Here is a 144,179-nt window from a genome sequence, read left to right on the forward strand (position 1 = left end):
TTTTATGTGCACAATCTGCCTATAAATATGGGCTATTGTTAACACAGCAACCTTTATTTACACACACACACACACCAGCATATACATGTCTTTCCCCTCCACACACACACCCACACTTTGGGGGCCGATGGCGCAGTGGTAGAACCGTCGCCTTGTTCGGGTTCGATACCTGGTAGAGGCACTTTAAACTGTAGGTCTAGTCCCGATTAGCCTTACTGTACTCAAAGTGGACTTAAAACACCAACTCATTCAATCAATCCAAATACGCGTAACAGTCTTTGGAGGATCTATAGAGCTTGAATAAATATATACAGTGGCGGCGATTAGGGGGGTCGAGGGGACAGGCGCTCCCCTACTTTTTGCCACTTTCGCTCCCTCCCGCACTATGCTAAACCTTACATACCTAGGAAAAATAAACAGTCCTTGCCCCCCAGTTTTGGAACCCAATCGCCGTCACTGAGTATATATATATATATACACACACACACACACACACACACACACACACACACACACACACACACATATATATATATATATATATATATATATATATATATATATATATATTTCTATTTCAATCTTTTTTCTATTTCTTCTTAATGTTGTTTTCAAAAATATAACGAACCAAATGCCTACTTGAATTTAAGAAAAAAGTGAATTTCGGTTGGAAAATTTTTCATTCATTGATGTCGAGATATTGATAAGTTTTCTTAGCGCCGTAAACATAATTTTTCATTGTAAATACGTACACAATGTCCAAAAACAATAAGATTTACTCAATAATTTGGAGAATTACTTGAACGGATCTAATTATACACAAATTAGGAAAGCAAAGTAGATTTTGTAAATAGAATATATTTTCGTAAGCAAATGGGTCTAAGATCATGGAACCTTTGACAGTGTCAATTTTCTGCAGCAGTTTATGAAAAGATTCTAATGAAAATACGGAGACAAAATGCAGTTATTTTCATTATTATTTTGAAACTGGATAGTTACTAATCTATTTTCTTTATAATTGAATGAACCTCAGAAAATTAATTCGTCAGGAGGTTCTCCTACTGAAGTCATTACTTTTTGGAATAAACAAGCTTCATTTAGGTCACTGAGAAGAAGCCTCTTTTGAAATAAGTTGTCCAAGCTTGGTTCAAATTGATTGTCACGAAGAGTTATAGAAATCATGAGACAGTGGGGGGAGAATATTTGGGTTAATTAAAATTTCGTTTAAAATTGCAATCTAAAATATGCTCACCTTCATCACAATTTAATTAATTTCTGCCAACGACGTTGTTTTAGAAAACTAGCACAGACCAATACATAGTTTTGCTTGCTCCATCTTGGGATACAGCTGGAGATAATGAAAACAAAAACTTTCAAAAGGAAAACGTTTTCTTTGACGCGGAAAAGTCAGAATAGCGTTCTTTCGGAATAATTTTTTGTGTGTACTTGAAAAGAAATGTTCATGATGTTAGGAATCAGGAAAAGAAAGCAATAGTTAGAAAAGCATAGATCAGTACATACAAGAGTGACGACTCACAAAACTAACCAACCATTTCTTATCTTAAAATTGTGTTCATACTAAACCTGATAAATGGATGTTTAGGGTCAAATACTGCTGCCACCAGTATGTTTTTCCGAAAGCTGTCGTGCCATTCCCTCCATGATATATGTCAGGATTTACTTGACTGGATTTCCTCACTGAAACTTAAATGTTACCTCCAATCCAGAATGTCAAACCCGCCGCATGTAGGAAAACGTTTCCAGAAATACAAAATGATTTCCTTAACAATCCTGATATTGCGGAGCATTACTTATATAAGTTATTTCTTCAGCAACACAAAGTTCAATACACTACTACTTTAAAAAGCATTATTAAGGTATTGTAGGCATTCTATAAGTACTAAATATTTACATAATATTTGAATACACTTGCAGCAACATTCAAAAGCTTCTAGGCATCATTGAAGTACTCCCATGCTTCTGTACTTCAAAAAACACGCTCAATATGTCTGTCCATTTCGATGTACTATCCCTTTCCAGCCAATAGACCCAATTATGTTCCATTTTACTTCCGCTTTTGAGGTTCCAAGAAGCATATAAACATTGGGTTGCTTTGTCCATGTGATTCTGCTTAGCTTGAATGCAAAGACTCAACGGCATTACTTGTGCTGTCTCTTTGGTTGCAACAGTTTCCGCAAAGATATTGGAACATGATCTTCATCCAACCACTGTTTCACGAAACAGTCGTTAAACAAGTGAACGTTTTGATCGCGTGGAGAACTTTCCGCCTGTGATGGCTCTCTTACCGTCTCACAATTGGCAGAGAATGATTAAATCAAGAAGACTTGGATGAGCAGGCCATGTGGCACGAATGTGAGAGGTTACAGGATTCTTGTTGGGAAACCTGAGGGTAAGAGACCTGTAGGAAGGCCAAGACGAAGATTGAGTGATAACGTTGAGATGGACCTAAAAGAAATCGGTAAGGATGGAAGAGATTGCATTGGTCTTGCCCAGAACAGGATAGGGACAGATGGAAGGCTTGTTTTGCTGCAGTCATAAACCTTCGGGTTAGTTAGTCAGTTGGGGGACTTTTCCTGACCATTAGAAATCCCGTTTCTACTTCTGATGCATGGGTCAGAGACAGTGAAACACATTTTGATATGCATCTTAACAGTTTCATCTCGTCTCCTTCTCTCCTCTCATCTCGTTTTTCCTTCTATCTTATCCTCTTTTCTTCCTTTTCCTCATGTCTCCCTTGCATCTTCTATTCGTCTCATTACTTCTCCTTTCCTCTTCTATTCTCTCTTTTCTTCCCTCACTTACTTTTCCTTCTTTCCTTTCGCCTCCCCTGTTCTCCTCCCCTTTCGTCTTCTCCCCTTTCCTTTCCTGTCCTGTCTTCCTTTCCTTTGTGTAGACTCATCAACGATGAAATAGTAGTATTTTGTCATTTGGAATTACAATACTACTGTTTAAATATTCTTAAATACATAGTACTTAGTTTTATTCCTTTCGCGTATTCACACATATCTATTGTGCATGTGGCTACTCTTAAATTGAGCCCAGCTCTATACGCAATCCACCAATGCCGTTGTGTAAGTTGGGTTACCTAGTATAAAATGTCACTGTGCTTAGACTTTTGGTGAACGCTGTACTATAACTTTTCCACTCAGAATGCTACTTCTTATTGGTTTTGAGTTATGGCCTATGTAGTGAGGTCTGACGGCCAAGAGGAACCGAAATATTCTGATCTGACAAATTGATAATTTTAGTTATCACTTGTTGACTGTAATCATTTTCGGAAGTTTGATTGTTGATATATACTAATGCATCTTTGTGATTGTCACTATTTTTCCTACACGTCACGATAAGTATTCTTCGTGGCATTCTAAGTTTTCAAAAGCAAAAAGTATATTTTTCTAAATTGGGATATAGTGAAGTATGGGTGGCATCGCAAGATAGAAATGCTTCAAGAAAGAAGTAAAAAAGCAATAGAAGGGAAAATAGTGATGCGATATCAAGACATAATATAAGAAAAATGAGAGAAGCTATTTAACGAAGTAAGAATGGAAATAAAAGAGGCAATATAGACAGAAAAAGAACTGGAATAAAACAGCGATAGAGAGAGAAATGAAGAGGCAATAACAGGGATGAAAGAAGCGACTAAACAGATAAAAACAGAAATAGAAGTGGCGATAGAGAGAGAAAGAGAAGAGAAAAGGAGTAGAATATATAGAGAAAAGAACAGATGCAAAGAACCAATAAGTTAAATGAATGAAGTGACGTAAGAGGAGAAATGAAAGAGGCGATAGGGAGAGAAAACAAAAGAAATAAAGAGACAATAAGGGAAATGAAAGAAGCGATATAAAGAGGTAAGAGTAGAAAAATAATGAGGCAATGTAGAGAGAAAGGCACGTTAGAGAAAGAAAAAGAAATGGAATAAAATAAACGAGAGAGAGAAGATAGAGACAATAAGAAAAATAAAAGAAGTTATTTAGAGAGGTAAGAGGAGAAATAAAAGTGGGGATAGAGAAAGGAAAAGAGGGGTAATAGAAACGTTAGAAACAGAAAAAGTGGAATAAAATAAGCAATAGAGAGAGAAAAGAAAAGCAATAAAAGAAGAGATAGTGTAATGAGTAAATGATCAACAAGAAAAAAGAAACAAGAAGATACGTATGTAGGGTTTGAAATGGACCAGAGCGGACCGGAACGGCGTTCCGGTTTATGAATATCTCGAACGTTTCAGACAGGGCTGTTATATGTCCATGAATTTCAAATAAATTAAATTCCGGTCCGAATCATTTTAAATATGGTCCAGGAACTTTTTTCAATGAAATAATACGCAACTTGGACCGAATTTAAATCGTGTGAGAAAAAATGTCCCGGTCCTCTTGCAGAACCCAATACAATCCATTAGAATGTATGGATTGCTGAACCTTTAACACCCTGCTTCCAGATAATTGCAACAGACCGTTTCGGTTCGTTTATTTATTAACTTTTTACATAGGCCTAGTTCAATACCTTTTAATGGTATATACAGTAAAACCTGTCTATCCCGGAACATAATGGTTCCGAGCAAAATTTTCCGTCTTGACAGTTTTCCTTCTTATACAGGGTTGACTTTAAATACAGTATAGAGCGCTGCAGGAAATAATGGAAAGACAGATTTACATTTCGCATTACTTATAATGTAGAGTACTAATGCATGTACGTACATGAATAAAAATGCGATACAGTCGCAATAAGCATAGCAGAGATTACAATTATGTAACTACACAACATGTTGGTACACTTTTTACAGTATTGTAAGAACGTATGTATCTTTTCGAACCCGGAACCCCTTGCGTCGTAGATCGATGTGCATAGAGGGAAAGAGAAAGATTGAAAGATGGAATAAGAGAGGTGAAGAAAGATTGAGATAAAAGTGAAGAAAAAGAAAGAAACAAAGAGAGACAACAAGAAAAATAGAAAGATGACGAAAAACAGAGGAGAAATAGACAAAGAAAGGTGGAGAAAGAGGGTAAGAGATGAAAGAAAGAAACGGAATCGTAACAGCTATGAGTATTGTAGCGCATTCTTTCATATCGACAATGTTACCGATAAGCGAGTGGCATCAGAGGCGTGTTCTACTTCATACAAGCGTCCCCTATACATGAAAATGTATTGTTGCGGAGAAGGGGCTCAGCAGAGTATGATGGCGTCTATTTTTCCTGAGCTGGAGGCAAGTATGCAGCGCTGGATCTGCAACCAGCACACCATCTCCACGTATTGTTTTTTTCTTGAATTTTCCCTCTTCAATGCTTTTCTGTCGTCCTTTCCTTCCCGGTTAACCTAACAGTAAAATTTCAAGCCAGGCACACAATATACCCACACCTAGATCACACGCAAAATAACAATGTGGAAATATCTCACACTTGCACAAATTGCTTTCCTTAATAAATATTATTAAGACAATGTATAGAGGATGTGTACAGTCACTGCCAAAAGACATCTAGATCCTGAAACACTTGCTTCCCTACAAGGCGTTATGTGTGTTGCCTAACTGTAAGGCGATAGAAATATTTTAGTAGCAGATTTTCAATGGTATTTTCTGCTTCTCCTCATGTTGGAGCCCATGGACAGAGGTAGTAAAAAATACTGAGAAGCAAAGGAGTGAACGAAAAGAAAAGATGTTAAGAACCAATAATGTAAATGAAAGAAGTGATACAAAGAGATAAGAGGAAAAATAAAAAAGGCGTTAAAGAGAGAATTCAAAATATATAAAGAAACAATAAGCCAAATGAAAGAAGTAATACAAAGAGATGAAAGGAGAAATAGAAGAAGCGATAAAGATAAAAAAGAGATAATTCAAAGGATATAAAGAGACAATTCGGGTAATTAAAGAAGCGATTGTTGATTTATTATTGTATATTGAGTTGGTTTGTCCTCTTCCGTGGCCGAGCGGTCTAAGGCGCTGTGCTTTGGGCTCCGACGGCATGGGTTCGAGTCCTCCTGGGTTCATTCTCTGGGTTCTCGGCCTGTGTATAGAACCGGTGGCAACCCATCATCATGAATAAATTGGGAAGCTACGAGTGAGTAGACTAACCCGGTCTCGGAAATCTCCAAGAACGGCTGAAGATTCGACGTGCTGAACCCATTACTGGTTGAAGATCTCCACACCTCTAGGCAGTGATGTGCGTCTACGCGTAAACAACGATAGTCTACATTCTACACGTAGACTATTTTATACACGTAGATGAGGTAATCTATGTAAACAACATGGCGAAAGGTGATACCTTAGCAAAGGGCGCCGTGGAATTAAAAGAAAATTATACTGCGTATCAGTTGCTGATGTGTAAGGATAACTTTTCATTCTCTTTCATCCAAATTCGAACAATTTCTCACCTAGGAAGAAACCTAATATATGCAATATTCTAGTGTTTTATGGGGAAAAGACCACTCTTCGCTCAGGACTGCCATCTGTTGTTGTTTCTTGCATACTATTTATTTTCTTCCACAGTTGATAATAGAAGAGACGAGACATTTTGTTGTAAATAGGGTTCTTTTCATTTCGTTAGGAACCAATACAGTTGAAAATGTCACTTTCCTTTCATGAAACCCTTGAAAATTAATTTTAATGCACTTTAGATTGACTACGTAGTCTATGTTTTGGCTAATTTGCGAAGATGGATTAGAGTGATGTTATGATGAAATTGATGAATGAACACTCACAAACACCCATGCTCAGACCCGGATTCGATCCCGGAAGACCTGTGCTAACCACTCCGCCACGTGAGCCAGCAAGAAGAGATTTAAATAGGTAAGAGTAAGAAAAATAATGAGGCAATGGAGATAGAGGGGTGGTACAGAAAATGGAATAAAATAAGCTATCGAGAGAGGAAAGAAGAGATATTAAGATATTCTAAGAGAAATGAAAGAAACAATTTAGAAAGGATAGAGGAGAAGAGCCATGGATATAATAATTTATTTATTTATTTATTTATAATTATTATTATTATTATTATTATTATTATTATTTTGTTCTGGCAGAAAACATATGTAACACATGTAATATTAAAGGATTTCAGTAAACTAAAAGTATCCCGTTTGTCCATAATTCAGTTCCATTGAAAGAGAGACATCTGAGCTTCGAGATTTTCAACTATGTGGGATTATCTCACCACTTCATAAATCAAAGGAGAAAATAGAAGGAATCAATAAAGGAAAAATGAAAGACGTGTTAGAAATTAAACTGGTTTAAGCAAAATAATAAATCAAACAACTTTGTACAAGAACAGAAGTAACAAACAATATTTAATCGCCGGTCTGTCAACCGTATATAATCTGTGTGCTTTGATGTGCTGGTCCAGCCGCATGAACCACAACGGGCACGTAGTTCTGTACTTTCCCCACAGATGGCTGGTGCGACACGACCGCACGAAATCCATTTTTGTCAGCCGTATATCTTACAATTCTAATGCTTCCATTAGGTTCCATTAAGCTGAAAATGAGTAGAATAAAATAGTTATTTACTTTTGAAACTAAATTAAAAGCTTTAAAATAAATTTTAATTGGTATCCTAACATTCAAAGTCACTGTATTATATTTTGCAGATATAAAATAAGATATACAACCCATTGACTATATCCAAAATTTTGACTGCAAACAGATGTATTTTTTTCAGGCATGTTAGCAATTGCCTATTTGTGGTGAAAATAAAATACGTATAAGCTAGCTTCCTCCTTCATTCTCACGCAATGGGTCGCCTGGTGCCTGGGCTTGCCTAAAGTTGATGGATTCCCTGAAAATGTGTCTTGCTCAAAGGATTAAGTAAGTTATCAGTCTGACGGGATTTGTCTCCATTCACAGCTTGCGTTCATCAACACAACGTGACTATAAAAATATGCATCACGTGACTATACTATACAAATATGATAAGAACACCAAAACCCAACCCTTATAATCTAATAATATGTATTAGTTTTACAACTACAATTTGGCCTATTATACAGGTGATGCACAGAGGAAACCATGTTGGGGTGTTCTAAGACGAAAGTTTGCCATATTGAATTCAACTTAAATATTTTATATGGGAAGGTGGTAATGTGACATATCAACTCAGGCTAGAATTTCACGAGAAGTGCAACGGTGAAGGTATTTTCGACGTATCTTTAATCAGTAAAATGCTATGACTGCATGAATGTAACAAATGTCTCATTTTCCAGGTGTGAAAAAACAGTACCAGAATGCTCCTAACGCCTGAAGAACGCATTGAGATCGTACCGCTGTCAGGGGAGAGAAGTTAACGTGCCATTACAAATTACTTTAATCAACAACATTCCCTGTGACGCATGTGACAGTTATTCAATTACTCCAAAAGTTTATTAACAGGCCTAATATGTTTCTCTATCATGACCAATTGTACCCAGCTTAACTCCTTTACATTTTATACGGGGTGTTAAGGGACTTATTTATTTATTTCAAGTTTCAGATACAGCACTTGTAAGGCCATTTTACACTGAAAACTATTAAATCAACAAGAACAAGTCAAGATGGTTTTAGGTAAAAACAAAAAAGGTAAATATAAACATGATAATACATAAACAAGGAAACAAAAGACAATTTACATATTCATTCTTAGAGAAGATCGGAAAATACTTTCAGGGGCAAATATGTCTATGTTTGTGGGTAGTTTATGATAGAACTGGGGCAGCCTGTGGATCAGAGAGCGCTGTATAAGGGAAAGCCTAGCGGTAGAGTTGTGGAACAATTCAGTGTTTTGGGTCGATCGAGAGGGAACTCTGAAGTTGAATTCTGTAAGTAGCAATTCAGATCTTAATTTTCCATTGATGATTTTATAGAAAAATTTCATATCGGCCATATCACGTCGGGTCTGCAGTAACTGAATGTTCAAAGTAGTCAGGATGTCAGGTTTCTGAAGATGCCGCAGAGAAGGAATTATATGAATCACCCTGTAGTTCTAATAATATCTGAGTGGGAAGGTTAGGTGGGGCAGGTTTAGAATTCTTGGCAACCAACTGTTGTGACGTGTCGGCGTAGACGGACCCCTCGTCTCTTTCAGCAGTAAACATAGGTTTTTGAACAAAACATGATTACGTCAAACAAACAATTTAGCAGGGACTTTGTAGTCGCTTTCTTAACACGTTAAAAGATCACTACGTACAATAGAACCATGTTGAAACATGGTTGGTAATTTTTCAATTTTTTTGCGCATATTTCATTAACTGTTGCAGTCAAAGGGAATATTTTCTACAGATCTAGATAGAAATTAATTTTTTGTTCCTGTACCTATTTTGGAATCATAACCGCTTCCGTGACACGAGATGTTGAATAGTATCCCGTTTCCCATTCTACTTGGCATCGCGCTAAAACTTTGGGAACTTGGATTCGAATCCCGTCTTGGGCATGGGTGTTCCTTGTGAGTGTCCTTTCATCAATTTCATTATATCATCACTCATCCTCATCTTCGCGATTAGCCAAAAGTGGCAGAAAAGCGAAGCAAAGAAAAACCAAGTCAATCAATAAACGTTTCATACCATACAGCACTCGTTATAATTCAGAAAATATCAATTTTAAACTATACCTAAAACAAAAACTCGTAACTTAACGGGAATCGCAACCAATGAAATGTGCACACATTAGAAAGCGACCCTGAGACCCTTGATTGAAGCGCAACACCTATGGTTAAGTTGCCGTGACCCAACCAACTCGCTTTCGTCTTTGACTCACTTAGCACCTAAAGTGTACAAGACACAATCTTAGTACTTCGTTACCTCAATAGTTACGTACTAAGAAAGAGGTGAAGAAACTCATCGTAGTTATTTTGAAAAATATAATTTTCTAGATATCGGAGGAAGGAAAATTCTTCTCGAAATAAATTTATTATGATCCTTAATATCTTTCTATGAAACACAACCCAAATTGCTTCCAATAATTTAGATAAGTTACTTTATATAAATAGTTGTGTGTTTCAATAACAAATTAAATTTATTTTTGATCTAATTGAAAACATGTAACGTTGAACACCTTATCACGAAAACTGTTTCTGTATAGAAAAATAGGTACAAAACAGTTTGCTTTTATAAATTGTGTTGAATTTTTTGTTCAAACGTTTTACCGCATCTTTAAAGGTTAACAAAAGATGGGTAAAATTAGAAAACACTCATGGCATCTGTTTTATAGTAACCATTGAAATATTTTACCATACTTATAACCACAGATCCCAACAGTATTTATAAATTATGAAAACATATTTGTATGGTAATCAGTAGCAGCGATTGGGTTCCAAAAATAGGAGGGCAAATTGCAAAAAGTGGGGTGGCAAGGACAGTTTATTTTCCCTTGGTCCATAAGGTTTTATCATAGTGCAGGGGCAAAAATGGCAAAACGTGGGGGGAAGCAACTGCAACCCCCTCGCCCCCCCTAATCACCGCCACTGATGGTAATCAATGTACAGAAATTTATGAGGTTCTCTAATGAAATATTGTGTTTCATTACTTTTGAATACCACAGGACAATGGGAAAAATAAAGTTCTTAGGAAAAAAAAAAATGTACCAGACTTTAAAGTGCACGCTTGGAATATATATATGATGAAATCTAGACAATTGATTGGTTATTACAGAAAATATTTAATTTTCCATTTTTTTTTAATGACATCAATGTGAGCGTGCCTACAAGTGAAATAAGGTAACTGGATATTTTGAACTTTCAAGTTCACTTCAGGCACAGATAAGGCTAATCGCGACAGAACCTACGGTTTAAAGTGGAATGCGAAGCGCTATGTGCTTTCATCGGGTTTCGAAACCGGGACCGCTTGATAACAAGGCAACAGAGTTTCAACTACTAGAGGAAAAGGTCTAATTATGGGCCTCCCCTTTTTATTTTGTCATTTTCGGAGGAAAAAAAATAATGTATCAAGAACCTGCCTTTAAAATGCATATATATCAAATATATACTTAAATGTAATAGCATGCTAAAGTATAGAAGGTTTCCATTTTTTAAGAAAAAAAGCAATTTTCAAAAAATGGTAAAATGATGTATTTCAAAATTGTGGTCTAAATATGGGCTACTAGTGGCAATAGCTATCACAAAAAGCAATTAAAGTTAAAAAACAGTCACTTATCACTAAATCATTATAAAATTCATATTTATGAATAATCGGTTGTTTTGAAAATCACGCGGAATGGGAAAAATCGAAATTAAAGAAAAACATCAAAATATTTGTTGAAAATGTGATCTCAGCATTAGACCTCATGTCAAAGCCCATATTTAGACCATCACGCTATTTTTCTTCTTCAATTCATTTTCGCTCCCTGTGGTATATATTTCACAAACAAATCATGGCATCATAAAAGCCCACATTTGCTTTATGTACCTCTAATATCATAAAACGCTGAGTTAAAACATACCTGCAAAAAGTTTTCGGAGATCACAATTCTATAACAGCGTCCATTACATTTTGCAGATATAAGACGAGATGAGATATGCAACCCATTGACAATAGCTGAAACTCACTGCAAACTGATGCATTTTTTTCAGGCATTATAGCAATTGCCTATTTTGTGGTGAAAATAAAATACGTATTAAGTTAAAACCAAACACCACTTTCTCTTGCGAATTGGCGTCGCAACCTTTGTCCTTGACAGATAACCAGTTCCCTTAGCCTCTGCCAGGCTGCAGCACCCGGGAGCGCTGATAACTCCAAAACCCATATTTAAACCTTCGCCCATATTTAGACCTTCTTCTCTACATAAAGCCTCAAAACGTAAGCATGGCATGGAAGCACATAGTGAATCAGATCCCTCTTTAAACTGTAGGTTCGATCTCGATTAGCCTATCAGAAGCTCAATTCATGTTTCCAGGAAAACAAAATAATTTCTTCTTCTTTATTTAGAAGCACAGCAGGTAAATTATTTTATACTTAGTATAGTACGGCAATTATAGACCTATGACTGGTTTGATCTATTATAACTTGTGTGTCTATATATAACCTAAATAAGTCTTGTGCGAGTGTGTTATGTAAACAAAGTGCTGTATTTTAGTCATCTTGGCTGTAATCATTATTATTGTTAACAAAATTGTAAATATTATGTAAGTTGGATCAAACTATAAGGATATATAGTTGTAATATATACATATTAAAATATTGAGAATATAATATATTATCTAGCTCTTTTTTGTTACATGCAAAACGCGAAATTGTTCTAATCCTGCTTAGGCTATTCTAAACTTATTATAAATCTTTTTCTAACAGGCAAGCCCCGGCACCTATCGACCTGTTGGGTGAAAATGAGTCAAGGCAAGAGCTTAACCTTTTCCTGCTGCACAAAAAAATAGGGGTACTATTATCGTATGAGGGAAACACCTACGAATCATATTATTCGGACTTCTTTACGTTGCTAACGTGTTATTTTCGAATGTGGAACATTTCCTAAAGTAAAATAATGCATATCAATGTCTATTTCTTAGATTTACGAGTACTTACTGTTACTTGTTGTTTCGAATCTGTAACACATTATGGCCGTGATAGCGTACTGGTTTAGGGGGCGTTCTGAGAGTGTTTTGTCGATATACTCGACACGTCATGTTCTAGTGAAAACACGGCGAGGCTGAAACACTGGCTACGGGGTTGCATCATCTTAACACACGGAACATTGCACTCTCGTGCAGAAAGCAAATGGCGGGAGCAGAAACAGCGTGTAGGACAGAGATTTTCGCAGAAAACAACACGCATTCACATTAAAATGGATCAAATCTACATTCCGGAACTTCCACAACGCTAAAGAAAATGATTTCCGTAAGTACTTTCTCCTGTAAATTTGAAGGAATACGTTTCCCTCATACGATAATGTTACCAAAATAGGCACAATGAACTAACGGATCTCTAATGAACAGGTTGCAACACAACAGTAAGATTAATATCTCTTCCAAACGTCATTCTACACTACCTTTAACTGTGTGGTGTGTGTTTGTTTCACTGCTATATTTAGGTTCAACAACGTTCTCAATGAGACAAGAATGAATGTGTGGGAGACAGACAAGCACAAATATACACTAGTAAAATTTTAGGAACTTTCTAGGATATTAATATTACACTAAAATTAATTTTACCTGTAATATCCCTGGACTAAGTCTCCATTCCTTACTTCCGCCCTCTCGTGGTAATTTCTCATCTTGTGATCTTGCACTTTAAACGCATACTGGTAAATTGGTTTTGCAGTCACCTATTGGGAGAACAAGTAAGCAAAACACACTTATTGAAAATGCTTTGATAAAATATTTACTTTTCAGAATTTTGACAGGTATTTTAGTGACTGAAATTTTCATGGTTGTTTACAAGTGTCTTCTGGGTGATTGCTGAATTTATGACATGAGTGGGCCTTTTCTTTGTTGACGATTTGTTAATAGGATCAGGCGGTTTAGGAACGATTGTTAGGAACTTTTATGTTAGTTGATAATTTATTGGTAATTTCATGGCCAGCAGCCAAGGGCACAAGTAGAAATTTTTGTCGGGGGGGGAGTAAGATTTCACACCTTGCCCTTCATCATACAAACTATTATTAACTATATAACTAATACACCGTTTATTATTATTATTATTATTATTATTTAATGATGGCGGCGATTATGGAGGCGTGGAGGCAGTTGCCCCCCATTTTTTTTACCACTTTTCCCCCTACACTGTGCTAAACCTTATGTACAGTGGGATTCATGAGTATTACCGTGCAAATTGTCCATGACTATTTTCATTAATTTTTCTCTTACATTCTATGCGTTTTTAAGGAATGGATTTTTATGTATGTTGGTGCAGAAGTTGTCAACAGCTTGTTCTGAGTTTTCTTTTAAATCTTGAAGCTCTTATTGGATAAAATAAAGTGCACGAACATGGTGATGGACACTCGACGCCAGGGGTAGCGAGTTCGAATCACGGACTGGGCATGGATGTTTGTGAGTGTTCATTCATCAATTTCGTCATATTATCACTCATCCCCATCTTCGCAAATTAGCCAAAAGTGGCACAAAAAGCGAAGTAAAATAAAGCAAATCAAGCAATCAATCAATCAATGGTGATGGACAATTGGCACGGTAATTCTCATGGATCAAACTGTACGAAGGGGGAAAGTAAACTGTCCTTGCCCCCCCCCCCCCAACCCCCGAGTTTTAGCCTATCATGAAAGTGAAATCGAACAAAAAAAATTGGCATTCTTGACAAGTTCAAACTTGAGTTCACTTTAAATAGAAACTAGATTGGTCTTGCTTACTTTCCATAAACATCTATAAATTGTTTATGAATTGTTCATTATCTTCGGACGACGCGAGAACTTTGGCAAGTGACGTTACACTCAGTGGTGGGAAGAGCACAGAGTCAGCCTACGGCTGAATAAAGGAATTATTATTATTATTATTATTATTATTACAAGTTGTCATTGTTATAGTCACCACTAGAGTGCTCCAAAGAGCGTGTTTCGCTCGAGCGGCAAATAGTTCACACGAGCAACGATAGATGGTATCTGATTCCAAAAATGAAATCCATTTTTACCCTTCGCATCTATTTTTTTTTTTTTCAGAAAATAGCAATCAATATATTTATTAACTGCCTTAATTTTACAACAAAATGTGTAGTTCCACCATTTCCTCAATAGATTGCTCTGTTTAGATGATGGTAAAATATTCGTTTCCTACAATGGAAATTCTCCAATTTTGAACTATAAGTGCACAGAGAGTAGTAAGAATTTGATCTACCTTCTACCTCCTCAAGACACATTGACATAAATATTGTAAACTTTGAATACGTAAGTTCTATTTTGAAAATCAATCATAATAATTTCCTTCATAAAATATCCAAAATTCAATATTATAATGTAGTGGGTTGATTGAAGTTAATGACGTAGAGAAATAGGTAACATTATCGTATGGGTAAAACGGATTCCTTCAAATTTCCTTCAAATTTACAGGAGAAAGTACTTACGGAAATCATTTTCTTGAGCGTTTTGGAAGTTCCTGAATGTAGATTTGATCCATTTTAATGTGAATGCGTTTTGTTTTCTGCGAAAATCTCTGTCCGACACGCTGTTTCTGCTCCCGCCATTTGCTTTCTGCACGAGAGTGCACTGTTCCGTGTGTTAAGACGATGCAACCCCGTAGCCAGTGTTTCAGCCTCGCCGTGTTTTCACTAGAACCACCTGTCGAGTTCGGAACAAGCCATTTTTCCCGAATGGGTGTCACTTATCGCACAACATTGTAGCAACATTGCGTTCGGACGTCACAGGAGAGAGCTGTTTTTACAATTTTTCTTTGTATTTATGCTAATGGAACCTAACCTAACAGGCCTAACCTAACCACGTAGGCATTCCTCGTCTGACGTCAATATTCAAGGTTGCAAGATTGTTGTGCGTAAAGGAAGAGAATTAACGAATTACGAAAGAAAGATGGTTCCGACCCGAATGGGTGTCACTTATCGCACAACACTGTAGCAACATTGTGTTCTGACGTCACAGGAAAGATCTTTTTCATGTTAGGCAATACAAGCTAACGCGTCTCTTGGCGAAAATAATAATTTTTCTTTGTATCTATGCTAATGGAACCTAACCCAACAGGCCTAACCTAACCACGTAGGCATTCCTCGTCTGACGTCAATATTCAAGGTTGCAAGATGGTTGTGCGTAAAGGAAGAACATTAACAAATTTCGAAAGAAAGATGGTTCCGACCCGAATGGGTGTCACTTATCGCACAACACTCTATCAACATTGTGTTCTGACGACACAGGAGAGACCTTTTTCATGTCAGGCAATACAAAGGTAACGCGTCTCTTAGCGAAAATATTAATTTTTCTTTGTATTTATGCTAATGGAACCTAACCTAACAGGCCTAACCTAACCACGTAGGCATTCCTCGTCTGACGTCAATATTCAAGGTTGCAAGAGTGTTGTGCGTAAAGGAAGAGCATTAACGAATTGCGAAAGAAAGATTGTTCCGAATTGCTGTGTATGGGCAATGAACGTGGTAAATTGAAAGGTTATTTTACAAGTTCTACACGTAAATGCGACGTATTAGCATAATTTCAAATAGGGCACGAAAGTAGATATTTTCCGGTGAACGAGGTTGCACCACTGCATAAATCGACAAAACACTCTCAGAACGCCCCCTAAACCTGTAAGCTATGACGGCCATAATGTGTTACAGATTCGAAACAACAAGTAACAGTAAGTACTCGTAAATAGAGAAAATAAACATTATCTTAGTTAGAGATGCATTATTTCGCCTTAAGAAATGTTCCGCAACACGTTAGCAATGTAAAGAAGTCCGAAATATATGATTCGTAGGTGTTTCACCCATACGATAATAGTACCGAGAAATATCCTGACGTGATGTAAATAAATTTATGTCACATCCATCATCAACATTTAAAATACTTGCATTATCACCTATTGGTTTATAAACAACCGAAATTTTCTTTGTTTAAATTTATTTGATTCCGTTCTGTAATAGGTGTAATAGAATGGCGAATATGAGAATTTTGATTGTGAAATTGTGAAAATCCTGTCGTGATGGGAAAAATGGATGTCATGTGCGTGATCAGCATTCAAAATACTTCCAGAATTACTTACTGATTTGAAATTATCCGATTTGTCCCCCAAAATGCAGAGCTGTGTTATGGGTGAACACCCCCCGAAAGTTTTTTTCTGTCTACGGTCATTCAGTAGTCTGTATTTTGCATATTCCATCAATAGTAGTGTGTGTTCAGTTAATGGTATCTTGCAACTCGACTGTGGCAAACAAATGGAAAACAGGGTTGGCAGATAAAACCTTTTCAACATGTTTTAAACAGTGTTTTAATCACGTGTTTTAAACAAGTGAAACGTTTTTAAAGCATGTGTCAAGAAGATTTGTTTTCTAAAAACAATGGTTGATACGGAATCTAATCATCCAAGAAAGGATCGTGTTTCTATTAGGCGCATCCAGAAAGTAAGTTTCCCTGGGGTTGTGCACAAAAAGGAAACATATTTCATTCAATGATTTATTGCCACAGATACAGCACTTGTCCAGTTACTTGCCAACATAATTCCAGCCGGAATTCAGTCACTTGTCATAGCGTGGGACAAACTTCTGTATACCTGCGTCGTAGAAGTCCGCCACCTGGGCGCCGAACCACTGTGTGACAGCCGTCTGAACCTTTTCTTCGTCGCTGTGAAAATGTTGACCGGACAGGAATTTTTTCAGGTGCAAGAACAGGGGGTAATCACTGGGAGCGAGATCCGGGCTATGCGATGGATGATCGAACACCTCCCAACCGAACCTGTCCAGAAGGGCTGCAGTGCGCCTAGCCATATGCGGCTTCGCATTGTCGTGCAGCAAGATCACCTCGGCACTGAGCTTACCGCGTCGCTTATTCTGAAGGGCTCGTCGCAATTTCCCAAGTGTTTCACAGTCAAGCACGTATCCAGGAATTCCTTTCGGGGGGGCTCAACACCATTTTTTAAGGGGTATAGTAAGAACCTCACAATTGTGTGTTTAAGACCAGAGGTGGCAATTGGGTTCCAAAACGGGGAAGGGGGGGGGGTGCGGAGGGCGTTGCAAGGAAAGTTTACTTTCTCTTGGTAGCCAAGGCTTAACATTAAGAGGTCATAATGTTGAGGCAAAAAAATAAAAAAATGGGGAACAACTATTCCTTAAATCGTTGCCACTGTAAGGCTGTCATTTTAATCAGAACGTGAAATCGGAACATTTTTACCACTCGACTCCTCTGTTTCCATGCATTAATGTGTGCCGGAACCATCTCAGTATATGTGTTTGTCCATTTCTTCTCATCAGGCATAAAAAACATCTACGGTATATTTGAGTGTTTTTAAAAAGCTGTTACACATGCACAGGATGGACAATCCACTCGACAACACGAGATTCAAATTGTGGGCTGCGAACTGGACGCAGACAGCTCTCGAATATGTATCTCTGATTCGAGCCTGAACACCACTAACGTGTCTTGTCCTCCCATTTTTCAGCTCTTATAAAAGCCGAAACCCACCAAATTGTTCAGATTTAGGCCTTAGCACTCACAAGTGTTCAAAAATGCCTGTCACAGCTTCCGCTGTCTTGTCATATATCGGCACGAAACAAAGGAAGTCTTCCGAATACAGGTGGATCACGAAACAATTAATGCACAGTGAAAACCCTTCCGTTCCCAACACATCTAATGTTTCGTTTCCCAGTCAGAGGCCAGCATAGTCTGCCTTTTACCTACCCGCTTGCACGCGAGGACAGGTATACCTGCTCGCCTGCCCACGGCAACGAGTCGACTTGCGTCTTTACCCGGGTTCTTGGTCTTCAAGGCGCTCTGCGCTTACAAGGTAACTGGGCATTCAACAAGACCCGGGCACCTGCAAAACCTGCTGGAAGGAAACAGCCCTCCCGCAGCGTGTCGCTCCAGGTGTTTCATCACCACGTGGACAGCAGCAGCCAGTGTTGCCTACTTACGTAGCTCCAAAATCCTACGAAGTCCTAGGAGGAGCTTCTTCTCCAAGGAGAATTTATATACTTAGCGATTTCAGTTCAGCGTAAGCATTTTTTATCTTATTGCCACGAAATGCACGCAATATTACAGCTTCATTTATCTAAATGAATGATCGAGCAAACAAAAATCTCCTCACTGAAAACTAATTGTTTTCATTGCATAGTGCCTTAACCAGGCACGCAGTGGCGCAACCAGAGGGGGCAGGGGGCATTGCTCACAACCTTGGACGTAAATTAAGTCTAGCGGAGGGGCCAGGGTGTGGGTCAAACATTAAAGTACAAGAAAAAACAGGCTAGCAGAATTTAAGAGTAGCAGGGCTAAAGGGTACTCAAGATGAAATTAATTTTCATATTTTTCTTGCATTTTCCTTCCAGACGGCCAAGCGCACCTGCAGAGGGGGAATGGAGGGGTAATTGCAACCCCTTGATTTCAAATTTTATGAAAGTAGAAATATATTATAAAATATTATACAGTCTCATCAAGTTCAATGCCGTAGCAAGGGTTAGCGGGAGTCGGCCCTGGGCGCCGAACGATCTAAGTGAGAAAAGTTTTAAAACAGAGAATGCCATGGCGGACGGTGATATTATTTGCTATTAATGTTGGTTTGTTACGAGTTGGATGAATTGATTATGTAATGTATTTATATAATATATATGCTTTAATGAAATTTTGAATATGTACACAATTTAGTGTTAGCATATGCATTTCTTATTTTACGTCGCTCCATGTGAAAAGAAAATATTGTAGATGGAAATTTTACATGCTATATGTATGTACATTTGGAATGCATTTATCATGCACTTTCTTTCTTTCAAAAACCGTTTGTGTGCTTGTTTTCCATTATTAGCTAATGTGAAATTGACGTGCTGAAAAAATATTTCTAATCCTCTGTTTCAACACAAATGCGTGAGAACCGACTTCCATCCCCGTTTTGCATGATTTATGAGGATAATAATGCCTTTCATGCTACTTTTATTACTATTATTGTGATTGTTGTTGTTGGCACGTTTATCCAAGTACTTGCCCCCCCCCCCCCCAAACGAGGGTAACGGCAATGCCCCTGGTCCCTGGCTGGCTACGGCCCTGGTGTTCGCAGTAGAACAGTGTGTTGTTCGACTCGCGACCTCAGCGTCGAACGTGACATGTTTCAGTCCTGCCCTATATCACTATATATATACGTATATTGGTTGTTTACGACATGTACTTATGGATCCTGTGCCACGGAAAACCTATTTCAATCTGTGTGTGTAGGGGGGGGGAGTAGCAACATTCGTAAATCTCATTTCATTGGCGATGTGGCTTACGAAGCTTTGAGTTCCCTTTTTTAAATAGTGAAAATCTATTGCAGTTGGCAACACTTCAGACAGGTGTGCGACAGGTGCAGTTTCTACTCGAAGCAACTACGTCATGCAGAGGGAGTGGTGTGCAGTTGATTGAATGAACGCACTGAGACCTACTAGGTATCTTACGACTGCGGTTACCCGGCGGGTTTTCAATACCTGCCAAGAACGATCTGGGCAGATGGTCAGTCAAGGTGCTCAAGCGAGGGTGTGTTGCGCAGGTTGCATGGCATTTCAGGAGCGATGTCTCACGAACGGGTCTGCTCCAGGTCTTGTGCAGGCCTCTATTCCCAGTATGATGAAATGCTTACTCATTTATCTCCAGTGACGTGCCCAAGGGAGGTTTGGTGAGGTAATAACCCCATTTGACCCAGTACGTCAAAGACAGGGAAAAAATGGCAAAATCAGAACTGGCCACCAACAATAGTATGCGTAACCCCTCTCCCTTCCGAAAATCCTGGGCACGCCTCTCTTTATCTCGGACACATTTTTTAAAATCAACTCACCAGAAGTTTTTATGATCGTATTGGAGATTGAAGTAAGATGCGTTCTTCCTGCAGGTTTGGATATGATCCTTGAGGGTGCTCTCGTCTGCCTGCCTTCACACCTAACCTTAACAAGACCCTCATTTTCCATCTTTGTCACTTGGATTTTCAAGACTTAGGAAGGTTTCAGACCGAAGACACGCGATACATGTCGATTGGAATGGGCCAACCAACAGCAACGTTTCACACCGTAGCGACACAAAAGGCCGCACAAACCTAATCTTCAGGCGACACGGTGTGAAATCTCTTTTATTAGGCCACTGTCACTGTCACCTCGAAGTAGTAGCTCTTGTCGACCACAGAAAAAATTCTCCTCAACCGGTGGGAATGCTCCTCAGTTTTCTTCTCTCTCCTTTATTATCTGTGCTTGTTCACTATACAGGCAACACCTTACGATTTGATATACACAGGACATGTACTATGTAGACATTTTAACGAAAAATCGGTTGAAGTCAAGGATGGCTAGGTGGCTCAGTTGGTAGTGCCCTGATTTGGGTCCTGGTAGAGCCTGCAATTTCCGCCTAAAATGTCTACATATGCAACATCTCCTTGCTTTCTCTTCTCGACATTCATAAAATTTTCGGCTGTCTCTTTATGGTAGTTAAGTGTTTGAATGTGTTTCGAACCCAGTAGGCTTAAAGAAAAGTATTTTTTATACCATGAAATTCTCGGACTGCATGTACGAAATTTAGTTCTGGCAAAACTAAATCATCACTCAAAACTTTGCTTTTCAGTTGATCTATGCAGTTTATTTCTGTTTTAATAAACCACTCCAATATCCGGTACTGCTGAAATATTCACTTTAGAGAGAGACCTTTGATCTCTTCGGCCCTTGAACCGAACTAGCACTACACTGAGACCCCGGAAGTTCTGCTGTCGTCAATGTCTTCATTTTCGAATCACTATATCTTATAAAGCAATCAGAGGACGCTGACTGATCTGATCACCAACGACTGTATGAATTGTCACACTTACCTCTGAAATCTCATGAACCGATTCTTTGTACAGATCAACCGAAAAATTGAATCCGCGTATTTATATCCTCATTATATTCTAGAACGTTCCTTAGATAAAACGATTCGTTAATATCACCAGTAGTTGACTGCTTCTCTCATTCAAGAACGTACCCTCTCCCGCCTTCCAGAGATTAGAATAAAAAAAAATCCTGGGGGGGGGGCCTCGAGCCATCCCAACCCCAGCTTGGATACGTGCTATTAACAATAACTGGGTTATAGAACATTCTCCATCTTGTCTCGATAATTATTTCTCCCAAATTATCATCACATTATTCAAGAAGAAAAAATCCTAATTTTATCTAGTGTAAACAGAACAAATTCCTGAAGGGGGCCTCGAGCCCACTGATTCCCACCTTGGATACGTGCTATTGACAATAATAGGTTTATAGAACACTCTTCGTTTTGTCTCGATAATTACTTCTCTCAGATTTATAAATTTATTATCTTCACATTATTCAAGACGCCAAAAATCTAATTTTATCTAGTGTAAATTGAAAAATTTCCTGAGGGGGGGGCTCGAGCCATTAACTATAACAGGGGTATAAAACATGCTCCGTCTTGCCTCGATAATTATTTCTCTCCTTACATTATTTTCACATTATTTAAGAAGCCAACAACCTAATTTTATCTAACGTAAACTGAAAAATTTCCTGGGGAGAGGGTCTAGCCCCCTGTGCCCCATCTTGGGTACGTGCTATTATCAATAACAGGGTTACGGGACATTCTCCGTCTTGCCTCGATAATTATTTCTCTCCTTAAATTATTGTCACATTATTTTATTTCACACCACAAGAAATCAAAAACCTCTTTATATCTAGTATAAGCCTAAAACTTTCGGGGGGCTCGAGCCCCCTAAGCCCCCCCTCTGGATACGTTCCTGTTCACAGTAAGGGTTAACGTTCCTGCAACATGCGCTGCTGCACCTGCCCCACAAGCTCGTCCATAACAGCCGATGGCCGCCCACTGCGCTCGTCGTCATGCACATTTTGCCTGCCTTCAGTAAATATCCTGCACTAACGACGCACCATCTGCTTGCTCATGACGTCTGGCCTATACACCTGGCACAGCTGACGATGAATTTCGATCGGCTGTATGTTTTGTGCGTTCGCACGCGGCGGGAGATGTAATAAGAGCCGCCATGTTTCATCGCTGCCGCGACGGTAATAAGGACTTTCTTGTGGCGTCTTCTAGGACATTCACTAGCCAGGGCATGTGACTCTCACGCATGCGCAAAACCTGTTTCAATACGCATAGCCTGCCACCTGTGGGCTAGTGGGAAACTTACTTTCTGGATGCGCCTAATAATTATAAAGTAAGCACTTGACTAACTTCTTAAAATACCTATTTACGTTACTTCTTAATTTCGTATGTAGGTTGTTTGAGAAGGTTCAACTATAGCATGGTTGCCAAGTCCCACACTCTTCAAGTGGTAGCTGCTCTGTTTCCATATTCAATTGTACAAGTGTTTATTTGGGTGTGAGAGACCCTGGTGTTGAAAACTCAAAGCAGTAACAGACGACTCACGTCTCGAAGCAATAAATCAGATGCAATTAGACTCGATGTGCTGATAACGCACCACCCAGCCGCAGTCTTGAAACGTGTTAGTCGATTTGCTTTACATGCATTACCAAGGCAGTACTTAAGAGTTATCTAACAGGTTTTTAATGTCCAAAACAAAAGGTCTAAATTTACGGCAGTTAGAGTGGACAAAATAAATTAATGCCTCTCACCTTTGCTTTCCACGTTGCTTCACCACGCATTATATTTCATAAGTGTCACCGCCAAATTGTAATTAGTAAAATATTAACAATTCCATGGCACATATGAAACTTAATCAGAATACACGTCATTTGTTCAAGCCACCATAAAAAAATACTCAATGGCTCAATTTTATCCTCAGGACCTAAACTTTCAGTGTGTCATAAAAAAAATGTTTGCATAAAATTATACACGGGATTCCAGTTCTGACTGAACTAGATGGAGAATGCATATGAGAACATTGTTTAATACTATAAGGGTGAAGAAGAAAATAAACACTGATAATATTTTTATTGGTTTAATATAAATAAAAAGTAATTTCACACATTGTGCTCTTGTCTCCTTAGTTTTTTCCATTATTACGATTGACCAGATATATCTCTAACTACTATTCATTATCTAGTTTTACAGCATATACGTTTGCATTGTGATTACAACACTGAGCTTCATCCTAAACTATTGTTCCTACGACGCTACCAATGAACTCTTGAACTTCGTAGAGAAATTTCAACCTCTGCGGGTAACATCATATTAACGTTCAGAAAAAAGTTCCTTATGCCTTCGAAAAGCCTGTAGAAGTTCCCGTGGGAACGTGTACTGCTGTTTCGACTTTGCAATTTAGCTGGTGTCAACTAAAAAGGGGTGAAAAATTAAATTCTTCACCGTCTTAAACTCCCATTCCTTCTGATTGGTTGCTAACTTTAAGTACTGTCCACAACACCTTTGCGGATTTTATTTTTTTCAACTTCTCAACTTTCCGCCGCCACTACAAATTTATCTTGCCTGCTGTTATTGGCGATTTATCGGGGTTGCTCGTCCTCATCAAGGACGAGTGGCGTTCAAACGTGTACGTGTTTCGCAGGAGAAACTTATCGGCTTCTACCTTCCTCCTATTCGCCTGAAATGCTGTCCACAACACCCTTGCGCATGTCATTCTCTTTGTTGTACTTCCATGATGGGAACTACTCTACCACAGTTAGCCAAAACGGCCTGGCGCCCTCATCCAGTCGTTTGGTTTGGGAGCTATCCTCTTCCCTTCATGTAGCATCTCCTTGTCAGAACTTGTCCATCTTTCACTTTGGTAGAAGGGTTCATGCCTTTTAGTGTGCCATCTCTGCCATCAGTGTTTAGGCAACCATTTGATTCACATGCTCTTCTTCTTCATCTCAACTTTCCGTCATCACTACCAAATGATCTCGCCTGCTGTTATTGGCGATTGTCGTGCTTCCTTGGCCTCAACAAGGACTAGTGACTTTCAAACGTGCAACTCCTTCGCAAGTAACACTAATCGGCTTTTACCGTCTTCCTATTCGTCTCAAGTACTGTCCACAACACCCTTGCGCATGTCATTCTCTTTGTTGTACTTCCATGATGGGAACTACTCTACCACAGTTAGCCAAAACGGCCTGGCGCCCTCATCCAGTCGTTTGGTTTGGGAGCTATCCTCTTCCCTTCATGTAGCATCTCCTTGTCAGAACTTGTCCATCTTTCACTTTGGTAGAAGGGTTCATGCCTTTTAGTGTGCCATCTCTGCCATCAGTGTTTAGGCAACCATTTGATTCACATGCTCTTCTTCTTCATCTCAACTTTCCGTCATCACTACCAAATGATCTCGCCTGCTGTTATTGGCGATTGTCGTGCTTCCTTGGCCTCAACAAGGACTAGTGACTTTCAAACGTGCAACTCCTTCGCAAGTAACACTAATCGGCTTTTACCGTCTTCCTATTCGTCTCAAGTACTGTCCACAACACCCTTGCGCATGTCATTCTCTTTGTTGTACTTCCATGATGGGAACTACTCTACCATAGTTAGCCAAAACGGCCTGGCGCCCTCATCCAGTCGTTTGGTTTGGGAGCAATCCTCTTCCCTTCATGTAGCATCTCCTTGTCAGAACTTGTCCATGTTTCACTTTGGTAGAAGGGTTCATGCCTTTTAGTGTGCCATCTCTGCCATCGGTGTTTAGGCAACCATTTGATTCACATGCTCTTCTTCTTCATATCAACTTTCCGTCATCACTACCAAATGATCTTGCCTGCTGTTATTGGCGATTTATCGTGTTTCCTTCGCCTCAACAAGGACTAGTGGTTCTCAAACGTGCAACTCTCTTGCAAGAACACTAATCGGCTTCTACTTTCTTACGCCTTCGCTTCTGAGAGTTCGTGAAGAATTTACATCAATTCCACTCCACTATGGAAATAACATCCATTTCATTCCACGATTCGCTTGACAACTATTTAACTTCACAATGGAATTAACATGTATTTCACTTCAATCCGGGACTGACTTCTTGTCGGCTCTCTAGGCATTTACGACATAAAGAAACTTAATGTCACGAGTAATTTAAGTGAAAACTTACAAAAATTACTAAATGTAGAGGAGACAGTGTTTTGTTACCAGAGACATTAGAGTTTATTTGCAGCCAGTACTGCCGAAGCAGCAGCACAGGCTACGCAGAGCATGGTGAAATGTCTTATTTTTCACCTGTCTGCTTATCTTCGCTCTTGCGATGATTTCTTTGTAACCATTCTTGAGTTCGAGACTCACACTTGTTGCAATTATTCTCATGCAACCAGGAAGCCGCTTTTCTAGAAGAGCATAATCTACTCCACCAATCCAAGCATCTGCGGCTGAGAATTCCAGCTTCCATATCTTATCGGCAAGACTTTCCTCCAAAATCGCACCCAGTTCCAGAAGCTGCTCCAAGCATATCTGCTTAATTTTTTCGGGAATGTCCTCCTCATTCACTCTTCTACGATAAACCTCAGTCTTTCGGCTGAGATTTTCCTTCAGCTTTGTTATCTCGTCGTTAAGTGCGTCGTGCACGAAGAATTGGCGCGGCTCCTTTTCCTCCTCTTCGTCCACGTCCATCGGTTCCACCAAGTCGTCTCTTGGTTCAATGCGAGTCTGGGTGGGTGCACGCTCCTTTTCGGTTTCTAGTGATCGTACGAGACTCGGAACTCCTATGACACATTGCGTTTTCGTTGGATTTCTAAAATGCTTTAATATAACTCCCAGCAAGAACAGAACACTTGCTGATAGAATATCGGGCCTTACAGAAGCTTCTACAATAGGAAGCAGTTCATTGTTTGCTCTTTTCCATGTTTCTGTCAGTGGTAGGTACGAGAGATTACGCACCCAGAAAGTAAAACTAACAGATTCGAAATCAATCAGCAGTTTCAAAACTGTCTTCCCCTCAAACTGTTTGCTAGCTACATCTGAACGTGGTGCGAACGTCTCTGCATCCTGTTCCAAGTGTCGATCACAAATGTCCCTCGTCTCCGTCCGATAAAAGTCGACACTCAAGACGGGTAGTTTCAGGTTCAATGCTGACCTGCATCCAGCTTGTCGAGTGAATGCCGACCGTCTTGGCTCCAATTCTGTAGGATCCTCCACCTGAGCTTGTGAAGGCGTCTCACTTTTCCCGATACCACTTTTTTTCCCCTTGTGGGGCCTGGGCCTGTAGTCGACGTGCTTCGACCGACTGGACTGTTTCCTTCGTTCGTTACCCACTTTTCCGCGGGCAAGATTCGAAGTTCCCCCCTGCAACATATTTTCGTCGACTCCACCGGTTTTGCTTCGAGGCGCGAAGACTCCTCGCGGACATCGGACGCCGGACTCGAAACTTGTCAACTTATGCTCGAGCGACTTCAACATCCAGAGTGTGTCTGCAGTCACCCAGTATGCTCTGGCGAACCTGTCGCAGCTGAACTCGCATGCTGAGCACGTGTTAGTGGCCTGCGTGTACTCGTTCAGCACTTGATACTTCGTGTCGCTTATGCATCGTAAGATGTTACTTTTCAGCGTTGATAAATCCATCGCTGGAAGAATAAGAGTAATTGCAAATTAAAGCGACTTAGTGCTATTCTCAAAAAAGAGAAAACGTGATCCACTAAATCTCCGAATGGGAGGAAATGACATCCCCCAGAATTCAAAGGCAACCTTCCTGGGTTGATGATGTCCTCACATTTAACACTTCAATAATCTATCGCACACAATTATATCCAACATGGAAAAGCACAGCACTTACAACCAAAATTAGACTGACGATGAACGTTCTACTGGGAACAATGTTAACTTATGCCTCACAGTCAGTGCCCCAACCTACCAAAAGGTAACTAAAAGTATCCAAAACAAGGCCCAAAGAATAATCTCTGACGCAGATCGATACGTACCTAACATTCAAATAAGAGAAGCATTAGATCAAGAAACGCTACTGAATAAATGCAACGCGAAAGGTTGAATTTCTGGGCACAACAATCACACCACCATATCCCGGCCATAAATACCTTATAGGAGAACGAGATCCAAGGAGACGCATTCACAAAATGCCTAGACTTAATTAAGAAACAAATGTAATATGCCAGTTTATCAATGTAATCCAATGAAAAGGAAAATCAAGCCGTGTTATATCTGGAAAGTACTCAGATGGGTGACCATCTATTCTACCGAATCAAAACATTTGAATTACTGTTAACTAAAAGTTGACTACCTAAAACTCGTCATGTTCGAAGTAGATTAAATTGGGCATATTGTTCCTATTACCTGGTCCTAAGGTAATACGTGGCTTTATAAATGTAACTATACAATGTTTCAAGATTCCCATATCCTAGTAACACGACAACAGCCCATAGTGGTCCAGAATGCTAAAAAGAGTCCGCAAAATTGAAATTTTCACTTTCGGTAAGGGCATAAAACATGAACACTCCTCTAAACTAAATGGTGCATGAATCTGCGAGAAATTTCTCTAAATCCATTATTTACTCTTGTTTCGGGTCTCAAAATGGCGGTTTTTGAAAATGGAATTTTCGGACTATATTTTACTTATCTTTAAGACTTGTCGTAGCATTATTTTTTTTTCGCCGGGCAGTAACATTGTGCTAAGTATAGTAACAACTTCTTAGTAATGCATAGAAAAAAAATAAACACATTTGAATTAAAATAAAATATAATGTTTTTATTTTTTACTTCTAAACACCGAAGTCACCTTTACTTAACACAGCTATCCTCGCTATTTAACGCAAAGATTTCTAAAGCAAAGGATACTTTAAAGTATTGTGAAAACGGCACGGGAGAAACGTTTACTACTTTTTGCTACTTTTGACAAAATTAGTTTGTATGTAAACGTGTGCTCTGATGTTAATGAGTCAGCTGGCAACCCTGAATCAAACTTGAACACGTGTGCGCGCGCTGTGGAATGAGAGGTCTCCGATTTCGACATCAGCTGATGCTTAATACATAAAGCAGTAGTGCAGTGTAACAGTAATGTATCCAAACTCCCCCAACCCCCCCCCCTAATATCACAATAACTTTCATGAACAATCTCCCTAAAAAAATTCCCAAAGACTCGCGCTGTGTAACTGGTAACCAGAAGCAAAATTACTTTGTAAGTCCGAATTATAATTACTTTAAAGAATTTGTTTAGCAATACATTTATTGGTTAATTTAATTGTATTGATTTTGAACATTCATAAAAATGAGAGAAAACGAGAACTTGTTGTAAAACCAAATTGAAACATAGGAACGCACGTATGGATGAAATTTGCACAGGCGATGTTTCTACCGCCCTGTGAACGGAACTAACAAAGGTCAAGGTCATGACATTGGGAAGGGTTCACTGGAAAGGTACTGAGAATGCTCTCCTCAGGCACTCATTAGAAAATATTAAAAAAATTGATTTAAAAATCGCTTGGGTATTTTTTGTCCATTCACGTGTCCTTACAGGTTAATGGTGGTGCATTATAGAAATCCACAAAACATTCTTCATGAAAAATCTGGCGAAGATAGGAATGTTTAAATTAAGCATTTGTTTCATTCCTAAGATTCTGTAAATATTGGTAATATTGCTGAATATTGTGTCAAGAAGATTAGTGTTGATGAGTCGCGGTTGCACAGCAATGTATTTTTAAGTTATGAAAATTATCGCGGAATAAAATATAAATTAATTTTTAAAAATTAATCTGTTATTTTTAAAAACTGAGGTGTTTGTGGCTGATTTTCTTCTACTCGAAATCAGTGTCGGTTTTGCAGAAAGTAGCGACAAATAAAAAGCGATAATCTGAAGAACTTCTCTGGGATGAACATCCCGGGAACTAACAATCGTAACCAAAGCACATTTAAAGAGGGAAGGAAAGGAACTTGTGAATAAATATTATTTAATGCCTTAAAAAAAACATTAATTTTTCTTGAAAGTGATTTAATGGGAAGTCTGTTTTCCTGTCATTAAACATTTATTTTGCATAAATTCATTTTAACGATAATTTTCACAATACGTAAATATAACAATAGAAATTCATTGATTTGCTTTATTTTGCTTCGCAATTGTGCCATTTTTGGCTAATTGTGAAGGTGGGGATGAGTTATGATATGATGAAATTGATGAATGGACACTCGCAAACATTCATGCCAGGCCGGGATTCGAACCCGGGACCGCTGGCCTGGTACCGCGATGTACCAACCACTCCGCTACGGTGGCCAGCAAGAATAATACATGTTATTATCGTTATTATCATTATTTTTATTATTATTTAATCTATTTTCGGGAATGTATTTCAATCTTCCAAGTGTATTGTATTAAAGGGTGGCTACTCACCGGGAATTCCGTGAATTATGCGTGAATTATTGGCTCCGGGAATTATGCGTGAATTCTACTTGAATTTGTCTCCGTACACATGCAAATTACAACTTTTTCTAATCCAAATCCTATTCACATTTTATGCAAATAAAAATTATTTTCGTAAAATTTTCTTGCTCGATTCGCTCGCAATTCCTGCTTTTCTTAGTCTTATCAAGTTTATAACCATAGCTAGGAGGCGGTGGGAGTCGGCCCTGGGCGCCGAACTCTCTAAATGAAAAATGTTGTAAGATTGATTGATTGATTTGTGGTTTTAAGTCCACTTTATGCACAGAAACGCTAATCGGGACTGGACCAACAGTTTGAAGTGGGATCCGAACTACTGTGCCGTGTGGAGAAAAAAAATTGAAATCGTTTCTTCGAACATAAATGCATTAGCACCAACTTCTACCCTCTTTTTGCATAATTTACGAGGATAATAACGTCTTTGATACTACTACTACTACTACTACTACTACTACTAATAATAATAATAATAATAATAATAATAATAATAATAATAATAATAATAACAACCATGTTGGTCCCGGCGGGTTCGAATTCTGGCTTGGACATAGAGGTTTGTGACTCTCCATTCATCAATTTCATCCTATCACTCATCCCCATCTTCGCAAATTAGCCAAACGTGGCACAAGAAGCGAAGTAAAATAAAACAAATCAATAATAATAATTATGTTATAATAATATTATTATTAACACTATTATTATTAGTATTAGTACGTTTATCCTGGCACTTTCTCCCCGCCCGCTCAGACAAAAATTCGTGGTTGCACCTCTGATTGTAAATAGAAACTCAGCACCTTAAATTAAATATTTTAATTATATTACATATACCGTTTAATTGAATTATCATTTTTGGATGTTGGAATCACATAGTCCCTTTATATTATGAAGATATTTGTGTGTGGATGTTGAGAGGCGGTATACGTAAGGTTGAAATAGAGAATACATCTGCTTGAATTTTTGGAAAGTTCGCCTTGAAAACCGGGAATTATACTTGAATTTTATCATGATCGTAAAGTAGCCACCCTGTATTACAAGGGTGTATTGAAAATATGTCAAAATTATACATTTTGCATAAACATCTAAATAATCAATGCCAATTTTGTAGACCAAAAGTGTCGATTTTTCCTTGAAAATGCTAATCTTACACATTTGTATTGATGTAGGGGTCAAAAATGTAGCTTCTGATTTTTTATGATTGTTTGGCATCCTGGATCACTGTGCGCCGTGCGAAAAGGAACAGAAGAGAAATTAGTAAGAATCGGAACCATGAGATGGGGATAAGGCCACAAGACGAACTAAAAAGCAGGGCAACATAGTTTTAGACTCTTCAATATATCTTAACCTGCCATGATAAGTCTTGATATTGATCACTGGAACTACAGTTGCAATTCGCCGACAAGAGAATCACACTTTCCCAATTATCTTCTTCACAAGCTGAAAGGTTTGAACCTGCGTTTCTCGAGTTTGCACTCGCAACTAAGCTTGTTTCCTCGCTCAAAGTGGGAGATTTTTTTTTTGAATTCCTCTTTCTGTAAACTTATGGCACCCACTAAATGCTAGGCAACGTTTCTTGCACTCTTGACGCGGCAACCGAGTGTTATCTATGATACCTCAGAATCAATAATGGAACCCCTCTGCGTTAGTTGTGACAATCGACACAAGTGCGCATGCGCTGACTAGACGAGTCCAATGGCAGATTGGCAGGTGCGAAGCAAAACTGGGTCTTTGTTCTTCGAGGGGGTTTGTTAGGAGTTTAAACAGACATGACAACCACAGAAATAGAACCATAATAATAAGCAAGTAAATGGGCACAATAGAAGTACAGTGAAGTTTCGGGCATGCCTCTACCTACATCCCCTTTCGTGAATGGACTAGTCCTCTCAAAGCTTGCCTCGTCTTCCATGGTTGAGCAGTAGTAAAGAAGAAAGTTTTGAAATACTCTTCGTTCACATAATTTGAGTAAGGATGATTAGAATGTTTTCCAGAACTACCGTCGTAATTCTCCTACAAGCATTTTAAAATTACTAAAATCCGGCACTTCAAAGTAGACAGACTTGAACCGGTAAATTCTCCGGTTTCTGTTTGTAACAGGCACCTGAACCTTCTGCTGTGATAAGCACAGTATTGTTTATGACACAGTGTAGCGCGTGCACGTGAACTAGTGATGCTAAGCAAATCACATAACTGCTATTCAAGCAATCACTACCACAGAACTTGGATACTAAAGTAACTCATGTCAACACTGTTTTCGTAGTAAATTTTGCAATTTTTCTTAATGGCATGGTCCATATTTGCAAGAACAATTCCGATTGCTGCAAAAAATTTTATTCGAAATTAAAACGTGCTTTTATTGTGAGCTCTAGGAGGTCACCCTTTGACATATTTTCTGATGTGTAAATTGTATGTTTCTCCCTATGAAGTTTCCGAAAACATAAATAGAACATGTTAAAGGGACAATAATAGGAAGAATATTACCCCGGCAACATCTGGGGTATATAGCTACCTTGCAGAGTACTGTATGGGGCCACTTTCGCCCGTTCGTAATCAACCCCGGTCGGTACTTCATTTGTGTTCTTCTGACTGCTGAATTGGGGATGCATTGTGTCAGCTCCAAATTTGTGCCGAAAATCCTGACAGCTGATCAGAAGCAGCAGTGTGTTGACATTTGCAAGGATCTTCGTCATGTTTCTCCTTAAGTTGCAACCTTCTTGTCCAAGGTTATAACTGGTGGTAAGAGCTGGTGAGAAAAACAACACTCCCATTGGAAAAGTTCAAACTCACCAAGACCAAAGAAGCGAGACAAGCGAAGAGCAAAGAGCTCTTTACTTTCTCTGACATCAATGAGATTGTGCGCAAAGAATTCATCCCAGCAGGTCAAACAGTCAATTCCACCTACTATACTTTGGCGACAAAAGAACTGACTTTTGCATCACGACAACGCATCATCCACACTTCCTTGTTCACCAGGGACTTTTCCCCATCCACTCTACTCGCCTAACTTCACCCTCTGTGACTTTTTCTGTTCCCACAAATGAATACGAAGTTGAAAGATTTAATTGCATATTGCTATTGATAATAGTCTACCAGCATGGAATTCGAGCAGGACAAAGGTGAGCAATTCGTGTAGGAAACTAATATATCGTAAAACTTCCGATGTTAATATATTTTGTCAGAGAGCATTGCAACCAATGAAAATGACATTGTTCGTGTAGACTCCTTAGGTAGGGGAGGGGATGTTCAAAGCATCTACAAGGCCGTGCATCCATTGGCCTCGTAGATGCAATGTTTTTCTCGGTATGTCACCATATTACGCTTATTTATACTGGTACATGTTTAGCTTGAAACACTTTCCGCCACTTCAGCGTCTTCTGGAAGACCGCGCCAGCTATAGTGGAATCACAAGCAAAAGAGCCTGCGCAGACCCGCCACTCCTGTGCACTGCACTCTCGCGTGAAAAGGGAGGCAGAGTGGAGCATGCTTCCTTATGGTCCGAGTTGAACGGAAGAAAGGGAAGTTGCGCGGAGACTTTTCGCCGAAGGTTCATTTCCTTGTGGTCGCTCTATATTACATGATTTCTTCCACCCACAGACGGGGGGCCGTTGGCACGTGCTTTGTTGTCTGCCAGCCAGAGCTCTCCGTTTGTTTTGCGAGGGAATTCGAACATTTGTGGCGCGTCAATTATCTTAGCGATGTTCGCTGAGCAGACAGATCATTTACTTGATTCTGTGTGCTCATTGACCAAAATATCAGTGCCTTTGAATAATAATCTGTGATCCATGTGGCTGCGTAGAGTGGACATATTTTCAGTTTGAAAATCTGTTAATTATGGAAATTGTTGATGTGAATACACAAAACTGTCAACATTTTCATTTTCACACCCTTGCACAACTTTCCAAAACTATGGTGTATATTTGGAATAAACAACACTTTCATTTTAATACAAAGCTAAAACTGGAATATTATATTACCTTCTGTTACTTGAACTTCCTCTGTAATAAGTTATTTCAGATTACAGTTATTACTAATAACACTATATCGCAAGCCGTTCATTATAAATATTTCTTCATTGGCTGCCAGCCAGCTATCCTCACACAGTTTTCCTCACCTTACCCTTTGTCTCAGAAGATCGAAACACAAAAACGCTATATTCTTTGGCTGAAAGTTGTGGTGAAGAAGGTCCAAGTTCGTTCAGCTATCAAGTGAGCAGCGCTCGCTGAGATACGCTTATTTGGCAGTCAAGTAGCTGAACGATCATGTTGCTCGCTGAGCGCTCATATACTTGACGCTCACTTGGTTGTCACATTCGGGGCAGAGAGAACTGGAAGTCAACAGACATACACAAAGCAGGTATTTAAAATGACGTTCAGAAAACAATTTCCCCTCTGGATTTGCTGAAGTTCTCTAATTTGAGGTCCAACAAAGTACCTTTCTTTCGCTTTGCTGGTGAGAGTCGAGGCAATTTGTTTGAAATACACTTAAACCTTCTTCCAGTTGTGTCCATAACCTTTACAAATTGTTTCGTAAGGCCTAGCTTGGTGTGAAGAGGGGGAAGAGGAACATTACACGCTGTATAATTTTTCTCCCACTTGTCAATTTCGTTGAGACCAATTCTTTTTTGTGTGGTGGTTCTTCTGTCACGGGTATACCACTTGCAGAGGAAGCAGGTATACTTTGTGTAGCCATGTTGCATTCCCAATATCATTGCAACTATCTTGAAGTCGCCACTTATCTTCCACATATGCTCATTATATTCGATGGATATCTTCTAATATCCCTGGACCTAAAGGAAATCGGTAAGGATGGAAAATATTGGATAGATCTTGCCTAGGATAGGGACAGATGGAAGGCTTGTGTTGCTGCAGATGTAGCTTAACACAAAATCTGCAAACACAATGCTTAGTATTTTGACAATAACTTGCTGGTACATCATGTAACTTAGTAACAGGACTGCCAACATCTGAAACAGAAACATATGTTGCCAACTGCTCATCTGACAATTCCCTGCATTTATCACGAACGATGAATCTGAGTAAACTGAGACTCTTTATTTCCTTATAACTAAAAAGAACTGTCCATGATAGCGAAATTGTAATTACGGATTTGAATTTCCCATACCAAATTCCTTCAGAAAAACTTATTTTCACATAAGAAATAAAACCCTTGTAGAACAGTGTCATAGGAAAAGATGGTAAAATGAGGGCCGACTACCCCCCAAAAAGTGTACGTAACCCCCTCCCGTTTGAAAATCCTGGGCACGCCACTGTCTGCCCTCGTATATCATAATCGTTTGGTCAGGTGAAACGAGGTTGCAAATTAGAGACTGCAATAGAATGATTAATACAACAACTGTACAAACCTGAGATTCAAACTCAGGACTACATTCAGAACAAATGATTTCAAATACGTATATTTATGAGCTTCAGCGCTGCGTGCTATTCCCCACTCTTCGCAAGGTAGGATGTTCACCCCATAGCCACCAGCAGAAAATTTTCTATGAGAGATGGGTTAAAGTCAAAAGGTTGTGTTCAGAAAAGGGATATTCCATATTGAAAATTGTGTAATTGTCGCCAAGTTTACAGGTCATAGTAAAATATGGTAAACTATATGATGAAACTAGTGCGTTTGGGGGCGGAGAGAGAAAGAGAGAGAGAGCGCGCGAATAAAGTATAAAACGGAAGATGATAAGGAAAACAAAGAATCGAGAAGGAACGAATAAACGAGTATCTTAGTTTCAGAAGGACAGAAATAGGGGGGAAGTGATTGATTGATTTGCTTTATTTTACTTCGCTTCTTGTGCCACTTTTGGCTAATTTGCGAAGATGGGGATGAGTGATGAAATTGATGAATGGACACTCAGAAACATCCATGCCCAGCCCGGGATTCAAACCCGTGATCCATTGTCTAAGAGCGCTACGGATACTTTATCCATTGTCAAAAATAAGAAACGCGATTAGGGTATTAGATGTTATGCATGTTGTTTCCATACTTTGTTAGCGTACAATAATGGCTGACGCGTTATCAGCACATAGCTGTGACGGATTTATTTCTGTGACACTTCCTGAAAGGCGGACGGCGTATTTAGTGGAATGGCGTTCAAGAATTTTATTATACACAAAGAAACGTGACTCAAAGAACTTGCCTCAAGCAAACATAGCCCTAAAACGTATCCGTTTCTTAAAACTTAAGTTATCCGACCCGCTAAAATGCCAACGATCATGTTATAAACTTAGCCTACTCCAAACAAAACTATTTTATCTTGAATTCTAAAAATAGGATTAGTCATTCTGTCCTCTTGCCAATACACGCAAAGACTCTCCGAAAGCCTATGGCTGAAGCTGGCATTGTGTACTCAAGTGGTTCCAGTGATGATCATCGGTGGAAGCACATTAAAGTGGGATGTGAAACATTGTGTAAACCAGGGGTCCCCAAACTTTTTCGTTTCGCGGCGCCCTTAGTGTTTCAAGATATTTCAGCGGTGCCCAAGTCAGAATGTAGGCCTATCTAACATTTGCAACGCTCAGTTAGTGTGCTTAGGTTGCTTGCCTACAGTTAAAAATAAACACATATTTCAAATTCAGAAACATTTTGTGTGTAAAAAAGTACTAAATAAGCACATATTTGGAATAAGTGTCATTTCAGTTAAAATGTTGGAACATTTCGCGGCGCCCCTGTAAGCCAGCCATGACGCCCTAGGGCGCCGCGGCGCACACTTTGGGAACCATTGGTGTAAACTGTACTTTCAGTCCAGATTAACCTATCTGAGCCTAAAGTGGCCCAGATAACAATGCACTAAAAATTATATGATCGTCTAGTAAATAATGTTATACTTTTTTCCAAGATGAGGATATCTTTAGAAGTAACTATTCAACGTTCCTCCTATCTTTCTTCTATTCCTTTCATATCCGGGCGTGACTTTCCTCCTTTTTTACTCAGGGACTTGCTCTCGATTTTCAGAAAAGAAATCAAGGATGGGGTGTGGTCTTAAAATTTTACCGACACATTTCCAACACTTTCAACGTGAAATACAATATTTTATCGCAATACTTCAAGGCTCGTGAATTGTATTTTGCGATCTAAGAAAAAAGAAACTAATGAAGCATAAAGAACATTATAAGTTAGATGACAACACTTTAATATCGCCACTTTTGCTCCCAGACTATGCTAAACCTTATCTACCAAGAACAAGTAAAAAAAATGCATCTGCCACCTCCCCCTCAAGTTCTTTCACCTTTCCCCACAATGGCCGCCGCTGTCTAGTATTTTTGCGAAGTTTGCGAAATTTGCATGCAGCTCCTGTTTATGACATACAGTTTATAAAATGGGACGAACCCTCGCTGCAGAAATCGAAATTTGTTTAAAATTTATATTTTCCTTATCTTGTACCTCGTTTCTTCCACATTTAGTTAATCAAGACGATGCACAGTGGGCCATAATTCTGAAAATGGGGACAAAATTCTGAATTGGTGAATAGAGATACTTTAGGATGTCAGTATTTCTAATAAAATAATACATAAAAAAACATAAAATTATTCAAATTATATAGTTATTCACATGATAGCAGTGCGAAAAGTAACATGTTGTGTACAAAGAATGCCCTGTGCTCATGTACTGAAAACAAAATCCCTGCAGTTTGCAAGATCACATAAAATCAGTTACATCCTGTGCTTGTTGACATGGAAACACTACCAAATGGAGCCACGGTGGTTCAGTCGGTAGTGTGTCTGACTGCCAAGCGGGGACACTGGTTCGATTCTCGGGGTGGGTGATCTACGGTTGGATTTTTTCCGGCCTGATTCCTGCATAAAAGCATCTCGGGTGTATACAGCATGTAATAAATCTGTACCCAGAGACAACCGGGGAGGGAGAGGGGTCAGCATGGTTCTGATCGCTTTGCCTCCACAAATGACCGAGATCTTGAATATGTGGAGCCTCCACATTCCCCCATATTCCTTCATGGCACGGTGCAGTGGGCACGATGATTTTCACCTACCTTGCACTACGAAATAAATTTTACTACAGTGCACTGTGTTCGTCTACTGACTGAGATGAACTTTAACCTTCGCTTTCATTGTTAGAAGTGGAAAGATTCTCCATTGGTGAGTTAGATTGCTGGGTTTCATCTGATACACTATGGTGTCGAGCAAGCGAGTGACGTCTTCTTGTAGCGTACATGATTTCTTATCAGGCAAAGGCTTGATGGTAGTGGATCATACGAGATGAGCAGATGATGCATAAGATCTTCATTGGTAGAAATTCGGGAGCTCTCGCGGGAAAGTCTCTCACTTAATGTTCTTGATTCTTTCTATTTGAACCTGCTCAGAGAGCTGCCGACTAAAAGAACAGCTGCTGCTATGGAATCAGGACCGTGCACCTAGATTGCGTGTACGGAATCGGAAATATAATACAAGAAATAATCTGTTACAAGAAAATTCACAGTTATCAACGCATATTCACGAAAACTGTGAACGTTAGTGCGGTGACGTGACGATTGTGTTTAAAAAATAGTTGCATCGTTTGATTAACACCTTGTTGGTGCCTGTGATTCCACTGACTTTTTTAGGATCCTCAAAGAATTGGTGTGTTGTTTAGGCTTGTCAACGAAAATGCCCACTAAGCGTTTGAATTTCTCCTGGACGTTCAGTTTTTAGAACTTTCGTTTTTGCTCTGTCTTCTCCACGAGCCTGCCCCTGTTTAATTCGATTCGATACGACATGTCAAGAAAAAAGTCAAGAATCAAATCCATGCACGTAGGTTTGACAGTCAGAACTGAGTATTTTCGGCTCTTTAAGTGGTCAAATTTGTTTCCATTTCTGTCGGCCAAGCGCCACAAATGTAATCCACCTGAACAGATGATGTACAGCTCGCTTTGTTGTAAACTAAAGTGTGAAAAACTGTCAGATCATCCCGAATACCAGATGAGAGGTGTGTAGGACTGAGATGCTGTATCTGGTCCCCATTATATTCAGAATCTGCTCGGGTTATTAAATACTACTTTCTAATGCAATTCTATTTCAATGGAGCCTTATTTGCCGGTGCGAAATCATAAGCAACTGACATTCTTTTTACATTTCGTAACTGAGAATAGGCACGAGTTGGCAGCCAGTTTTCTCTTGGTTGCTTTTATAAGACTCATTCAATCATTCGGCACAAACACCTTCATCCTACCTGTTCCCACAAATTTTGAAAGTCAAATGGTAGAAACACATATCATTGTAAATCGGCTGAAAATGGCAGCGTATGAACATGCTTGTATAACAATGTCCGCAATTCAGTAAATCATTTCATACTGTACCCACAGGAAGTACATACCTTGACGATATGTAGAATATATGCAACAGAAGCCCACACAGAGAGGGATCTGAGAATTCAAGACCAGTATCAATGGGTGAAACGATGTGGCAAACGTCTGTGAAATGGCATTTGGCAAATGTATGGGTTTTGCCTATCTTAAATCCTCAACTACGTTAACATCTGGATGGAACTATTTGCGTTTCGAGGTAGCCCCATCATTGTTCTACGAGGAACTAGTGGTTTAAAAGCTCTGCTTTCAAGTAGGAAATTCGATTTTTTTCCCCATTTTAAGAATTCTGGCCCACTATGCGATTGGGTAAACGATATCCTTCGCTTATGTAATTGTGAGTCAACCACCTTGCTCAGAAGGCGCCAAGCCTTAACCACTCCGCTATCAGAATTGTCTCTCTCGCCTCAAAACTGTCGTTGACATAATGCAGGATGTACTGCAACCGTTCAACTCTTCTGCAGTTCCAGATTGCGAACCTTCAATATTGATGACGTCATCGCCACATCTTTCCTCGTGCCCACACCAGAAACGCACTGCATTGTTTAAGTTCTTTAATCAAGAGCTTAAACTTTTGCTCTACGAAAGTTATGAATAATGTGGCCCCTCCCCGTGTTTTCCTTACATATTAAGTCTGCGTCGGATGAAGGGTGTTATTACGGTCTCTGCATGTACGGCCATTTCTCTGAGCGCCTGGAAAAGAATTGGGCATGACGGGGAGGAGGGAGTCCTCGCAAGAAATACCTCCCCCGCCTCTTCTCAAAGCCCCCTCCGCACCTGAGACGGGTCATTGGGGACTCCCGGGGGACTCCCCTGCACTGCGTTTCCTTTACATTTCATTAGGTGCAGCGTGAGGCGGGGTCTTGAGCCTTGGACCATCACGTGGAATTAAATTGTTCCCGTGGATGCCCTCTTCAAAGGAGGCCAGTCTTTAATCCTGTTAGAATTTCTATCCGTTTCTCTCATCCTTCTTGCCGTCTCCTGCTTGTGTTTCTTTGTGCCACGTTTCTTTTCCTTCCTTTTTCATGACTTTTATTTTCCTCGTTTCTTCTCGTGTCCGTTGATCTTTCTCTTTTCACCCTACGCAGCAGAGTCCCGGTTTCATCCTACTGAGAAAGAGAGAAAAAGACTTGTGTTTATGTGTCTCGTTTCTTTTCTCAATTTACCAATCATCCCTAATTGATTTTTGCGTCCCTTTTTCCTTGTTTGCCTTACGATTCTCTTGAAAACATGATTGAAAGTCTCCTTTTTATCTTCCCTTCAGATAAGCTATCTGCAGTCGCCATCTTCATCCCTTCATCCGCTCTCCTCTTTTGAATACCAAGTTTCCTTATTTTATCTCCGATTCCGTGTTTTTTGTAAATCTTCGTTTTAAAATTTTATCATCTGATTGGACCTTCCCCTCTATTCATTAACTTTATCACTTGTCTTTTTCATGAATAATATTTCTTTACTTTAATACGAAGATAAGGATAAATCAAAACAAATCTTTGTTGTCTATTTATAAATTATTCTGTCTAATATCACGTATATTTAATACATAAAAAGTACAAATAAGAGAGTAATAAACCGAAAGAATTTGCAAATAAAAGTCTTGCCCAAACATTTGAACCTTAAGAAGATGAAACGACAGGTGAGTGGATATAGTTACTTAACACGGAATTGCATAATCAATATTTATTCCTTGATACTGTTGGAATTTTTAAATGAGGCAGGTTTCAGTGCGCTGGCCATCTATAGCGAGCATTGGAGCTTATGTAGTGATGTCTCAAGCCATAGGCTTGTGAGCTTAACAAAATAATGATAGGTGTCAGCATCGGATTACGAAAATTAGAAAGTGTGGAACTTTGGAATAGAAAATGAGAAATAGAAACAAAATATGTGTTGTTATTGAGAACTATTGAAGGCTTTTAAAACGAAATGCTGAAATAATGATGAGTAAGTATTAAGGAGATAATAAGAAGATTAACGTTACGTTCATATATGGAAATCGAGATTTCTGCAAGAAATATGATGCAATTAAGAAACAACAACTAAGAATGTAATAGGTGCTTGGTAAATATGAATTAGAATTTTCCAGTGTTGAAATAGTTCAGAACTCTTAGTTATCCCAGAAATTCCAGTGCCTCCAAGATTTCTGTGGATTCCCGTGTCCAGATACTTATGATGCACTTTCAATGTCTCCATAACTTTAAGAACCATGTCCCCTTCTTTAACAGTGGAACTAGCGATTAAACATCCCATGAAAGATAGCCATGCACATGCTCATGATACATGTATTCCTCCAAGATATTTGTTTAACAACAAGATAAACCCAATTGTTATATGAGATCAGTCAAATTGAATATTAAATGAAACAACCAAGACCTAAGGAGCCGCACCATTGGGAAAGCTGATAGTAGGAGACTTATATCAAGACTAATAGGAAGATGAAATAGCAATATTAAGACAGCTGAAGCAAATTGGATTGAGTGGTTATTATATGGATTAATCTTGCCTACGGCAAGAACAGATGCTATAGCTGTGAATTTACTTCAATTAACGTAACTAGGGAACTGGTTAGTTTATTGTACTGGCCAGCCTACATTGGAGGGAGCAGGGAAGAGTGAATTACTTTAATATTTTATAAACAGAGACTCATTCTCCAGAAACCAGGAAGTTTGACAAGCCAAGGCACTGGCAACACTATAGGTGTGATAAGGGAAATTATCTAAATCTTTTCCTGCTAACACCAAAAATAGAAGTAGTTGTATTTACGATATTATAAACTCAAGAAAGGAAGAGCCCCCCTCAAGCAGAATTGTCTACACTTAAACCTAGCTCAACATGCCCATATGAGCTTTTTGCTCAAGTGTGGAACCCTGTCTAATCCAAGATTTTTGTAAAAATGCCCTCGGGAATTTCCTGAGAAAGGAAGAGCCCCTCAGATTGATTTGCCTACACTTATAAAAGGCACTTCTGTGAGATTGTTGTCCATAAACTTGTCAAAAATATGCCCCTCTTGATATTTTTTTTGCCTACACATAAAAGTAGGCTACACATACACACACACACACACACATACACACACATACACATATTTACTTCCGGTCTAAGTTCAATTGGATACCAGGTTCAAATTGTATATTAAAACAATGCAATATGCAGAGACCCTCTAGAATTGCTCTGTGACTCTCTCATTTCTTACATCATAAACATATGATTTTTCACCTATGAGAATAACACTACATATGGTGTCATCAGGTAATGCCTCATGGAATTCACAGATAATTTTAATATTTGTTCTGTCATTCACCACAACCTGTTTTCTTTTTGAAGTGTTGATTACAAACATGGGTCTCTGTGCTTTGAATTCATCTGGTGTGTAATACATGTCAGTATTGCCTGTAGTGATTTTTTTGTATGCTGTAAATGCTTCATATAATTTAAGGAAATCATTCTTGGACATGTCTAAATTATAATTTTTTCTGGGGAACACCTTATTTCTGCAAGCATAGAGTTTTGATTTGAACCCCAAGAAATTTTATATAAATACCAAAGCCAAAAATATTAATACACATACACACATACACACACTAAATATACAAAGCACAGTGCTGAACCCAACTGATATTTTTTATTAAGCATAGAATTTTGAATTGAAGCCCAGGAAATATATATAATAAACCAACAACAAAAATTACATGTTAGGCTGGGCTATTTCAACAGCAGTAAATATTTACCAAATGTTTCAATGTTAAAAAACAATCAGAATAATATCTTCCAGGAAATATAGATACCTGAACATGCAAACATATTTTGAAAGAAGAAACATTGCAAGATATATAAAATCAGACCACCTGTTGGATTGTTTTAGGGAAAAATTTGAAAATCTATCAGAGTATGATTTTTTTAAAGTGCAAAATGAAACAGAAGCAAGATGGGTACTTGACAGTGATGTTGGGTTTGGGTATGTGAGCATAGAATTGGGTTCTGAATATGATGATTTTGAATCCAATACATACTGGCATAGAATTGATGCATACCTGTTGCATTGTTATTGGGGAAAATATGTTGCTTTTTTTACAAAAAGTACTTCAAGTTTAGAAAAATTTAGGTTTTACAAATTTTTCCATGATCATAGAATTTATACAAACAGCAGGTGGCCTGTTGATGACATATCATGGGACACAACAATTTCCATACTTGATGAGGCAGGAAAATTGGATGTAAATTCTGGTTTATATTTTAATGAGTTGATTATGTACCTGCTTAAAAACAATATCAATTCTGGCTCCTTCAATACAAGATGGATTTAAATAATTACACAAAATATTTTTTTGTAGATGGAACCTCTACCAGATTATAATCTATTCTATGGAGATTATGTTTATACAGGCCCATTGTTTGAGTATAAGAGTAATTTGCTCATCACACTTGACAGATAGGATAGGAAAATTGCACAGAGACGTGCTAACAATATTTTTTTTGCTAACAATTTCAAGTTCCTTGAGTGGGAATATGTTGTTTCTAAGATCAGCATTGATTCTGTAGTACAGTATTGCTGTGGAACATGTTAAGTCCCTGGATTCTGTCACACCTATTCTAATACAATTAATATCACAAGTACCATTACAAGGCACGCACCGCATAAAATCATAATTCCAAGCGATGGCATGGATTCCACGATTCCATATCAGACATACTGCAATTGGAGCTTCAGCAGTTCGGGACTGTGCAATCAGCTCTGTGTCTGTGTGAGGCAAGCACAGCTCTGTTAGAGATAGGGATTAAAAATTATTTCATTCTTCACAAATAAATCTCATCTAACAGTTCCATGCTCAGCTCTGTCTGTGTGGGGATTTGTGCCTAATAACATCAAAAACAACACAGCTCTGTTAGTTCAATTCTTCACATCCATATCCATAACATCTCTGTGTAATTCCATAACAGTTCCATGCTCAGCTCTGTGTCTATGTAGAGCAGATAGGGATATTATATAAATTTAAAAATTATTTTATTCTTCACAAACAAATCTCTTCTAACAATTCCATAGCAGTTCCATGCTCAGCTTGTATCTGTGTGGGATTTGTACAGCAACATTAGAGACAGAGTAGATGGGTATAAATATTATTTTATTCAATTCTTCACCTCCATATCCATAACAGCTCTGTGTTTATAATAGATCTTCACATCTAACAATTCCCATAACAGTTTCATGCTCAGCAAGGCTCTGTGTCTGTGTAGTTTCATAACAGTTCCTGTGTGGGATTTGTACAGAGCACAGCTCTGAGATAGGGACTAACAGTTAGGGTATAATTAATTCTTCACATCTAACAACTATAACAATTCCTCCTATCTATTGAGTGTCTAGATGTTATTTCATCCCTATGCCATGACAGTTTCAACTCTGTATTTGTGTGGGATTTAAAGCTTGTCCAATTCTTCACATCTCCCAATGTGTGGCATGAAATTGTGTTTTTTGCCAAAAAAAAATCTCAGCATGGCCCTGTTTGCCAAAAAAAAATCTCAGCATGGCCCTGTGTCTGTGTGAGATTTGAGGCCTGTTCCCGGTATAGGTAGATTTGAAATAGGATCTGTGCCTCCCGGCTTGAGAAGAAAGGGACTATGCATATTGTTTTGAGGTGGGATCTGAATCTCAGCAAAAGCCCTAATCACAGCGGGGCTGTGTCAGGGATCATAATTGATAGGATATAATTGTATTCAGAACAAACCCCCCTATAAGATATGATAACTTTCAAGCTCTGCTGTTACAAACACTTCCCTGTATACATACTGGGCTATCACTATAATAATATTTGCCACATGTTCTGTGATTATAAGTAATCTTGTAATAATTATTCCTGTCGGTGATAAAAATATTGTTCAATTCTAACTAGTTCAATTCTTCACAATTCCATAACAGTTCCATGCTCAGCTAGCAGATAGGGATATTAAGTATAAATTTAAAAATTATTTTATTCTTCACAAACAAATCTCATTTAACAATTCCATAGCAGTTCCATGCTCAGCTCTGTGTCTGTGTGAGGCAAGCACAGCTCTGTTAATAAATTTTATTTTTTCCAATTGTATAATTGAGCATAGCAAAAAATCTCAGCATGGCCCTGTGTCTGTGTTTGAGGCCTGTTCCCGGTATAGGTAGGTACAAATCTGGCAATCACATAGGATCTGTGCTTCCCGGCTTGAGATATGCACATTGTTTTGAAACCTTACTGGGTGGGATCTGAATCTCAGCAAAAGCCCTAATAAAATATAATTTGGATGTGTTTCTGTATTTTTCAAGCTCTGCTGTTACAAACACTTCCCTGTATACATACTCTGCAACATATGGGCCATCACTATAATAATATTTGCCACATGTTCTGTGATCTGTAATCTTGTAATAATTATTCCTGTCGGTGATACAAACATTGTCACAAATTTCCTGTCTTGAGGAAATATCAACAAGGCTTATTCTTCACAAACAAATCTCATCTAACAATTCCATGCTCAGCTCTATGTCTGTGCGAGGAGGATTTGTACCTAATAACATCAGTACAGCACAGCAGCTCTGTTAGAGATAGGGATGATTTAATTATATTATTATTGAAACATCTAGAAATTATTCTTCACAAACAAATCTCATCTAACAATTCCATGCTCAGCTCTGTGTCTGTGCAAGGATTTGTACCTAATAACATCAGTACAGCACAGCTGCTCTGTTAGAGACAGAGCAAATAGGTATAAATATTATTTTATTTATTTCTTCATAACAGCTCTGTGTCTGTGTGAGGCAAGCACAGCTCTGTTAGAGATAGGGATATTGAGTATTGAAACATCTAGAAATTATTTTATTCTTCACAAACAAATCTCATCTAACAATTCCATGCTCAGCTCTGTGTCTGTGTGGGGATTTGTACCTAATAACATCAAAACAACACAGCTCTGTTAGAGACAGAATATTCAATTCTTCACAATTCCATAACAGTTCCATGCTCAGCTCTGTGTCTATGTAGAGCAAAACTGTTAGAGATAGGGATATTAAGTATAAATTTAAAAATTATTTCATTCTTCACAAACAAATCTCATCTAACAATTCCATAACAGTTCCATGCTCAGCTCTGTGTCTGTGTGAGGCAAGCACAGCTCTGTTACATGATAGGAATATTAAGTATAGATCTAAATTTTATTCTTCACAAACAAATCTCATCTAACAATTCCATAACAGTTCAATGTTCAGCTCTGTGTCTGTGTGAGGCAAGCACAGCTCTGTTACATGATAGGAATATTAAGTATAGATCTAAATTTCATTCTTCACAAACAAATCTCATCTAACAATTCCATAACAGTTCCATGCTCAGCTTTGTGTCTGTGTGGGATTTGTACAGCAACATAGCTTTGTTAGAGACAGAGTAGATGGGTATAAATATTATTTCATTCAATTCTTCACCTCCATATCCATAACAGCTCTGTGAAATGTATTCTTTACATCTAAAAATTCCCTTAACAGTTTCATGCTTAGCAAAGCTCTGTGTCTGTGTAGATAGGGATATTAATATTTTATTTCTTCATAACAGTTCCTGTGTCTGTGTGGGATTTGTACAGAGCACAGCTCTGAGATAGGGACTAACAGTTAGGGTATAATTAATTCTTCACATCTATTGAGTATCTAGATGTTATTTCATCCCTATGCCATGACAGTTTCAACTCTGTATTTGTATGGAATTTAAAACTTGTCTGAAAAGTGGCAATCAATGCCTATTGTTTCTATATAAACGTTTCAACGAAACAATAGGCATTGATTGCCACTTTTCAGACAAGTTTTAAATTCCATACAAATACAGAGTTGAAACTGTCATGGCATAGGGATGAAATAACATCTAGACACTCAATAGATGTGAAGAATTAATTATACCCTAACTGTTAGTCCCTATCTCAGAGCTGTGCTCTGTACAAATCCCACACAGACACAGAGCTGAGCATGGAATTGTTAGATGAGATTTGTTTGTGAAGAATAAAATAATTTCTAGATGTTTCAATACTCAATATCCCTATCTCTAACAGAGCTGTGCTTGCCTCACACAGACACAGAGCTGTTATGAAGAAATAAATAAAATAATATTTATACCTATTTGCTCTGTCTCTAACAGAGCAGCTGTGCTGTACTGATGTTATTAGGTACAAATCCTTGCACAGACACAGAGCTGAGCATGGAATTGTTAGATGAGATTTGTTTGTGAAGAATAATTTCTAGATGTTTCAATAATAATATAATTAAATCATCCCTATCTCTAACAGAGCTGCTGTGCTGTACTGATGTTATTAGGTACAAATCCTCCTCGCACAGACATAGAGCTGAGCATGGAATTGTTAGATGAGATTTGTTTGTGAAGAATAAGCCTTGTTGATATTTCCTCAAGACAGGAAATTTGTGACAATGTTTGTATCACCGACAGGAATAATTATTACAAGATTACAGATCACAGAACATGTGGCAAATATTATTATAGTGATGGCCCATATGTTGCAGAGTATGTATACAGGGAAGTGTTTGTAACAGCAGAGCTTGAAAAATACAGAAACACATCCAAATTATATTTTATTAGGGCTTTTGCTGAGATTCAGATCCCACCCAGTAAGGTTTCAAAACAATGTGCATATCTCAAGCCGGGAAGCACAGATCCTATGTGATTGCCAGATTTGTACCTACCTATACCGGGAACAGGCCTCAAACACAGACACAGGGCCATGCTGAGATTTTTTGCTATGCTCAATTATACAATTGGAAAAAATAAAATTTATTAACAGAGCTGTGCTTGCCTCACACAGACACAGAGCTGAGCATGGAACTGCTATGGAATTGTTAAATGAGATTTGTTTGTGAAGAATAAAATAATTTTTAAATTTATACTTAATATCCCTATCTGCTAGCTGAGCATGGAACTGTTATGGAATTGTGAAGAATTGAACTAGTTAGAATTGAACAATATTTTTATCACCGACAGGAATAATTATTACAAGATTACTTATAATCACAGAACATGTGGCAAATATTATTATAGTGATAGCCCAGTATGTATACAGGGAAGTGTTTGTAACAGCAGAGCTTGAAAGTTATCATATCTTATAGGGGGGTTTGTTCTGAATACAATTATATCCTATCAATTATGATCCCTGACACAGCCCCGCTGTGATTAGGGCTTTTGCTGAGATTCAGATCCCACCTCAAAACAATATGCATAGTCCCTTTCTTCTCAAGCCGGGAGGCACAGATCCTATTTCAAATCTACCTATACCGGGAACAGGCCTCAAATCTCACACAGACACAGGGCCATGCTGAGATTTTTTTTTGGCAAAAAACACAATTTCATGCCACACATTGGGAGATGTGAAGAATTGGACAAGCTTTAAATCCCACACAAATACAGAGTTGAAACTGTCATGGCATAGGGATGAAATAACATCTAGACACTCAATAGATAGGAGGAATTGTTATAGTTGTTAGATGTGAAGAATTAATTATACCCTAACTGTTAGTCCCTATCTCAGAGCTGTGCTCTGTACAAATCCCACACAGACACAGGAACTGTTATGAAGAAATAAAATATTAATATCCCTATCTACACAGACACAGAGCTTTGCTAAGCATGAAACTGTTAAGGGAATTTTTAGATGTAAAGAATACATTTCACAGAGCTGTTATGGATATGGAGGTGAAGAATTGAATGAAATAATATTTATACCCATCTACTCTGTCTCTAACAAAGCTATGTTGCTGTACAAATCCCACACAGACACAAAGCTGAGCATGGAACTGTTATGGAATTGTTAGATGAGATTTGTTTGTGAAGAATGAAATTTAGATCTATACTTAATATTCCTATCATGTAACAGAGCTGTGCTTGCCTCACACAGACACAGAGCTGAACATTGAACTGTTATGGAATTGTTAGATGAGATTTGTTTGTGAAGAATAAAATTTAGATCTATACTTAATATTCCTATCATGTAACAGAGCTGTGCTTGCCTCACACAGACACAGAGCTGAGCATGGAACTGTTATGGAATTGTTAGATGAGATTTGTTTGTGAAGAATGAAATAATTTTTAAATTTATACTTAATATCCCTATCTCTAACAGTTTTGCTCTACATAGACACAGAGCTGAGCATGGAACTGTTATGGAATTGTGAAGAATTGAATATTCTGTCTCTAACAGAGCTGTGTTGTTTTGATGTTATTAGGTACAAATCCCCACACAGACACAGAGCTGAGCATGGAATTGTTAGATGAGATTTGTTTGTGAAGAATAAAATAATTTCTAGATGTTTCAATACTCAATATCCCTATCTCTAACAGAGCTGTGCTTGCCTCACACAGACACAGAGCTGTTATGAAGAAATAAATAAAATAATATTTATACCTATTTGCTCTGTCTCTAACAGAGCAGCTGTGCTGTACTGATGTTATTAGGTACAAATCCTTGCACAGACACAGAGCTGAGCATGGAATTGTTAGATGAGATTTGTTTGTGAAGAATAATTTCTAGATGTTTCAATAATAATATAATTAAATCATCCCTATCTCTAACAGAGCTGCTGTGCTGTACTGATGTTATTAGGTACAAATCCTCCTCGCACAGACATAGAGCTGAGCATGGAATTGTTAGATGAGATTTGTTTGTGAAGAATAAGCCTTGTTGATATTTCCTCAAGACAGGAAATTTGTGACAATGTTTGTATCACCGACAGGAATAATTATTACAAGATTACAGATCACAGAACATGTGGCAAATATTATTATAGTGATGGCCCATATGTTGCAGAGTATGTATACAGGGAAGTGTTTGTAACAGCAGAGCTTGAAAAATACAGAAACACATCCAAATTATATTTTATTAGGGCTTTTGCTGAGATTCAGATCCCACCCAGTAAGGTTTCAAAACAATGTGCATATCTCAAGCCGGGAAGCACAGATCCTATGTGATTGCCAGATTTGTACCTACCTATACCGGGAACAGGCCTCAAACACAGACACAGGGCCATGCTGAGATTTTTTGCTATGCTCAATTATACAATTGGAAAAAATAAAATTTATTAACAGAGCTGTGCTTGCCTCACACAGACACAGAGCTGAGCATGGAACTGCTATGGAATTGTTAAATGAGATTTGTTTGTGAAGAATAAAATAATTTTTAAATTTATACTTAATATCCCTATCTGCTAGCTGAGCATGGAACTGTTATGGAATTGTGAAGAATTGAACTAGTTAGAATTGAACAATATTTTTATCACCGACAGGAATAATTATTACAAGATTACTTATAATCACAGAACATGTGGCAAATATTATTATAGTGATAGCCCAGTATGTATACAGGGAAGTGTTTGTAACAGCAGAGCTTGAAAGTTATCATATCTTATAGGGGGGTTTGTTCTGAATACAATTATATCCTATCAATTATGATCCCTGACACAGCCCCGCTGTGATTAGGGCTTTTGCTGAGATTCAGATCCCACCTCAAAACAATATGCATAGTCCCTTTCTTCTCAAGCCGGGAGGCACAGATCCTATTTCAAATCTACCTATACCGGGAACAGGCCTCAAATCTCACACAGACACAGGGCCATGCTGAGATTTTTTTTTGGCAAAAAACACAATTTCATGCCACACATTGGGAGATGTGAAGAATTGGACAAGCTTTAAATCCCACACAAATACAGAGTTGAAACTGTCATGGCATAGGGATGAAATAACATCTAGACACTCAATAGATAGGAGGAATTGTTATAGTTGTTAGATGTGAAGAATTAATTATACCCTAACTGTTAGTCCCTATCTCAGAGCTGTGCTCTGTACAAATCCCACACAGACACAGGAACTGTTATGAAGAAATAAAATATTAATATCCCTATCTACACAGACACAGAGCTTTGCTAAGCATGAAACTGTTAAGGGAATTTTTAGATGTAAAGAATACATTTCACAGAGCTGTTATGGATATGGAGGTGAAGAATTGAATGAAATAATATTTATACCCATCTACTCTGTCTCTAACAAAGCTATGTTGCTGTACAAATCCCACACAGACACAAAGCTGAGCATGGAACTGTTATGGAATTGTTAGATGAGATTTGTTTGTGAAGAATGAAATTTAGATCTATACTTAATATTCCTATCATGTAACAGAGCTGTGCTTGCCTCACACAGACACAGAGCTGAACATTGAACTGTTATGGAATTGTTAGATGAGATTTGTTTGTGAAGAATAAAATTTAGATCTATACTTAATATTCCTATCATGTAACAGAGCTGTGCTTGCCTCACACAGACACAGAGCTGAGCATGGAACTGTTATGGAATTGTTAGATGAGATTTGTTTGTGAAGAATGAAATAATTTTTAAATTTATACTTAATATCCCTATCTCTAACAGTTTTGCTCTACATAGACACAGAGCTGAGCATGGAACTGTTATGGAATTGTGAAGAATTGAATATTCTGTCTCTAACAGAGCTGTGTTGTTTTGATGTTATTAGGTACAAATCCCCACACAGACACAGAGCTGAGCATGGAATTGTTAGATGAGATTTGTTTGTGAAGAATAAAATAATTTCTAGATGTTTCAATACTCAATATCCCTATCTCTAACAGAGCTGTGCTTGCCTCACACAGACACAGAGCTGTTATGAAGAAATAAATAAAATAATATTTATACCTATTTGCTCTGTCTCTAACAGAGCAGCTGTGCTGTACTGATGTTATTAGGTACAAATCCTTGCACAGACACAGAGCTGAGCATGGAATTGTTAGATGAGATTTGTTTGTGAAGAATAATTTCTAGATGTTTCAATAATAATATAATTAAATCATCCCTATCTCTAACAGAGCTGCTGTGCTGTACTGATGTTATTAGGTACAAATCCTCCTCGCACAGACATAGAGCTGAGCATGGAATTGTTAGATGAGATTTGTTTGTGAAGAATAAGCCTTGTTGATATTTCCTCAAGACAGGAAATTTGTGACAATGTTTGTATCACCGACAGGAATAATTATTACAAGATTACAGATCACAGAACATGTGGCAAATATTATTATAGTGATGGCCCATATGTTGCAGAGTATGTATACAGGGAAGTGTTTGTAACAGCAGAGCTTGAAAAATACAGAAACACATCCAAATTATATTTTATTAGGGCTTTTGCTGAGATTCAGATCCCACCCAGTAAGGTTTCAAAACAATGTGCATATCTCAAGCCGGGAAGCACAGATCCTATGTGATTGCCAGATTTGTACCTACCTATACCGGGAACAGGCCTCAAACACAGACACAGGGCCATGCTGAGATTTTTTGCTATGCTCAATTATACAATTGGAAAAAATAAAATTTATTAACAGAGCTGTGCTTGCCTCACACAGACACAGAGCTGAGCATGGAACTGCTATGGAATTGTTAAATGAGATTTGTTTGTGAAGAATAAAATAATTTTTAAATTTATACTTAATATCCCTATCTGCTAGCTGAGCATGGAACTGTTATGGAATTGTGAAGAATTGAACTAGTTAGAATTGAACAATATTTTTATCACCGACAGGAATAATTATTACAAGATTACTTATAATCACAGAACATGTGGCAAATATTATTATAGTGATAGCCCAGTATGTATACAGGGAAGTGTTTGTAACAGCAGAGCTTGAAAGTTATCATATCTTATAGGGGGGTTTGTTCTGAATACAATTATATCCTATCAATTATGATCCCTGACACAGCCCCGCTGTGATTAGGGCTTTTGCTGAGATTCAGATCCCACCTCAAAACAATATGCATAGTCCCTTTCTTCTCAAGCCGGGAGGCACAGATCCTATTTCAAATCTACCTATACCGGGAACAGGCCTCAAATCTCACACAGACACAGGGCCATGCTGAGATTTTTTTTTGGCAAAAAACACAATTTCATGCCACACATTGGGAGATGTGAAGAATTGGACAAGCTTTAAATCCCACACAAATACAGAGTTGAAACTGTCATGGCATAGGGATGAAATAACATCTAGACACTCAATAGATAGGAGGAATTGTTATAGTTGTTAGATGTGAAGAATTAATTATACCCTAACTGTTAGTCCCTATCTCAGAGCTGTGCTCTGTACAAATCCCACACAGGAACTGTTATGAAACTACACAGACACAGAGCCTTGCTGAGCATGAAACTGTTATGGGAATTGTTAGATGTGAAGATCTATTATAAACACAGAGCTGTTATGGATATGGAGGTGAAGAATTGAATAAAATAATATTTATACCCATCTACTCTGTCTCTAATGTTGCTGTACAAATCCCACACAGATACAAGCTGAGCATGGAACTGCTATGGAATTGTTAGAAGAGATTTGTTTGTGAAGAATAAAATAATTTTTAAATTTATACTTAATATCCCTATCTGCTCTACATAGACACAGAGCTGAGCATGGAACTGTTATGGAATTACACAGAGATGTTATGGATATGGATGTGAAGAATTGAACTAACAGAGCTGTGTTGTTTTTGATGTTATTAGGCACAAATCCCCACACAGACAGAGCTGAGCATGGAACTGTTATATGAGATTTATTTGTGAAGAATGAAATAATTTTTAATCCCTATCTCTAACAGAGCTGTGCTTGCCTCACACAGACACAGAGCTGAGCATGGAACTGTTATGGAACTGTTAGATGAGATTTGTTTGTGAGCTGATCATGGAACTGTTATGGAATTACACAGAGATGTTATAGATATGGAGGTGAAGAATTGAATGAAATAATATTTATACCTAATAACAAAAATATTGAGTATCTTCATGGTAATTACCTATCCATAATAGTTCCAAAATTTGAATCCTGTTCTCAATAATTATATCACTGGTATCTTTACTCTAAGCTCAGCAAGAATTTGTATTTGTGCAGGGATTTGAAGCTTGTTCCCAATAATTATATCACTGCACAGTTTTGTTCATGGTATAGTTCTAAGTTTAGCAAGGATCTGTATATTTGAATCCTGTTCCAATAACAGCATCACTGCACAGCTCTGTCAGGTATAGGGATATTGAGTATAGATTTATGGAAACCACAGCTGTGTTAAAATTGTTCCCAATAACAGCATCACTGCACAGCTCTGTCAGGTATAGGGATATTATTTCATGGCAATCACCTATCCATAATAGTCCTAAGCCCAGCAAAAATCTGTTTCTGTGTGGGATTTGAATCTTGTTCCCAATAACAGCATCACCGCACAGCTGTCAGGTATAGGGATATTGAGTATAGATTTATAGAAACCACAGTTCTATATGCATTATTATTTATCTAGATATTATTGTGTAATTGAATTTTGTACCTAATAACAGCAGACAATCACCTATTAAGCTCAGCAAGAATCTATATCTGTGTAGGATTTGAATCCTGTTCCCAATAACAGCATTATTGCACAGAGATATTGAGTATCTAGATATAATTTCATGGCAAAAATTAATTCTTCACTCCTATCCATAAATCTGTGTACGATTTGAATCCTGTTCCCAATAACAACATCACTGCACAGCTCTGTTAGGTTTAGGGACTAGATATTCATCATCACAACATGCAGCAGAGCTGTTCATAATTGATAAGATATAATTGTACTCAGAACAAACCTCTATACCAACAAATATTATAAACACATCACCTCTTGCTCAAATATATCATGCAGAAGCTGAGATAGACCCGCTTGTAGAATGGCTTCACTTTTATGAACTTCCAGACAGTTTGGATTCTGTTTCAAATTTAAGAAACCTGAAATACATAAGCTTTGGGAGTTTTGTTTGCAACCCGTACAATATTATTTTTCATACATTTGTAGACAATATATTGCACAGTCCCGAATTGTTGAAGCTCCAAGTGCAGTATGTTTGATATGGAATCGTGGAATCCATGCCATCGCTTGGAATTATGATTTTATGCGGTGCGTGCCTTGTAATAGTACTTGTGATATTAATTGTATTAGAATAGGTGTGACAGAATCCAGGGACTTAACATGTTCCACAGCAATACTGTACTACAGAATCAATGCTGATCTTAGAAACAACATATTCCCACTCAAGGAACTTGAAATTGTTAGCAAAAAAAATATTGTTAGCACGTCTCTGTGCAATTTTCCTATCCTATCTGTCAAGTGTGATGAGCAAATTACTCTTATACTCAAACAATGGGCCTGTATAAACATAATCTCCATAGAATAGATTATAATCTGGTAGAGGTTCCATCTACAAAAAAATATTTTGTGTAATTATTTAAATCCATCTTGTATTGAAGGAGCCAGAATTGATATTGTTTTTAAGCAGGTACATAATCAACTCATTAAAATATAAACCAGAATTTACATCCAATTTTCCTGCCTCATCAAGTATGGAAATTGTTGTGTCCCATGATATGTCATCAACAGGCCACCTGCTGTTTGTATAAATTCTATGATCATGGAAAAATTTGTAAAACCTAAATTTTTCTAAACTTGAAGTACTTTTTGTAAAAAAAGCAACATATTTTCCCCAATAACAATGCAACAGGTATGCATCAATTCTATGCCAGTATGTATTGGATTCAAAATCATCATATTCAGAACCCAATTCTATGCTCACATACCCAAACCCAACATCACTGTCAAGTACCCATCTTGCTTCTGTTTCATTTTGCACTTTAAAAAAATCATACTCTGATAGATTTTCAAATTTTTCCCTAAAACAATCCAACAGGTGGTCTGATTTTATATATCTTGCAATGTTTCTTCTTTCAAAATATGTTTGCATGTTCAGGTATCTATATTTCCTGGAAGATATTATTCTGATTGTTTTTTAACATTGAAACATTTGGTAAATATTTACTGCTGTTGAAATAGCCCAGCCTAACATGTAATTTTTGTTGTTGGTTTATTATATATATTTCCTGGGCTTCAATTCAAAATTCTATGCTTAATAAAAAATATCAGTTGGGTTCAGCACTGTGCTTTGTATATTTAGTGTGTGTATGTGTGTATGTGTATTAATATTTTTGGCTTTGGTATTTATATAAAATTTCTTGGGGTTCAAATCAAAACTCTATGCTTGCAGAAATAAGGTGTTCCCCAGAAAAAATTATAATTTAGACATGTCCAAGAATGATTTCCTTAAATTATATGAAGCATTTACAGCATACAAAAAAATCACTACAGGCAATACTGACATGTATTACACACCAGATGAATTCAAAGCACAGAGACCCATGTTTGTAATCAACACTTCAAAAAGAAAACAGGTTGTGGTGAATGACAGAACAAATATTAAAATTATCTGTGAATTCCATGAGGCATTACCTGATGACACCATATGTAGTGTTATTCTCATAGGTGAAAAATCATATGTTTATGATGTAAGAAATGAGAGAGTCACAGAGCAATTCTAGAGGGTCTCTGCATATTGCATTGTTTTAATATACAATTTGAACCTGGTATCCAATTGAACTTAGACCGGAAGTAAATATGTGTATGTGTGTGTATGTGTGTGTGTGTGTGTGTATGTGTAGCCTACTTTTATGTGTAGGCAAAAAAAATATCAAGAGGGGCATATTTTTGACAAGTTTATGGACAACAATCTCACAGAAGTGCCTTTTATAAGTGTAGGCAAATCAATCTGAGGGGGCTCTTCCTTTCTCAGGAAATTCCCGAGGGCATTTTTACAAAAATCTTGGATTAGACAGGGTTCCACACTTGAGCAAAAAGCTCATATGGGCATGTTGAGCTAGGTTTAAGTGTAGACAATTCTGCTTGAGGGGGGCTCTTCCTTTCTTGAGTTTATACACTGCTGTTTGTGAAAATTGCAACACCCAGAAATAATGGCCCAAATTAATCCAAACTCGGAGGATGTGTAGAACAGTGTACCAGCAATAAGTGATTAGGATTGCAGAGAGATGGCGTGCATGTAGGCCCAACAGCGCCCTCTCTTGTGTAACCGGAAGGGTCAGTGTTACGCCAAGCTCAGTCAGTGAAGAGCCATCAAACGAAGTGGAAACGTGAAAGCAAGTGCTGGTATACCTCGTCGACGTCAAAGGGTGCAATATCAGCATGTGAGTGTGTTCGAATGGGGCAGAATGAGCGGTCTCTGGGAAGCGGGTTTGTCATACCGTGACATTTCAGCTCGTACAGGGCATGCTGCTACGACAGTGATGCGTGTGTGGAGCCAGTGGATAAAAGAGGGTCGTACACAGCGACGAGCAGGTACTGGACCACGCAATGTGACCACAGCACGGGATGACCGCCATCTTGCCCGCATGGCTGTAACTCACGGTACAGCTTCATCCACAGTATTGGCTCGACGCTGGAGCAGTGCAACGGTTGTGGACCTGTCTGCGTGGACGGTACAACGATGTCTGCTGCGGGTTGGGCTGGTGACACGCATGCCATTGCGTCGGCTTCCATTGTTCAGAAACCACAAACGCCTCAGACTGCAATGGGCACGTGAATGCCGTCGCTGGCATGCTAAGTAGCAAAATGTAGTGTTTTCGGACGAGTCCCGCTTAAACTTGTCCTACAGTGATGGCCGCATAGGTGTTAGACGCTACCGTGGTGAACGCAATCTGGCAACCTGCATTGTTTAGCGGCATAGCGGAAAAACGCCAAGTGTGATGATTTTGGGTGCCATTGGACACAACATGCCACCTCCCCTCCTACGCATTGAAGGCAATCTGAACAGCAACCGCTACGTTTGGGAGGTTTTGGAGCCCGAGGCACTGGCCCTCCTTCAGGCAACTCCACATGCCATATTTCAGCAGCTCAATGCCCGGCCACATGTGGTGAGGAATGTGCAAGCCGCCTTCGAAGCACGACAGTTACCACTGCTTCACTGGCCTGCACGTTCGCCTGACATGTCACCCATCGATTATGTCCGGGATATGGTTGATCGGCAACTTGTTCGTCATGGTCCTCCAGCAACCACTGTTGATGCTTTGTGGACTCGCATACAAACCGCGTGGAGGGAGATTCCCCAGGAACATATCCAGGCCCTCCTTGATTCCATGCCACGACGGGTAGAGGCTCTGTTTACAGCACATGGGGGCTTCACACCATACTGAATTCTCAAGGTCAGAGATCATATACAGGTCTGTAACTCTAATCATTTGTGTATTGGCATGTACCAAATCTGTGGTATAAAGTTCATTTCAATCATACGTTTTCTTCTTGGTGTTGCAATTTTCACAAACAGCAGTGTAATATCGTAAATACAACTACTAATAGATAATAGCTAAGCTGGATAATTTAATAAATTGTACTTTAAGTAGGATCTACCATTATTCATCATCCTTAAAATTATTTCCCTTGGAGTAATAAAGCCACGTTAAGGTTCTGTCAATTGTATCTCTACTGATGAAAGTTCCTTTCCACAAATAAGCACAGGGTAAGATAGAGTAGCTTATGTAGTACGCACAGAAGGCAAAGGGTAGCTGAAATCCAAAAACAAATATCGTAGGGAACTTTAAAGGAAACGTTGCAAACTGGCGTTATTACCCAACCATATGGGTAATAACGCCACCAGGGAAAGGGTAATAACACCAAGTTCTTAAATCTGTAAAATGGATGTATGTATTTATGTATGTGTGTATGTTTGTTCCGGCATAACTCTCGAACGCCTGGAGCGATTTCAACCAAACGTGGTACACATATGACTTACAAATCTGGAAAGAAATACCAGGGAGGTAAGATACCCCTGGCACCCCTAGGAGTGGGGGTGGGAAGGGGGTGACATGTAAAACGACCGATATTAGTGTGGAATCCATAGTTTTCTGGGTCGCTAAGATGAATAGTGACACTTCCAATGCCGTTCAACTCCAAGTTCATTTTACGCTATAGTTAGAATTCATTATTTTCCTGTGTAATAGAAGATTGGGATAAATGAATACCCGGGCAACGCCGGGTAATCAGCTAGCTCATAATGAATTAAGGAAAGTTTCACACAACAATATTAAATCCTAATCAATAATATTATAGTTTGGATGCATTTCGGACAAATACCAATTATTTGTACAGTTTACAAAAAATGATTTTTCGAGACATCTTGAAGATATCTTTGCTATGACATTATTGGATAGTAATAATTACGGTGGTTTACGTTATAAATCAAATAAATCATTTTTTGTTAATACAATACAGATTTCATGCATTGCACATTCTCATATCGAGAACTTTGCCCTCACAGCAAACTGAACAGTACCACGATTCGACAGCTTCCTTGGACGATATTTATTCGTTTTCAATATGAACTGTTTTCCATCTTTTGGGTTCTGTTCATTTTGAGCAGTTTCCAGTAGAAGGTGATGAAGATTCACTGCCAACCCCATTGGAATTCTTCTTTGGGAAGATATCTGTCTTTAGAATTGTGGCAAGACTATCGATAGCTTCAAGCACCTCTTCGGGGCATGCAGTATGTAAAATTTGTTTTTTGAAGGTCCTTGGCATTTAAAATGCCAAAATAAAACTTCTCAGGCCCCCAATTCATAAACTGAAAGCAACAAAACCTGGCGTTATTACTCCGGCTCATTTATGACACTTTCCATTACGAGCTCGTTCTTGGACACATTCACGATCACTTAGTATTTAACGCTACTGCTCGTACATCAAATATAATAGTAATAACAGTGTGGGAATTTGGTGGGGTTTTAAACAGTCATAGTTTGGGAACAAAGCATGGTAGAGAGATGAACGATACGTCAAAGCAAAGAGTAACTCTCCAAATTTTTTCACCTGTTCACTAGACTTAGTTGCCCTGCAGACGTCAAGACGATATTCAGTCTCTTCCCAAACACAGCAGAGAACATCCGGCGTGATAGACGAAACAAATTTAGTGATTCTTGCTTTTAAATGCTCCAGATTTCGAACTTGACAGGAAAACACTTGTGTTTTGACATAACTCCATAAATAGAAATCCCTGGGTGTAAGGTCTGGAGACCGTGGGGGCCAGGCAATCCACCCTCCTCGTCCGCCCCATCGATGAGGAAATGTTTCGTTAAGAAAATCCCGCACGATTGTGGAAAAATGTGGAGGAGCACCATCTAACTGGAAAATGGAATTCTTCGGTATTTGGAATACATACCCTTGTAACATATCCAGTAAGGTGATCCCTGTTATTGTTTGTTCAGCAAAAAGATAACTCTGACTAACGAGCTCGGGCAGCTTGCGTGTCCTTGAAACATAATGCGCATGCGCTACCCCTCGCACCTGTAGCTGTCAGCGCGTAAGCTTTAGCATACATAAACTTGGAGAGTTCATCTTTGCTTTGGCGTATCATTCATCTTTCTACCATGCTTTGTTCCAAAACTATGACTGTTTAAAACCCCACCATTATTTTACGGACACACTGTATATATGTGCAGTGTACATAACTGACAGACATTTAAATTACAGTCTCACATACAACGGAATTACCAGCCGGCCCCGTGGCGGAGTAGTTACCACATCACACTACGAGGCCATGGTTCACAGGTTCGAATCCCGGCCTGCGCATGGATGTTTGTGAGTGTCCATTCATCATATCATCACTCATCCCCATCTTCGCAAATTAGCCAAAAGTGTTACACGCCTCAGAGAATGTCTTTTTGTACTTTTTCACGATACACATATATCAGAAACCACTGAATCTGATGTCCCTCATGGTGCCTTATCTATGTTTCAACACGCCCTAGGATTAAAAAAAAATATTTAAAAAGTAAATAAAATAATTGTCATGGTCAGATTCGGACCAGTCAAGAAATTTCAAAGGATCTTACTTAATAGTGCTTAATTCTTGCTATTTTCTGCTCTATAAATCTCTGAAATTTCTTTGAATTAATAGGTTTTCTTTATCAGAAGTGCCAAAACAATCACTTGAGGGGGAAGGGGATTAAATAGGGTATAGAATTCGAGATTTTCACCAAGTTTTTAACAAGTCGGCAAATGGCGAATTTCTTCAGTCGGCAAGTGTCCCTCTGCTACCCGCCAACCCCCCTTGCGGGCGCTTTAACAGCAGGCATACCCATTATGTCAAGCTTGTATTTCTTTCCATAGATGACAGGCCAAGATTATTAATATCTATTGGTTACTAAATCATGTAGGATAAAAGAGTTAGGAACCTTGTTTAAAAGTTTGAATGTACTAATTAAGTTTAAGATACAAAAAGGAAATAAAAAATATGTAATTAATTTGATAGTGATGATAAATTGCAGTTTAAATTCAACTCTTCCAAGTAAACATTTGCTGCACGAATACATAAAATTTCCGGAACGAAAATCAAGTAAAGTAAGTCAATCAATTTTAATATACGAGGGTTAAGTCATAAGTCATGGCAACTATTTTTTTTCTCGCAAACAAAGGAAAACACGAAAAATCTAAGATGTACGTTTGAAAGTGTATGGAATGTACCTTCGAATGAAGCCACCAGATGAAGTCTGGATGCAGGAGACTGTCGTAGGGAAGAGGCAGAACACAGGATATTGGACAACAGTGTTTTATTATGAGGCACATCGGCAGTTGACACTCTGCTCCGTTTGAACCCACCTCGCCACTGTTCGATATGTCATGGCATGCACACCCAGAACTTCCCGTAGCTCTGTATGTCATTCCCGTGCATTTCTGCCGCGGAGAACTGCTATTTTAACGTACGAACGTCCATCTGGTGGCTTCTTTCGAAAGTACATTCCATACACTTGTTACGTTCCCCGGTTTAGTCTCAATGGATCTACTTACTTTTATTCCTCGACGGCGAGCATGAGATTTATCAGCCTACTTTGAAGCCCTCACGTAGTGGGAAATCAGATAAGGATATGTTTACGTAAACCTTACTAACTCTCGCACAGAAAAAATATATTTAGATGTCAGTTAATGTTAATATATTACACTTGCACTCGCAATTAAACTCCTTAGTACAAACAAAATTGTAATAAGATCATAATTGTTCTTGATACACAAATTAACACATTCACATTTCCAAAATCACTTCCATTATCCAGCAACATTCATAATATCTCTCTCCTAACAACCCAACAATCAAATATTTTAAGGTTAGTCCATAACCATAACAGACTACCCAATTGAACAAAACAAATTACGTAATCATAGACAATTAACATATTAAACATATTAAACACTTAAAATGATACAATAAGTGGGTGCGTATCACACTTTCAAACGTATTTCTTAGATTTTTCAATTTGTCCCCCGTTCGCGAGAAAAAAAAATAGTTGCCATGATTTATGGCTTAACCCACGTATATCCAGTTGGAAGTTGTACGTTATTTGTAATTACTATCGTAAACAATTCCTCGTCAATTATTGTTACAATAGTTGAATTCATTAAAAAAACACTGCTTATTTATATTTTTTCATGTTGAACTCTTAAGGCGACAATTTACACATTTCATCTGAATAAATATTAATTTTTTTTGGCACTATTTCTTTATAAAAAAGATAACCGTTTATAACTTGCTACTTTTAAGAACCGTAATTAAGTATCAATATTGACTTAAGTAGTTCCGAAACTTCTTGGTTAGACAAAATTTATTCACACCGAATTTTCTCGCATATACTTTAAACAATATTTAAAATGTTTAAAAAAAAAATTAGAAATGTGAATTCCATGCTTCAGATTTTTTGAAAAAGCCTTCTCCGTAATTTATGTTTTAATATTTTTATGTCAATAAATAAGTAAGAAGATATTACTCTTTTTAGTTAAATAAATTTTAAACACGACACATGTTTGCTTTAAAACAATTACTGAAATGAAAGCCTTAACACATTGCTTTCCATTAATTTGAGTCTGTTGTTAAATGTCATAAGAAACGCCTTAAGTAGTCGACTTTCACTCTCGCTGCCATAGGCGTGCACACGGGGGGAAGGGGATGCCAGGGAAACCTGCGTATCTCCTAATATGTCTTCAAATAATAAAAAAATGTAGAAACTACTATTATGTCGCATAAAGTTGTGAAAATCACAAAAAAAACACTTAAATCCCTTAATATCAATTTCCTGATTTCGATTGCACTTGAAAGCTGGAATTCTATCGTTTAACATTATAGCACATGGAATTAACTATCAAGCTAGCAGGTTCGGCAATGCGCATAAGAAAACGTGGGAAAACTGAATCTACAGATTTATTTAATGAGAGCGATTCAGCTGATATTACGTGTAGATATATAGCCTTGTATTAAAAACACTAAGTTGCTGACCAAGGCAGTTTATTAAGATAAAAACACTAAACAGGTAACGTATCAGGGTCTTCCTCAGACGAAGAACTATTTTTTTTTTAAAGTTTAGTTCTTCGTCTGAGGAAGACCCTGATACAGGGTTGAAACGTTACCTGTTAAGTGTTTTTATCTTAATAAACTGCCTTGGTCAGCAACTTAGTGTTTTTAGTATGGAAACAAGGCTTAATTATATTAGCCTTGTATTGCATTACATTTGTTAGAGTTTGTTATTATGTACCACTATTCATTTTGAAGTGTTTACTTTCATTATTTAAATTAATATATATACCGTTAAAATGATAGGAAAACCTATATGCTACAGTGATAATGAATACTCAGAGATTATAATGTTAAAATTTTATCTTCATATACCTAATAGTTTCTGTGAAAAATGAACGTGACTTTACAACAATTGGGCTAACATTGTCCACATAGGCACTTGAAACTCCTCTTAAGATACCCCCAACTATGGTTCGAGTCTCAGTCTTCCCAATGCCCTCTCAAGGTTATACACGTACGTGGATTTTGTTAATATTTGTCTTCTATTTCTTGGCATACAAAGAAGCAGCATTTATTATTATTATTATTATTTACGTTAATAGGGTTACAATTAAGCCATTCAGTTTTTCCTTTAACCAATATTAGTGAATATATTAACTTTCTTTATCAGTTGTATAACACTGATAAAGAAGGAAGGAATGTTAAACATGGTGATCGGAACAGAAAAGTTTGGAATGCTATTCCTCTATTCAAATGTATTAGCAGACTTTTTCCTTTGCTGTCAAAAGTATCTATCAATTGGTCACTTCAGTCCATCCAATTTGTAGAAAAAACAACCTTGTCATTTCTGTCATCCAAATATTGAAATTTAACTGGCCATATTCAGGTACTTTACGCGACGTAAAGTTATTTCACGAAGGACGTATTGTTTGGAAACATATGCGACAACCAACCTCCAAAGGGCTGCAAAGGGGGAGGAAGGGGGATTAGGCTTGGAGAAACAACGAAGCGTACTTTCGTAGAATACAGAATATATGTTGAAGATTTGTGTGCATTGTGCAAGTACCGGTATTATCCATAGTCTGTTGTCGTTGTCTTTATCCAGCGGTCGACCTTCGTGGCTACAACAGCCCCTACTACGTCATAGTTTCAGAGTTCGAATCCCCTGTCCTCTTCATCATTTTCATCATTACATTACTCATCCTCATCTTCACGATTAGCCACAAATGGCAGAAAAGCGAACAAAAATTAACCAAGTCATCAACAATCCTTTTCCGACGCTACGGGTATCCTTGAACGATAAGCAACACGTTATGTTAATGTGTAGTTCTGGTTGCCTGAATTTAGGGGTTCGTTGCTGATTTCCGTTATTATGTTTGATTTTTTTTAAGTTTAGTTCACCTCGTGTTCTACCTCACCACGTTAATCGCAACGATGAGAGGTCCCGGGTTCGATACCAGGTGGAGGCACGCAGTGGCTCGGATCCCACTTTAAACTATAGTTCCAGTCCCGATTAGCCTTACTGTGCATAAAGTGGACTTAGAACACCAACTCAAACAAAGCAACAAACAAACAAAAAACGATGAGGATAAAATTGATGAAGATTGAGGCTTTGAACCCCGAACCTGCTTTGACGGGATCGTGCGTCCAGCACTCAATGTGTTTTCCAAAAAGCGCTCACTTCTTTTCGTGACTGTACAGTTACCAGCAATAAAAATGGACCACCTATATCCTGAAATACTCGCTTCCCTGCAAGCGTTATGTGTGTTGCATAACTCTATGGGGGCGATAGATGTTGGCATTGAAAATTTGCTGTTAAAATCCATAGAGAGTTAGGTAGCATACAGAACGCCTTTGCAGGAAATCTAGCTGTCCCGTTTTTTGCCAGTGACTGTACGTACGTGTCTACCACACGTCACGTGGGTAGGGCAATATCCTATCGAGGACAACTTGGTAAAGGTAAACGAGCTTGAATGTAAACACAGAAGCAGAGTTCCAGATCGTATCTATTGGAAACGAGAAAGTGTTACACGTGAAGGATGGACAAACGACCTTGCCTGAAGTTAAGGTCAGAGTCTGGAAAAAGGAGGAAGATCACGTCTTGGGTGAGAGGCACTCGAACAGCTTAGTTTTTTGTTGTTGTTCATTACGTGAGGTTGTTTGTAGTGAAACAAGGCCAAAAAGAAATCATGGAATAATACAGGGTGTCCAAAAAGTCGTTCCCTGATTACAAACTTTATTCATATTCGCTACATATAAGGTACAGATGTGAAAGTGGTGCCAAAATGTTTGAAAACTAATCACGTTTTTATTTTGTTTCATTTATCAGTAACGTGGCTGTAGTGTAGCAGCGTGAGTGCACAGGAGACCGGAAATGTTCACAAATCAGGAAAAAGAACTCAGTGTGTCCTTCTCGGTAAGTCAGCAACAGATCTTGTGGTCTTGAACTTGTCATACCACGACTTAATGCCCTTGACATTGCGTGGCATCTTTCCATACGTTGTTTGAAAGTTCCTCTGTATTGTTATTGGTGACCGGGTCTCGTGATACCAGAGGACATACTGAACTTTTTCCTGATTTGTGAACATTTCCGGTTTCCTGTGCACTCACACTGCTACACTACAGTCACGTTACTGAAACCTGCAACCAAAAAACGTGGTTAGTTTTCCAACATTTTGGCAACACTTTCACTTCTCTACCTTACATATAGCGGATATGAATAAAGTTTGTAATCAGGGAAAGACTTTTCCGACACCCTGTATATCAACATGCATGACTATTATTGACATTTCACTATCACGCGTCTACAGAAGCGCTTGTAAAAATAGTCCAGTGGAACAATCATTGTGCACAAGACATGATTGAGTTGTAGCTGCGTTGATATTGTGAAACCAAGATATTGGTTTTATTACATGTTGTCCAGGAAAAAAACTAATGACAATAAAATCATATCTCTGAAACTACTGTCTCGAAATTTACATTCGAAAAGTTTTTATCGTCAATTTGTGCGAAGGAAGCCTGCCCCCATTAAGGAGTCAGTTGTATTTTTTTTCTAGAACTGAGCTGATTGCACTTTCAACCGATGCCGATGGTAAAAATTATACGAGGGACAGTCAAATTAAAACCTTAAAAGTGCTATACAAATTATTGGATTGACTGTATACAGCTCAAATGTATATGAGGTATCAACTGTAAGGCGGCAACACTGATCACGCGAGCTTCAAAACATCATTTTTGTCATTTTAAAGATGGCGCCTCCTCCACTCAATTGCACAGCGAAGAGGAGTGGTTTCTTGCTCACTAGAGGTCTAAAGCGTTTAGAAATGCTGTGGCAAATGAAAATTCAATGCCTCTATGCATGCTTACCACACTAGCAAGGTTACGAATGGAGGATGAAGTTCGACAATGCCCACAGATCACCGAAAGATGCGTGGAACGATATTCGCAGTGGCTGATAAGTGACTGTACGTGCTTCCAAAACATTCTTATTTTTGTGGTATACTGACACTAACTCAGACTAGAAAATATATGAAGATCAGCAATGCGTCTGTGCTAAAATGCAGTAAACTTGTGCAACCCTAATAGCAGAAATGTATTAGATGAAAGGCAAGAACAAATTAAGATTTGCATTTGACTATCCCTCGTAGAAATTAAATTTGTTCAAAATATTGATTTATTATTAGTGTGTAATTATTCCACGCAAATTATACTAAACATCAATTTACTAGAGTATTTCTTTAAAATATTCATAAATCGTATATAAAAATGGATGTATGTGTGTGTGTATATGTGTGTTTGTTCCGGCATAACTCTCGAACGCCTGGAGCGATTTCAACCAAACTTGGTACACATATCACTTGCAATCTCGAAAGAAATACTGTGGGGGTTAGGCAACCCTAAGGTTTGGGGTGGGAAGGGGTGACATGTAAAAATAATCGAAAACGATCGATATTAGTGTGGAATCCATAGTTTTCGAGGTCGCTAAGATCAATAGTGACACTCCCAATGCTGTTCAACTCCAAGTTCATCACCTATCGGGATGGAGGGTGAGAGGGGGTGAAAAATAAAATGTCAAAAATGACGTGCATTAGTGTCGAATTCATAGTTTCGGAGTCTCTAAGCTAATTGGTGACATTCACGATGACCAAACTTGGTACACATATAACTTACAATCTGGAAAGAAATAATGTAGGAGTAAGACACCGCTGGCACCCCTAGGGGTGGGGGTGGGAAGTGGGTGACACGTAAAAATAATAAAAAACGACCGAGATTGGTGTGGAATCCATAGTTTTCGGGGTCGCTAAGATGAATAGTGACTCTTCCAAAGCCTTTAAACTCCCAGACACCCCTGGCACCTCTAGGGATGTGGATGGGAAGGGGGATGACATGTAAAAATTATCAAAAAGGACAGATATTAGTGTGGAATCCATAGTTTTCGGGGTCGCCAAGATGAATAGTGACACTCGCAAGGCCCTTCAACTAAAAGTTCATTTTACACTATAATTAGAATCCATTATATTCCTGTCTAATAGAAGATTGGGATAAATAAATACCCGGGCAACGCCGGGCAATCAGATAGTTACATAATAAAACAAAAATACCTGTTGCGTAATAACAAAATAGACTTTTACCACATAATACTTGGGGGCATCAAAACGTTTTGCCTGTTGAGGTATAATTTGTTTAATAATGGAAAGATTGGAACAATGAACATACACATAGTTTGTCTGTACTGTTCTCTACTTAGAATTACCCTTACACATAGTTCCCATCAGTTCGATGCATTTGAGTCAGCGTTTTACCCAGGCGTCAAAAAAACGTTTGGGAAAATTCCACAGAACACTTCCTGCCCGACTGTTCAGAGCTGTTTTAACCTCCTGTAGGTCTTCGAATCTCATGCCACGAAGCACAGACTTTATGGTATCGAAAACTCTCAATCATTGCCTGTGCTGACCCATAGGACATGTGCACTACATCAGAAATTTCTTGGATGGTGATGCCTCTATCCACTCGAATATGCTCATCAACCCTGTGGTGGTAGATGACCTTCCACTCCTTGGCTTGTCCACACTTTCGGTTTCTCCCACTTTGAACTTAACTACATAAGTCTGTGCTTCGTGGCATGAGATTCGATTACCTACAGGAGGTTAAAACAGCTCTGAACAGTCGGGCAGGAAGTGTTCTGTGGAATTTTCCCAAACTTTTTTTGACGCCTGGGTAAAACTCTGGCTCAAATGCAACGAACGTGATGGGAACTATGCGTAAGGGTGATTCTAAGTAGAGAACACTACAGGCAAACTACATGTATGTTCATTGTTTCAATCTTTCCATTATTAAACAAATTATTCCTCAACAGGCAAAACTTTTTGATGCTGTCTCCTATTTATACAAAATTAATGAAAAGTTCGACCATAGCAGGAAAAGTATAGGCTGGTATCTGTAAATGAAATACAACCGATATTTTCCGATACCGATACCGATACATCGTCATTGGTATCAGCTCACACTAGTTTCTTACTCCTTGTGGCCCGATATTTATGGTTCGATTGCAGAACTTCTGCTTCCTTCAGTCTGAAAACAACATTTAAAGAGCTTAATCGACACAGACACAAAATGTGCCTCCTATTCGGGATTCAACTTCCCTCTGTTCGCTGGTCGGGATTCAAATGCGAAACAGCTGCGTTCGCATTCACCCTTCTCCACCTTGCCACCCGCATGTGCATGCATCAATCACGCTCCCAGTGTATGCAACACAAAATTTTTGACTTGCTCTTTCTGATTACAAAAACTTCGAGGCAATAAACGCAGTAGTTGAAGAGATAAGATGTTTTCCTTTTCACTACATTTTTCACTGACACCCTGCATTACTGACGAGAAATATAGATGCTCTAACTAGTGGTAATTGTTGGTTGTAAAAACAGACATACTTGATATGTCTTCAAGTCTACTGAACATTGTTCCGTATTTCCTGAGATCTTGTTAGGTCATATGATGTTGATTCTTGAACCTTTCAGACTGACAGGGGAGTAGGTGCTTATCTTGTGCTACATTTTCCAGCGTTTACTAAATCAGCAATGTGCACTTTTCCTTTACACTAATTTCTGACATATCCATTTTAGATTCACACAGAGACAAGGTGAGTGCCCTTTTCAGGGTTACTTACTCAGTTACTCTCCCGCCTCGGAGAGTAACCGAGTTCTAAAATTAATTTGAAAAATGTATATCTGTATTGTTTATTTGCAACATAACGTTTATATAGTTCTACTCTGCTGGCATGAAAAATGATAATAATTTTGTTTGGATGAATTTTGGCAACATTTTGTATTTGTGGTAAATACATTTTAGCTTCCAATATATCAACCTGAAAATAGGCACCAATTAGTTTTGATGTACTATCAAGTGTGAAGTATAAATTGAATATGTTGAGAGGTGGTAGTGTCAACCCACATCTTCGTTTGTGATAAAAACAAGATTTCACGTTCAAATAAATCCACAAAACTGACTATACACTCGAATTTTCTTCTGCCCTTTGTACTTTATAGTCTAACCCATCAAGAAAAGTCTGTTCTGATAATGTCTGTAGCTAACTTCCATGCCATATCATTTCAAATGTCCATTAAGTCCTTGATAATTAAATCAAGAAGACTTAGGTGGGAAGGCCATGTATCACGAATGGGAGAGGAAAGAAGAGTTTACAGGATTCTTGTTGGGAAACCTGATGGTAAGAGACCTGTAGGAAAGCCAAGACGAAGATGGGCGGATAATGTTGAGATGGACGTAAAGGAAATCGGTAAGGATGGAAAAGATTGGATTGGTCTTGCCCAGGATAGGGACAGATGGAAGGCTTTTGATGCTACAGCCATAAACCTTCGGGTTTAAGAATGCTAGAGAGTTACTTTGTTTAGTAAGTTAGTAAGTCCGTGGGGATAATAAATGTGGCTTGAAAATATCTCGTTCTAACACCTATAATTGTGTGTAGTATTACACATGAAAATACATTAAATTAGTGTGAAAAAGTATTACATCCTTGAAGACTTTACACGTGTAACTCGAATTATGTGAAAATGCATTGATACAGTTATATGTGTAATTTGGCCTCCGCGATGGTGTGGTGGTAGTGTCGTAGCCTTGTAATGAACTTGTCCTGGTCCGATACCCTGTGGAAGCACATAGTGGTTCGGAGCCCATTTGTAACTGTACGCCCAGTCCGGATTACCCTATCGGTGCATAAAGTGTCCTTCAAACAAAACTCAAGCTACATAATAGAAGTTTATGCACTTTAATGTGTCACTATACTCAAAAAAGGTACAAATAATATCATTGATAAAAAAAATATAAACTTTCTTTCTGCTGTACGAATAAAATTTTGTCAGCAAGAACCTAAAGGGTAATCCTATCGTAAGTGTGGCCATGGTATTCAGCGTCTTCTCGGAGTGTGTTCACTATCTTCCCAGATCAGCATGGATGCAGAAGAGTTGTCCGAACTCCGAACTTCTTACTGGAACTTTTGAATGTTCCAGCAGCAAAAAAATACGACGTTAAGGTTTCCCTTCCTTTGGCGCTGGCAAACACAAGTACTCTGTCCTGAGGTCCACGTTGGTCATCGTGAATAAGAACATTTAGTGTTGGGCAGGTTCTAACATGCCTTTAAAGGGACTCTATAGGAAAAGGCAGGTAGCCGGAGCGGAGGCGGGGCCGTGGTAGCGGTAGGACAATTACTCCAGGAGAGGAGCCCGGAATCGGGGGCAATTTTAATATATATATATATATATATATTAGCCCTGAAAATGCGACTGTTATATATCCATCGCTACCTGTGCGGTTGGCTGCTACGAAACTGACATGGCCGCAATAGACTTCCAACTCTCCACTTTAAACGGCTGTACACTCGTAAATATTTGTTTCCCCCATACAGAATGTTGTTTTTCACAATTTGCAACACACACTCTTCGTAAAAAAAAATCCCTAGCGAAATCGAGGTTGGAGGATTTCACGATGGACCAGTCCAACTTCTTCTGTATAGATTTTGAAGATTGAGTTTCCAAGGTTTCTGGCGAGGAACGAGTTTATTTTGTACTTCCGTGGAAGCGTCATCGTCGCAAATTAAACGGTCATGGACATTGACCTCTCCCTGAAACAGTCACTAAATTCACCTACGTGCAAATGTAACTACGAGCAAGTGTCACAAACTCCGGCAAATTTCAGAGATTTTATGTTACTTGTGGAGAACGCAAAATTGTTCTATCATTATTACAATTCCTCCTGACGTGAGGAATGTTTTTCTACTGTAACCGCTTCTGTACCTCTTACCATAGACAAGAGACTGACTTTTTTTCAATAAGATTACAACATAATAAAGAGGTTTTCTCTGGATATTAGCCACTGAACTAACGTCACTTTCATCTTCAGGGATTGAAGATCGTTCATTTCACTTTAATCCCTGAAGATGAGAGTGACGTTAGCTCTCGTAAAATTGGAAGCCTATCCGGAAATCACCTGGTTCATATTCCAAGAAAACATATTCATCATTCACAGGCAGGAAAGCTTCAAGTATTATTTCGAACGGTTTTTTCATTATTATTTTTCCTACGAATGAAATGTCTTCATCAAAACTTTCCCCAGGTTCCTGCTAAATCTCACTTATCTCTTCAAGAGAAAGAGAAAAAGATGCATGGATTGTAGGATTACTGATATGTTTATTTGATGAGCCTCCCAGATGGCGTAGTGGTAATGTAGTCGCTTTGTAATCAACGTGTACCGGGTTCGATACATGGTGGAGGTACAGTCATGGACACTTCTAGGTTGTACCAACCCTATTGGCTTTGAATGAGATCATTACAACCCATCAGTGTCTGTCCCATCAAACACGGTTTGATCTTGGGTTTCTTGTTTCAAGTGGAAGGTCCTGTGATTGGTCCACTCAAGGTCATTTCTCCCCTTCGTGGAAGACACCCTCCTTATTTGCCCAGTTTCTTTTGACAGAGTTCCGCTCAACGGAAAGAATGGGGACCAGTTTGAGTGGGAGAGGCTTGTTAGAGGTGCCTGTCCGACATCTGGTTCATTCATTATATCCTGACATTTTTATGGCTTGACCGGGCTTCTTTGGATTAGCAAGGGTCCTTGTGCCGCACTGTGTTTTTACGCTAGTCGTGCTTAAAAGTGGACTTGAAACAATTTTTAACAGGGTGACCCAAAAAAAGGTAATCGGAACATAAGGCAAAAAAAAATCGGTTACCTTTTTTTGGCCCACCCTGTATATGTACCTCTCGGTATATCAAATTGCATGTTTGTAGATGTGGTTGATTTACAAGATTCGATTGTTAACTTTCGATACTAATTAAGAGAAGACGGTAGATGTCTAATATTCTCTCGTTTCCTCAATGTTCCCTTATATGTGAAGTTACTTTCCTGGTCGTCAAGCCCACATGGGACATTCTACTCACTTCAAGGACGATGAACCGAATCAAGCAAGGGCTAGAAAGGAAGAATGCACACGAATTAAAAAGAGAGCACATACAAGATTCCTCACATTCTCTCCCTCTCGTTGTAAAAGTTCGATCTGCACCAGAAGGAGATAATGATGATAAATACAAAGGGAAGGGCGAGAAGTGACCAGTGAAATGGACCCCATGAATAAAATTTCACTTTCACTTGTCGGAAAGTGAAGCCGAGTAGACTCCTGTCTTGTTCCGATCGTCATTTGTTTGCTCCACTCTTTTTTTTATGTCACGAGGTATCCATTTCACCTGCGCCTTGCGTCTGTTTGAGGACAAGCTAATGACATGGTGTGAGCTGAATTTTAAGGAACGGAATTCATCCTTCACGATCGATCAGGACGGAAGGATGAAAGTGAATTACACTGATTAGGAGAAGAAAGGGGTAATTATATTGATCAAGGTGGAAAACTGTAAAGGTGATGGACTTAAATGCAAGTTTTTTGCGCCTAGTGTAAACGTGATGCGACACAAAACCTTGCAGCACATTAGAGAACATGTTACAACACTCGGACGATATTTTCTTGCCTGCAAGCCGCTGTGTGCTATGCAAGTTAAACTGCCTTGCTTACCCCTTCAGACCCTTTGTACATGATCATGTACTTAACTTTTTATTATTTTTTTTAATGCGTGATAGCGAATTATCAGCATTTGATTTTTTCCCGCATGATTGTGTACATTTTGTCTCCTGAGAAATCGCTAAGCTACTGCCACCTGGTATCACCGACAGAAAATAGAGAGTAAATAGCAATGACGCGGGAATAATTGACGACATTGAAAGTAAATATCCAACATTTTGTTTCACTTTAACATAGATTTCGATTAGATCATGTACATGCCAAAAATGTACGAATATGTTTTCAGAAAAAATAAATGTTGTTGCTTTTGTAACAAGAGCACCTCTTATAGCTACATTTCAGCAAAAATATTTATTTTTTCGATATTGAAAAAAAATCAGATCTGAAGGGGTGCGTACGAACTTGTAGGTCGCACAGTGGAAGATTCAAGTCTTAAAGGCCTGCTTAAACTGCTATGAGGGAGTTATGCGCTACGAATGTATATAGAAACGACACGGTCAAATTTGAGGTGATTTTATTTACATAATGTGAAAACCACCATAAAACTACATAAATATAGGTTTTTAGATAAATTCGCTAAAAGAAAAACATTGATGGATATTCATGCAACCGAACTAATAATAAACTAAATGGGTATCTCGCCTTTAAATATAATTGATTGATTGAGTTGGTGTTTTAAGCCCGTTTTATGCACGGTAAGGCTAATTGGGACTGAACCTACAGTTTCAATTGGGGCCGGAACCACTATGTGCCTCCACCGGGAATCGAACCCGGACCTTTAAAGATAACCAGAAGAACAATGATTCACTATTAAATCACTTCTCCACGTAGTATGGAAAAGAAAGTCCAGGAACTAAATATAATTTTGTGAGTGAGTGCAAGTTCGGAACTTGAAAACATTAAGGAAGGTACTTAGCCTTCTCCTCCATATTATGGTTGCTCGGACACCTTAACAATATGTCTACCTGGAGGAAAAACCAATTCCTCTCCCTGTGTCAGAATCCAAAATGCGCTGCCTCAAGGGCTGCGAGGTCGTACAGTGGCTTCATTCTTATGTCATTGCGTAACAGATTCTATTGACCTCTGGTGGCAAAATTAAGAATGATTCCATCAGTCTGGCACAAATGAAAGAAAGATAACAATATGACGGCTCAGCACTCACCACGGTCCATAATGCAGGAATGGCAACAGTAAAATTTGTCGCCCTTGGAAAAGAACTGTTTCCTTTGAAGATGTCTTGTTATATAATATAATCTTGGTAAAACTGTCAAAGCCGGGAATCGGATTTCACCAAATTTACAGGAGAAATTACTTACGGAATTGAGTTTCTGTGTAATTTCGGAAGGTCGTAGAAGTGTTTTCTCGCATTTTTCAATGTATTTGGCCGCTAATTCATGTATTTTTCTATAATAATGTCCGTCCGATGCACGAAAGCTGTTGCTTGCATTTCCATCCATGTACTTGAACCGGATGTTGCGAGCATCTGATGACGTAATCCCCGGTAAGTGTTTCCAAATACACAGTTTTTTCACTATATTGCCCAACCTAAAGCAACCTAACCTAACCTTACCGTGATGGTGCATGGGGCTATGGTGAATGGTTTTTGGGGCTATTCGTGGATGGTTATACGATCCAGAATGTTTTCGGGGCAATGCGTGAATAGTATTTGGGGCTATGCGGTAATGTTTTTTGCGGGAATGGTTTTTGGGGCTATTCGTGGATGGTCATACTATCCCGAATGGTTTTTGGGGCTATGCATGAATGATTTTTGGGACTATACGGGAATGGTTTTCGGGGCTATGCGGAAATTTTCCTGTTACGAAGGTTGAAACACTGCTTTGCCGTTTGAAACACAACGCTAGTCAAGATTTGCCCGCCATTTTGCGTGTTTAGGAAGCGAGAATATGTCGACAATAGATACTAATTTCGTTAAAAAAAAATAAGGGAAATCCCTTGTTAAGCAATCTTTCGCAATGCAGTACAAGTAAGCACGAATGTCAACAATTACAGAACAAACGAGTTACAGCCGATTCCCGGCTTTGACAGTTTTACCGTAATCTTTACATCACAGTAAGACATACGAATTTCTTTTGTTGTATGAAATAGTTATGATTGATTTCGTGCATTTTACAACGTCTTTCTTTCAATTTTCGACATCACTTGAGTTTCAATTTTCTTGCTTTAAGTCCGCTTTAGGCACAGAGAAGCTAATCGGGACTGGACGTACAGTTTATAGACTGATCCGAACCTCTACGTCCTTCCACCGGGCACAGGATTATACTGACTGTGAGTAAAGGCACCAGAGCCTCGTTAGTCTGTAACAATGCAACTAATGCTTTCTACAACGCGGAAGACAGTTCCGTACATTTAGCGAAAGGTACAATCTAAATACACTTAGCATGCATTAACAAATTTTGCAATTTTCCCCGTCACTGTTTAAGTTCACTAGGGCGATCCTTAGTTATAATGTGATTTTCTGATCTTTAATACTTTTCATCTCCTAACCCTAAAAATTGTTCCAATCCGTGTAAAAGCACTTTGTGTAGAATTTCAGCTAAATCAGATAATATTAAAGTAGCCCTAATGCACAAAAGTTTCAGATTTTAATAAAATGAATATTTCTTTATATTAAACTGTTTTTATCTTCTTGCCCATGCTTGTTTTCCGAATGAAGTACAGAATATCATTAAAAGAGAATTTAATTTGCAATAAAAATGGATCTGGAACTATCTAGTAAGTCCTGTGGCCTTTATTTACATAAATTGTGACAGCGTAACTCAACAACTCTCAGTCAGATAAAATAAGGCAGTTTTATAAGTTCAAGGAAGTAAAGAAACGAAAACGAAGGTAAATACCTTTAAAATTGCTCATGTAATTTCGGTAACGCGTTACTAAGACAAGTACCGGAACAGTAACTCGATAATTCCGTCCAGCTCTCATTTTTTCCTCGTGTTTTATTCTTTTTTTATGTCTTCTCTCTGGCTATTTGACTTCTTTCTTCGGTCTCAGTAACTCTTGTTTCGTGTTCACTCTATTTTCATCAGGATTTAGGAGTGTTTTTTTTTTCTACTGTTTCCTGTCCTGTACTCTCATTCTCTCGCTTTATCCTCTCAGTCTGTCTCGTGTCTGTACTTTCTTGGGCTCACTTCCTTTTCCTTTCTTATTCTCTTTCTCCTCACTATGTTCCATCTCTTGCTTTCCCTTTCTCTGTTTCGTTTGATTATTTCCCATTCTCTCAGTTTCTTTTACTTTCTTATTCTCTCACTCCTCACTATGTTCCATCTCTTGCTTTCTCTTTCTCTGTTTCGTTTGATTATTTCCCATTCTCTCAGTTTCTTTTCCTTTCTTATTCTCTCACTCCTCACTATGTTCCATCTCTTGCTTTCTCTTTCTCTGTTTCGTTTGATTATTTCCCATTCTCTCAGTTTCTTTTCCTTTCTTATTCTCTCACTCCTCACTATGTTCCATCTCTTGCTTTCTCTTTCTCTGTTTCGTTTGATTATTTCCCATTCTCTCAGTTTCTTTTCCTTTCTTATTCTCTCACTCCTCACTATGTTCCATCTCTTGCTTTCTCTTTCTCTGTTTCGTTTGATTATTTCCCATTCTCTCAGTTTCTTTTCCTTTCTTATTCTCTCACTCCTCACTATGTTCCATCTCTTGCTTTCTCTTTCTCTGTTTCGTTTGATTATTTCCCATTCTCTCAGTTTCTTTTCCTTTCTTATTCTCTCACTCCTCACTATGTTCACTATGTTCCATCTCTTGCTTTCTCTTTCTCTGTTTCGTTTGATTATTTCCCATTCTCTCAGTTTCTTTTCCTTTCTTATTCTCTCACTCCTCACTATGTTCCATCTCTTGCTTTCTCTTTCTCTGTTTCGTTTTATTATTTCCCATTCTCTCAGTTTTTTTCCTTTCTTAATCTCTCACTCCTCTCCATGTTGCTTCCTTTTTCTTTCTCTTTTTCTGTTTCGTTTGCTTATTTATCTTTCTCTCAGTTTCTTTTCCCAAATAGAGTACTGCATGTGTTCTGCATTAGTTAATAAAAGGGCGAGAGATGGCGCAGTATAAAAATTTAGTAGATGTGTAAGGAAAACGCTTCCATTTGAGAGAAACATGGTTCATGTCACTCTTGTTAATTTTAGTTAAATTGTTATTATTATTATCCATGTGCTTTCTAGTGCTTCATTGCTTGTGAATTTTTCACAATTACAAATTGAGCAATTTTCTTCCTTAGGCTAAAGAGTTATATTGTCACATAAAATAAAGCAAAATAATTGAAACCTGTTCACACCGTCTAAGTAATGTCCATGCATGGCCGCCGACAGAATTACTTACATGGTTGTGCACCCACTTTATAATTATTTGCTAACATCGAGTACTTTAAGAAGCTCTCTTTTACTCTTGCTTAAACCAATTATACGTACTTCATTCTAGAAAAGTAAAAAATACTTACTTTAGTCTAATATCTAACTAAACTCACATGCTGAAATTTAAAACATATTATTATTGACCGAACTAATGTGACGGTTGGGGGGCTGCCTTTTCCGCATAAGCTGGGTAAGTTGAGTTCAATGGTGGTTAAGTCGTAAATCTGAGTGCGCGTCAAGTATTTCTGTACTTGCGTTTTACTTGAATCAAAGATGAAGATCCTTTTTCACACAAATATGAGGTGGAGAACGGCATGACCAACTTTAATGCCTCATGCGAAAGTTCAGGGTACTAACATATTGATGATAATTAAGAACAAATAGCAGCAACCAAAACGAAAACGACGGATATCCGATTCCCTTGAGTTAAACGTCAGATAGAATCCGCTAAAAAGCAATGGTAGAGCGCAAATAACAGAAAGTAGAGTTTAGACTACGTACGGACAAGAAGAGTTGAATTTAAATTGTTAGGCCTCCCCGATGACGCAATGGTAGCGTCGTAGCCTTGTAATCAAGGGGTCCCGGGTTCGATTTCCGGTGGAGGTACATATTTGTTCGAATTCCACTTTAAACTGTAGGTCCAGTCCTAATTAGCCTTACTGTGCATAAAGTGGACTTAAAACAACAAATCAATCAATTTAAATTGTTAAAACAATATATTAGTAATGTGAATGCAATAGATTTTTAAGACACAACAAATACATTTTCGTTACCGACTTCGCGACCCACCAAACGCTACCTCGGGACCCAGCACTGGGTCGCGCCCCATAGGTTGAGAAACGATGCATTAGACTGATTCGAAATCCTATATTTTATTTCTAGAATAGACAGATGTTTTCCATCCGATGGCTATTTTGGAGAAAATTCTTCGTCTCTGAAGCGAGGGCTCGGAGTTCGAGTTTCGGCCTGACCATCAATTTCATCTGATCATAATTTGTTTGGTTCATTTGCATTATTTAACTTCGTTTTTTTACATTTTTGGCTAATCGAGAAGATGAGGCTGAGTGATGATATAATAAAATTGATGAAGGGACACTCACAAAGAACACTTCAGCCCAGGCCGGGATTCGGACCCGGGACTTCAAGCTTCTTAGCGCGGTGCTAACCACTCCGTCACGGAGTTCGGCTAATCATAATTTGTACTCATCATCTTCTTCTTCTTTTGGCGCTACAGTCCACTGATGAACCTTGGCCTCCTCTGTGATTTGTCTCCATCTATCTCTACCTTTTGCCACAACTTTCCAATTTCTATACTGGAGCTTCCGAACATCCTCATCCACTCCATCCACCCATCTTAATTTAGGCCTTCCTCGCTTCCTTTGTCCACCTGGGCTCATCACTCTCTTTGCAGGGTCACTATTACTCATGCGTATCACATGACCTGCCCATCTTAATCTAGCCGCCTTTATTACACCAATAACTGTTGGTTCTTGATATAAGTCGTAGAGCTCCTAATTAAATCGCTTTCTCCATTTTCCATTCTCACATACTGGTCCCAATATTCTTCGTAATATCTTTCTTTCAAAGATCTCTACCAGGCGTTCATCTTTCCTTGAACTGGTCCAAGGTTCCGCAGCATAGGTCAATACAGGTCTTATCAGTGTCTTGTAAAGTATTAACTTAGTTGTTCTGGACAATATGGTGCTCTTAAAATGTCTCTGTAGTCCATAATAGGCCCTATTCGCTGCTATAAGTCGTGCCTTTACTTCCTCCTGTGAATCATTCTCATATGTCACAACAGAACCCAGGTAGATAAAAGAATCTACTCTATATAAGGTATAATTAGCCATTGTTATGGTCGGTGATGGATTATATCCGTGTGCTTTACCTGCTGCCATGTACTTAGTCTTCCCTTCATTCACCACCAATCCCATCTTTTTTCCTTCCCTTTCTATGGCCAGAAATGCTTCTTCTACTGCATGTAGAGATCTTCCTACTATGTCCACATCATCTGCATATGCAAGTATCTGGATTGACTTATAATATATGGTACCCCTAATTTGCACCCGAGCTTCCCGTATAACCTTCTCTAAGGCAATGTTAAACAACAAACAGGACAGCACATCGCCTTGTCTTAGTCCATTTTCTATTTCAACAGGTTCTGAGAGTTGTCCTCCTACTCTTATCTTACTATTAGAGCCCTCCATAGTTATCCTCACCATTCTTATTAATCCTATTGGAATTCCAAGATCTTCCATTGCCAGATATAATTGAGCCCTGTTTATACTATCGTATGCAGATTTAAAATCAATAAATAGATGTTGCGTTCGTATCCCAAACTCCAGCGTTTTCTCCAGTATTTGCCTTAATGATTGATTGATTTGTTGCTTTAAGTCCACTTTATGCACAGTAAGGCTAATCGGGACTGGACCTACAGTTTAAAGTGGGATCCGAACCACTTGTGCCTCCACCGGGTATCGAACCCGGGACCCCTAGATTACAAGGCGACAACGCTACCACTCCGCCATCGGGGAGGCCCAGTATTTGCCTTAAGGTGAATATCTGGTTAATTGTAGATTTATCCTGGCCTGAACCCACATTGATATGGTCCAATGCACTTTTCTACATATGGTAATAGTCTTTTATATATAATTCTTGCAAATACTTTATATGCAACGTTCAACAATGTAATTCCACGATAGTTTGCACACTCCATCATGTCCCCTTTCTTGTGGATAGGTACTATGATACCCGTCATCCATTCACTTGGCATCTGTCCCTTTTTCCAGATTTTGTATATTATTTCGTTCAAGCCTCTAATGACACTCTCGCCTCTAATGACACTCTCGCCTCCATGCATAAGCAGCTCTGCTTGCAAGTTATCTATCCCAGGTGCTTTACTATTTTTCAATATCTTGACTGCCTCCCATACTTCATCTAACGTTGGACTTTCTATGCCCTCTTCTCCTTCCTCTTCTTCATTTAATCCTTCTTCCAGCATACCTGCTACATTTGCACTGCCATTCAATACACCATTAAAATGCCTTCTCCACCTTTCTTAAATTTCATTATTGTCACTAATTATATCGCATGTTTCATTTCTACAGACTGTTGTCCTTGGCTTAAAAACATCTTTTGTATTTTTGTACTTTCCCAGGTTTATAGCTATAAGTGAACAATTTCGTGTCACGGGTGGGACAGACGAAAAATTGCCTCTTTACTTAATAAGAAATTTATATCAATCCCTGTGAATTGTCAAATGATGAAAATTATATAATTTAAGACAAAGATAAAATGAAATTGACCTTTGAATATTGTAGTGGGTTAATGTAACAGTAAAGGGTGGTTAAACAGTAAAAGTTTTTGTTTTTTTGGTGTCACGGGTGGGACACAATACATAGCAAAAGTAAATCAAAAGTTAAAATGAACGAACAATATGTAAAATCCCTACCACATTCTAGCTTAATTTTGTGTAATACTTGATTTTTTATGCAATGACAATATTACATTGTTCACTCACAAGATAGGATAAATTTACAGCATTGCATTTAATTTTAAAAATTGAGGTTCAGAGGCACTTTCACATGGAATGCCCAATGTACGAGAGGCATCAAAAAGTTTTGCCTGTGGAGATATAATTTGTTTAATAATGGAAAGATTGAAACAATAAACATACATATAGTTTGCCTGTAGTATCCTCTACTCAGAGTTACCCTTCCACACAAACACAGTTGTCATAACGTTCGATGCATTTGTGACAGCGTTATATCCAGACCTCAAAACCAGTTCGGAAAAATTCCACAGAACACTACCTGACTCACCGTTTCAAAGATGTTTTAACCCCTGTAGGTCCTCGAATCTCATGCTACGATGCACAGACTTAGCTCAGACTTAAGTAGTTAAGTTCAAAGTGGGAGAAACGGAAAGTGTGGACATGACAAGGAGGGGCAGGCCATCAACGTCGTTGACCGACGACAACCTCCACAGGGATGATGAGCTCATTCGAGAGGATAGATGCATCACCAATCAGGAAATTTCTGATGCAGTGCACATGTCCTATGGGTCAGCATATGCAACGATTGAGAGTTTGGGATACCATAAAGTCTGTTCTAAGTCTCTGCTTCGTGGCATGAGATTCGAGGACCTACAGGAGGTGCAAATAGCTCTGAACGGTGGGGTAGGAAGTGCTCTGTGGAATTTTTCCAAACTTTTTTTGAGGGCTGGGTAAAACGCTCGCTCAAAGGCATCTAAAGTGATGGGAACTGTGTGTAATGGTAATGTTGAGTAAAGGACACTACAGGCAAACTGTATGTATTTCATTGTTTCAATCTTTCCATTATTAAACAAATTATACCTCGACAGGCAAGACTTTTTGATACCCTCTCGTATATAATGTTGAGACCTTGGGAGTGTAACGTTGTCACAGTTCGTGTTGGATGTCTAAGGACTGCAGGCAAAAGTTACAACAGGGTTTCTAAAATAAATAAATAAATAAATAAATAAAAAATACTGGCTCGCAACCAGATACGCGTTCGGTCACCTTCCTCTCGAGCTATGTCAAAGATACCCAACCGGCTTTCGAATGAGGACTTGAACTTTGCCCGAGTGACATTGACGATCACTCTGATTCCGAATTCTACAGTACTGATCAGTCAAACTGAAAGAAATAGGAGCATGTGCTTCTGTCACATGACCGTCCGTCTGTGTCTATTACTGGTATTTCATTAACTACCAAAGTTAGTTATAAATATAAATTGTGTGGTCTAATAGACCTGCCAAATAGTTGTTCATGAGACATAAATTAACTATATCAACCTGACTGACTGGCCGTGACAATCATATAATGAATTGAATATATTTCAGAAACTAATATAAAAGTCCAAATTCTTCTGGTTAAAGAACTTGCAATTTTTCATTGTTATCGCGACATAATTTTTAATTTCCCCGTCCATCTGTCAATCAAAAACAAAAATGTCATCACACTTAATATTTGATGAACCAAGAATTACTTAAATTAAATTCATTTTTAAAAATATCTTTTTTGTATAATTCCCCGCAGTCAGTGACAAATTTTAAAGTACTACACGTGTTTTGCATTAGTTAGGAAAAGCTACGAGAGATGGAGTGGTAAAAGGCACTAGCAGATGTGTAAGGAGAACGCCCCCGTGTGAAAAGAAGTGATCACATAACTCGTAGAAAATTTAGTTCAATTATTGTGTTTATCTACTTCTTTTCGTAATGCTTCAAATATTTGTGTATATTTCTTCAATTTCAAATTGAGTAACTTATTTCGTTTGTCTCAATTTGTAATTATCTCATAAAGTAAAGCAAAATAATTTGAGGAAAAAATTGAATATCGTTCCGTTACTGGATACGAATTATAAAAAATGTTTTGGAAAAAAAGTAATTGTGCCTCTATTTCGTGTACATGAACTGAATGAGAGCCAGAACACTAAATAACATGCATGTTGAGTCAAACAATGGAAACATATAAATTCCAATAAGTTAATTATTAGTAGTACATCTTGATTCTGAAACATGAACACTGAGAACAAGTGAGAAAAAGCGACTGTAATCTCTAGAAATGTGGTTATGGAGACGAATGGAACGTGTGAAATAGACAAAGAAACTAAGAAATGAAACAGTGGTGGAAAGAAATTGAGAAAACAGATCAATGCTGTAAATAATCATGAAGAGAAAAAGAAAATGATTTGGTCGCTGGACGAGAACAAATCGTATCCCAAGGGATGCTATTGAAGGAATGCTCGAGGGAAAAAGAATCCGTGGAAGAAGAGGATACCACATTAGTGACGACATTAAAGTAAATGGGTCCTACGTTGCTACAAAGCGCAGAGCTGAAGATCGAACAGCTTGGAGGTTGCAAGGAAAGACCTGCCCCTATACAGAAAGCAAAGAATGAATGAATGCATCTTTATTCTTATTTTTTTTATTATACGTCGCGTTTGCCACTTTTGGCAAATCGCGAAGTTGAGGTTGAGTAATGATATGATGAAGGACACACAAGGAACACCCATTCCCAGCCCGGAATTCGAACCAAGGACCTCTGGTATCTATTAGTATATAATAATAATGTTCAGGGCTCGAAAAATCCCGGTCGCCAGGTCGTAATGGCGACTAAAAATTTCAGCCTGGCGACTGTGATCTTTTGCTGCAATATGTACGAAATTTTGATGATTCTAAGTTCAAATTGCAGTTAGCAAATTATTTTTCTTTTATCAACGTTGTGAACATTCCATAGAGTCAGTAACAATTTCTTACCCTTTGTCTTTTATTTCCTGCTTTTTCAAATAATTTAGCGATGTTTTGAATACCGTGATGCTCAGCATCTTATACAGAGTGTTTCAAAAATCGCACAACCCAAACTTTGGAAATATACTATATCATGAAAACCGTAACAGATATTTTCTGTATTATAAAGCCTCATCCATTGAAATAGTTGCCAATGCTTAAAATTCAGTTCACTCCGTACAGAAAATTATATAAATTAATAACTGACGGAAAGCAGCATTCAATTTTTTCCAGAAATGAACTTCTGAGTAAGAAAAATATGTAAGAAAATATCGAATGGTCATAATTAGACATTTGATGACTGATGCTATGTCAGTTTGTCATTTGCGACCAATATTGGTCATGTGCAACATTTGATGAATTTTTGACTGGTGATTTTATGGGTAGAGTGAAAAGTGCCATTTTTTGGACATATCTCCGTATATGGCAACACTAGCAGGTCGAAATATTGCCAACAGTCGCATGCAGCATGTGTCTATACATTTACGTGAAAAATCGTAAATGAAGATTTTGTGACGAAATTGGACTCTCGAGAGAATCCTAAGCTGCTCCTGGATACATTGAATTCTCTTCACTCACTTTCGCCGCTACTGTGCCTGTGTTATTAATTGATTCAGCATGGCATATTCATTGGAGCACTCCGTGTGCATTAGTATTTTCCTACTCAATCTTACACTCATGTGCAATAGGTTTTCCAAAAAAAAAAAAAAATGCCCTTCTTCTGCTGTACCTCACAAAGCAACTGTTTTACAACCAGTCAAACACGAACAAATGATCCCTTCAAATTTTTTAAAGAGTTGGTATATATTGTTGAAAATCAGTTCTCACATGTTTTCAGCAAATTAACAATGTCTTTTTTTAAATAATGTAATTGCTTTTATGTAGATAAATGCTAACATAAATTTATGAACTCAGTGATAGCCTACAGGATTAGTTTAGTAGTTTAGTACAGAAAACCCGGTGAAAATATCTCTTAACGATTTCTGATGCAGATTTTCAAAGTTTGGATTGCGCGACTTTTGAAACATACTGTACAATGCTCAATTGCTAGTAGGTGGTTTCCTGGCGCTTAATTTTCAGAGCTGGCGCCTAGCTTTGAGGTAAATTTTTCGAGCACTGATAATGTTTATTATTATTATTTCTATATTTCAATTTACGTCCTCAGGGTGCAGAAATTTCTAACGGTGCACATGAAGACAAGACCACGAACGAGACAGACTGCCGATAACATTTTTAGTCGCTGGATCAAAACTCACCTCAATAGAATTCTCCTTCTGCGGCGTGGGGTTTGTGTTGACAAAAGTCAAGAGGCTCAGGACGACCAGCACGAACACCAACATCTTCATTATGGGCGTTGACCTGTAACCATCGCCACCTTTTATACGGGCACCAGGGAGGCTCAGAGGCCCGAGAGAAAGGAAGCCCCTTTACCTCACGCAGGACGACGCATCTCTCCAGAAAAACCAGAGCGCCCTTCGTTGATTAGAAGGGGGCTGGGCAGGAGTTTCTCCCGGTGCAAGGTCGTTGCACCTGCAGCGCTCACTGCCAAGGTTGCAAGGAAGGAGAGGCCTCGAGAATTTCCATCTTTGTGTTTGTCTCGGTTACGCTCTGGCAATGCAACGTTTCGTTGTTCCTGGTCGCTTAGTGGTCTGGTGATTGTTGGTGCGGAACAAGTGGGGGAAGAAAGTCACGACCTTTACCTCATCTTCAAGAATGTGCTATTTTTATTGAGATCATTAGGGCACTGTTATGTGACACTCTTTTTGTATTGCAGTCATTTCTATTTATTTTATTTGTTTATTTACTAGAGAATTTCAAATACAGCGTTAGGCTTTAGACGAAAGCATTTTCCTTAACATTTATGCCATGACCAGAAAGCTTCCGTGTAAGTGAGAAATGTTATGGCATTCCAGATGCCATGGCATATTCATGACATTTCTCAAAGATAGAACCGGCTCTATTTCCATAGCATTTTCCGTAGCATAACCATATACATGGGCGTCCGGAAGGAGGGGCAAGGATGGGCCGTGCCCCCCTGGAAAATGAAAGTCAACCAAAAATTTTGTATTTCACACATATAATTTCATTTTAGCCACAATAATGTGTGTTAATTATTGCATGAACACCATAGATTCAAATTTAAGCAATGTCTTTTTTAGGGAACAACACTATTTTTGGGGAAAATGTGCCTTGTTTGCTCCCCTGGAAAAAATACCTTCCTTGCCCCTCCCTGGAAAAAATCGTGCGGACGTCCATGACCATATATACATAATTAAAATTTTGTGGTCGTTTATAATCACAGAATGTTTTTGTGGACACGCTGTATTACATATATGCAAGCATGCATATACCGTGTGGTCCATAAGTGCCGGAACGGTCACATATCGTGAGAAATTCACATCGAATCGGAAAACGAAAAAGTAGGTGTTAGAATCAGTGAAAGAAAGCTATTCAATGATATCACACTTGATTCCCCACCCCCGCCCCCTTGGGGGTGAGGTAACTGTGAAATTTTAAATGGAAATCCCCATTTTGTATTGTAGAATCAGAAAGAGGACTTCATTCCTAGTCCAACGAGCTATCAACCATCCTCCTAGCTCAATTAGGAATGGAGGTATGGCGATTTTTAATTTTCGCAAAAAAAAAAAATAAATAAATAAATAAATAAAATAAAAAAAAGTTAAAGAATGAAAATTTCATAAAATTTTAAAAAAATCAAAATTGAGCTAGAGTGAAAGCGATTCCAGATTCGGAATTTGCACGTCAAGACCTTTCAATAGAGTATATGGAAGCGGGTCTGACGTGTAGATTCCGAATCTGCAATTTCTTTCACTCTAGCTCAATTAGCTGCCTTTGAATTTTTTTTGGGTTTTATGAAATCTTCACGTGTTTTTGGTGGGTTTTTTTTTTCGGAAATTTAATTTAATTACGAAAATTTAAGATCGCCATATTTCCGTTCCTAATTGAGCTAGGAGGCAGGGGTGGGGAATCAAGTGTGATATCATTGAATAGCTTTCTAACACTTATTAAACACGTATTTTTTCGTTTTCCGATTCGATGTGTATGTGATCGTTCCGGGACTTTTGGACCACCCGGTATGTAACGTATTATAATAAGGCGATAAATGGATTCCAATAGCAAATTTTCAATGGCAACTTCTACCACCGTCGCAGAGTTAGGCAACACACATAACACCTTGTAGGGGAGCGAGCATTTCAGGGTCTAGGTGTCCCTTTTTTATTGCGGGTGACTGTACATACCTATATACAAATGGACATCCGCAGTATTCTTTTCACGGAGGGACAATGAGGTTCTTTTTTACTGGGAGTGGCAAACGAGGCACATTTTCTCCCATATAGCCCAATCAATAAAGGCTTCATGTAGGGAATAAATCCGTAAAAGCTGAATTTTAGTCAATTGTCAGAGCACAAATATTAGTGCAAAATCCGAGAAGAACCCCACCCCTCCTCGCGGTGCTTCCCCCGGAGCCCCCTCCAAACATCAATTTCGCACATTGACCTAAATCTCCGTAACCAATGGTCGTCGGTAGGTTATATTTTTTATTCTTAATCCTCATTAGATTATTTTTAATTTTTTAATAATGTCGGTTGGTTTAGCCATTCTTTTTAAAATAATCTCTAGAAAGTGACATTTTTCTAGCACTTTTTAAAGTTTTTGCCTTGTAACTTTTGAACAAATTAAATGACAAGAAATTGTCTTGAATAAAAGTTGAAGCCTAAGCTTCAAAACTACATACGTTTTAATGCATTTTAATGAAAGATACAACATAAAAATGTGTCTCCAAATGAAGGGGAGTACCAAAAATGCGTGTCCTTATCACACTCCGGCGATTGATTCCAGAATCATTGACTTTTTTATAAACGCAAGAGACTTGGTAGAATTAATTGTTATACCACTTAAGATACGTCAGTCGAGTAGCCAATTGCCTTCTTCGTGCTGACGGCCTCCATCTTGAAAAGAGTCCACTATATCCGATATTTTTGGTTTGATATATCTTAGGAACGGTGGCACCTATCAACTTCCGTTTTCACTTACAGAAATACTCCAAATAGTGTAAACTTCCTTAATATGCCAATAAATCTATTTCTGAAAAATAAAAAATACTACTTTTGTAGAAAAACTCACTATTTACAATACTGAAAGTCTTAGCAAATCTCGAGAACGTTATCTTTTCTTTCTCTCTCATTTTTCACTTCTCTGTCTACCTCCCCTCCCCTCCCGCTTCTGTCCTGTCTTGTCCATCCATCTTCCCTTTCCCGTCCTCTATTTCTCAATTTGCCTGTATTTCTCCTCTCTCTATTTTACTGTCAATCCGTCTCCTCTCTTTTCTCCCTCTTCCTTTGTCACAAATTTCTCTCTCTCTCTCTCTCTCTCTCTCTCTGTCTATCACTTTTATCCCTTTCCCTCTGTTCTCTATCCCTTTCTCTAATATTTACTTTATATCTCTACAGGCAGATCTTACACAACCACATACTCGATTTTAAAGAAGTGATGCCACGGCTTTGAATAAATACCGAAGTAAATCTCTGAACCCAGGGTCCAGGAATTTTAAATAAATTCAATTCCGGTCCAGGAGAGAAAATCAGCAAGCGTAAATGGGTTCTGGACTATAAAGAACTTTTTTTCAATTCGGTCAGCAATCTTTTTTCCGGGTGATTTTAAATACGGTCCAGGAACCTTTCTCCAGATCAATTTTATTACGGTCCAGGAACTTTTTTTAGATCAATTTTAATCCGGTCCAAGTTTGGTATAAAACTGAAACAATATGCAACTCGGACCGAAATTAAATTTTCCGGTCCTGTTGCGGAACCAGGGACTGCGAACCGAATTTGAACTCGAACTGAAACATGCTCCAGTTCGACTTATAGTTCGCACTCGAACCTGAAATGAAATGTTTCGCTACATTCTGGTGCACCATAACCCTCCGTGTACTTTCAGTTTCAGTTCAGTTCCGGAATGAAACTTCATTGTGAATACTTTTGGTTCGCACCCGAACCTGAACTGAAATGTTTCTCTACATTCTGGTGCACCATAACCCTCCGTGTACTTTCAGCTTCAGTTCAGTTCCGGAATGAAACATAATTGTGAATACTTTTGGTTCGCACTCGAACCTGAACTGAAATGTTTCGCTACATTCTGGTGCACCATAACCCTCCGTGTACTTTCAGTTTCAGTTCAGTTCCGGAATGAAACCTCATTGCGAACACTTTTGGTTCGCACTCGAACCTGAACTGAAATGTTTCGCTACATTCTGGTGCACCATAACCCTCCGTGTACTTTCAGTTTCAGTTCAGTTCCGGAATGAAACTTCATTGTGAATACTTTTGGTTCGCACTCGAACCTGAACTGAAATGTTTCGCTACATTCTGGTGCACCATAACCCTCCGTGTACTTTCAGTTTCAGTTCAGTTCCGGAATGAAACCTCATTGCGAACACTTTTGGTTCGCACTCGAACCTGAACTGAAATGTTTCGCTACATTCTGGTGCACCATAACCCTCCGTGTACTTTCAGTTTCAGTTCAGTTCCGGAATGAAACTTCATTGTGAATACTTTTGGTTCGCACTCGAACCTGAACTGAAATGTTTCGCTACATTCTGGTGCACCATAACCCTCCGTGTACTTTCAGTTTCAGTTCAGTTCCGGAATGAAACCTCATTGCGAACACTTTTGGTTCGCACTCGAACCTGAACTGAAATGTTTCGCTACATTCTGGTGCACCATAACCCTCCGTGTACTTTCAGTTTCAGTTCAGTTCCGGAATGAAACTTCATTGTGAATACTTTTGGTTCGCACCCGAACCTGAACTGAAATGTTTCTCTACATTCTGGTGCACCATAACCCTCCGTGTACTTTCAGTTTCAGTTCAGTTCCGGAATGAAACTTCATTGTGAATACTTTTGGTTCGCACTCGAACCTGAACTGAAATGTTTCGCTACATTCTGGTGCACCATAACCCTCCGTGTACTTTCAGTTTCAGTTCAGTTCCGGAATGAAACCTCATTGCGAACACTTTTGGTTCGCACTCGAACCTGAACTGAAATGTTTCGCTACATTCTGGTGCACCATAACCCTCCGTGTACTTTCAGTTTCAGTTCAGTTCCGGAATGAAACTTCATTGTGAATACTTTTGGTTCGCACTCGAACCTGAACTGAAATGTTTCGCTACATTCTGGTGCACCATAACCCTCCGTGTACTTTCAGTTTCAGTTCAGTTCCGGAATGAAACCTCATTGCGAACACTTTTGGTTCGCACTCGAACCTGAACTGAAATGTTTCGCTACATTCTGGTGCACCATAACCCTCCGTGTACTTTCAGTTTCAGTTCAGTTCCGGAATGAAACTTCATTGTGAATACTTTTGGTTCGCACCCGAACCTGAACTGAAATGTTTCTCTACATTCTGGTGCACCATAACCCTCCGTGTACTTTCAGCTTCAGTTCAGTTCCGGAATGAAACATAATTGTGAATACTTTTGGTTCGCACTCGAACCTGAACTGAAATGTTTCGCTACATTCTGGTGCACCATAACCCTCCGTGTACTTTCAGTTTCAGTTCAGTTCCGGAATGAAACCTCATTGCGAACACTTTTGGTTCGCACTCGAACCTGAACTGAAATGTTTCGCTACATTCTGGTGCACCATAACCCTCCGTGTACTTTCAGTTTCAGTTCAGTTCCGGAATGAAACTTCATTGTGAATACTTTTGGTTCGCACTCGAACCTGAACTGAAATGTTTCGCTACATTCTGGTGCACCATAACCCTCCGTGTACTTTCAGTTTCAGTTCAGTTCCGGAATGAAACCTCATTGCGAACACTTTTGGTTCGCACTCGAACCTGAACTGAAATGTTTCGCTACATTCTGGTGCACCATAACCCTCCGTGTACTTTCAGTTTCAGTTCAGTTCCGGAATGAAACTTCATTGTGAATACTTTTGGTTCGCACCCGAACCTGAACTGAAATGTTTCTCTACATTCTGGTGCACCATAACCCTCCGTGTACTTTCAGCTTCAGTTCAGTTCCGGAATGAAACATAATTGTGAATACTTTTGGTTCGCACTCGAACCTGAACTGAAATGTTTCGCTACATTCTGGTGCACCATAACCCTCCGTGTACTTTCAGTTTCAGTTCAGTTCCGGAATGAAACCTCATTGCGAACACTTTTGGTTCGCACTCGAACCTGAACTGAAATGTTTCGCTACATTCTGGTGCACCATAACCCTCCGTGTACTTTCAGTTTCAGTTCAGTTCCGGAATGAAACTTCATTGTGAATACTTTTGGTTCGCACTCGAACCTGAACTGAAATGTTTCGCTACATTCTGGTGCACCATAACCCTCCGTGTACTTTCAGTTTCAGTTCAGTTCCGGAATGAAAACTCATTGCGAACACTTTTGGTTCGCACTCGAACCTGAACTGAAATGTTTCGCTACATTCTGGTGCACCATAACCCTCCGTGTACTTTCAGTTTCAGTTCAGTTCCGGAATGAAAACTCATTGCGAACACTTTTGGTTCGCACTCGAACCTGAACTGAAATGTTTCGCTACATTCTGGTGCACCATAACCCTCCGTGTACTTTCAGTTTCAGTTCAGTTCCGGAATGAAAACTCATTGCGAACACTTTTGGTTCGCACTCGAACCTGAACTGAAATGTTTCGCTACATTCTGGTGCACCATAACCCTCCGTGTACTTTCAGTTTCAGTTCAGTTCCGGAATGAAAACTCATTGCGAACACTTTTGGTTCGCACTCGAACCTGAACTGAAATGTTTCGCTACATTCTGGTGCACCATAACCCTCCGTGTACTTTCAGTTTCAGTTCAGTTCCGGAATGAAACCTCATTGTGAACACTTTTGGTTCGCACTCGAACCTGAACTGAAATGTTTCGCTACATTCTGATGCACCATAACCCTCCGTGTACTTTCAGTTTCAGTTCAGTTCCGGAATGAAACCTCATTGCGAACACTTTTGGTTCGCACTCGAACCTGAACTGAAATGTTTCGCTACATTCTGGTGCACCATAACCCTCCGTGTACTTTCAGTTTCAGTTCAGTTCCGGAATGAAACCTCATTGTGAACACTTTTGGTTCGCACTCGAACCTGAACTGAAATGTTTCGCTACATTCTGGTGCACCATAACCCTCCGTGTACTTTCAGTTTCAGTTCAGTTCCGGAATGAAAACTCATTGCGAACACTTTTGGTTCGCACTCGAGCCTGAACTGAAATGTTTCGCTACATTCTGGTGCACCATAACCCTCCGTGTACTTTCAGTTTCAGTTCAGTTCCGGAATGAAACCTCATTGTGAACACTTTTGGTTCGCACTCGAACCTGAACTGAAATGTTTCGCTACATTCTGATGCACCATAACCCTCCGTGTACTTTCAGTTTCAGTTCAGTTCCGGAATGAAACCTCATTGCGAACACTTTTGGTTCGCACTCGAACCTGAACTGAAATGTTTCGCTACATTCTGGTGCACCATAACCCTCCGTGTACTTTCAGTTTCAGTTCAGTTCCGGAATGAAACCTCATTGTGAACACTTTTGGTTCGCACTCGAACCTGAACTGAAATGTTTCGCTACATTCTGGTGCACCATAACCCTCCGTGTACTTTCAGTTTCAGTTCAGTTCCGGAATGAAACCTCATTGCGAACACTTTTGGTTCGCACTCGAACCTGAACTGAAATGTTTCGCTACATTCTGGTGCACCATAACCCTCCGTGTACTTTCAGTTTCAGTTCAGTTCCGGAATGAAACCTCATTGTGAACACTTTTGGTTCGCACTCGAACCTGAACTGAAATGTTTCGCTACATTCTGGTGCACCATAACCCTCCGTGTACTTTCAGTTTCAGTTCAGTTCCGGAATGAAACCTCATTGTGAACACTTTTGGTTCGCACTCGAAACTTAACTGAAATGTTTCGCTACATTCTGGTGCACCATAACCCTCCATGTACTTTCAGTTTCAGTTCAGTTCCGGAATGAAACCTCATTGTGAACACTTTTGGTTCGCACTCGAACCTGAACTGAAATGTTTCGCTACATTCTGGTGCACCATAACCCTCCGTGTACTTTCAGTTTCAGTTCAGTTCCGGAATGAAACTTCATTGTGAATACTTTTGGTTCGCACTCGAACCTGAACTGAAATGTTTCGCTACATTCTGGTGCACCATAACCCTCCGTGTACTTTCAGCTTCAGTTCAGTTCCGGAATGAAACCTCGTTGTGAATAATTCCGGTGCGCACCCGAACCTGAACTGAAATGTTTCGCTACATTCTGGTGCACCATAACCCTCCGTGTACTTTCAGTTTAAGTTTTGTTTCGGAATAAAGCTTCGTAGTGAACAATTTGGCATTTTGGGGCTGCGAGATCCGAATATTTGGAAATAGATAAGATCCGAAATGACATTAATGCAGTGTTTCTCAATTTTTTTTGCCTGAGAGTCTCCCTTGACATAATTGAATATTTCTGTGTTGTGACGTTCACAAGTCAATCATTTGCACGATTATATTTCGTTCATAAATATTTGAAACTAAAACGCGAAGGTGAAGATACAACTTCTATGGGTCTATATGTTAGTGAAATAACTAAGCAATATGCAGTTCACTATTACCTATATTTCCATTTTTTTGTCAGACACACTACCACATAATGACTATTGATTCTCGTTGCTATAGCAACGTTAGAATTCCGAATATCTCGTTTATACAGCGTAGAGTGCAATGAATAACATAAAACATAATGAACGTTGTACAAAGTAATAATTATACATTTTTTTTAAACGTTAATATAAAGTGATTTTTATAATATGAAATTAATAATTTCAATAAACATATAATTATATTGTGCGGATTCACAGGACCGTCACAACATTCCCCTCCTCCGGGAAAATGAAAACTACGAAACAACGAGGAGGAGTTTTCATTTATAAATCAGTCAGATGTGTATCAACATAACTACAACAAAGTTACAAATGGACAATATTATCTGACATTCGACAACAACGTGCACATAAACAGATTTGTGCCTAACAGGTAATAACAAATCAGAACATAATACAACATTCAATTGTACAAAATAATAAACAGAATGGTTTCATTTTTTTTCAAGTATCTACTCTCATAAATTTAATTCTCAGACAAGAGTTGATTCCTCTTTTCTTCCGAACAGTTAAACACTCGAAGATTTGAAAAGTTCACCTTGTCATAATATTGCTGGTCCATTGTGTAAAGAATTGCATTATTGTCCTTAATTTCCTTGACAAGGAATGGCCCAATATACAAGTTGAACAATTTATGAATCTGGCTGTTAATTTTAGAACTAACTTGCCTATTTTTTATCATAACCAAATCTCCTGTTTGAAGTTTAATCGAGTTCAATGCATTCTTAATCTTTCTACTTCTTCTAGATTGTCTAGTCCTGATTTCCGCTAAAAACAATTTGCGTTTCCATGGCAAAGATTTAATTTGCTCCGGCCAGCCGATTTCTTCAAATATTGGGTCCTTCATCTCTTCATGTAAGAAAAGTTCACTAGGAGATAATCCGGTAACTGAAGAGCAAGAATGATTTAGTAACTGAATAATAGAATTTATTTTTGGATACCAACTGGTGTGATTATCATTGCAGAATAATCGCAGTAATCTAACAATCTCCTTATTGTACCTCTCAATAGGATTAGATTTCGGATTGTATGTAGTGGTAGTATTATGCTTAATTTTCCTTGAATCCATGTAGGCTTTCCACTCATTTGATGTAAATTGGCTTCCACAATCTGATAATAATACATTACATACAGGGTAATGTTTAAAATATTGTTCTTCAAAACGATTGATAATTTCCCTGGCAGTCGCTTTTCTTAACGGATAAATCATAACAAACTTTGACATAACGTCCACAATTGTGAGGAGATATTCATATGTACGTGATCTTGGTAATTTTCCGATTAAATCAATAGAGAGGAAATCGTGAGGTTGGTGAGAAACGACGTGATATTCATCTCTCCGCAACGGCCGACCTACAATCTTGGTTCGTGCACATTCTAAGCAATCTTTCAGGTAATTTCTAATAGATTTCCTCATGTACGGCCAAAAATATGCCCTTCTACAAGCTGCTAAAACCTTCTGATAACCAAAATGTCCATTTAAATCATGCATTTTGTGCAATACCAAAGGTATAAGCTCACGTGGCACGACAAGTTTACAAATTTCTTCTGAATTGGGTTTATAAAAAAGAATTTTGTCGTGAAGAAGATACTTTGAAAAGTCTTTATCAGTTGTACTATTTTCCAGGTGAGAAATTATATTATTACATTTTTCATCTGCTCGTTGAGCTTTTAGCCAAATAGAAGAAGTACCATCTTGTGAATCTTCCACAATTACTTGATTGATATATAATTTATCATCAAGTGCACAATAAGTAGTACAAGGCGGAAATCTGCTCAACGTATCAGCAATATTATTCGAAACTCCTGGGACATAATATAACGTGAAATCAAAACACTGCAGTTTAAGAGCCCATCTCGTAAGACGAGAATTAAGTGATTGTGCAGTTTTAAGCCAAGACAACGACTTATGATCCGAATATAAGTTGAAATCAGTTCCTTTAAGATATATAGCAAATTTCTCCAGAGCAAATAATATAGCTAAACATTCCAATTCGTGTGTACTATATGTAATCTCTGCTCCTCTAAGAGCACGACTGCCGTATTGTATTACACGAATTTCACCATTATCAACTTGCCAAAGTACACAACCCAATCCTTTCTGGCTTGCATCAACAGAAACACAAAACCTCAACTCAAAGTCGGGTTGACTCAATGCTGGTGCTGAAATTAGAGCATTCTTTAGTAACAAGAAAGCTTCTTGACACTGAGGTATCCAATAAAAAGGCACATTCTTGCGTAAAAGATGATATAATGGACTAGCGATATCTGAAAATCCCTGTATAAAACGATTCCTCCAATTTGCCAGTCCTAAAAATTTGCGAAGTGACTTCTTGTTTTGAGGAACAGGAAACTGTAGAATAGCTGAGTCCTTATCATGATCGACCTTAATCTCGGAACCAGACACCACATGACCCAAAAACTTAATTTCAGTTTGGAAAAATTTGCATTTGGCAAATTTTATGGACATGTTCGTCTTCTGCAATGTCTGTAGAACATAATCAAGATGTTCAAAATGTTTCTCTATTGTTGGGCTAAATATTAAAATGTCATCCACATATATCATCAGAAATGAATGAGTCTCTGGTCCAAACACCTTATTCATTCTCTCAACAAAAACAGAAACAGCTGATTTTATACCAAATGGCAAGTAACAAAACACGTGCTGTCGTCCTCGATACGAAAAAGCTGTGTACTTATACGAGTCGGGAGTAAGTGGTATTTGAAAATATCCACAGGAGAGATCAATCGAAGAAAAATATCTTGCACCCTTAAAATGTTGAAGTAGCTCGTTTATCGGTTCAACATGGGTAAGTGGTGAAATTACATGTTGGTTTAGGCGCCGAAAATCCACCACTGGACGCCACTCACCGTTAGATTTTGGTACGATATGTACAGGGTTTAAATAAGGCGAAGACATCTCTTTAATTATTCCCCAGGCTTTCCATTTTTCTAGTTCCCTTTCTAACGCTGCTCTTTTGGCGAACGGTACCGGATATATAGGTGCCTTAATTGGTTCCTTTGTGTCTAGTTCAATTTGATAAGGTTCTACGAATGCAGATCGGGGTCGATCAGAAAAACAACCTATGATATTCTATTATTAGATTCTCAAGCTGAGACTGCTGCTCCGTGCTGAGTGATTCACACGACCGTACCTTCGTTGTGATCTGATCTAGAGAAACGATAAGTAAATTTTCTGCTTCTTTGACTATAGTAACTTCCTGCATCTGACAGCGATCCCTATCAGTTGTGCTTTTGCTAGAGTTAAATGGCTGAACTAGTTCGGAACCAGTAGATGCCATCAAACTAATTTCGTTTCTTCTAAAATCGAGTACAGCTTTGTATTGCCTTAAAAATGGTATTCCGAGAATTAATTCAGCATGCAGTTGCTTCAATACAAACATTTCCAAAGAAAAAACTTCCGAGTTAATTGAAATACTTATAATCTTCCGACCAGCAACACAAAACTTCTGATGTCCTGCAAACGGCAATAACTTAAGTTGATCCACTGTATCCAGTTTGGCACTCGGAATAATTGATTTTATACTGCACCATAATTCATAACTGACTAAATTACATTGGCTTCCACTGTCGATGACACACTGTATTGTAATACCGCAAACTGTTCCTGTGATCAGAGGTTGATCAGTAATAGGAGTAGGTATGCCAGTATCATTTAAAGTCCAAGTAGGTTCATCTTCGTACCAATCTAACTGGAAAAATATTGAAAGTGGATAACAATGATCAACTTCAGATAAAACGGAATTACTTAATACAGCATACTGACAAGTTGTGCTTATATTATCACTACGATATGATTTAGACGGACCCTCCATTATGTTAGTGCGAGCAAACTGGTCCACGTTCACCCGCGACGTTCGTTTAATGTAGCTTCAGAGGCAGAAGAAATGAACTGTTTACAAGAAGTTTCTCTTGGATCGAAAGATGGAGCATTTTCATTCAATGGAGTATTCGCCACTGCAGTTGCATTGCAACTGTTTCCCGTTGACAACTGAGAAGACGAATATCCGCAATTGGCACATACACTGCATGGTTGGAATGAGTGGAAATTATTGTTAGAGAACTGAGAGTTAGGATGCAGTGTAAATTGCTGTTGTTCTTGCTCGTTTCTGGCATTGAAACTGTTGCTCATAAATCTACCATTATTGTTGAAGTATCGAGAGTTTTGTGGACTTCTATTTTGCCGGAAATTTTGAGTTCCTGCACCATTACGTCTGTAACGATTATATGGTCTGTTAGTTAGGTTAGGCTTCCCAAAATTATTATTTCTATTAAATATCATCGTCTTCTGGCTGGGGTTTGATTGTTGGTTTTCAGCAACAAATGGAACATCTGTACGTGGAATCTTAATTCTTTTATTTTCATCGCTAGAAGAAACAAAATGAACACTATCATTAGGTCTTACGTTACGTCTTGAACCTTGATTTCCATTAGGTTCATCATCGTTCACAAACGATGAACTTTTAGCAACACTTTGAACTCTCAGTTTTGCCCTTGCACTATTATTGTCGGTAAAACTTTTAGAATTATTCCCATCATGTCTGAAATTTTTTTCACGTACATTATCATGAACATTAAAACTCTTGTTCGATCTTGAATTCACTAAATCCAACCTCTTTAGTAACGCAATTACATCATCCATTTTAACTAATCTTGCAGCTAATATTGTTTGTGCAATAGATGTGGGCAACTGATTGATTAAAATGTCAATAACTTCTGCATCATTCGGACGATCAACTAAATTATAATATGCTGAATGCGTACGAATAGCAAAAACTTCCATACTACTCGTCGATTTAGGATCATATTTACGACTTCTAAGTTCAGATAATTGAGCCTGAGTTAACGAATAAGACGTGTAGTGATTCAGAAATTCGTCAACAAACTGTTTGTACGATGTAAACGAATCGACATGAGTATTATACCAACCTTCTGCAGGTCCTTGGAAACAATTAGTAATACATTCAAGCCTTTGCATGTCAGGAACTTGCAGTAAGTCTAAGTAGGACGATAAAGTTTTAATAAACTTACGTGGGCTTGATTTTTCAGGATCTCCAGAATATTTAGGAAGAACAGTAAGTTCATTCAATCTTACCAACCTTCGAGGTTCTTGAGTAAACGAACGCACACAATTGTCAGGATAATCACATCGATGATTCTGCGGGTTTGATGACTTTTGGTTAACTTGCCTTTTTCTTTCCTGCCCAGAACCATCAGAATATAAAGAACGGGTAGATTGACATAACTTGTTAGTATTACTAGCTCTCATGCTATTATTTCTAGAACGTTTGTGTCTTTGTGAAGCAATGCGATTGTGTTCGTCATCAGAAACATCACACGCTGAAGAATCAGATGATTTAGGAGAGGTTAGGTTCCGTGCAGGAATACCAGGTTGACAGTTATCATTCACATGAGAACTGTAAACTTGTACAGGATTACTTGATTCAACATTAGTCGAAATATTTGATGTTAACTTAGTAATCTTTTCCTCACATGCTTCTACGCGCTTCGTTATTTCGTCCTTGCTCACAACGACTTCAAGTCTATGAACTTGCCGAGACAACCCTGAAACATTGTTCTGGCATTCTATAATCTGATTATTCAATCCAGCAAGTTTATCAGAATTCACTGCACAAGTAGTGTTGACTTCCTCGATTTTCTCTGTTAGTCCTTGCACTTCTCTTTCCATTTCCTGATGTAATGAACGCGTTGCTAATTTGCAGGACTCGGCAACTTCAGCTAATTCCTTTCGTAACGATGTACTCAATTCGTGGAAGTCAAGCTTGAGTAGTTGCTGTGAATTTTGAATTTCCTGTTGAGATTCCCTGATTTTTGTAAACTCAAGCTGTTGAGACTCTTGAGTTTGCCTCATTTTTGTAAACTCAAGCTGTTGAGACTCTTGAGTTTACCTCATAGAATCTTGAGTTTCCCTAATTTTTGTAAATTCCATCTGTTGTGACTCGCTGATTTTTCTTAACTCTGCCAGCAGATCAAACATTTGAAAAGGAACATTACTTTGACCCGTTGATGTCTCTGCCAACACAGAAGGACGAATGTCAAATTCTTGAACATTTTCTTGACTTCTTTTCCATTGCACAAAAGCTTCAATACTGAACGGATCATAAGATGGATCACAATCTCTACAGAAATAATTTTCATTTAACTGGTATAATTCCCAATGCTTATCAGACAAACCCAAACATTGTAAATGATACCAATGGCCACAATTTTCACAAGCTACCAACCTTTCCTTATCGGGATCTTTGCAGCACTTCACCATATTCATGGCACCATTCTTATTTTGTGATTCATCAGAATCGTCACCACAATTGATAGATCTAGCTGTAAGACTTGTTTTGGATCTCAGATTATAAGGATTACTTGATGCGTACATAATAGAAATTTATGTACAAACTAGATTCACGAAAAAAATGGTGTAAGTTAACACATACGCAAAACACATCACTTAAGATCGTGCTGATAACGTTCCCCTTACTGGACCACCAATTATACTGTGACGTTCACAAGTAAATCATTTGCACGATTATATTTCGTTCATAAATATTTGAAACTAAAACGCGAAGGTGAAGATACAACTTCTATGGGTCTATATATTAGTGAAATAACTAAGCAATATGCAGTTCACTATTACCTATATTTCCATTTTTTTGTCAGACACACTACCACATAATGACTATTGATTCTCGTTGCTATAGCAACGTTAGAATTCCAAATATCTCGTTTATACAGCGTAGAGTGCAATGAATAACATAAAACATAATGAACGTTGTACAAAGTAATAATTATACATTTTTTTAAACGTTAATATAAAGTGATTTTTATAATATGAAATTAATAATTTCAATAAACATATAATTATATTGTGCGGATTCACAGGACCGTCACAGTGTACACCCTGAATTCTCAATATTTTATATACCTAAAAATTGTATGAAATAAGTGTGAAAAATGACACCAAACACGAACTCATTGCTTCCAATACGCTACATAATAATATGGATACGTAGTTATTACTTCTGAGTGGCAATATGTTTGTAATTCGTATATCTTGGTCGTGTTTGGTGTCATTTTTCATATTTTATAGCCCAGATTTCAATTATAACGAAATAAATGTAATATTGTTACAACATAAAAAAATAACATTGTTGATTCAAATAGTCAGTAGGTGACTCACTAGTCACTACGTCCGTCCGGTCCAGTTTCTATTGCGTCACCACCTGTAGGAAGGGAACAGGAAGTATGTATTTTCCAACAGTGCCTTACATCGCATTGCATTCCCGTTCCCAACCAATCACGTGGCCTCCTACCCGACTGCCATGCCATCAAACTGTTTAAATCCAGGTACTATAAATAACCCTGTTCATACAAGATATTAATCAAATCCACATTGGAATCGTGTTTTTCGCCACAGGTGCAGCGCAATTCAAGAAACAATTCTCATATCGGCATTGTCCAAGAGTGGTGGTCATTGGTTCTGCGGTCACGAAAGAAGTTTGATCGACACACTGTCGGCTTAAAACACAATACATTTTCTTTCAATGGGTAACTGGGGAAGGCAAGTGCAAGGCGCATTTTTCCCAATTTTCATTGTGGTTACTCTTGGGAGGGCGCATTTTTCCCACTTTTATTGCGAGAGCGCACTTTTCCCGGGCACATTTTTCCCGACACCGGCGGTTTTGGCTGCACAAGCCACCCAGGTAAGCGTGGAGCGGTTGTTCTCAAGTCTGAAGTTTGTAATGTCAGATTTGAGGTACAACCTTTCCTCTCCAACACTTGATGATCTCATGGTCTTGCGGACGAATTCTTTATTCCAAAAGCGTTCTGATCAGCACTTGCCAGCCTTAAACCAAGATGAAAATTCTTTCAGTTCCTCTATTAGCTCCAGTAGTGTTTACGAGTTCGTCGAGGAGGAAGGTGAATAGTCGTTGTCTTTCATGCTCACATGTTTGCTGTCGTTTTTCATAATTCTCGTTTGGAAAGACATTTAAAAGATTAACATTGTAAGATTTGTGTATGACCTAATTTCCTTTTTTTATTCAAAATTTAAATAATAGCTGTTAAAGTGCAAATACTATGTTACATACGAGGAGGAGGAACTCGTACTACAAAATTATGACATGTATCATTTACAATCAACCAAAGTTTGTGAAGCATATTTTTAAGTGCTTTTTCTTTAATGCATGGTTATTCGTAGGTGTGAAAATATCCATCGAGGATAGATGCTTATTGCGTTTTTAATAAATTAACAGTTCATACACTATTTTATTTTAATTTTCTATTTTCAGGAATTCAGAAACAAAATTATGTAATTACATACAAAAGAGTAAATGCCATTTTCCATGAATTGGAAAATTTGCTGCCATAGGAAAATCTAATGTGTATTAATCCTATTGATGTAGTTTTGCGCGAAAATGGACACACTTATGAAGCTAGCCACAGCTCACATAGAATTGTATCTGTTTTATTAACTACAATTTGGTTGCTGTACTGTGATGACATACGCTACTTTCATAAATGTATTTGTTTAACTACAATTTGGTTACTGTACTGTGATGTCATACGCTACTTTCAGAAATGTATGTTTGATTAACTACAGTTTGGTTACTGTAATGAAGATACGTAACTTTTTTCACAGTTAATTTTCATCCCATTGTTTGATGCCATTTTGAACTGAATCAACTGAGGGAAAAGTGACGCTGCGGATTCATATAAACTTTTCGTTTTCATTTCACAGATAATTACAAAAAATAATAAAAAAAATACAATTGTCAGTACAATGTAAGATACAGTTCTTAAATGAAGAAAATGATCCTTAACATTTGGGTCTGGAAACGGTTTAAGTTCGAGAACTGAAACTTAACTGAAAACTTTCATTCCGGGCCAAACTGAAGTGAAAGTTCAGACCATCCAATTACAGTTCGGGTAGATATACTCCAGTTTCGTTCCAATTTTAGTTCGCGAACTAAAAATGAACAGAAGGGTTTCATTCCGGGCCGAACTAGAAGTACAACCTCAGATCATTCTAGTTACGGTTCGGATAGATATGCTCCGGTTTCATTCCAGTTTCAGTTCGAGAACTGAAAGTGAATCGAAAGATTTCATTCCGGGCCGAACTGAAACTAAATCCCCAGATCATTCCAGTTGTGGTTCGGACATATATACTCCGGTTTCATTCCAGTTTCAGTTCGAGAACTGAAAGTGAACCGAAAGGTTTCATTCTGGGCCGAACTGAAACTAAAACCCCAGATCATTTCAGTTACGGTTCGGATAGATATATTCTGGTTTCATTCCAGTTTCAGTTCAAGAACTGAAAGTGAACCGAAAGGTTTTATTCCGGGCCGAACTGAAACTATAACCTCAGATCATTCCAGTTACGGTTCGGACATATATATTCCGGTTCCATTCCAGTTTCAGTTCGAGAACTGAAAATGAACCGAATGGTTTCATTCCGTGCCGAACTGGACGTAAAACATCAGATCATTCCAGTTCTGGTTCGGACATATATACTCCGGTTTCATTCCAGTTTCAGTTCGAGAACTGAAAGTGAACCGCAATGTTTCATTCCGAGCCGAACTGAAACTGAAACTGAAAGTAGGTTTCAACTGCAGTCCCTGTGCGGAACCCAATAGAACGTATTGAAATGTGTGGGTCCCTGCCTTCCTCGACCGTTAACAAACCTGTCTGAAACAACTCATCTTCGTTCAGACCTCTGACGTGCTCTGCAATCCCACCTTCACAAGAAACAGACACAAAGTCACGGGAAAATAAACAACCATCGATCAAAGCTGAGAGAGCAAAGACTTCCGCTCCAATCAGCCACCAGCAAAGAAACATCTGAGCATTTTTATTGCTGGTGGTAAACTTCAAGGGCAAGCAGACACTGACCCAACATGGACGTCAACTGATAGTTATCCTACGTGCAGAAGATTCGAAGGAACATTGATGGATTGCAGAGGACTTTTATAGCTTGTTACAAGGGACGAGATCGTGTATCGACACATCCTTCATCCAGCCTTAAAACGGATTCCAACTGGGATGGCTGACAGATTTACCTGTTCTGCACACCTGGAGGTTTGCGAAATGCATTATTCGACTGCCTACAGAGAAGGAACTCGAAACTAACTATCAGTGCACGTATGCAAACTGCACATTGACGTATTGAACTTACATGCAACAGTCACGTGATGATTAAACGTAACGGCATCCAAAATGCATCGTACGGGATACTGCAAGCAAGAAAAAGATTAAAATTAAAAGTTGATGGGCATTAGTTTGTTCAGTTTAGAGACTCATTAACCTTTGCCTATACAAAAACAAAGTTTTGGGTGACATCAAGCTGGAAATATCTCTTCCTCACCGAAATAATATTTTCCGAACTTCGGTTACAGTCAGACACGTATCTAGAAATATATTTAGGGGGAGATCCGAACCAAGTGTCTCGGGAATAATAATAATCATAATGTTAAAATAATTTAATTTAAATATCGCTAATTAAAATATAGAAATTTATTAATATTATATTATTATTATTATTATTACATGAATAGGTAAAGAGAAGCTATAAGAATAGAGATATAACAGCAGGTATTCATTATCTAGCTTACCTGTACTAACGATTGACATAATTTGTATAAAAACAAGTTTCCTGGAAAATAAATTAATGTCAAATCAGATCCAGTTAGCAGAACGTGAAGTTCGTTATTAATCTTTTATGCATATTATCATAAATAGTACTGTGCAAGGATAAATCTTTGGTATTGTCCTTCAAAGCTGTATGATCCCAATATAATCATTGTCTTCCAATAACTTCAGAAAATTATAACCATTAATTATACGTACAATAAATGCTAAAGAAATACATATTTTCATTATTTAATTTTAGTACTTGTCATGTCTTTCAGGGGGGTCCGGAACCCCTCGCTAAATACATCCTTGGTTACAGTAGGTTTAAAGAAAGCTATAAATCGATGATATTCCTCAAATTCAAATCAGTAATTGAAGGTATCCAACTGTTTAAAAAATTCGGCTCAATATTTCTTAATTTAGAAAATTTTCTAGCTAGCGAAGAATCTGTTTCTCGTCCGTTCAACCGATTTTGCTTAAATGCAGAGAACACCTCTTGTCTAAGGTGTAAAAGAATAACTCAAAAGCAAGGACGTATATAGGGGGCAGGGGGTTGGAACCACCCTCCCAAAAGACTTGCCAAGTTCTAAAATAAAATATTGAAAATTTACTTTTTAGCATTTGTTGTGCTATAATAAATTGTTATTTATTTCCTATGAACTTGGAAGACAAGGATTATTATATTGGGACCATACTGCTTTGAAGGACAGAACCAAAGAAGATTTATTCACTCTACTATTTATGAAAATATGCATAAAATATTAATCAGGAACATCCTTTTTTATTATTCAATAAATATTCAATTCTTTATCTATTTGACATTAATTTCGTTGTTTTTATACAAATTTGGCGATCTTAAGTACACGGAAACTTCTTATACCATCTTTTTAAGTATTAATGTAATAATAAAAACACAATATTAATACATTTTCACATTTTAATTAATATTTAATTTAATTATAATTTAATTGCTTTAATTTAAACATTATTATTATTATTTCTGGGACACTTGGTCCGGACCCCATCCTTCCGAAATATATTTCTAGATACCTGCCTGCTCAAGAGCTCTAAATTTATGACAGTTAGAATCTGTCCATATTGCCACCTCTTCTAAACAACTAACTTTACAATAAATTTTGTTACAAATTGTAACCTGAATGGTGCGCTAAAATTCTTGAGTTTTGTCTCCTAAGCTTCAAAACTATAATCTAGACAGACTATCTTTTCTAATAGTCTACAAATGTATATAGACAGGGTGAGACATAAAAAGACGCAACAACTAACAATATCTCTGTGAAAGAAAACTCATGATGCGTGTCGACATGAACAACATTAAACTTCAATCTTTTCTCGAAATTTTAAAATTCAATTAATTCGACAGGTGTCTAATGAGGTATTTGCACGAAACTTTTTTTTTCCTTCATCATTTTCGAATAACAGCTCAGAAGCTTTTATATATTCTTATGAGTCTCACAACGTGACATATTAGTTTATTTCACAATATATTATCAAAATGTGAGGGGCCGGAACACAAAAACTCAGGAATTTTATCTAAATATTTACATGTGTAGCTATGACATGGCATACAGAAACGTGACTACTTAGCGGTTATATAGTACTGAATTGTTTACTGAGAACCATAAGGTATTTAGACATGAAAAGCAAAGTATAATAGCTGCTAATGTTGTATTAAGCAATAATCTAGACATGATCTGTGTTAAAGTTACCTTAGATAATAAGATATAATATATAATTTCTGTGTATTTCACACCTTCCTCAGCAGTAGATGATTATATGTATTTCTATAACTTATTCGAGAACAATGAAGAATTGCAAGGTAACAATATTATTATTATTGGTGATTTCAATTTACTATATATTGTAGAATCAAGTTATAATCTGCAGACAGGAGGACCTTCATACAGAGCTTTACATTAATTTTTTGAATTTCAATGACTTGCATTCTATTAATAACATAAAAAATAATAGCAATAGAACACTTGATCTGATTTTAACTAATATATGGGATTGATATATGGGATTGAGTTACAGTCAATACGGACGAATTACCTCTTGTAAAGGAAGATATGCATCATCCGGCATTAATTGCAAGTGTGAATTATACAAAAACAAAACAAACTTCAAGAACTAATCCAGTTGTAATGTTAAATTTTGAAAAAGCAAATTTCCGCCGAATGTATGAATTGTTTCGAGATACAAATTGGGAATCTATTAGTATGAATAATGTAAATGACGCTGTAGAATATTTCAATGTTAAAGTTAACTCGGTTTTTAATTCTACAGTACCAACAAAGAGAATCCACTCAAATGGTAAATACCCTCCCTGGTTTACCCGATAAATTAAGGATATGTTAAGATTTAAAGAGTGTTACAGGAAACGAATGTAATTTGATAATGATAGCAGAATAAAATCCTAAAGATACTCGTAAAAGAGTAAAAACACTTATAAATAGAGCATACAACTTGTATCTAAGGGAAACCGAGGAGAGTGTCAAGAATAACAGTAGAGTGTTTGGGAATTATGTAAAAAAAATAAAAAAGGTAGAAATATGATTTCAAACCAAGGTATGATGTACAGAAATACAATATTACAAGCGAATCAAGAAATAGTAAATAGCTTTGCTTCTTACTTTAAATATGTTTATACTAATTATCAAAGTTATCACCACCCTCATTTCCTTTGAGGAAAATCTCCGGGAGGAATCGAGGCTAATGTGACCGCGCAGTGGAGTGTAACATAGAGTCCTATGAGCCTCTAGAATGTTCATTGAAAATAAAAATGTTAAAATTACTACCAGCATGCTTCAAGGAAAACAGATAAATATATTGTTGTAACCCCGTTTTCCTGGGGTTAGAGAGGTACAGGGAAGTTTCATTTAAACATTTAGGTAGAGCTTAATAATGTTTGATGGCTGAACCTGCTCCGTAGGAGGGTAGAGATATGGAAAGTTGGTGTAAAAGGTTATTCACGCTTGTTCATACCTGGTAGATGTTTTTTGAATTTGAATTTGAATTTAAAATTTTGGGAGCGTCAGCACTTAGGCTATTTTGCTCCCGTCACATTATACGGGGTCCAGCCCCTTACCATTGCAAATAACAACTCTAACGTTGCATAACTAAAAATTTTAAAACCTTAAAATGTTCCGACTTCTGTTAAAAGCTGAGGCTGTAAACGCGCACTCAGCACACACAAGGACATATAACAGGACAAAACACACAAAATTATACTGGCCATAGTGCCAGTCGCCAGAGCCTCGTTAGTCTTGTCCAGGGTGCACTACGTGGAAGTGAGGTTGACTTTTGGGCGCCTACGTGGAAGGTACCCCTTACACCCCACCTGGTAGATGTGTGTGATGTCTTGTCCTAATGCTTCTCGCAGACCGAATCGTGAAAGTTCCAAGGTTCTATCCAGCGATCCTCAGTTCACCAAGCCAAGCGATCCTTTGCGCCTTGTAGCATGCTAGGCAGCGGTAACTCCGTGTTCCATCGTCGTAGTTAGCAGTGTAAAGTGTTGTTTAAGTAATCGGACTAGTATCCGTGTAGCGTCGATGAGTGTCAGAATCCAAAAGAGAGCTAGCTCCGGGTAGGAGCTTGCTTTTATCATTCTCGGCTTCGAAAGGTTGTTAAACCTTTCAAACGCGGTAGATCCTGTTTAGATCCACGCGTTTGCCTTTCCAGTTCCTGGTTTTACGGAAGTTACAAGCTAGCGCATTCTTGGGATCACTCGCTGGTCGGACAAGTTCAGGAAATAAACAAGTGTGAATATTAACATGACGAGGTTTTCTCGGTCTAATGGTCTCCATATCTCTACATTCCCCTTGTTGAAATAATCGAACCACTCTGTGATGGTCGACAACTTCATCCGGAGTAGATTATATTTAAAAATTAGGATTTATTAACAAATCAGACTCGTAGAATCCAATACAGTAAATCACTAGAAGAATCGCTTCACCATAAAAAAAATTGTAACCACCAGAAGAGTCATATCATATCGTGGCACCAAACACCGTGGAGGAAAAAAAAAATATAAAAACACGTAGAATAAAAAATGAAAACTGTAGGTGATAGCCTCATATAAACTCAAAAAGTACGAGCACAAATAACTAAGTTCTGAGGCATGGATAAAATAATTATAAAAGTGTAACACTGAACTAGTTTTGATTGAGTGATGACAGCACAATAAAAAAAACACATATGTCAGCACAGTGTGAAGAAACGCCGGGAACCGCAAGCGGTTGTATTTACTGTTTGCTGAGTTCAAAGTACACTCGGCGGAACATACACAATGCTGGGCGGAGCCTTGAGGTATGTTACCTATGGCAACTCTGTAAACTGCATGCCGCCATAGGCTGGACGTGCTGTGCAGCTGACGATAATAAAAAAAAAACACAAAAGAAAGAGACGTATCTCTAATCCAATATGGGTAGCACCCATGGGCACTAACTTTGGCACTGTAAATGACATATGTTTGTATTAATTGCGTGTGCCTTACGGTACTTGAAGCAGCTGAGCACCGGAACACTTGTAGCCGATGTAAGATAACAATAAGTATCATGTGTCGTCAGTAAACAAGAGCAGGATGCACTCAGTGGGCGGGGCCTTGTCGATGTAGATCGTCATGGGAGGGCAGTCTGGAAGTCAAATTTTCGATGGCGCTTCGGGGCAAGAAACGTCCTGGGTAAAGCGCTCCACATCTGGGTCGCGGCGTGGGAGATGGAAAAATCAGCCATGGGTCCAGACGGGAACGGGTCCTTGTTGGTGCTGGAACTCCACAAAATCGTTGTTGGTCTCTGCGATGAGCCTAGGTCTGTCGCTCGATGGTACAAGCCGGTGGTCGTCATGGGTCCAGTAACATCCGTGGCGATGAGATAATGAAACAAGCGTAAAGGGAAAAATTAGGAAAAAGCAAAAGGTAGTGGAGCAGATTTACAATAAGTGATGACGGGTTATAAAATCGATTGAAAAGGGACTTTCAGTTAAAACTGGTGAATTATTTTGGGGGGGAGGGGAGGTAATATCTAATTTGAATGACTGCGAAGGGGCGTTGTTACTTATATGATGTAGAGTTTGTAAGGGGGCCTGTTTATGATTAACAGGTTTACCTGAAGAAAAGTTCGCCGGGGCAACAGGGGGGGGGGGGGAGTAAGTAGAATAATTCCATGTTGTAAGGAAAGTTCGCCGGGGCGCAACGGGGGGGGGGGGAAGTTAGAATAGTCGGCTTAGCTGGGAATGAAATGAGAAAAGAAAGGGAGAATTCAGCGATAATAGAACGAACTAAGTGATTACGAGACATTTCCTTCTGTAATATGTGTAAATGTCGTTTATAAAAACAATTGCAAGAATTTTACGTGTCTTGTGGACAAAGGTTTAAGCGCCTTCGATTCGCTGCTAATAAAAAAAAATGAAAAAGAAGTGAAAAAGAGTAAGTAATAGATTTGTGTAATAGTTCATTGAAAAATACAGTAGGTTGTAATTTCATGGGATATGAGCTATACCATGTTGTATGCTATCAATATTTGAACTCTAAAATTAAAGTAGAGAGTGGGAACATTTGCCTTTATTTATTATATGCTTTCTTAACATATTTAGTGCATTGCAGCTTTCAAAGAAGCAGTTCGCGTTACACCTAAGCGTAAATAAAAAAAATTGCTATGGCCAAAAAGCCAATTGTTCAAGCAAGTTCTACGCAGTTCATTTGTTCTTTAAATCATTGATCTTGTTCTATCTTAGTTCATTCGTTCTTTATTTCTTTATTTCTTTGTACTTTTTTCTTCATTTGAGCGTATATGTACCAGCAAATGGGGAAAAAAAAATATTTGCTAGTTCGGATCATAAACACACTAAGTACTTATTAGTCAAATCAGCTAAGTGATATGTTCTGACTATTACTATGCGTTTAAACGCAAAATATAAAATAACATTAAAATATCTGTAAAAAAAATAATTATTAGGCAAGAAATGTATTATAAATGTTCCGACGATTGAGATAGCATTCTGTAATCCTGATCTTGTTAAAAATAAAAATGACCATGTTGTATTAAAAATAAAAATGAGTTCGTTCTAACGCAGAAATGCAGTGCGTGCACGAGAAGTGGAAGGGGGGGGGGGAAGTGGATGAGCGTGAGAAAATGCTGGATCATGCATGTGCAATGTACGCAACGAGGAGCGAGGAGGCTAAAGCGAGTGACAACGGAATGGTGTGTTAATGAATGTTAGTGGGGTTATCATGGCACTAGTCGTAGCGGGCTTTGAGTCTAGAGATAGTAATAGTGTCAGTCTTTTGTTTACTTCTCCCGTCGATGTACGTTACCTCGTAGGAATTCTCGTTAACTTTACGAAGAATAGTTCCTTTGTACTTATAAGAGGACGCAAAAGCTTTTGATACGCCTGGAGTTGGAGTGGCATCTAGAATCCATACATGTTGTCCTGGTGAGTATTGCATTTTCCTAGAAGTGCTGTCTACGTACCTTTTCTGCTGTTCGTAACGCTTGTTCAAGTTGTCGTGAGCGGTCTTTCGTATGGAGGTCAGGAGTTCAAGTCTCTGTGCGTTCGTCTGGGAAACATTGTCGGGGTTCGAAGGAAGGACAGCGTCAGCTAAGATCCTTGGGTTGTAGCCAAATAAAGTAAAATACGGGCTCTGGAGGGATCCAGAATGGATTGTAACGTTGTGGCTGAACGCTGCGCTAGCCAAATAATCACACCACGAAGCTTTCTTTTCTAACACAAAGACTCTCATAGCTTTCTTTAAGTAACTAAATGAACTCTCAACTAATCAATTCGTGAAATGGGCACAAGTATCTACATATTTTAGTTGCACGCCTGTAATATTAGCTAACTCTCGTAAGAGTAAACTTGAATTGGGCGTTGAACGATCTAAATAGATCATTTCCGGGATGCCATGGACTAAAAAGACTCTCTCAACTAGGGCTGTTGCTATGTTTTGTGCATCGTGATTAGCCAAAGGAGCTGTAATTACATACCTTGTACAACTATCGACTACTGATAGGAAATATTTGTATTTGTGCGTTTTTGAAGAGACTAAAGGACCACATACGTCAATATGAATTCGTTGGAAAGGATTTTGGGCTGGTTGAAATGTTTGCAGGGTATGCGGTTTAGAACCTTGTGGTTTCTTTGAAATCTGACAAGGGATGCAATGTCTAACCTTATCGTACACAAATTTCTTCATATTGGGGAGAAAGTAGCGCATAAGCATTAAATTATATGTCTTTTGTGCACCTTGATGACTTCCATTCATTTTGTGTGCATGAATAAGATCGAAAACCTGATTTCTTAATGCATGGGGAATACAAAGTCTATCCCTATTACCAGTTTTGATTTTATTAGTCCTGTATAAGACTCCATTTTTGAGTACATAAGAATACGAAAGCTTTTCTAGTTTAGGGTCACTAGCTTTATCTTTGTTTTCTAATACATCAATAATGTCTCTGAAATAGGGGTCTTTACGTTGTTCTGAACTAATATTAAAATCTGCTGCTTGTGCATGAAATACTTGATGAAAGAATAAGTCATCATCATCATCATCATCTTTCTTGTCATGATTAGTCTTTTCAATAGGGTTGTCTTTGGGAATTACAGGTGACTGAGTGCTTACTGTATCATTGGGAAGGACTACTGGATGCTGGCTCATAAGGGAAGCAGATGGTGTAAAAAGTACAGGCTTATGGGTATTAGGTGTCGTAGTGGTAATGTTCAAATTGATATAAGTCTTGGATCGTGGACTTAACTGAACTGTGTTTGAAAGGGTAGCTTTTCCCTCATACACATTTACATTCTCAATTTGGGTAAATATGTCATGCGACAGCTGGTGAGTCTTGTACTTTGATCTTAAAATACTATAATTTGGAGTACGTCCTAAATGACAAAGAGTTATTGTGTTGTCTTTTAACGACATTTCGCACCTCTGCGTTCGTAAAAAGTCATTTCCTAAAAGGGGAGGGACGTTAGTTGAATCTACTATTCTAAATGGGTGCGAATATTTACGCTTTCCAATTATGATAGGAAGAACGACAATTTCAGACACACTCAGTTTCGATCCGGACACACCTTGGATTGTGGATTGTACCTTGTATGTTTTTCTTTCCGTAGGGAGAAGGTGGGAAGGATAAATTGAGATTTGGGAACCCACGTCAATAAGTAAATCTACCTGTTTTCCTTGTATGCTACTATTAATAAAGTATAGGCCATTTCTTTCAATGATAGGAACTTTATCTAATCTGGTATTATCTTCGATTTCGTTCCTGCAAGTCGAAGACGATTTTAGTTTAAATCACTGTCTCGTTGTGGCTTGTAAAAGCAGTTGTCGCTTTCGTGATTATAACGACCACAAAACTTGCAGGCTGAGGTATTTGCATCGTCGCGATTAGCCTGATCTCGACGTTGAAACCTCTTGTTACCATTACTTCTGAACTGGCCTCTTGAGTTCGATCGAAAGTTACCTCTGTGATTAGCTCTAGAATTATTATTATTTCTGTAGGAAGAGGACTTATTATTCCCCTTGTTGAAACCTCTGTTATGTGCGTTTTGATTAGCCGTCTTCGCAAATTCCAGCACATTTGAGCAAAGATTGAAGAGAGAACTGGCGTTTTCGGTTGAGTGCAGAGCTAACGTCGAGATTTGTGACGAAAGTTTGTTTATTTCGTCACCAGAGGTAGCACTTGGAGCGTGTTCTACTCTGGGTACGGCTGGTGTCGCCGCGCAGCGGGCATTATCAGAACTCGGTATATGATACATTCCTTGATACACTGTGTGGGAACTATTTACGAGAGCCGGACTTTGGACTTGATGTGTCAATTGTGGGAGAGAAGGAGATGAACACTGGTTGTATGGTACAAAGTGCTGAGCTGGGTTGTGTGCACTATTGGGGAGGGGGGAATAGACCTGTGCATGCGAACAGCTGTGAAGTGGTGATGGAATGAATGTCTGGGGCAAGCTCGCCTGAGCAATGGCCTGATCAATTTCCAATTTCTCTTCCAACATACGGGAATTAATTAATGACTGCTGGCGTTCGAAATTCTGTAGGTGGGCAATTAATTCTTCTGTTCTAGCAAAATGCTTGTTGGTTAAACAGCCAATGTATTTGGCTCGCAGTCCCGTGATGATGTAAGAGAGAGTTTGTTCTTCAGTGGCGTTCGGGAAGTATTGCTGGACTAATGCCTTTTTAGCAATAACGTAGGTGTGAATGGGCTCGCTTACCACCTGTTTTCTTTGGAGAATTATCTGTACAGGATCTGCTGACAAGTATGAACCCTTAAATAGCGTACTTAGCTCGTCTTTGATATGGGTGTATGTCAAGTCTACAAAATTGGGTCGTTTCTGTATGTCATGAAAATAAGTTAAAGCGGTGTCGGTCAAAAATAAAGGTAACATCTCTTTACGCTTAGCTTCCGACCATCCTGCGGCGTGTGCTACATTTTGAAACTTAAGGAAAAATGAATCAATGTGCTTAGGGTCATTTCCGCTAAATGGTGCCGGGTACAATGCAGTTGGAATTTGGGTGGCCATGTTAGTCGTGGGAATTTCTACAGTTAAGTGATCAGAGTTATTAACAATATTAGAGGAAGTTGAAACAGGAGCCGGGGTACTCGCTAAGGGTTGGGGTTGGTTTTTGTTGGGTGTTTGTAGTCCAAGGACAAATTGAGGGTAATTTCTATTAGCAGACCTTAACCGTGTTAGTGGAGGGGAGGGAATTGGGGTTAAAGGTCGTGAATTTATTGGATTTGCCGTGATTGCAGTTGCTAACTCTAGGATTTGGTCGAGGGAGGAATCTAGGTGTTCTTGCAACGCTATCTGTGACGTATTCATAAACGAAGGTTCGTCGTGCTGACCAAAGAACAAATGAAGGTATGGTTATACAGTTATTTATGTCATTAATATATCGCTGGTCAAAGAAGTATAAGCAAGTGTTCTCATTCCTGTGTGAATGATGCTTGAATACATGTTATGCCGAAGAACTAGATTTTTGTTGAAAAGGGGGGGGGCTCGGTATAAAAGAAAAAGAGGGGTTGTTTTCCATACGGTAATACACAAAATTGTCACTGGGTCTGACGCATCTTAAGCGTACTGTGGGAGTATGAGTTGGAATTACTAAAAATTTACTTTAAAAATGCTCCCAAAGTGGGAGGGAGGGGTGGGAGGGAATAATTTTAATGTAAAGCAATTCGTACAGGAGGGTACTTAATTGCAAAAAGGGCCTGAAGCACCTCCACCATGTTGTAACCCCGTTTTCCTGGGGTTAGAGAGGTACAGGGAAGTTTCATTTAAACATTTAGGTAGAGCTTAATAATGTTTGATGGCTGAACCTGCTCCGTAGGAGGGTAGAGATATGGAAAGTTGGTGTAAAAGGTTATTCACGCTTGTTCATACCTGGTAGATGTGTGTGATGTCTTGTCCTAATGCTTCTCGCAGACCGAATCGTGAAAGTTCCAAGGTTCTATCCAGCGATCCTCAGTTCACCAAGCCAAGCGATCCTTTGCGCCTTGTAGCATGCTAGGCAGCGGTAACTCCGTGTTCCATCGTCGTAGTTAGCAGTGTAAAGTGTTGTTTAAGTAATCGGACTAGTATCCGTGTAGCGTCGATGAGTGTCAGAATCCAAAAGAGAGCTAGCTCCGGGTAGGAGCTTGCTTTTATCATTCTCGGCTTCGAAAGGTTGTTAAACCTTTCAGACGCGGTAGATCCTGTTTAGATCCACGCGTTTGCCTTTCCAGTTCCTGGTTTTACGGAAGTTACAAGCTAGCGCATTCTTGGGATCACTCGCTGGTCGGACAAGTTCAGGAAATAAACAAGTGTGAATATTAACATGACGAGGTTTTCTCGGTCTAATGGTCTCCATATCTCTACAATATATATCAACATGATTTTTATTACACGTCTTGTGAAAACAAATTTCAAAATATACTGAAGGTAACAGAATTCCATTGGAAACATTCTCTAGTTCCATTAAACACATAAGTCAACTTAAATACACAGAATAACTCTCTACTGTTTTACAACTTAGATCTAACGAACTCTATCTTTACATGAACGGCGTTAGTGAACGTGCAGTGTATCTGTTCGGCGTGCTACCCAGAACTCGAGTGTTCCAGCCTTCCTGGTCGCTCTTGAACACTTGAGCTCGTATTGGGCAGCACCAATCAGATCACGCCTGACGTCATATCTACTTCTTATTTTTAACCCTAGAGTTCGCTAGTTAATACAGATATTTTAAGGCCACTTGGCAAAAACATGGAGTGGTCATAAAGTGTATATGGCATTGCTGAGGAAGTTGAACTCGTATCTAATCCACTTTCAAATAATAGAATTACCAAAAAGGATATTGGGATGCGATAAAAGAATTAAAACCAAAAAAGACCAGTAGGCCAGACGGAATTCCTCCCTATGTAATCAAAGCTTGTGCAGAGGTATTCAAAACACCTTTGACGCAGAATTTTCCTAAGATATTGAAATTAACAAGAGTCTGTCGTATTTTAAAAACAAATGAAAATGCAAAAATAAAGAATTATAGGCCAATAGCCATAATATGTGCACCGGCAAAAGTTTTGGAACAAATTTTGTATTCAAGAATATTTAAACATGTTAAAAGTTACGTACACAATAGTCTACATTGTTTCTGTCTCTGTAGGTCTACCACAAAAAAAATTAATAAATTTTGTGCAAAATATTTTCGATGCACTTTACTGCAGATCAATGGTGCATACAATTTATATAGACTTTGCAAAAGCCTTTTGCGTAAATTATCAACTTATGGTTTAATAACTATTTCTTAAATCTAATGAAATCATATCTGCAAGGAAGGAAGCAATATGTATCATACAAGCAATCTGCATGTGCTGAGTGGGTGTTCCCCAAGTATCAAATCTTGGACCTCAGCTTGTTTGAGAATGATTTACCGTCTCATGTTAAGAACTCTAAATGACTTATGTACGCAGACGGTATAGAACTATACAAACAAATTGACAACAGAGAGGATTCGTTAAAACTTCAAACAGACTTAGATGTGTTATATGAATGGAGTTGTGTAAACGATCTTAGTTTTAATATAAACAAATGTTGTTTCATGAAGTTGACTAATAAGAGGTTTACTTCTCAATCTACTTACTCTATTAATGGTCAAGTACTTCCACAGGCAGATATAGTTAAAGACCTTGGTGTTCATTTAGATTCTAACCTGACCTTGAAACATATTTCGCATGTGATTAACAACGCGTATAAAACGCTAGGTTTTGTTATAAGAAGTACGAAGAACTTTAGAGATATTGACTGTATTAAAACCATATATAAGACTATAGTGAGAAGTAAACTTAAGTATGCGTGTATAATATGGTCCCCAATTTATAAATCTTAGGAAACTAGTATCGAAAGAATTCAAAAAGGTGTCTAAGATATTTATATTTTAAAAAATATAATAGATCACCACAAATGACAACGCCCTACAAAGATCTATTTCAGGAATTCGACTCTTCGAACTCTTAGTAATAGGTGAAAATTGTTAGATCAATTGATCCTGTACAAAACAGTAAAGGCCTTATTAAATAATAGTTTATTTCTTGCACAACTTCAGTTTAATATAAGGAAGAATAATTTACGTTGTAGAAATATTTTCATCCAAAATTCCAAAAATTTAAGAGCTGCCAGATTAATAGAATTTGTGATATGTATAATGAAATTATGATTAATAATCATTCAATAGATTTTTCAATGCCATTCTTGACTTACAAGAAAACATTAGAGTCAATTCTGAAAGTTTAAATATGTGACAGTTAATACATAATAACTGAATTTATACTTAAGATTATATGATTATTATTTTTTCTTTATTTTATAAAATGTTCTGTATGTCTATAGGTACTTATGTAATGAATACAATTTGTGACTGGATTGCTATCTATCTATTGTAATTGTAGTTGTATTGTAATTCTGTAATTTTGTAATTACTATTCATTATTATTAGTATTATTATTATGTACGCCTTCTGTCATTGGAGGATATACATGGTGATCCGTTTGGGTATGGATAAAATAAAATGGATGTGCATTTTTTTTTGGTCAAATGTAATTACCTGAAATATTGTATACAAAAGACTGAAAGGTGGGAGTTTATATTTTTATACGCTACTAACAGTTTGATACAGTTTTCAGTTTTCTACATGGTCTCCATTGCGAACTCTGCACAACTCCTAACGGTGATTCAATGCATTTCACGTCTGGTGTAACATCTCTAAGGTGATTCTGTCGAAAGCCTGTGTGATTTCGAGTTTCAAATTATCAATGTCTGTGGATTTCTGTTCAAGTAGCCTGCATTTTCTTCCATCTTTTGGCCAATAAAGGTTGCAAAAGGACACATTTAGCCCGTTGCTGGTTCGTAAACGCCATTTTAACAATTTTAAAAATAACGAATCAGTCCAAACTTCATTGTTGCCAACACACTACAGCAAAACTCCCACGTTTCACGCACGAAAACACCAACACGAAAATTTTGCTACTATCACATTTAAGTCTCTATTAATGTTTTATTTTATCCATACCCAAATAGATAAGGTTGAAGGTAATAATAAATAAATATTAATTTCGAAACGGAATAGTGTACTTTTTTTTAAGTCTGGACTTTTCTGTCCCAGCATCACATTTATTTAACTGACATATGGAATATATTACAATAATTGTTTTACATAAATTATTTTCTTTACAATGCATTTTACAGATCCATGCAACTGTAGCAGGTTTCAAAACTACAATGTTCCCAGACAATACAAACACTCAAACTAACTACTACAAAAATTACATGAAAATTAATTTTGCATCATTGATGCATTTGATACATATGGTTTTACCTAGTGAATAATTAAATAGTATGGCATAATAGCACACGTATTATCTGCTTGGAATAGTATTCCAGTCGGAAAGTAAGGTAGTATTCAAAAGTTTAGTTGTGGTCCTGTAGTGACTCTTGTTCATTTCATTTGTTATGTAATTTTAAGTTTCAAATGGATGAAATATCTTTTTATATATACGATATGTGTTTTGATACTACTCACACAGTTTTGCCTGTTAGTGTTCCTTCATTATCTTTTATTGCCGATACAGTATTTTGTTCTCGTGCTCCCCTCTGTTAGCAGAAAAATCTGTTCTTTGTTACTGTGCATCAACAATATATTGCATTTTGTCATAAAGTGCCAAATTGCTTCAAGTTATAAGCTAACATTTAAATACATTAACTTAATTTACCACTATTTTTATTACTATTGATTATTCTTTTCATTTCATAATGTACAAAAATGAACAAATGGAACATAATTTAGGAAATTGATGAAAGTATTGTACTCGCTTTCTACCGTAACGTGAAAAATAAGGTGGTAACAAGTTTCTATTATATACACAGAAAAAATTAAAAAGATAGAAAACTAGGCCTTGTATGAATATGTATCAGGGGGAGGGGGTAAAGGCGGCCGGGCGTGATGTTGATCACATCATCCCAACTACAGCCGATTGATTGATTACGTGCGTGGAGCACATGTGTTTCGAGCGATCGGTATTTGGAGCGCAGACAGAAGAGAAGCTGTTTATCGAGTGCACGTGAAGGTCACATAATTGAGCCACCCCAGGTGCAGGCAAGGAGGAGATTGAAATTTGTAAAGTGGGTTCATTTCTTGCAAAGTATTTGTAGTGAGAAAGTTGTAGGTCAGGGCGCTTTTTTTGTGTATTTTTTTTCAATTGGAAGTAATCACCACTTACAAGAGTAAACCTAATATTCTGCTCGACGGATATCGGTACCGTGTTGGTGACAATGTAGATCCCAATGCTACGACCACAGAATTCCCACTTGAAGAAAATAGTACTTACGCTTGACAGTTTCCACACGTTTATGAACTTGCTTGTAGCAATAGGTAAGCTAATGGATGGGACAGGTCTGAAAACCATTTTAGAAGTGGTGAATGGTGAAAATGCCGTAGTGCATATGCTAAGTGGTAAAGCAGTTGCAAGAGCTTTCAGAGTCCATCTTCTAGCCGATAATTGTCTTCATCAACTACTTGTGCAATCTATTCTTGACGACAATCCTGAATTCACTTCGCTAATAGAAGAAACTGAGAATATGTATTCGTGTTCTTGAAACTGTTGTCAGCTCGAGTGTAGTAAGTAAAATCAGAGAGGTACTTCACAAGAAGAAAACTGAAGTTAGCGCTCAATCTAAAACGAGTAAGTTGTGGCTATCATATCAGCAAATGATAAGTATTGCACGAGCGCTGATGAAAGCATATCGTACTGGGTCATGGATCAATCATTTGCATGCGATTTACCGGAAATTTCCATTTACTTTTTTCCAATTTATGACAATTTATAAAGAAGCACTTTATTCACTTTATTTCCGTCATTGTTTAAAAATGGTCTTGAGGTATCGAATTTCTTACGAAACTTTCATGATTTGCAACACTGAAACTCTGTTAATTTGTAACTTTCACGCGCTCCAAAGCTTCTCATACTACTGCGTTTGCTGCTGTCTGCTACTAATGTTAGTAGTAACTATTATGTAATCTTGATTGTAACAAGTACTATATCTTAATATCAAATGGATGTATGTGTGTATGTATGTTTATTCCGGCATAACTCTCGAACGCCTGGAGCGATTTCAACCATACTTGGAACACGTATCACTTGCAATCTGGAAAGAAATACTGGGGGATAAGACACCCCTGGCACCCCTAGGGGTGGGGATGGGAGGGGTGATATGTAGAAATAATCGAAACCGACCGATATTAGTATGGAATCCATACTTTTCGGGGTCGATTAGATGAATAGGAAAACTCCCAATGTTGTTCAACTTCAAGACAGACACCCCTGGCACCCCTGGAGGTGAGGGTGGAAAGGGGTAAAATGTAAAAGGTCCGATATTAGTGTGGAATCCATAGTTTAGTTTTCGGAGTCGCTAAGATGAATAGTGACACTCCCAATGCCGTTCAACTCCAAGACACCCCTGGCACCCTTAAGGGGGGTGGGAAGGGAGTGACATGTAAAACGACCGATATTAGTGTGGAATTAATAGTTTTCAGGGTCGCTAAGATGAATAGTGACACCTCCAATGCCGTTCGACTCCAAGACACCCCTGGCACCCCTAGGGTTGAAGGTAGAAATGGGTGACATGTCAAAATAATCGAAAACGACCAATATTAGTTTGGTATCCATAATTTTCGGGGTCAATAAGACGATTAGTGACACTCCCAATGCGGTTCAACTCCAAGAGACCATTGGCACCCCTAGGGCTGGGGGTGGGAAAAAATGGTGACATAAAAATAATCGAAAGCGAACGATATTTGTGTGGAATCCATAGTTTTTGTGGTCCCCAAGATGAATAGTGACACTCCCAATGCAGTTCAACTCCAAGACCCCTGGGACCCTTATGGATGGGGGTGGGAAGGGGGTGATATGTAAGAATAATAGAAATCGACCGGTATTGGTGTGGAATTCATACTTTTCAGGGTCGCTAAGATGAATAAGGACACTCCTAATGCCGTTCGACTTGAATACACCCCTGACAACACTAGAGGGGTGGTGGGAAGGGGGTGACATGTAAAACGACCGACATTAATGTGGAATCCATAGTTGTCGGGATCGCTAAGATGAATAGTGACACTCCCAATGCCGTTCAACTTTAAGGCACTCCTGGCACCCCTAGGTGTGAGGGTGGAAAGGGGTAACACGTAAAACGACCGATATTATAGTGGAATCCATAGTTTAGTTTTCTGGGTCGCTAAGATAAATAGTGACAGTCCCAATCCTGTTCAACTCCAAGACACCCTTGGCAGCCCTAGGGCTAGGGATGGGAAGGGGGAGACATGTAAAAATACCGAAAACGACAGATATTAGTGTGTAATACATAGTTTTCTGGGTCGCTAAGATGAATAGTGCCACTCCCAATGCCGTTCAATTTATTTATTCTTGCTCCTGGACGTGAAACTGAAAATGTTGTTCATAAATTGTTGTTGAATTTATATTATACTGGATTTGTAAATATATTACTTCTTAGTTTGTATACTGTACTTATACTTTAAAATACCTGTAAACAATATTAGTTACATTTTACGCTATTAAACACTGCTACGTCCCGCGTAGTGGTGCACTTCACAAGTACACTTACCTTATAAGCTCAGCAGAGCATGCTGGATAATCCCAGGGATCGGGCTACGTTACTGCGTTCCTTCCCCTTGGATCCACAGGTGAAGTCCAATGACAACCCACGAGGTTGTCCTCCTGATGCAGGTATCCACAAGTACAAAATACACTTTCGAAATAAAAGAAAATCCGCAATATGTTCAACTTTACGTTTATTATAGACACGCACGTATATCATGTAAGACTAAAATTACAATTAAAAATACTTTCGAACGGCACAGCACGAGATGCGTAAGCCTATCTTTCCCGTAACGCGAATCACCTCTTGCTACTTCAAATCTCTCCGCGCGACTACTAACCGTTTTTCTGGAAGGCGAAAACACCTCCCCAGTTACACAGTGTTACCAGACGCAATAATCTTTTAATACAAGGAAGTTGATAAAAGCAAACAGTAATATATTAGAAATGTACAGTAATCTGGCACAGAGAATTTAGGTATGTGGTGGCAACAATGCAATGAAAAGCGCGTGATCTTCTCACACCACAAGAGTTTAAATAAATCAACAATGGCTTTCAAAATATAAGAGAAACGAACAGCGTTTGCCAGAAACATGAAACAACAAATAGATATAAGGAATTTAACTCAGAAATTATTAACTTAGGCTTCACTAACTTGATTAAAATTAAACTTACAACAATCTTTAGAACATTTAAAGGCAAATATATTTATGAATTTATATATGAATTATGAACTGTATAATACCAACTATAATAAGCATGAAATAATAATATAAGATATAATAATAATAATATAAAACCACGAAGTAATGGCAAACTCGGGGTCATTACAACACCCGAGCAACGCCGGGTAATCAGCTAGTTATTCATATAATAAAGTACATACATAAAGATTGCAGTGCCTCAAAAATTGAAAGAGATACTCTAGACATTTCAAGAATATATGCAAAGGTATCACCATGTTCGCCTTTCTCGGTTGACCCCTCATTGAGAAATATCATCATCAGTGGTATTGTGGCGAAGGAAGACGTCAATGTGTATGAGTACGAGTCAGTGGGAAGGAGCGTTGTGCACAGTATGATTGAACAAAATGTATTTTCCTTCACTTTGAAAAGGATCGACAAAGTAAAGACCCTGAGTAGTTCATCTGCAGTCACAGTCGCGCAGGGCAAAAGCATTGATCCTGGTTTGCTCTTCCAACCATTTCTTGTAGTCTCTAAGACAGGTCAACTAGATCTAGGAGAGGTGATGAAGTATGAGCTTACTGCATACCCAACATCACTGTTCGAGGACATGCACAATTAGCCATTGATGAGCATTGTAACAATCAAACCTCAATTGATGCTGTTCTGTGTACGGAAAGATACGTTATTGACGGAAGCTACTTGATACGCAAGCTGAAGTGGGAAAAGGGAGATACCTATCGTAAAATAGCCAGAGAATATGCAGACTTTACTTTAAAATTGATGAAAAAATAATTGTTCTACGGTTAAAAATAAGCTAGTTATAGGACTTTCTCCGATTATCAAGGTTACCGGCGGCCATCTTGAAAATATCCAACTTCCGGTTGCCAGATTTTGGTAGACTTTTTTACTGTTGATCAGTACACCGAGTAAAAACAAAAACCATTTACAGACCTTAGTTGGAATTTGTTTTAGGTTAGGGTTTTTATTTTTGGCTACATTGACCCGTCTACTAAAGGTATTCCTTATGTTCTGTTATTACCAATTTATACGTTACTGTTTCCATATTATTAGCCTCGTTCGTGTGGGACAAGATGTGGGCGTGTTGTGAATACTTCTGTGTTAGCCAAGAAAATGAAGGGGGGTGGGACGACGAATGTCGGGAATAATTCCGTAAAAGATGGATTTTGGTCAGTTGTTAGGCCATTACTAGAAGTGCAAAATCTCAAAAGTTCCCGCCCTTCTCCCTTGTGCTTCCCCTAAATCATCAGCTACACAGACACTTAGTTACTGGCCTATATCTAAGCAAATATTTTCTATTAAACTTTTGATCCTCCTTAGATGGACTGAAGTAAAGGTAATGTTTCGTTGTTCAATATAGTATAAGTGGTTTTCATGTTATGTAAGAAATCATCTTTTAAAAAAAGACAAGTCTTCCTGTACTTTTTTAAGTTTCTCCATTGTCACTTTCGAATAGATTACACGACAGAAAATTGTTTGGAATTAAAGTTATAACCTAATTTATAAGCGTTAATATGATATAAGTTCTAATGTATTTAATCAAAGAATCGCCATAAGATGTGTCTCGAAATAGAGGACTTCGTACCCAACATCTTGATCACTGTCCAGCGGTTAAGTCCCTAATGATTGACGAATTTTTACACTTTCTGATAAAAACAAGAGACTTGTAGTGTAATTGTTATGCCATTTAAGGTATTTTCAGTCAAGGAGCCAATCGCTATGTGCGTGCTGACGCCTCCCATGTTGAAAAGAGTCCACCATATTGGATACTTTTTGTTTGATATATCTCGGGAACGGTTTTCCCAAAAATGCTCCAAATAGTGTTATCTTTTACATTTAATCAATAAATCTATTTTTTAAAGAATAAACGATTGTTTTGCAACAAAACTCATTTTTTAAAACATTTTATGAGAATAACTGCGAGTTGAAAGTTATGTTGATGGTTATCTTATTACATTTTAAGTCATATACTGTAAATTAGAGCTCATTCAAACATCTAGAAATGCAACCTGCAGCAATAAAATTTTGTAGAATTGAATTTAATACAAATGGTTTTTGTCCAGTAACTTTACAAATATAAAAACAGTATTTTAAGTATTCAGTTCATCTAAAATTTAAATTAAAACTTGTAACAAACATTACCCAATATTCGGGAATATTTTTAAAACTGCTAGTGGCGGCGATTGCGTGCCGAACATTGGGGGGATGGGGAAAAGGGTTCTGTCCTGTCTTTACGTCGGCAAGGGCTTATTTCGGTACCTTTCTCACCTTGAAGATTTTTCTGTCTCTCTCGGTGTGTTTTCAGATGTCTCTGGAGCAGGACAATTTCTCTGAATAAGGTAATTGACAAGCTGTTGATCTCGATTCTTTGGAATTCTATAATTTTGACAATATGAATTTAATCCGATGTTTCCCTCTTCGTATTCAACCAAAGTAGATGTCATGTTCTCATATTTCCATTCACCATATACCCTTTTCATCTTCTCTCCCATCTTATCTTCCTTCATTGCACTTGACTCTAGAAAAAGAAGAGAAAAAACGATTTTGGAGCCCCCGCCATATTGAAAAAAAAAACCTGCATCACTAGCGAGGCAAACCAGAATGCTAACGTAGTTAATTGACAAATATGACAAATAACTAAAGTTAAACAAATATAACTCACTTGTCTCCTATATTCTTATGAAAAGCCGCAAAAAATAGAATGAAGGACAGGTGTTTTCTTCAAATGCGCATAAAACGCCTATCACTTCACCAACAGCTACAACTGGCAGGCGCTGTTCTTGGTCATGTCTAAAGTTCCGAATACATCCGCTTGATTGCACAAATGTTCAGTATATTGGGTTTTAGACCAGTGGTGCACAAAAAGTTTGGAATATTGTTACGTTAGACAATAGGTGATAGACAGGGCCTTGGAATGCAATAACACATGGTATCTGTCTGGTGGATGTCCTCGTCTTATCGACGACATAAGCCACAGTTCCCATCACCTATTGCCTAATATAATAATATTCCAAAGATTTGTGAGGAGTACACACACACACACATATACACACAAGGGAGTGTCAACTGAAGACCTTAATTTGCTTTGTTTCTTAACTAGTAGATTTCTGTATGTACGTTGCACAGGTTTGCTGCATTTTAGCACATACACATTGCTGATCTACGTATATTTTCAACTTTGAGCTAGTGCCTATATAGGCTACCTTAATAAGATTAAGTCTTTGGGGTCCATGTACACTTATGAGCCACTACGAGGGCCTTTCCACCCATCTGCCCCCAAACTGAGGCCATTGTCGAACTTTCTCCTCCATTAGTAAACTTGCTGTTGTGCAGCGGCATCGCCAGGATTATTCATGTAAGGGTGCTGAGGGGGTGCGGAAAGAAATTTAGGGGGTGCGATTCTGAAAATAAGGAAAACGTGAAACACGCATGCAACCTTCCAAAACTGGGGTAGCAAGGTGCCAAAACTAAGGGGGGGGGGGCAGGCCAGTTTATTTTCCCTTGGTACATAAGGTTTAGCATAGTACGGGGGTAAAAATAGCAAAAAGCGGGGGCAACTGCATGCCTAATCACCGCCACTGATTAACATTAATTAATGAGTGAAATTAAAATATATGGGTTAAATATATAACTTTAGATTGAAATTCATTTTCCAGGGCTGCTGCCCCCCTTGCCCTCCTCCTGGACGTCCATATTAAGTCTTCTACTCCAAAAAAGTGGCCATACAGTGTAAACATTCAGATACACGTTGCACTCTTATTGAACTATTTAGTGAAATACAAAATAAAATCATCCTGCTCCTAAAAACACAAATTTTTAACCTTTTCAATGTAACCAATGGAGGTACAAAATACATAGTACATTATACCGTCAGTCTGCCACAAGACAAAACGCGAAGAGCACAGCAACTGCGTCAACTTTAAAATCCCTTCTGCCGCACTATCCCCAACAACGAACTATAAAATTTCTTCGTGAACATTGGGCCTCTTCTAACAGTTTTTGAAAAAGCTTGAAATGGCACGTTTACTAGACATGTTACGTGGAACAAATACATATACCGTATTAAGAAGAAAACTACCCTTCATGTTACAACTCGCATTAAATAATTTCCCGTTATGGTAAGCATGCACAGAGATATTGAATTTTCATTTACCGAGAAATTTCTGTAAATTTTAGGTTGACAGAAGGAAAGAAACGACTTCTCTTCACTGCTGCGAATGTGAAAAGAAGGCGCCATCTTTTTAAAAAATGGCGTTTTGAAGCTCACCTGATTAGTCTTACAGCGTTGAGGTAATTTTGTAAATAGCAGTTGCTACCTTATGAAAATTTGAGCTGTATGGAGTCTGCCCGACAATTTTTATTGGACTTTTAAGGTTTATATTGTAATATATTTTCTATTTTACATAATATATCCTTGTTTGGATCATGTAATAACAATATATTATTCTTTGAAAGTGTAGTGAGATACGATACTCGGTGGAATCACATTGCATTCTTTCTACTTTGAAATTGTATGAAATTGTAACTAGCTATATTTCGGGAGCAGTCCTAACCAAATGTATCACATGTAATAATAATAATAATGAAGTATATACAGTAAACCCTCGTTAACACAAACTCGCTTAAGACGAACACTCGGTTAACATGAACAAAATGTTGGTCCCGGCAGGGATGTATTATATCTTATGGAAAGTTTTATCGTTTAACGCGAATTTCGGTTACCACGAATTACGAACTGTTTTTTAGTCCGTTGCGTCATTAGATCTCATTTAACACGAACTTTCAAAGTTTTTCATATTTTTTTCTGTTGTTCCTCTGTCGTTCCTCTGCTAGGTATGTAAGAAATCGCTCAACAATCTCTATCATCTTGTCAACAATCAACTTATAGAGTATTGTAACCAACAGATTCAGATCAACAATGTGTTCAAATGTGTTTTTCTATTCTTTAAAACATAGCCAGTACGAGTAACATCAAGTTGCAAGCGGTATGATGGGAGTCATGGCCAAGAGGAAGCAGACAGGCATAGATCTGCAAACAAAACTGAACATACCCGGTTAGCACGAATTCTTTTAACAGGAACTCTTGATTTTTCGGTTCCTTGTGATTCGTGTTAACGAGGGTTTACTGTAATTAATAAGATAAATATATCTATTAATAGCATTAATCTTAAAATAGATCAAGAAATAATAATAATTATTACTAAAATTACATGAATAGGTAAAAAATATATAGGAATAAAGATATAGATATATATTCATTGTCTAGCTTATGCCTAGTTAAGATCGCTAAAATCTGTATTAACAGCTGTCCTCTCGAAGAAAAAATAACATTAAAAAAATGAATCAACCGGCCAAGAGGGGCGTTCAAAATTTATCTCTGAAATAGGCTATACTGAAAAGCAAAATCAGTTGCTAAAGGGTTTTCTTTTTGTTCATGCTTTTGTTTTGTTTCTGTGTGTGAGCGCATTATGCACAACTGAGATACTGGTGAGTGGAAAGCTAAAAATTGAACGCTGAAGCTTCATCTGTGTTTATTCATCATATTTTGCTTTCAACTTACTCCTTGTGTTTCTTGTAATTTTGATAAAACAAAGACACCTTCAGAAGCTCTCCTTTAGCATGTTTGCTGTGAACAACGTTGTAACAGACACTCTGGCAGCTAGTAAAAACAAAACATCAATAAACCGAATGGTTGATTTGTTGTTTTAAGTCCACTTTATGCACAGTAAGGCTAATTGGGACTGGACCTACAGTTTAAAGTGGGATCCGAACCACTTGTGCCTCCACCGGGACCCCTTGATTACAAGGCGACGACGCTACCACTGCGCCATCGGGGAGGCCCATCAATAAACCGAAGTTGTTCTATCTGTAAATAACAAATTTTCACTATATTATTTCTATACCATCCAAAATAACAAGGAAAATTATTTTGGTGAGTGTACGATGGTGTCAATAACAGAGAATTATAGGATTTACTCCAAAATAGTATTAAATACGCATTTCACAAACTATTTTTGTCTGCTTAAAATTTGTTTTTTCTCAGTTTCAACGTTGTTGGCGTGACCGATTCGATTATTTATTCAATACTATGAATGTTGTTATATCCACTGATGAGAATTAAAAGTCCTGATTAGTACTTGCTTGATTTGATTTATTTTACTTCGCTTTTCTGCCACTTCTGACTAATCGCGAAGATGAGGATGAGTGATGATAGAATGAAATTCACAAAGAACACCAATGTCCAGACCGGAATTTGAACCCGCGACCCCTGGCGTCGTAGTGCGCTGTGTGCTAATCACTCCGCCACGGAGGTCGTCCCTGATTTTTACTTTCACTTGTATGACTATTATATGTAAACAAGTATGTTTTAATGTTGGAGTTAGTAAGTATTTCCGGACGGGATCCGAATCCCCTGAACTCCCCCCCCCCCTCTCCCCTTCTAAATACGTCATTGGATGTGTCTCACCCAAATCTTTGAAAGTCACCGCACCAGAAAGTCTGGTTCCGTCATTTACAGTCTCAAATTATCAGAGGTGTAACAAGGGGTGGGAAGAAGGGGTAACCGCCCGTGGCCTCGCACAAGCAGGTGCCTCGGCTTCCGGGGGGCTTATGCAAAAAATGTAATAAATAGAAGTGAGGAAATAGATGGAAAAGGCTATTTTTTATTGGCAATAACATTAGAACATTCTGTTTATATCCCGCGTTAAATTCTAGTTAAACCTTACGAATACGTCAAATATTTAGTACTTTAAATATACCTGGCGGTAGTCGTTTGATTTGGGAAGCCACGCTTAAGCTATGAGTAAATTACTTTATTGTTGTATCGGATATGTGATTGTTGTTCGTGTTGTGTGTCTTAATGAAATTCGGAAGTGAGCGTTTACGTTTGCACTAGGTAACAATGAACACTGAACGTAGAGGAATGGTAAAAGCTTTTCCGAACGACCATGTCACAAGCACGATTGTCAGAACTGGCAATATTATCCATAGAGATCATCGACTCAACTCTGGACTCTTCAGAAGTCGTGAGTGGATTCACCTCCAGGGAAAATGAATGAATGAATGATTTTTTTAATTAAGTCCACTTTATGCACAGAAAGGATAATCGGGACTGGACCTACAGTTTAAAGTGGGATTCGAAACACTATATACCTCGACCGGATATCGAACCCGGGACTACTTGATTACAAGGTTACCACTACGTCATGGGGGAGGGCCAGTTCCAGGGAAGAGAATTAATATTTATGAAAAAATATGTACAAAAATATATTTGAATAAGTAGTTATTATTATTATTATATAAATTTGCTGATGTATGCCTGAAGATGTTAATTTATATTCAGATTTCAAATTTAAAGAACGGATTGGAGTGGGGGACATTTTAATCTCGCGATATGCTGCTACGTCAATGTAAATTATTGTAGTGTTACTAATATTGCAAAATACTTACTACAAAAAGCAGCAACAAATAACGCAATAATCAACCTTAACAACAATGGAATATTAATTATGGCTCTGGGTCAAAGAAATGATGGACCAGTTCATAGTAGATGGTTCTTATTAAGGGTTATTGTAAAGCCTTTCGTTCCGACAATGACCAGTTTCTCCATAGGTGTTAAGAAACTGATACGGACTAATTGTTGTTCGGGAGAAAGTTCTGTCCATCTTGAAAGAAAGTGGGAATATTCCATTCGACATGCTAGTGCAACGCCTGTGCCTAAAAACGAGGAAGTAAAAGTGAATGACGGAATACGTAATCAAGACTTATGGTTAACAGGATCGTTTTTTTCTCAGACAATGGCAGAGAGGAAAAAAGTGATTGGAGGTTAAGAGGGAAACAAAAGAAGAAGTCTTAAGTGGAGCGAAGAAGAAGAAACGAAAGGATAATGGTTATTGTGTTGATACCGGAAGGAATAAATATTCACAAGTTATCTTCGATTCGGCGGTTCTCTTCCACTGAGGAACAATTAAGAGCATCTTCTCGTGGTTCTACTCGAGTGTTTATTTGATGGAAGTTGTATTTGGTGGAACAACAAGAGTGACCAGAAGCCAGCTTTCTCATTTGCAGAGCTTGAAAGGTGAGATGCTTTTTCTCTCTCGCTTTCTTGATCGAAATTCCATTCACAATACAGTGAGGGAGATTCTAAAATTTTCATGAGCACCCACGGGGTAGGGGATCATCCCCTTGGAATCATTTGACCCTCCTGGAATAAGGCCCGGTTTAGACGAAAGCATTTTCCATATCATTTTTCTTAACATTTATGCCATGACCAAAATGTTACCGTGTAAAGTGAAAAATGTGGCATTTCAGATGTTATGACATAGCGTATGTTATGACTTTTCTCCAGGATACAATCAATCGGTCCTATTTCCGTAGCATTTTTCGGAGCACAACCAATCAGAAGCGACTTCTAGGTCACGAGTGCAGATGTAATGGTGGCCGCGTGAGATGTAAACAAGGTATCACTTCACATTTTCAAAAGCTGATAACTATTCAACCGAGAGGAATAACGTTTCCTGGAAATCGGGTTTAGGTACAAAGCAATGGCACTGATTAAATACATACTTTATAACGTATACAGTAGACGTACGGAAGAATGTTTTAGTTATAGGAATTGTAGCTTTCCTAGCGACGTGATTCGAACAGGTGTTCTCGAGTTACCAGCCAGGTTAAATTGTAGTTAGCTTCCAACGTTTCGAGCACATACATTGCTCTCGTCGTAACCCGAGAACACCTGTTACAATATTTTAGTTGTTTCAATTGTAAACACCGTGCACTCAGCATAGATGGTGTAACTCGACGTGTCTGTCGTGGTGTACATTTATGCATTGTTATCGGAAAAGCTATAAACAAAAAAATGCTTCAAACAAAAAAAATACCTGATTCTGAATCGAACCTAGTACGATTAAGTAGGTTACCATGGATAAGTTAGGTAGGCTCTGGACATCTACAGGCCTACAGCTTGTAGTCAATTTCAAAGGTAGTTCCAATACATTAGCCCCATTCGGCGGGCCAGACGACTTCAAGTCGGTTTGAAGATCTTGCACGTTTAGCGTTCGGCGGGCGGAAGTTGACGTCACGTCTTGCAGAGTGAAGGCGTCCGGGCATCTTGCAGCCGGATCAAGTTAAGAAAAAGTTGACTCTTTTCGTCTGCACAAGATCTTGCAAGTTGGCGACGTCCGTGGAGATATGTGCGATTTGGGATAATGTTATTGCGGGGATGGCTATAGTTATACATGGCGATGTCTGACAACATTATTTGTATTCAAGATAAATAAATGATCTTTGAAAATGTTGAAATATTGGTTTGAAGTGAGAGAAGTTCATTTGTTTTATCTGAAGACCACGTTCACTGAATTTCTAGTCTGCTTCAAAGAACGAAGAGCGTGACTTCGACACAAGATTTGAACAATACAATGTACTTTAATTAATGCTAAGTATATATCCATAATGAGACCTAACGTGGTAACATCTTTTTCTTTTTAGAACGAATATTTTGATTGAACTCGGAATATTATGAAGCTGAATATGAAAATGAACTCAAAATTGATTTTGATTACTTAAATACAATGAATCGTATGACTAAAGAAGATATACCATATTTACCCCCTTTCCGAGAATAGTAGCTACTTTTTTCATTCTTTCCTAAATATATTTTTTCCCCCGTAATTTTCCCCTTTGCAGCTTGCATGCTAGTTGTTGCATTGACTAGTTTCGTCCACAGACCGCGTGTTACTTTTTTTGTCGTCCTGCGATTCAGCTAAGATGAACTTAAGCTGGTAGTTGGTAGTCACGTGTTTGTTCTCAGATACAAGATCGTTCAAGGTTGACCGGGACTTTTATTTCTGCAGAGGAAATAGGTAGCAGAAGAAACACCAAACTATGTCAGTTTTTCAAAGTATTCTCCGTGCGCGCCGAGGCACCGTTGCCATCGTTCTTGCAGCTCCCGAATTCCTTTGGCGTAGAAAGAACTTGGTTGTTGTCGTAGCCACTGGAGGACATCGCTCCGCAGTGCTTCGTCTGTCGTGAATTTCTTCCCTCCCAGATGGTCTTTAAGGGGTGCAAACAAATGATAATCACTGGGGGCTAAATCCGGACTGTAGGGGGGATGGGGCAGAACTTCCCAGCGCATGTCGGCCAGAGTTGTTGTTGTCACATTGGCCGTGTGAGGGCGGGCATTGTCATGGAGAAGAATGACAACATCCCAGGTCTTTTCTTGCGAATGGACTTTCGTAAAGCACCACTCAACAATGTGGAGTAATACTGGGCATTAATCGTGCTCCCTTTGTCCAGAAAATCCACATGGATAACGCCCTTCATGTCCCAGAAGACACTTGCCATGATCTTTCCAGCGGACGGCTGCGTTTTGCTTTTCTTGGGAGGCGGGAAACCTTTATGCGGCCACTCCCTGCTGCGTCTTTTGGTTGAATTGTGCAACCATGTTTCATCACACGTGATGATGGATTGCAACAATTCATCACCTTCTGCTCGAAACCGATTCAGAAGCTGTTCACAGACCGTCCTGCGTGTTCACTTCTAATCGAATGTCAGTTGGCGGGGAACCCACCTTGCACAGATTTTGCGGAAGCGTAAGTGGTCGTGAATGATTGTCTCAACACTCCCGACACTGATATTCGCCTCGGCAGCAATATCCCGCACTGTTACTCGCCGGTTCTCAAGAATCATTTGCTCAACACGTGCGATATTCACTGGTGTGACTGCAGTCGGGCGAATGTGTCCATGCGCTTCATTTGTCACCAGCTCCCGTCCTTCGCGAAACTGCTCACACCATTCGTACACTCTTGTCCGCGACATCGTTTGTTCACCATACTGTGCTTGCAATCGTCTGAAAATCTCAGCTGGTTTCACATTCTCCTTCACGAGAAATTTGATTACACAACGCTGCTCCACAGCCACAGGCACACTGCTTGCCGCCATGTTCGCTGCAACTTCTGCGCATGCGCGAAATACGTCATGCCGGGCGCTAGTTACTCGCGAAGGAATACATTACGTCACCCGCACGTTTCATCATGATCCGGCTAGTCATCGATTTTTTACGTACGAAAATCCCGGTCAACCTTGAACGACCCTTGTACATCTTGCAGTTGTCTTGCTCGCCGAATGCGGCTATTGAATCTTTGCTCGACAGGCTTGTATTTCGTCATAGGACACATTTACTGTACTGACAGAGGTTGAGAAGAAGATAAAGATAATGTAAAGATCAGTGGGGGCGATTAGGGACCGAGGGGGCCAGTTGCCCCCCAGTTTTCGCCACATTTGCCCCCGCACTATGCTAAATCTTATCTACGGAGGGAAATGTACTGTCTTTGCCCAACCAGTTTTGGCACCTTGCCCCCCCCCCCCGATTTTGTGACCAAATCGCCGCCACTGAAAACAATAGACGGTGTTAAAGGCAGAGCTATTGCTGAACATGCGCACTCATCTGGGTCTCCTCGAACATCCGGTTACGCTGACGTTATGCACGTTAATATGAAACATAGAAGTGGAAATTCTTTTACAAGGAGAAAGGTTGCTAGCTGTGCAGCATATGGTTGCACAGTTCGATAAGGAACAAATTTGGTAAATGTCTGTTATATCGGAGACACTTTCCTTCAAATTTACAGGAGAAACTACTTACGGAAATGAGTTTCTGTTGCATTTATCAAACTTCGTGGAGGTATTTTGTCACTATGGAATGCTGCACAACAGAAAATAAGCACTTTTGATGTATAAAAGTAGCCTTTTGTGCGAAGCGACAACATTATGCCGTTATTTCCATTATGAACCAGCAGATGGCGCGAGTGTTGAAAGTCACGCGGTCTAGCGAGAGGAAGAAGTGTTTCCAAACGTGCCTTTTTTTTTTACCAGAATTTTTTTTTTATTTTTTTAACAATGCTTACCTAACCTAACCCAACCTAACCTAACCTTGCCGGAAATGGTTCGTGGGGCTAACGTGAATGTTTTTTGGGGCTATCGCGAATGGTTTTTGGGGCTATCCGTCAATGGTTTTTGGGGCTATCGTGAATGGTTTTTGGGGCTATCGGGAATGGTTTTTGGAGCTATCCGTCAATGGTTTGTGATGACATAATGAATACGAAAGTAGGTTTTTTCGGTTAAGAAGGTTGCAACACTGCATGCCCACTCCAAATCGACAAAACACAAGCACGACGCGTGATGATCCACAGCTGTGCGCGAAATATTCTATGCTCCGCAACGGAAGAAAGGTCCCAAAAGAATTACTCGTAATGTGAAAAATCGAAGTTATTTTCATGTAAAAAGCATAATGGCACCTTCAAGTATGTTCCGCAATACACAATTGGTAAGTACGAACCATTTAAAACTGAAAATATCCGATAGAAATGTGTCTTCGATATAACAGACATTTACCACAAATTTATTGAGTCAAGTATCACTTCATAGGTTTCCGAAGGACATAGAGAGAAAAAATGCTTGTATGTATTGTACTTGTATGTCTGAATATATCTGAACAAATAACTCTACAACATACCTTTAAATATTAATTGATTAAATCTATGAACACCTTCTCGTCACAAAACAAATATATTATGTGGTTTAGTCTTAATTAAATCACAATTTTATTGTGAAGCAATCAGAACAACGAATTATTATATTTCGTTTGTAGCCTACTTCCGTATGATCGAGCGTATGAGATTATGTAAAGTTGTAGAAGAGATTGACGTATAATTACACTATAATTAGTGCTGCCATCTACTCTCGGGTTTGAAAATGTACAATGCAAATCGAACTCACGTTGAACACTTTAAACATATCACAGCACTTTTGTTATTTTTAAAGAAGAAACGTTGTTTTTTAATAATCTGCCGTGCAGTTGCTCATCCAAAGGATTCAACAAGTTCACTCTTTCATGGTAAAACTTGAACAAATACTTTTCTTGACTGTCGTCAGTCTGTGGCGCTATTGTCGCACAACTGACGAAAACAAGTGATCATTTCTTACTTCGTATACTTGTGAACTGTACTGCAAACAACGGGGACTGACCAAAACCGGAAGTTCCGGGGGAACCAATGCTTATGTTTACATTTTTAACACGGTCTATAAAACTTTAGATATTGAAGTATGTCCATGGCTTTTTTTAGAAAGATTTTTATATATTTATAAACTTGGCAAGATATCCCAGGAACGAAGTAATTAGTTGCAAAGCTTGAAGGTACTTCAAAATTTCTTCCTGAAATCACGTAGCAAAGACCAATGAACCTCAAGGGCCGAAAGTCTTGGGAGGCCTCCGTTGTAAATGTCTCCTCATTTCCATTCTGACACCGTCCATTGATTAATGAGCAGGTGTTCCTGGGTTAATGTTTCGGCAAAGGACCACGCCAAGCTTTGGTAACGATCTCTTACGTCCTTGTTGCGCTGATGCATATTACATTGGAATAGCATTATCGTAGCATTAACGTCGGAATAGAGATTACTTAATCATTACACTCATGTTGCCTTAACAGCGAAATTTTGTGTCAATTCCCATGACGTAATAGACACATCTCTTATGAGAATGGTGCTATTTGGTACAACTAATTCTTCACTCACTTTCTTGCCACCAATATTCAAGGTTCGAGTCCTGATCTGTATTTGGATGTTCTTGTCGTCAATTTCAACTAATCATCATTCTTGCTCATTATCGTGATTAGCCAAATGTTGCTAAAAACTGAAGCATAATAACAAAAATAGAAATACAATTAATTGATAATATGTACTGTCATAGACGTAACTTGGTGGGGGGCAAGGGGGCACTTCCCCCTCAAAATTTTCAGGATTGTTTATTAAAATTTACTAGTTAAAGGACCTGAGGGGCAAAGTAATAAAGAACAATATTTCTGATTTCGCAAACGTCACAGTTAATTAGCAAATAATCCTGAATGCTGTTTTTATTGGATGGAAAATTTTCTAGTCTCTTCCCCAAACTTAAGCCCCAGGTTTGATTTTACCCCCTCAAAATTAGGCCTAGTTTGATTCTACCCTCTCAAAATTAGGCCCAGTTTGATTCTATCCCCTCAAAATTAGGCCCAGTTTGATTCTACCCTCTCAAAATTAGACCCAGTTTGATTTTACCCCCTCAAAATTAGGCCTAGTTTGATTCTACCCTCTCAAAATTAGGCCCAGTTTGATTTTACCCCCTCAAAATTAGGCCCAGTTTGATTCTACCCTCTCAAAATTAGGCCCAGTTTGATTTTACCCCCTCAAAATTAGGCCCAGTTTGATTCTACCCTCTCAAAATTAGACCCAGTTTGATTTTACCCCCTCAAAATTAGGCCCAGTTTGATTCTACCCTCTCAAAATTAGGCCCAGTTTGATTTTACCCCCTCAAAATTAGGCCTAGTTTGATTTTACCCCCTCAAAATTAGGTCCAGTTTGATTTTACGCCCTCAAAATTAGACCCAGTTTGATTCTACCCTCTCAAAATTAGGCCCAGATTGATTTTACCCCCTCAAAATTAGGCCCAGTTTGATTCTACCCTCTCAAAATTAGACCCAGTTTGATTTTACCCCCTCAAAATTAGGCCCAGTTTGATTCTACCCTCTCAAAATTAGACCCAGTTTGATTTTACCCCCTCAAAATTAGGCCTAGTTTGATTCTACCCTCTCAAAATTAGGCCCAGTTTGATTTTACCCCCTCAAAATTAGGCCTAGTTTGATTCTACCCTCTCAAAATTAGACCCAGTTTGATTTTACCCCCTCAAAATTAGGCCCAGTTTGATTCTACCCTCTCAAAATTAGACCCAGTTTGATTTTACCCCCTCAAAATTAGGCCCAGTTTGATTCTACCCTCTCAAAATTAGACCCAGTTTGATTTTACCCCCTCAAAATTAGGCCTAGTTTGATTCTACCCTCTCAAAATTAGGCCCAGTTTGATTTTACCCCCTCAAAATTAGGCCTAGTTTGATTTTACCCCCTCAAAATTAGGTCCAGTTTGATTTTACGCCCTCAAAATTAGACCCAGTTTGATTCTACCCTCTCAAAATTAGGCCCAGATTGATTTTACCCCCCTCAAAATTAGGCCCAGTTTGATTCTACCCTCTCAAAATTAGACCCAGTTTGATTTTACCCCCTCAAAATTAGACCCAGTTTGATCTTACCCTCTCAAAATTAGGCCCAGTTTGATTCTACCCCTTCAAAATTAGACCCAGTTTGATTCTACCCCCTCAAAACTAGACCCAGTTTGATCTTACCCTCTCAAAATTAGACCCAGTTTGATTTTACCCCCTCAAAATTAGGCCCAGTTTGATTCTACCCTCTCAAAATTAGGCCCAGTTTGATTTTACCCCCTCAAAATTAGGCCTAGTTTGATTCTACCCTCTCAAAATTAGGCCCAGTTTGATTTTACCCCCTCAAAATTAGGCCTAGTTTGATTCTACCCTCTCAAAATTAGACCCAGTTTGATTTTACCCCCTCAAAATTAGGCCCAGTTTGATTCTACCCTCTCAAAATTAGACCCAGTTTGATTTTACCCCCTCAAAATTAGGCCCAGTTTGATTCTACCCTCTCAAAATTAGACCCAGTTTGATTTTACCCCCTCAAAATTAGGCCTAGTTTGATTCTACCCTCTCAAAATTAGGCCCAGTTTGATTTTACCCCCTCAAAATTAGGCCTAGTTTGATTTTACCCCCTCAAAATTAGGTCCAGTTTGATTTTACGCCCTCAAAATTAGACCCAGTTTGATTCTACCCTCTCAAAATTAGGCCCAGATTGATTTTACCCCCCTCAAAATTAGGCCCAGTTTGATCTTACCCTCTCAAAATTAGACCCAGTTTGATTTTACCCCCTCAAAATTAGGCCCAGTTTGATTCTACCCTCTCAAAATTAGGCCCAGATTGATTTTACCCCCTCAAAATTAGGTCCAGTTTGATTTTACGCCCTCAAAATTAGGCCTAGTTTGATTTTACCCCCTCAAAATTAGGTCCAGTTTGATTTTACGCCCTCAAAATTAGACCCAGTTTGATTCTACCCTCTCAAAATTAGGCCCAGATTGATTTTACCCCCCTCAAAATTAGGCCCAGTTTGATCTTACCCTCTCAAAATTAGACCCAGTTTGATTTTACCCCCTCAAAATTAGGCCCAGTTTGATTTTACCCCCTCAAAATTAGGCCTAGTTTGATTCTACCCTCTCAAAATTAGACCCAGTTTGATTCTACCCCCTCAAAATTAGGCCTAGTTTGATTTTACCCCCTCAAAATTAGGTCCAGTTTGATTTTACGCCCTCAAAATTAGACCCAGTTTGATTCTACCCTCTCAAAATTAGGCCCAGATTGATTTTACCCCCCTCAAAATTAGGCCCAGTTTGATCTTACCCTCTCAAAATTAGGTCCAGTTTGATTTTACCCCCTCAAAATTAGGCCCAGTTTGATCTTACCCTCTCAAAATTAGACCCAGTTTGATTTTACCCCCTCAAAATTAGGCCCAGTTTGATTCTACCCTCTCAAAATTAGGCCTAGTTTGATTTTACCCCCTCAAAATTAGGTCCAGTTTGATTTTACGCCCTCAAAATTAGACCCAGTTTGATCTTACCCTCTCAAAATTAGGCCCAGATTGATTTTACCCCCTCAAAATTAGGCCCAGTTTGATTCTACCCTCTCAAAATTAGACCCAGTTTGATTTTACCCCCTCAAAATTAGGCCCAGTTTGATTCTACCCTCTCAAAATTAGACCCAGTTTGATTTTACCCCCTCAAAATTAGGCCTAGTTTGATTCTACCCTCTCAAAATTAGGCCCAGTTTGATTTTACCCCCTCAAAATTAGGCCTAGTTTGATTCTACCCTCTCAAAATTAGACCCAGTTTGATTTTACCCCCTCAAAATTAGGCCCAGTTTGATTCTACCCTCTCAAAATTAGACCCAGTTTGATTTTACCCCCTCAAAATTAGGCCCAGTTTGATTCTACCCTCTCAAAATTAGACCCAGTTTGATTTTACCCCCTCAAAATTAGGCCTAGTTTGATTCTACCCTCTCAAAATTAGGCCCAGTTTGATTTTACCCCCTCAAAATTAGGCCTAGTTTGATTTTACCCCCTCAAAATTAGGTCCAGTTTGATTTTACGCCCTCAAAATTAGACCCAGTTTGATTCTACCCTCTCAAAATTAGGCCCAGATTGATTTTACCCCCCTCAAAATTAGGCCCAGTTTGATTCTACCCTCTCAAAATTAGACCCAGTTTGATTTTACCCCCTCAAAATTAGACCCAGTTTGATCTTACCCTCTCAAAATTAGGCCCAGTTTGATTTTACCCCCTCAAAATTAGACCCAGTTAGATTTTACCCCCTAAAAAATAGGCCCAGTTTGAGTCTACCCCCTCAAAATTAGACCCAGTTTGATTCTAACCCCTCAAAAATAGGCCCAGTTTGATTCTGCCCCCTCAAAATTAGGTCCCAAGTTACGCCCATGTGTACTATACAATAAAATTTTACCCGAGCGAGGTGTATTTTTGGCACCTCATACGTTCAACCCTATGCCACAACTATCTCTCTACTTTCCACCTTCCTCCAATAAAAAATCATGATCATGTTATTTATGTACGGTTTTTATGATGAAAAATCCTTATTCTTTAAAAATACGTGTAAAAGAACACACTTATTGTAGGTATCTATTTACTTAATACCTATATAATGACATACAAATAACAACAATCTCTTAGCTTAAATTGCAATATACTTATTATGTAGCAGGAACTTCAATTAATTCTTGCATACACAAATACAACTTTCTTTTTAAATATCCAGGCTTATTGATGGATTTGGTTTATTTAACTTCGCTTTTCTGTCAATTTCGGCTAATCGCGAAGATGAGGATGAGTGATGATGATATGATGAAATTCATGAAGAGACACTCACAAAGAACGCACATGTCGAGACCTGAATTCGAAACTTGGGCCTCTGGCGTCGTGGCATGATGTGCTAACCAATACGCCAGGGAGGCCGGCCATAGCCACGCTCATGTAATCAAAAATAGGGTTTTGGGGAACTTAAGAGGACGCCAAGATTTGGCGCCCCAGAATGCAACACCCCTAAAAGTAAACCCAGTCACGCGGCTCTTTAGCCGGCCCTTTAATATACTAATATTAAAACCTTATAGTGAGCCTATATTTGCATAGGAGCCGCGTGCAAATTACCGCCAATATTATGTCTTAACGCGCTTTACACTTTCGGAAACAGGTGTGAGAAGGTCACAAGGGGATAGATCCGATGAATAGGGAGGATGTTAGAGGACTGCGATGCACATATCGGCTAATGTTTTCCTCTAATTTTTTTCCTAAGTAAGATATTAAGCGACTACGTCCGTACAGACCTTTCTCACGTTGTCAGTTAGGAACAAATTGTCTTACAGTCTCTTTATCGATATTAACCAGCTCAGTAATAATTTGAACGCTCAAACAATTTCTGTGCCTCCCCGCTGGCGCAGTGGTACCGTTGCCGCCTTGTAATCAAGGGGTCCTGGGTTCGATACCCGATTGAGGCACATAGTGTTTCGGATCCCACTGTAGGTCCAGTCCCGATTATTCTTATTGTACATAAACTGGACTTTACACACCAATTCAACCGAATAATTTCACTGATTTTTTCGTAACGTCGTCTTTGGTTTACTATGTTATTAGTCGTATCCCAGTTCCTCCCGACCTTTAACGAACCTTTTGTGCCACTCAAAAATCGCTTAAGTGATAGAGTTATCAATGCACAGTTTCTTCAGTAGTTATGAACATTATTTCATACAATAAATTTCATATTGATACACTGCCGCTCCTAGGAACGACACAACACGAACACACTCAAACGGTGGATAAAATCAGTGTGCAAATTAGCGGGAGGCATGCCGGGGATTTCCCCTCCCCCCACAAAAAAATATCCAAGCAAATTAAAATTATTTTTATCCCTGCCAGGAATGCTTTTATCCGCTTCAAAGAAAATTGAATTGAAATCATATGGTATACCATTTCTTAACTGTAGAACAAACACAATTGAAATGTCATTCGTGTCCATTAACAGTTCGGTGATAAAAAATTTATCTGCCGAAAATTATGCAACCTTGTGGATTAAAGAAGGACACCATTTTGCAACTGACCAACCTCGTAGAACCAAGGTACAGCAAACTATTTTCCACTTACATTTTCATGGCATAGTGCTGGTATTTCACATGTACAGTCCCTACCAAACGTTTAAGACCACCAACATTTATCATATAGTAAATGAATCCTGACCGAAAGTTTTTGGTACAAATATGGAGTGAAATTGTATGGAAGTAATATAGTGTGTGTGGCATATATTGCCGAAAAATATTGGTATACGTCTTGTAGTTCTTGAGATATAAAAGTGGAAAATCAAATTTCTTAACTGAAAAATCCAGCATTTTGAAGTATAGATGAACAGACGTATACACGTAACAGACGTCGTTATGATAGTACTGATTTTTTTCCAGTATTATGGAACATGCACGAAGGTTTTGGCGAAAAAAAATCCAATTTTTTTATCGTGTTTTATATATTTTTTTTAATTCGCAAAAAAAAATACAGCGAAAACTGAGAGGTTTTCAGATAGCAATATCTTCCTCAGCGACTGCGCTCCAGTGAACAAATTTTATCAGTCATTAGTTGTGTGTCAATAGATGGCGAAGAAAGACATATCTCGAGTAGCAGCATTGTGCAAGTCCAAACCTGTTTGTTACCCTTGATAATAAACAGGCTGTTTGAATCACAAGCTACGTGATAATGGGAAAAAAATCTGTGCCCGTGGCCGTGAAATGGCAAATAATTGGTATGTACAGATGCACTAGGTCTCATAGAGAAATTGCAGTCGCATTGAATGCGTGGCGAACACAATAAACAAATTCAAGCAGCAAGGTACAGTGGTTGATAAACCGGGCTGCGGCCGCCCCAGGGTAACGTCTGTACGCGAGGGCCGGATTATCGCGAGACTTGCCACACGTCAGCAGCAATAATGGCTAATGGCTTGGATTCAAGTGAGGGAAATCCCATTGTTGCCTTGGCCAGCACGAAGTCCGGACCTCAATCCTATAGAAAACCTATGGAATGCCATTGGTCTTCGTGCAGCCAGACGCCAGCCAAGGAATGTCCAGGAACTTCGTGAACATATCTCCGAAGTATGAAATGAGATTACGCCCCTAGAATGCCAGAAATTGGTCCGCAGCATGAGAAAACATATACAAATGTGCTTGAAACTTAAAGTTGGACCTATTGACTATTAAAATTTCACATTTCATTTATCTAATTTCAGGAGAAATGTTTGTCTCCAAGTATATTTTCAAAGATCAGATTTAATGATTTTACAAATTGTACTTTTAGTTGCATCAATTAGTTATAAGTTCATTAATATGCTCTTACACTTTCTTGATGTTGATGTACCTTTCAATAACATTACATAATGATTCCAATTTTGTATTCAAGTGTTTATTTGATGGAAAGCACTCGCATATGTACTTTTTCTGTTTGTCTGAGAAACACATGACAAGGTGGTCTTAAACTTTTGGTAGGGACTGTATTAAAGAGTTCTCAGGAAACTTGTGGGTAGGTTAGGTGGACGTTAAGTTTGAACTTGGCAATAAAAAGTTGGTTAAGGTTTCGGTGTTAGTAGTTCGATAGATCTTTTTGTGTATGAGTTTGGGTTTACTTAGAAGGTAAATAGCTGTACTAAGTGTTTCTACTTTACGTGTAAATTATGTCATCCTAACCTAACCTAACCTAACCAACCAGGTTTTATGCAGTAGCGGCTTCTGCCTATTCGCACATTCGCCCGTGCACACCAAAATAAATCTGTAATGCAAATAATTATAATTATACTTATTTATTGAACTCTATCTTCTTCGAAACATCAAGTGTTCCCACGCCGCTCCACCAAAAGAGATGGCGGAGAAGTCTGCGATCCGTGATATCAACCCGCGTAGACCAGGCTGGAACACAATGATATAGTGGAACCACGAGCAAAACAACCTGCGCAGACCCGCGACTCCTGTGCACCGTACTCCCGTACTCCCGCGAGGAGGGGATGGGGAGAGTGGACCATGCTTCCTTATGGCCCGAGCGCGAATTTTTTTTTCCAGTCAACTTGTGAATGCGGGTTCATTTCTTGCTCTCTGATTGCCTGTTGGAAAGTTACTGTGCTCTGATTGTGAGAATATCTTATTTCCTATTTTCATCGCAAATTTGCTGCTTTCTAATCTAATCTAACCTAACGTACAGCGCAAATAAGATATTCTCACAATCAGAGCACCGTAACTTTCCAACAGCCAATCAGGGAGCAAGAAATGAACCGGCATTCACAAGTTGATTGGAAAAAGAAAAAGCGCGGCCCGAGCTGAAGGGAAGAAGGGAAAGCTGCGCGGGGACTTTTCGTCGAAGGTTTTTCTCCTTGTGGTCGTTCTATAGTTTGGCTCACTATGACGCTGTTGCAGCAGTCGCGTAGAAGACGCTGATTGGGTGTTTTGGCTTGAGCGCCGTGTGAGGGAAGGTTGCATCATTTAGGAAGGCTGTGAACGCAGCGATCTGAGTGCGAGAAAATGTAGTGTTGCAAACCCATTCCATTGGAGATCGTGTGACGCAATCGATTCAACCCATACATCATCGCAACTTGAGGGATTTTTTTATGAAAGGGAAATTTCGATGGTATATTGTCCCGAGCATAACAGGGGAAGAAAAGGAGGAGAGGGGGGAGGGCAACTGAAACCAAAACAGGTGTTTTAAGGCCGGTCCACACGCTACGTCTTCCAGTACGTCTTGTTTGCTCAGTTCAAAACTGTACAGGAAGAGATGTTGCAGTTCTGGCGCGTCCACACGCTACGTCTTGCTGTACGTCTTTTCACACTACTCAGTTCCGCGCTGGAGGAACTGGAGTTTCTACTCTTGTCAATTTTCACAGAT

At 38.5% G+C, this 144,179-nt stretch overlaps 1 protein-coding gene across 1 annotated transcript; it reads right to left on the reverse strand.

The window, feature by feature from the left end:
- Positions 1-7,234: 7,234 nt before the first annotated feature.
- Positions 7,235-85,420, reverse strand: LOC146002256 (larval cuticle protein A2B-like). The gene is made up of 3 exons (XM_083139970.1): positions 85,331-85,420; positions 13,109-13,221; positions 7,235-7,477 (listed from the first exon to the last, which is right to left on the reverse strand). Exons 1-3 carry the CDS (start codon positions 85,418-85,420, stop codon positions 7,306-7,308), a joined length of 375 nt encoding a protein of 124 aa, XP_082996096.1. The 3' UTR covers positions 7,235-7,305.
- Positions 85,421-144,179: the final 58,759 nt, after the last annotated feature.

Source organism: Lepisma saccharinum, chromosome 18, assembly GCF_977018435.1.
Source record: "Lepisma saccharinum chromosome 18, izLepSacc3.1, whole genome shotgun sequence".
Lineage (NCBI taxonomy): Eukaryota > Metazoa > Arthropoda > Insecta > Zygentoma > Lepismatidae > Lepisma > Lepisma saccharinum.

Coding starts and splice junctions, on each gene's coding strand:
- LOC146002256 (XM_083139970.1), bottom strand. CDS start 85,420: ATGAAGATGTTGGTGTTCGTGCTGGTCGTCCTGAGCCTCTTGACTTTT. Junction 13,222..85,330: donor AGAAGGAGAATTCTATTGAG/GTGAGTTTTGAT, acceptor TTCTCCCAATAG/GTGACTGCAAAACCAATTTA. Junction 7,478..13,108: donor TTAGTCCAGGGATATTACAG/GTAAAATTAATT, acceptor ACTCATTTTCAG/CTTAATGGAACCTAATGGAA.